General features: G+C 44.3%; 2 protein-coding genes across 6 annotated transcripts in view; both read right to left on the bottom strand.

Annotated features, from left to right (window-relative positions):
* The window catches only part of LOC124471385 (stonustoxin subunit beta-like), an 8,259-nt gene extending 1,451 nt beyond the window's left edge, over nt 1-6,808 (bottom strand). The window contains exon 1 of one of the 2 annotated variants that reach the window (XR_006956521.1): nt 6,092-6,808. Coding sequence is in view for 1 of the 2 variants with exons in the window: in XM_047025878.1 (XP_046881834.1) it covers nt 100-130 (31 nt within the window). In the remaining variant the exon portion in view is untranslated. Of the gene's footprint in view, nt 1-99; nt 172-6,091 lie in introns of those variants that run through there. The other variant, XM_047025878.1, reaches the window with a different exon arrangement.
* A 23,071-nt stretch (nt 6,809-29,879) lies between these two features.
* LOC124471294 (NACHT, LRR and PYD domains-containing protein 12-like) lies at nt 29,880-129,585 on the bottom strand. 4 transcript variants are annotated; one of them, XM_047025739.1, is made up of 15 exons: nt 129,568-129,585; nt 123,361-123,760; nt 122,763-122,821; nt 120,469-120,585; nt 113,663-113,779; nt 110,756-110,872; nt 109,490-109,553; nt 109,151-109,379; nt 107,050-108,862; nt 106,746-106,913; nt 80,228-80,398; nt 78,165-78,338; nt 52,831-53,001; nt 52,045-52,215; nt 29,880-31,372 (listed from the first exon to the last, which is right to left on the bottom strand). In XM_047025739.1, exons 2-15 carry the CDS (start codon nt 123,649-123,651, stop codon nt 31,171-31,173), a joined length of 3,864 nt encoding a protein of 1,287 aa, XP_046881695.1. In that variant the 5' UTR covers nt 123,652-123,760; nt 129,568-129,585; the 3' UTR covers nt 29,880-31,170. The 4 variants fall into 4 exon arrangements, with proteins under 4 accessions (XP_046881695.1, XP_046881694.1, XP_046881696.1 ...); XM_047025738.1 differs by lacking the exon at nt 129,568-129,585 and adding an exon at nt 126,850-127,031; XM_047025740.1 differs by lacking the exons at nt 120,469-120,585; nt 129,568-129,585 and adding an exon at nt 126,850-126,953.
* Between the last annotated feature and the right edge of the window lie 12,211 nt (nt 129,586-141,796).

Here is a 141,796-nt window from a genome sequence, read left to right as displayed (position 1 = left end):
CTCTCTTTTTCTGTTCCTACATCTCTACCCTGCTCTCTGTCCCTCCCTCCATTCCTCTCTCTCTCTCTCCCTCTCATTCTGTTCTCCCTCATATGCTACCTCTCTCCCTCCACATCACTCTCTCCATCATCCCTCATCTCCTTCCTGATACGCCCCCATCACTCCATCTTTCTTGGGAGGAGGGGAAGATGGGAGGACAGCAGAGGGGAGCAGAGGGAGGAGAGGAAGAGGGGGGGAGAGGGAGGAGACATAGCACACACAGACGTAAACAGTATTGAATTTATTGAATTTATTAATTGTGTTAAATTACTGCTTCTAAAAGTAGTGTTTACATTGTTTGTTGGTGTGTGTGTCTATTTCTGACAGTGTCCAAGTCACTAATGGTTTTGTCCCTTGTATGACCTTGTGTACTAGAACCAAGTAGCAGTCAATACTCACATTTCCTTAGGCCAGGTTTGATCCAGCACTCTCCACCATGATCCACACTGCAGGGATAAGCAGAGGAATGATGAAAATACACTTCACCTGTTGATAAGTGACTTAGCAACTGACTTTCTAAGTAAACATGTTGTTTCTCTCGTATCATCAGAGGTGTATTCCAGAAAGCAGGTTTTACTAACTCTGAGCCTAACCCTGAACTCTGACTTGATGAACCCTTGATGAGATGGGAAGCTCAGAGTTATCGCTTCCAGAGCCTAAAACGACGACCAGAAGGGAGCAAATCAAACTCTCCGAAAAGTGGGTGATCACACATTTTAAACTGCCCTGATCACCCACTTTCCGGAGAGGATCATGATGTAAAGATTATTGATTTATTTCCTGCCAATGGCCATTACTGTCCCAATTGGACCCTGTCATGGGGTTTGGGTGAAGGATTGTTGTTTGTCCCCCCCCACTCCCTCCCTCCCTCCCGCTTTGAGAGGTCAGTCCTCCCCCCCCCCCCTCCCCTCCCTCCCTCCTGCTCTGAGAGGTCAGTCCTCCCCCTCCCCCCCCCCCCCCCCTCCCTCCCTCCCTCTCTGAGAGGTCAGTCCTCCCCTCCCCCCCTCCCTCCCTCCCGCTCTGAGAGGTCAGTCCTCCCCTCCCCCCCCCCCTCCCTCCCGCTCTGAGAGGTCAGTCCTCCCCCCCCCCCTCCCTCCCTCCCGCTCTGAGAGGTCAGTCCTCCCCCCCCTCCCCTCCCCCCCCCCCCCTCCCACTCTGAGAGGTCAGTCCTCCCCCCCCCTCCCCCCCTCCCGCTCTGAGAGGTCAGTCCTCCCCTCCCCCCCTCCCCTCCCTCCCGCTCTGAGAGGTCAGTCCCCCCCCCCCCCCTCCCTCCCTCCCGCTCTGAGAGGTCAGTCCTCCCCCCCCCCCTCCCCTCCCTCCCGCTCTGAGAGGTCAGTCCTCCCCCCCACCCCACCCTCCCCCCTCCCGCTCTGAGAGGTCAGTCCTCCCCCCCCCCCTCCCCCCCCCCCCTCCCGCTCTGAGAGGTCAGTCCTCCCCTCCCCCCCCCCCCCCCTCCCCTCCCTCCCGCTCTGAGAGGTCAGTCCTCCCCTCCCCCCCCCTTCCCCTCCCGCTCTGAGAGGTCAGTCCTCCCCCCCTCCCCTCCCTCCCTCCCGCTATGAGAGGTCAGTCCTCCCCCCCTCCCCTCCCCTCCCGCTCTGAGAGGTCAGTCCCCCCCCCCCCCCTCCCTCCCTCCCGCTCTGAGAGGTCAGTCCTCCCCCCCCCCTCCCCTCCCTCCCGCTCTGAGAGGTCAGTCCTCCCCTCCCCCCCCCTTCCCCTCCCGCTCTGAGAGGTCAGTCCTCCCCCCCTCCCCTCCCTCCCTCCCGCTCTGAGAGGTCAGTCCTCCCCTCCCCCCCCCCTCCCTCCCGCTCTGAGAGGTCAGTCCTCCCCTCCCCCCCCCTTCCCCTCCCGCTCTGAGAGGTCAGTCCTCCCCCCCTCCCCTCCCTCCCTCCCGCTATGAGAGGTCAGTCCTCCCCCCCCCCCCCCCTTCCCCTCCCGCTCTGAGAGGTCAGTCCTCCCCTCCCCCCCTCCCTCCCTCCCGCTCTGAGAGGTCAGTCCTCCTCCCCCCCTCCCCTCCCCTCCCGCTCTGAGAGGTCAGTCCCCCACCCCCCCCCCCCACCCTCCCCTCCCTCCCGCTCTGAGAGGTCAGTCCTCCCCTCCCCCCCTCCCTCCCTCCCGCTCTGAGAGGTCAGTCCTCCCCTCCCTCCCTCCCGCTCTGAGAGGTCAGTCCTCCCCCCCCCTCCCCCCCTCCCTCCCGCTCTGAGAGGTCAGTCCTCCCCTCCCCCCCTCCCCTCCCTCCCGCTCTGAGAGGTCAGTCCTCCCCCCCTCCCTCCCTCCCGCTCTAAGAGGTCAGTCCTCCCCCCCCCCCTCCCCTCCCTCCCTCCCGCTCTGAGAGGTCAGTCCTCCCCTCCCCCCCTCCCGCTCTGAGAGGTCAGTCCTCCCCTCCCCCCCCTCCCTCCCTCCCGCTCTGAGAGGTCAGTCCTCCCCCCCCCCTCCCTCCCTCCCGCTCTGAGAGGTCAGTCCTCCCCTCCCCCCCTCCCTCCCTCCCGCTCTGAGAGGTCAGTCCTCCCCTCCCCCCCTCCCCTCCCTCCCGCTCTGAGAGGTCAGTCCTCCCCCCCCCTCCCTCCCGCTCTGAGAGGTCAGTCCTCCCCTCCCCCCCCCTCCCCTCCCTCCCTCCCGCTCTGAGAGGTCAGTCCTCCCCTCCCCCCCTCCCTCCCTCCCGCTCTGAGAGGTCAGTCCTCCCCCCCCCTCCCCTCCCCCCCTCCCTCCCGCTCTGAGAGGTCAGTCCTCCCCCCCCCCTCCCCCCCTCCTGCTCTGAGAGGTCAGTCCTCCCCTCCCCCCCTCCCCTCCCTCCCGCTCTGAGAGGTCAGTCCTCCCCCCCCCCTCCCTCCCTCCCGCTCTGAGAGGTCAGTCCTCCCCTCCCCCCCTCCCTCCCTCCCGCTCTGAGAGGTCAGTCCTCCCCCCCCCTCCCCTCCCGCTCTGAGAGGTCAGTTCTCCCCCTTCCCTCCCCCCCTCCCTCCCGCTCTGAGAGGTCAGTTCTCCCCCTTCCCTCCCCCCCTCCCCTCCCGCTCTGAGAGGTCAGTTCTCCCCCTTCCCTCCCCCCCTCCCTCCCTGAGAGGTCAGTCCTCCCCCTCCCCTCCCCCCCTCCCTCCCTCCCGCTCTGAGAGGTCAGTCCTCCCCTCCCCCCCCCCCTCCCTCCCGCTCTGAGAGGTCAGTCCTCCCCTCCCCCCCCCCCTCCCTCCCGCTCTGAGAGGTCAGTCCTCCCCCCCCCTCCCTCCGTACTCCCTCCGATCAGTACTCCTTGGTCCAGCTACAAACCTCGGACAAGTAAGTCAACTAACGCTATATCATTTTGTTGCTTACCATATGGTTACCTAGCTTGCTACCCTTAGAATCTGGCTGTAACATTAGCTCTGCAGCCATCAGCTGAGGTACTGTCGCTAATGTAAAGGTAGATAGCATTAAGTATGTGTGTGAATACACATTCTGTAACGCAGTGTTGTACGCTTCGTTGTTATGTGGATAACGTTCTGCTGTTGGTGTTATGGCATGAGATATCCGCCTTTCCCCACATTGAAATGACTGAGTGTGCAGCTCTGCAAACCAGGGTTATCAGATGAGAATGGGCAAATTCGAGACATCTTACTGCAACGGGTCTACGAGCCATTGCGATACATCCACTGTAAACATTAGCGCATGGTGCCGCCTCTCCTCCTCATTTAGCATTCAAAGCTACAGACACAGAAACAGCGCGTTCTGAGGAAAGCTCATTATGGGACTAGGCTACTCGTAGTGGCTATAATTCTGCACCAAGGCTGACTTTCGGGTAAGAGACTTCAGATACAGTATTAGGGGACCACTAAGGCCTATATAAAAGCATCCAAATACAGCATTTCATGTGACCTCTAATCAAAGGTTTCCCTTCGTGCTTTTGGTGAGAAGTCTTAGGAGCTAGCTACTTACCCTGCGTCATGGAGCCGACCAGTTAAATGATTTAGCATTAGCGTTGCTACCAGCATATGCAGAAATTATTTGTTTGTTGTTGTTGATTTTGTGAAGGTGTGAATAATTTTGGATTCATATTTAATATGATAACGTTCTGTGTAACAAATGATCCCCCCCCCCCCGCCCCAAATAGATTTCTAATCTGTGGGAAACACTGTCTGTGTTGTGTAATGGTGTTGGCATTTGGCATTCTAATCTGGAAATAGAAATTGTCTGGCGTGCAGGCGAGTATGAAGACATTTTTAGAAAGCAGAAAAACAACTGCAACAGCAAAAGGGGCAATGTTCATTCAGTACATTTCAATGCAGTATATTAATTTGACATTTAACCACACGTCTTACTAGCCTGGCTCTGCCCTCCTACCTACGTACTTCCGCTCAATTTTCTTTTTGCTTCTGTACTCCGTCTGGGCTTTCCGTATATTAGTCGATGTCTCAAGTCAACTTTTTACCGTCCAATCAGAGAACAGAGGGAGTGGCTGAGAACGATGACGTTGATGTCGTGTTGATGCCTAGTTTGAGTTGTAGTTCAGTAACGGCGGCGGAGAAAGATACGAGCGAAGCCATTCGGTCCGTTGTGGCAACGCTGCCGAATATCCAGAAGTTAAAGCCGGAGCAAGAACAATCTTTGCTCCCCACGGGGTTCGTTTGATTTTACAGCTTGCTCCGTTAGTGGTTGTTAGAAAAGATGTAACTGTTATCCTGTTTAAGAATGATTCTGTTTACAGTATTTTGTGTGTGCAAAGAGAGGCCTAACCCCAAATGTGAACTCTGGGTAACACTTGGCTTACGTAAACAAGGGGACCTGGGCTTCACCACTATCTTACTGGAGGCCATTAAAGAGTTAATCATATGGTCAGGATTGCAGGGGTCAGAGAGCGCACACACGCACACACTCAAACACGCACGCACACACGCCTGCCAGGACTATGCAAGGGAGCCAATGAGGAAGAGCAATGGGACATTTGCGTGCCTTTGTCTTAGCCAATGACTGTGAAGAGCGGGGCTGCTTAAATAGCTCGCTAGCACAACATGCTAGCAGATAAACTTGTAGCACACTGGCGTGTGATGTTTTTGTCTCCTTGTGGGCAGGCCACAAGCAAAAAAGCTTACTTAACTTGTTCACCGACTGACTGTGCAATGCTTGATAGATTCATATTTCTGACAGTGGTGAAGGAGTTGGCCAAGGCGAACGCTACCGATTGGTTACGACAGATCCAGAGTGGCTCTGGGCAGATCCAATAGTTTTAAACTTCAACAGAGTACCCGCCTTCAAGGAAGTTAACGCTTGTCAATGGAGCGAGCCCAGACTCTCTGTACAAATGAACTGTACGAGAGTTGGGTTAGGACCAGGCTAACGTCTTACTACAGGTGAAGAAGAAGTAGAACAATCCTATGTGCACAAAACAACTGTCCCAATCTTCTCCTTTTTAATGACTGGGCATTACGAGAAGGAGGGTCCATCAACCTCCACAGCACAGATTAACAGTGAGATGTTCAGTCAATGCCAGGTTAGCTCTGCATGGAAAACTGTAGAATTTCATGTCATCCGTATGTGTTATATGGCTTCAACAACAATCTTCTCTCTCTCACTACAACAGACCCGTCTGTGAATAGCCCCTCTCTCTGTGCACGTGTAACCGGTGTGAACTGGTGAAACTCACTCCTCAAGTATGTAACAGCTCACCGGCGTCAACGAATAGCTAGCTTTTCTTTGGCGTCGTTGGTAGTGGTCGCGCTTGCTGATTCCATTTATTTTTCTTGTTGAAGTCCCTAGCTACATTCACTTCAAACCGACACTAGGACCTAGGTTTGAGCTGAGCTACATTTGACAACGTCTGGTTTTGGTGACCTCTTTTTCTGGAGCTAAAAACCCAGAGATTCCCTCATTTCAGGGTTTAAAAACTCAGTTTTCACTAAACCCGCCTTCTGGAAATACAATTATGATTGTGGCTACAATCATAGTTGAACCATATTGTAGATTGTAGAGTAAACATGCAGTTTTTAATTGTATCATTATGAAATGCAAGGCCTATTAACGTAGTTTGATATATGTTCAGTGTTAAGCGACATTACATAAAGAGGTATATAAAAAACCAACATCTCCTTACTTGAGTTTCTCCAGTCTGCAGTGTGGATCCTCCAGTCCAGCAGAGAGCAGCTTCAATCCTTTTTCTCCTGGATGATTGTAGCTCAGGTCCAGTTCCCTCAGGTGGAAGGGGTTGGACCTCAGAGCTGAGGCCAGAGAAGCACAGCCTTCCTCTGTGACCAGACAGCCTGACAGCCTGTAGAAAGAGGATCAATATAGTGACAGAATCCATCTGGGCCTCCAGAGTGAGTCAGCACAGAGGGGTTCATTTGGCAGATGCTGTCATAGCTGCACCTCCCCTCATTAGACAGAGTGACCCACATAATCCCACTCATTCAAGACGGGTTCAAGTAGACAAGGTCATTGCGGGTGCACCCACTCATTTCTAATCTAATAACAACTAAACGGCAAATAAGGACTGGAAATCTGACACATTGTGTCAGGGTAAGATCACTCTTAAACTACCTGTGTAAAATGGCAACGATATAGACGTATTGGAAAACTAGAAACATTAAGTGAGAACTCGCCCTTTTGATAGAACTTGAGCTTCAAACGGAAAAAGTGTTTTTGTATTCCACAAAACCTGGCCGCCATCGCCAATCAAGGGACATTGTCGTCACCTGCGCTGGTATGATTGACGGAGATGGAAACTCTGAAGTTCAACGCGCAGGGAGAGTGTGTACTGGCAGCATCAAGCACGCTTTACGGCGTTCTATACATTATCCCGCTTATTACACGGCTACTTAACAAATAACTTAACACAGTGTGTCTTTTTACATTGTATATGTTACCATTCGTAGGCTTGTGTTGATCAGCAGAGAAATAGTTCGCCAAAGACGTTGAACTTCATAGACGTTGAACATTCTTTAGGCTTCAAATCAGCTGACGTCGCTAAGCAACGGAGTACGCTGGGGGGGTGAAAAGTTACCGGACTACTTGCGGAGTGCTACGAAAGACGTGAATTCGAGGCAAAAAGGCCACTTCCCTTGACAGCGGTCAAATATGCATAGCAACGGTCAAATATGAAAAAAATGTTCGCTGTTGAACGTTGGGAAGCCCCATTCAAGTGAATGGAGCATTCTACAGCGTTAAGAACAGCCGTGTAATAACGTTATCTAATGACCTAACATCATTAAATAAATACTGTTAAGCATTCTTCAAATAAATGGAGCTTTCTACAGCGTTAATGGGCAATACACGGGCAATGTGCATGTATTCAGTGGGCAACGCGCCGTTTACTGAGTGTACCGGTCTGACAGTATAACTCCTGGGCCACTTTTTTTCCCCCAGTCCGCCCCTGCTCGCGTCCGCATACTGTACCCTGCCTCAGTCAACTAGCTAACATATAAGCTAGTTTTACATATAAAACGGTGAAATATCAGCCTACCTGGCAAACTTCACTGAGTTGGACTCCAACTGAAGAATATCCCACCTCAGTTGCTCTGTATTACTAGTATTAGCTAGCCTCAAAATGTCCTGGTTTATACACCGCAAATATCCTGTGGTTATCCTGAGGTAGTTAAACTTCTTCTAAATAATAGTGAAAAACCTGTGAACTTCTTTTGTTCTGGACTGGCAAGTCATTTTTTGTTGACTTAACGCTAAACTTTCAGATGTTAGACTTTTCTTATCTTTGAATTTTCTGAGCAGATATAGCCTACATTGCAGGCTCCGACGCTGTTCTTTCTAGAAACACGGCTAACTGATCAGAGAGAGATCACATGACTTAGCATGACAAGAAACACGTCTTGCTATTGGACAATATTATCACATTGAAAATAAAAGCAAGTTCTTCTGAAAAATGTAAGGGGAATTAAATGGAAGTGAAATTAACAAAATGTATGCCAAAAAACATAGCTACCCGATAAATGTATGTATTTTAAAATAACAGAATGCTTATCAGTATTTATTTAATTCTGTTTGGTCGTTATATAATCATATTCTGCTCCAAAAGAGCAACATAACTACCCGTTGGCTCTGCCTTCCATCCTGAGAGAAGAGGAACTGCTATATTCGGATGCTGTTCATGGATAACGGTTAATCATTTAACCCCATCATGCCTATGTCTTTCTGAATTTCAACATTTTATATTCTTGCTAAATATATTTACATTTAGTCATTTCGCGGACACTGTTATCTAGAGCGACTTACAGTAAATACAGGGACATTGCCCCTGAGGCAAGTAGGATGAAGTGACTTGCCCAAGGACACAAACGTCAATTTGCACAACCGGCAACCTTCTAATTAATAGCCCGACTCCCTAACCGCTCAGCCATCTGACCTACACTGCTCAAAACAATTAAAAAGAACACTTTGAAAACACATCAGATCTCAATGTGAAAATTTTTATGTTGGATATCTATACTGATTTAAGATAGTGTAATGTCTTAGGAACGATTGTGGGATGTCCTCCCAGACCTGTCGAAGGGCATCAGTGAGCTCCTGTAAAGTCTGAGGAGCAACCTGGGGCGTCTGATGGACCTAAACATGATGTCCCAGAGGTGTTCTATCGGGTTTAGGTCAGGTGATCGTGAGGGCCATTCCAATGTATCGATTCCTTCATCCTCCAGGTACTGCCTGCACACTCTTGCCACATCAGGCCGGGCATTGTCGTGCATCAGGAGGAACTCAGGACCTACTGCACCAGCGTAGGGTCTGACCATGGGTTCAAGGATTTCATCCCGATACCTAATAGCAGTCAGACTGCCGTTCTCTAGCCTGTAGAGGCCTGTGCGTCCCTCCCTGGATATGCCTCCCCAGACCATCACTGACCCACCACCAAACCGGTCATGCTGAATGAAGTTGCAGGCAGTACAGTGTTCTCCTTGGCTTCTCCAGACCCTTTCACGTCTATCACAGGTGCTCAGGGTGAACCTGCTCTCATCTGTGAAAAGCACACAGGGCGCCAGTGGGGGACATGCCAGTTCTGGTGTTCTAGAGCAAAAGCCAATGGAGCTCCACGGTGCTGGGCAGTGAGCACAGGGCACACTACATTTACATATATTCATTTAGCAGACCCTTTTATCCAAAGTGACTTCCAAGAGAGAGCTTTACAAAGTACAGGACGTTGTGCCCTGAGGCCACCCTCATGAAGTCTGTTTCTGATGGTTTGGGCCGAGACATTCACACCAGTGGCTTGCTGGAGGTCATTCTGTAGGGCTCGGGCAGTGCTCAACCCAGGGCCGGCCCACGCTTTTATTGGGCCATAAGCAGAATTGATTTGGGGGCCTCTCTGAATTTGTATAATTACTATTAACATAATATATATCATTTTTTAATTAAGCTGTAGTTTCATGTGCTCTTGGGGGCCCTCTGGTGGCCATGGGGGCCCTAAGCAGCCGCTTAGTTTGCTTATGCCTTGGGCCGGCTCTGGCTCAACCTGTTCCTCCTTGCACAAAGCAGCAGTTATCGATCCTGCTGATTGGTTGAAGACCTTCTACGGCCCTGTCCAGCTCTCCTAGAGTAACTGCCTGTCTCCTGGAATCTCCTCCATGTTCTGGAGATTGTGCTGGGAGACACATCAAATCTCCTTGCAACGGCACGTGTGAATGTGCCATCCTAGGGTTGCCTCCCGTCCCTTAAAATACGGAATCGTCCGGTATTTGAAAATGAAATAGCGCGTCCCGTTTTGAATCAATACAAATTGCTGATTGGGTAATACTCGCTGCCATCGTTGGTTTGATCGGTTTGTTTCAGGATCACGGCCAATCAGAGTCAGAGGAGGGTGGGTCTCTTTGCGGAGAGTCGATTTGAAAGAGGCAGCTCCAGATACCCCCCCACGTAATAAGAAGTACACTTATAAAAGGAAGTTGGTGTAGCAGAGAGTCAAACCGCCAACACAACCATTTCTGACCCACTCAGTAAGACACAGTACTGATCACCAGGACGACTGATTGCATTATATGATGTCTCATACAATGCCACTATCTTCTGGATAAGCCTCAAAGGGGCTGATGCCATACCTGGTGTTCCCCTCCCCAAGTGGGGGAAGAGCCAGACAACGGCCCACCTTTCTCAACCTCCCTACTCCAGAAACTCTGAATTATAAAGGATTTATCCCAAAACATACATTTAATGGATTTACAAACATCTCTCAAAGCAATACTGCTTATGGACACTAGAAGAACTATTGGAATTTGTGTGACAATCAATGCTTTACCTTTAAATGCTGTGTTGATGTAATTTGATGTTTTAATGAAACTTCCTTTCCGGTTATGATAAGTCAGTCAATATTGATATCAAAATGATTGTACCATACTAACAAAACTATTTCTGAACGTTGTATTGTTATATTTTGAAGTTTAAGCATTCCATGGACATTTGAAATATTGACTTCAATCTACCGACCACTTCACACCTATCTTATCTCAGGACAACGCCCAGTCAGGTAAACTGACCAATGAAAAGTTCACCCTCAAAAAGGGATACCCCGTATTTCTTGGATTATAAAAACCCAAGATGAACAATCACTCCCCGCTTGTTCGTAGGAATTAACCTGAGGTGAACGCTTCACTCTCTAACCTATTCCTCTTAACCTGCAACTTCACTGAGCGCCCGGAGCTTTGACAAAAGATTCCACTGTTCTATTTTCGTTGGACGATAACGAAACCGACTCTACCCTTCTTCAAGCCGACCAAAGTAACTGCGATTTGCTATATTTCTTACTTGTGAACATTGGCATTATGTGGTTGAATTTGTTACGGTTGATTGTAGTTTGCGAATGATTTTAACCTGACTCACGTTAGGATTACCCTACCATTGCATAAACTGTCCAGTTGTTTTGAGGCCTATCTCTCTCTCTCCTCTCCCCTTCTCCCTCTCCACGTGCTCTCTCATTTGTGTATCCCACTTCCATAACGATATAGGACCTTCTGTAATGTTTTAGCCAAACTAACCCATCATTTGTTCATCCCAATTACATTTGCTAAAATAAATCATTGTGTGTAATATCCGTGTATCCCTCATGTTATCTGATCTGCTCTACTTTCATAGAATTCACTACTTAAGATTAGACTGATTATTACGAGTGCTATTATTATTCAATATTATTAAACAAGGTTTCCTCTGTCCCTTTCACGAATCAGAGGTGGTGCCCCCAAGAACTACATTTACATTTACATTTAGTCATTTAGCAGACGCTCTTATCCAGAGCGACTTACAGTACGTACAGGGACATTCCCCGAGGCAAGTAGGGTGAAGTGCCTTGCCCAAGGACACAACGTCATTTGGCACGACGGGGAATCGATCCGGTGACCTTCTGATTACTAGCCCGACTCCTTCACCGCTCAGCCATCTGACTCCCAGTCAACTAGATACTTTATCATAAATTAAGTATTGCTAATCGTAAACGTGCAAACCCCGCTACATTGGCTTGACATGCTCCAATACTGCACACTACTACTTCTGGTCCACTGCTGTTATCATGTTTATGATGTTCATGGAAGATTAAAATTTACATTTTACATTTACATTTATTCATTTAGCAGACGCTTTGATCCAAAGCAAATTCCAAGAGAAAGCTTTACAATGTGCATAGGTCACTGATAATAACAATAAGATAGCCCCAAAGCATTGCGGGTAGCCAAAACAAGAAGCACACATTGTGAACAAACAAAAAGTAAGTGCCAAAGGGAAAAACCATAAGAGCATGTAGTTAAGCAAGTTACAATTAAACAACATGAATCTCTAAGTGCAAGTGTACCTGTAGAAAAGCAAGCAACAGTAAAAAATTAAAATAAGATTAACTAAAATAGAATACAACAGTTTAAATCAGCTACCACTAACCAACAAGAGCAACAGTCTTTAAGCAAGAGTCATTGTGATCCTTGAGGAAACTAGCATTGGGTTCAGCAAACCATTCCTAAGTACGGTTGTACTCCCGGAACAAGTGCGTCTTGAGCCTTCTCTTGAAGGTGGAGAGACAGTCTGTGTCTCTGATGGAGGTGGGGAGTTGATTCCACCACTGGGGGGCCAGGCAGGAGAAGAGCTTGTGTTGGGAGCGGGCAGTCTTGAGCGGTGGGACCACCAGGCGGTTGTCTGAAGAATACCGTAGGTGGCGGGTGGGGGTGTAAGGCTGCAGGAGAGACTTGATGTAGTTGGGTGCAGTCCCGTTCACTGCTCGGAAGGTCAGTACCAGGGTCTTGAATCTGATGCAGGCCGTGATGGGTAGCCAGTGGAGAGAGATAAGGAGCGGGGTAACGTGGGAGCGTCTGGGTAGGTTGTAGACCAGGCGGACCGCTGCGTTCTGAATCCTCTGAAGAGGGCGGGTTGCGTATGCTGGGAGACCGGCGAGCAGCGAGTTGCAGTAGTCCAACTTGGAGAGGACAAGTGCTTGGACAAGCAGCTGGGTGGAGTGCTCAGACAGGTATCTCCTGATCTTCCGGATGTTGTAGAGGGTGAATCTACACGACCGGGAGACCGCAGCAATGTGGGCCGTGAGGGAGAGCTCGTCATCCATGATAACCCTAAGGTTCCTGGCAGAGGATGAGGGGGTCACCGTCGCAGATCCCAGGGTGATTGAGAGGTCGTGGGAGATGGAGGGTTTGGCCGGGATGATGAGAAGTTCTGTTTTGGCGAGGTTCAGCTGGAGGTGGTGCTCGGTCATCCAGGCGGAGATGTCTGCGAGGTAGGCCTCAATCCTAGCTGAGATCCCCGGATCGGTCGGGGGAAACGACAGGTACAGCTACTAGTAAACCGAACAGCTGTTTGGCCCTAGCCCACGCTAAATAAAAGAAAGGCAGGCCACAAAACAATAGTGACTGTCTCTTTTGAAACCCAGACGTAACAGAAAGAACAGGCGTTAACCTGGTCTTAACTTCGAATGCTCCATCCCCAACCCCCTCAGAATCAGAAGGGATTTTATTCGCCATGAATGTTTGCACAGACAAGGAATTTACTTTGGTAGGAAGGTGCATACATTAAACATATAGGAATCTTGAAACTTAAATATGTGGACTAACTATACAAAAGGAGCAAAGTCGAGCTAATACTAAGGGGATTTAAAATAAAATATAAGTAGCCATAATTTACAATCTAACCTAACCTTCGCCAACCACCAGAATTCCGGGCATCCGAACATTCCGGGCATTCCTGTTGATGGCAGACAGCAGGTTGATTGGCATGTCGGACCCCGCGAACACTGCTGGTAAACAACCAACTAACAGCCTAACATTTAACACACGTCTTTCTGTATGGGTCGCTACACTATGTTGGGACTTAAACAGCTAAGATTCCTTGATGAGATGCCTTATCAATCTATTAACGTTATAAAAGATGAACACTGCAGTCAGATAGCTACCCTGTTTGCTATTGTATAATGCCTGTTTGTAGTGTATTTCAGAGTAGGCCATGATCTAGTAACTTGAAGGCTGGTAGTTGATTGAAGATAATAATGGGGATATGTTTAAGATTGAGATTGGACTCAAATATGGATAATTGGATGTGTAGGCCTATATGTTATTTTTGCTTAGGGTTCACTTCAAACATTAAAAGAAGGTATGAGATAGCAGACTTCTTTAAAAAGCTGAGCAAACAGGATCAGGTGGAAACAGACCCCAGTCCTTGCACCACCCCAAGACCTCAGAGCAGCTCCCTCCCCGAGTCTACAGGCACCAGGTCAGAGCATACTAGGCAGTCAGTCACCAAGTTTAGCTTGTGCTTGTAGGCCACACATGTAAGCCTACACAAAGGTTTTTTTCCGATTAAACCTCACTTTAAAATGTTGGTTCTTGTTTTGATGGCTGTGGCATTTTTTGTGTGAGTATACACTAATAGTTATGTTTTAATGTAAAAGATTCATAAAAGGGTCTAACCTCTAACCTGGTTAGACCCAGATTATATATACATGAAAACCGAGTGACCACAGTCTCTCCAGTTTGTGAGTACAGTACAGTGTGTGTAAGAAAGAAATGAATTGCTTTGGATAAAACCAAATCATTTCTCATCAGAAATCATATGAATAATGTATACTGCTTAGATGCCAGGCTAAGGTTACACACACATTTTCAGTCTTGGTCTGTGGACCCCCTGAAGTAGCCCTGGCCACCCCTTGGCCACCCCATATATACATGCATAGGACAAAATGGCCGCCGGAGTAACACGGCATGGTGCAGGAGTCTTGTCAAAAGTTTTCTCGGATTAAACCGGAGATCTACCAAACCAAAGACGGTAAAGTCATAGTTGAGGATGAACTTTTGAATTTTATTGTGGTTAAACTGCGAACTTTGAGCCACGATGACGTTGTTTCGCTTGCTACAAGCAGCTTCAGTTCTGAAAAGATTGAGGCTTTTAAGACTGTGTTGTCAGAACTCTTCCCAAACAGCATACGCTGGGTAGTGCATAGAGGACAAAAGAAGGACATTAACAATGTCAAAATGTGCCTCCAAGTGGTCAATGAATGTGGTCAAGATATACCAAGATTTGTGTCACATTTCCTGGATGAACTACCTGCTGTTTTATATAACAACATGGACGTGTCAGCGCTTCTCTGCAAAATGCTGCAAATAAACGCCGATATTGACTACCTAAAAAGAAAAGTTAACTCTCAGGTAGCAGCCAGTGAAACATTGCGGGTGGTTTCTGCAACCCTTGACGAACGTCTGACTGCCGTGGAAAAGCCACCAGTCCTGGGCGCTTTGGCCTCAACGACCTTCCTCTATGCTGCGGCGAACTCACCGGATCCCTTGGTAGGCCCTTCGACTGTGGCGGGGAAGCCCCTAGGCCCTGAACCAACCTCCTCCATGGCTAATGGTAGACCATTACCGACAACCAGTGAGACCGACAGCAGTCAACCAGCCCAAACCGTGGATATAAGAAACAAGCACAGTCCCCTGCATGGAGCAAGGTGGTGAGGGATGGACGTTGATTGAAGCAGCTACCTGAGACCTCTGCCCTCCGCCCTACATCTAGCAAAGTGATGACTCCAGCGAGGCATGTGAGAAAGAAGACCGGCATAATCGGGACTGGTGTGGTCAGCAACATAGTGGCTGTCAAAACAAAGATGGTGAGTGTATTCGCAACCAAGTTTGCTCTCAATTTGGCTGCCAGCACTCTCTGTGACTATTTAAAAGAGAAACTGAAACGGGAGGTGAAGTGTCGAAAAATTGAGACGACACAGAGCAGATTTAGCTCCTTTTGTGTCACCGCCGAATGCAATGATGTTGCAGAGATGTATGACCCACTGCTCTGGCCCTCAGGGGCCTTTGTCCGACGTTACTATGAGCCTCGTCGCGTTAAAGGAGCAGTCGGAGGCCCGTCTAGACCAAAGCAAACCCCCCGCTCTCAGGGTACTGAGCTTCAGCTCAGTCATGATGCTGGGGTGAATGTAGGCCTATCTGTAGAGACCAGGGAGACAGACACACCGGCCAGCTGCCCTGATGGGTCCGTGGTAGATCATTAATGTGGGTCGTATCCTACAACGCTCGTGGCCTCCGAGTAGGACAAACTGCTGCTGATAGATCAAGACGTTTGGTGGTGGACACATTGCTGGACGAGAGTGACATTGTCTGCCTTCAAGAAACCTGGATGGCCAAGCAAGATCCGGACAAATTGAACACCCTACACAAGAACTTTCATGGTGCTGGAGAGTCCGCTACCAATCTCAGCATGAGAATGGTTTGTGGGAGGATAGCTGGTGGTGTAGCTATACTGTGGAACATAAAATATGACCCAATGGTAAAGGTGGTGCGGCTTAACGTTGACTGGGCTATTGGGTTGGAGTTTAATCATAATTATTATTTTTTTTACTATTTTAAATGTGTACACACCATATGAATCCTATGACCATGAGGATGAATTCCTGAACAGGTTAGCTTTTATTCAGTCCTTCATAGAGGACAATAGTTCATCTTGTGTCTATGTCATGGGTGATTTTAATGCTGACATGTCAGATAAGTGTTTATTCGCACAACATCTGCAGCAGTTCTGTAATGAAACTAAATGAATTATATCAAGCGTTATTGCCTGATACAAGTTTTACCTATGTAAGTGAAGCTTGGCACACAACTTCCTGGCTAGACCATATTGTGACCACAGCTAATGTTCATGACTCACTGGAAAGTATAGAGATATGTTATGGGCTGGCCACCACTGATCACATACCAGTTGCTATGCTGCTAAATGTTGAGAGTGTACCCTTGTTGGCCAACGAGGGTAATGCTGCTCCCTCAAGAAAACTGGACTGGTCAAAATTGACCAAAGAGGATATGCACATATATTCTCTATTAACTGACAGCTTACTCAGTGATGTTGAATTGCCTAGGGATGCCCTAATGTGCACGGATATGAACTGCAAGGATAAACATCATGCTGAAAATCTCTGTGCCATGTATGATGATATTGTCAAATGTCTTTATGCTTCCAGTGAACCTTTTATTAATCACAAGAGTAAGGTCCCTTACACACGGCCTGGCTGGAATGAGTTTGTGTCTGAGCAACATGTTCAAGTTCAAGTCTTTTATTTGTCAGGTACACAGAACAACACAAGGTCAGACTGGGCACTGAAATTCTTAAGACAAGACAACGCAAGCACCTGGCACAACATAACATATAAGTACACTGAATATAAAGGTATCTCTGCAGACTTGATAGTTAGATCAGTAGATATGTATGATATGTATGATTCCATCCGCATGCTAGACAACAACAAAGGTTGTGGTATGGATTGTATTTCTGCAGAGCATCTAAAAAATGCCAGTTATAGACTCAGTCCATTTCTAGCCATGTGTCTGGAATTATGGTTCATGGTGTTCTACCGAACTCTATTATGTCAGTGCTGTTAGTGCCTGTTGTTAAAGATAAGGCTGGTAAACTGAACAGCATAGACAACTATTGACCCATTGCATTGGTTAGTATCTTGTCTAAAGTGTTTGAGAGAATTATTTTAATGAAATTGGAAATGTACATTCTGACTGCAGACAATCAGTTTGGTTTTAAAAGAAAACATGGTACTGATGTCTGTGTCTATGCTCTGAAGGAGATTGTCTCTAGGTACACAAGTCTTAATTCATCTGTATTTTTATGCTTTATTGATGCTTCCAAAGCTAACAATCTAATTTGTCATGAAAAACTGTCTATGAAGCTGCTAGCGAGAGGTGTCCCTAAACCTCTAGTGAGGATTTTGGTGTTCTGGTATGCCAATCAATCTTTTCATGTTAAATGGAACAATCTTGTATCAGCTCCTTTCCATGTTGGTAACGGAGTTCGACAAGGAGGAATTTTATCTCCCTTTTCGTTTAATGTGTATATGGACGACTTATCAAGCCAGCTGAATAAGACAATACAGTCTGTCTTGTATGTGAATCTATTGTCAATCATCTGATGTACGCAAATGATCTGGTCCTACTCAGCCCATATAGTGCTGGGCTGCAACAGACGCTGAGGGTGTGCTCTCAGTATGGCATAGATCATGATATAAAATATAATGCAAAGAAAAGCCCCATATTGATAGTCAGAAGTAATCAGAACAGGAAATTAACCTTCCCTACCTTTTATTTATCTGGCAGTCCCCTTGGTGTTTGTGAGGAAATAAAATATCTGGACCATGTCATTTCTGATGATTGGACAGATGACAACGATATATATCGACAGCACTGTAAAATATATTCTCAGGCCAAGATGTTATTAAGGAAGTTTTCTATGTGCTCAGATTCAGTTAAATGTTCCCTGTTTAGAACCTACATAACACCATTGTACACTGCTCATTTGTGGTCTATGTACAGGAAAAGGAGTATACAGAGACTGAAAGTAGCTTACAATGATGCTTTTAGATTGCTACTTAATGTGCCTAGGTGGCATAGTGCTAGTCAGTTGTTTGTGTCTAGGCACGTACCAACCTGTGAGGCACTCTTGAGACAACTGATGTATGGTTTCATGTGTCGACTGGACAAGTCTGAGAACTGTATAGTAGAGGCTCTGGTCAACCCTCTAAAGAGCTGCTATCGATTTACTTCGAACTTAAGACGACATTGGCACAAAAGTCTTCATACTTTTTAATGCACTGTATTATCTATGTTTTATCTTTTTGTTTTTCTCTCTTTTTTATAGCTCTATGTCTGTTATTTTATATGGAACTTGGCGTCTGAAATAAAGATTGATATATATAAAGTCTGGTTCCGCCACTGCAATCAGGGAGGCTGGCACTGTCTAGGTGTTTAGGGTTACATCAAGAGCACTGAGTTGGAACTGATTATCTGTGTTCAACATCCATTTGCACATTTTATTTCCATCTCTTCTTAATGCACTCTGGTAATATGTTTTGCTTAAGATCTATATGTATGTAAAATGAATGTGTTTTCATAGTGGTTAAACTGTAAGCTCCTTTGTTTATTGTTGGAATGTTCTGAGACTAGTTAGGTCAAGAGAGGGGATGAAGGATTTACAGGTATGTCTGTTTGACCAAAGACCCTGGAGGATGTGTGTAGCATATTATATGGCCTGTTATCTAAGATTGTTGATACAATGGAGATTAGTTTGACCAGGGGGTCCATCTGGAGACATGAAGTCTGGGTGATTTTTGGGTCATTTTGATGTTTTATGACACCCTGACTTGTTGCAGGAGAATCCTCATCACCTGGGGGAAGGAGCTTTGGGACATCAGGTTCTGTGGCTGTTGTTTCAGCTGTCAACGTGAACCTCAATTTACTCTTGAATAAATTGACCACCTTCAACTTCTCTGAACATGCTATCGGCTGGTTTGCATCATATCTGGAGCATAGAGAGCAACGTGTTAGAATAAACACTCAACGCCACTACAATTCATATATGTTTAGTGTTTTGCACCTCCCTGCCACAGGTGCTAAGTGAGTTTAGTTTACATTTGAATAATGTCAGTAGAGGAGAATGGAGCTGCTGCTGCTGCCGCCGCCTCACGGGTCCCTCAGAAGGCTCGAGATGTTCCTCTGCCCCCGCCATTTCCGAATGATGGAAGTGAGTCTTTCCAGTTGTGGGCCAGACGTTACGAGGTCATTCAGGAGGCTACAGAGACACTGGTGTGAATCTGGATGCAGTAATGGCGACAGAGTTGCCCACTAGATTACCGCCTGCACTTTTCATTGTCTGGGATAATTTGCCCTCTACAACACCACGTTTGTTTGCAGCAACGAAGATAAAGTTGCAAGATACTTTTGGCAGAACGGACATAATGGCGTCCTTCCAGGCTTTTACTAACTCCCGTAGTAGGAAGCCCAATGAGGCCATGGAAGTGTATGCTGCTGATGTATGTAGACTAGTGAAAGAGGCTTTTCCAGACTTTGAACCAAATGCTGCAGAATATATGAAACTCACACGTTTTCTGGCAGGGCTGGATCAGGAACTTCAAATTAAGTGTCATGAGAGAGGAGTAAAAACATTCAAAGAGGCTTTTGATATTGCCACTCAAGCAGAGCGTGCCCGGCAGGCTGCTAAACTTATGCCACCAACTACCCCTCATGCAAACAGCTGCGGTGCCACAACCCTGTCAGTCAACACAATCTCAGACAGTACTGCACCTTTTCAGAAAGTTGTTCAAGATTTCACCGACACCGTCAGACACTTAAGCAAAGATCTAACTGACCTAAAACTGACACTTAATGCCCAAACCCTGACATCACGCCACCATGCCTACTCACCAAACCGTCATCAGAGGTCCCCTTCCCCACGTGGCAGAGACCAAGGATACTCCCCAGGAGCACAGAGATATGCTCGCAGTTTTACCTACCAGTCATATGGGTCGTCGTCATCTGTCTCCTGAGACATACCAGAATTCTTCTGCACGCCAGAGTATGGACAATCGCAGACAGGACTACTACGGACGTGACCGAGACAGACCACGCTCGAGAGATGTCTAGAGATTACCAACACTACAAATTCTCACCTGATCGTCACCCAAACTACTCCAATGAAGACATGCCACGACCTCACTACGGCAGACCAAGTGGAAACCTCGCCGCTACAGCCCAAGTCCAGTAGGCAAGCGTGTCTCTTTCCAAGATGACAGGGGTGGTGATCAACATGACCACCATGACCATGGGTATCAGGATGACTATCGGCAGGGAAACTTCAACTAGCTGATGCAGTGGGGCATCCATCAGCTAGCCCCCACCTAGCCCCTTTCTCACATTGTGCATCGGTGCCACCTTGTGGCCAACAAAATACACTGCAAAATAATTCTGCTGTTACAGACAATGAAAACTGCAACACTTTCACTGCCTATGTCAGGGGAATAGTAGAAGGCTCTGACATGCATATTATGTTGGACACTGGTTCAAGCATTTCATTTATTAGTGAGAATATAAGAATGTCCCTTCCATCATTGAACAGAAGGCTTATCCAAATCGGTAACAGGGCAACATTTGGACACACTTGGCACTGTGAACATTGCACTACATCCAGGCTCACTAAACTTACAGCATGAATTTCAAGTTATTAGGAATGTTAGTCAGACTATTATACCTGGCTGGGACTTTGCAACAACATTGTGCTGTGCTAGATTTAGGCAGAGGTTTGTGCCACCTTCACAATCAAGATCTTCCTCTGCTGAAGACCACAGAAATGACACCAGACAGCTGCTCTGCCCATGTTACTGAATGCACCACCATACCTCCCCACTGTGAAATGCATTGTGCAGTGAAGCTGATGCCTGTTGCTGCTCATCTCTGTACACCTACGGGATACAATGGTCTCTTGGAGCCATACCACACAGACCTGGACGGGGTTACAGTGGCACGCACACTTGCAAGAGCGGACAATGGTTTTACAGTTGTGCGTGTCCTGAACCCTACAAACACCCCCATTGTGCTACAACCAGGTATGCAGCTAGGACAGTTCACCCCTGTAACGGACAATGAAATCAGTACAGCTGCTCCGACAGTTTGTCAGGTATCACCAACATCTCCACAGTCTTTGCCATTTGACGTGAAGTGTGGCAGTTTTACAGATTCTCAGTTTTCTGAACTTTTCAGTAACTTTGTTACTGTCATACACTGATGTGTTCAGCAAGACTCCAAATGACTTTGGAAGAACTAATTTAGTCAAACACAAAATCAATACAACGTCATACTCACCAATCAGAAAGCGTGCCTACCGCACCTCTCCACATATGCGGTCTGTGATCCAGTCACAAGTGGAAGACATGCTGGCACAAGACATAATCGAAGAGAGTCATAGTCCATGGGCTGCGCCAGTGGTTATGGTGCGGAAAAAAGATGGAAATTGGCGTTTCTGTATTGATTACAGGGCGCTAAATTCAGTCACTGTCAAAGACGCGCACCCTTTGCCCAGAACCGATGACACACTAGATGCACTGGGTGGCTCTGCTGTGTTCAGCACCATGGACTTGTCATCAGGCTATTGGCAGGTCCAACTCGACGAACAAGACCAAGAAAAAACGGCGTTTACTACTGGCCGCTCTCTCTATCACTTCAAAGTCATGCCAATGGGATTAGTAAATTCACCCCCAACATTTCAACATCTTATGCAGCTTGTACTACAGGGACTGTCTTGGAAAACATGCTTAGTGTACCTTGACGATATAATTGTGTACAGTAAGACCTTCTCTGCCCATCTGCTGCAGTTGAAGGAGGTGTTTGAACGTCTCAGAGCTGCAAACCTTAAACTGAAACCGTCAAAGTGTGACTTTGTACAATCTCAGGTGACATTCTTAGGACATGTTGTATCTGCTTCAGGTGTGCAACCAGACCCAAAGAATATTGACAAAGTGAGGGATTGGCCAACACCTGAGAATCCTACTGAGGTTAGGGCATTTTTGGGACTCTGTTCTTATTACAGACGTTTTATACATCCGTTTGCCAAGATTTCACAGCCTCTACATGCCCTTACTCAGAAAGGAAAAACGTTTTCATGGACTGATGTGGAACAAGCAGCATTTGACACTCTTCGCCATGCCCTCACACATACTCCCATTCTGGCATATCCAGATCCATATCCATATCCATTCTCTAAAGAATTCTTGCTTTTTACTGATGCCTCTAACATCTCTATTGGATGCGTGCTCTCACAGTTAAATGATAGCAGCAGGGAACATGTCATTGCCTATGGTAGCCATACCCTCACATCAACTGAGAGACGGTGGTCTACGTTTGAGCAGGAACTGTGGGCCATTGTGTGGTCCGTACGCCATTTCCGCCAGTACCTCACGGGTCATCCATTCCGAATCATAACAGACCACAAACCTCTCCTAGGATAGAGGAAGATGGCCTTGGATGGTGATCCAACTGGGCGCAGAGCGAGATGGGCACTGGAAATCAACCCATATAACTGGACAATTGAACACAAACAAGGTCTTAAACACTGCAATGCTGACTCCCTATCACGGCGTCCACGACAGGACCGAAGACAGTATGCCTATAAGGGAGACCGTATCTGTGAACTATCTGTCAGTTGAAACACAGAGGGCCTCATGTACGTACATTCGCAAACATAGTGTTATCAGCGCCATGGCCAACCCGCAGATTGCTCACGCTGTGATACTTCAGTTTACGTCGTATTTACGAAACATGTCATCGGGTAATCAGCGCCTTTCTCCGCCCACGACACCGCACATTGCGAGCATTTAAACGCGCAATTGAATGGGCCTCCTTCTCTCTTTCTATCATGGATCAGCCACCAAAGTCGAAACAGCGATGACTGTTTGAAATGATCCTGATGCCAATATTTGTAATGTAGCGAGGAGTTTAACAACTACTGGAATGGAATGTGAACGCTGAGTCGGAGATTTGATGTAATCTTTGATTTCTTCCAGTAACTGCAATATTGCATGACTGCTTGATCATCTGTAACGCGTAATGATTTTGTATTCACTCAATTCAAAAAGTGTGATCCTTGTGGCAAAAATCCTTTGGCCTTTGTCTTCGTCTTGCCCGGTTACGGCTGCCATTTCACCAGGAGACATATGCGCATCCTGGTTTACGCCTGCTTTTTAAAAAGCGTAGAATTTTCAACGCAACATAGAGGTGTGCTTTCACAGGCGTTTTTTGTACATACCGCGGAATACATAATTAGGCGCACTTAACGCATCCCATCCCATCTTTTTATGGGAAACTCCCACTTTCCCCTTGACCCTCCCGTGAATGCATATGCATGACACAAAAAGCGCAATTTGCCATTTTCAGTTCCCGCGACAGGCAGTCTGCGCTTTTACCTTAGTGCGCCATGTTTGTACATACCTCGCCATGCTTTGACGCGCAAATTGCGAAACAAATACGCCTGAAGTGGCCGCAAAAGTGTTAGTACATGAGGCCCAGAGTGTCAGTTCTACGACTGCGTCACCAGAACGTACTGCATTGACTTCGTCAGTACAGCCTGTCGCGGCTGACTCTGTGCCCAGAGACCCACTCTGTTATGACATGGACAGAAACACCCTTCAGGATGCCCAAAAGGAAGATCCTATCCTAAAAACTGTCAGTGAATGGGTCTTGAATGACACTAGACCACCCTTTTCACATCTGAAGGGCGAGCGGTCTGAGCTGCGCCACTACTGGAGAGAGTTTCCCAGACTTGTCATTGTGGATTCCATCTTGTGTCGTAGGGTTCGGCCCCCGCCAGGTGACCCTGTATGTCAAGTGGTGGTCCCAAATAGGTTGCAGAATGAAGTTTTTAAGATGTTACATGGACATTCACTATCGGAACATTTTGGCAGCAATAGAACACTACAAAATGCAGTGACTCGGTGTTATTGGCCCCATATGAGCACGGACATCACCCAGTGGTGTCTCCAGTGTACTGCTTGTGAGGCACTTAGGCCACCGATTCCACACCAGCAGGCCCCAATGCAAAACATAGTGACAAGTAGGCCTTTTGAGAAAATTGCTGCTGACTTCACTGAACTGCCACTCAGTCATAAAGGTAACCGTTACATACTAATTGTGATGGATTACTTTACAAAATATATGGATTTATATGCACTACCTAACCAAACAGTCGGAAAATGCTTGTTTGAGGACTACATCAGTAGACATGGGGTACCACGCAGTCTGTACACAGATCAAGGCCGCCAGTTTGATTGGGATTTGGTCAAAGAGTTATGCAGACACCTTGGAATTCACAAGACACGGACAACCGCCTATCATCCTATGTCAGATGGTATGGTAGAGCGAGCCAACCGCTCTATTAAAGATCAGTTGGCCAAGTTCCTCTACACCAAAGGGGGTGAATGGGATGATCATCTACGCCAGGTTGAGTTTGCATATAATACAAGTGTGCATTCATCAACTAATCATACGCCTTTCTTTGGTAGCTCTGGTAGCTCTGGAGCTTTGGTAGAGAAGCTCGTTTGCCAGCAGACATCATCCTTGGGGACTTGCCAATGGCTACAAATGCTACACCTGGAACCCCTGGTGAATATGCCACGGCTGTGAGACACAGACTTTATTCTGCATTTAACATGGTAGCAGACAACATAGCTATGGCAGGTGCTAAACAGAAGCATGACTATGACCGCCACATGAGGCACAATGCTTATGAAGTAGGTGACCTGGTGTGGGTCAATCTTCCTGCACTTGCCAGACAAAAGTTATCTCCCAGATAGACTGGACCTTTCAAAGTGCTGCAACGCCTTGACTCATCCTCAGGGGAAATTGGAGTGGATTACAACCTACAAGACCAACTGGACCCGAGGGCAAAACCTAAGGTGGTTCACTATAATCGCCTTAAGCCCTACCGTTCACCATGGACTTGTAACTTGGCCCCCACTACTCCTGAGCACATCCAGGCTAAGCCCAATCAGGGTGTTGGCTCCCAGCTCACGGCCCTCTCAGCTTCACAGCCTTTTGTCTATCAGAGCTGTGAGCTTGGGGCAAATGAGCCTGCATCGCAAACAATGGACAAGGTCCCAGATCCTGTGGCAAACACACCTGCCATTGAAGCACACGCCCCTCAGGAACGGAGAACCAGTTCACATATAGTATAGGCCTACAACATGTATTTTGTTCAGTTATACAGTTGAGTTTTGCCTAATTACCTGATTAGTTGTCTTTCAGAGCTTTATACTGTACCTGTCTTAAAGTGAACTTTCTGGATAAAGTGGAAATACCAGTAGATTGGGATGTTATAGGTACACTGTGGTAGGGCCCAGCATGGATAGCGACAATATGTGGCAGAACACAGTATAATTGCATTTTGTGGGATGTTTTGTGTGTGTGTATGTGTTTTTTCCCCCACAGGCTCCATTTGTTACTCTCATGTCAGTAATGTTAATAAGTGATGTGCGTCAGCTAAAACGAGGACGTTTTATTTTCTGGAGGGGGAAGTAGTGTAAGAACTGTAATACCCATAATGCTTTACGGGTAATTGGGGGGATATACTAGAAAGCAAGCAAAAGGAGAGGAATTTGTGGTGGCTGGAGTTTGAGTAAAAGTCTTCTCAGTTCGAACTCGTGTGTCTGTGATTCTTTATACATCTACTACACCAAGAACCTATTCCCGGAGAGATCAAGGTTTACACTACGGTGAGCAAGCCATCAGGAAAATAAATGGGTCACAGCACAGAAATGCAGACAGATTGTGGACATTGATTATTGGCACGCAGAACACGCGTCCAAGCAAGTGCTTCCCTGCTCCCACCTCATTGGCCTAATGTAGGAGTTGGTAAAAAACCCCAAAATAGTTTTTTTTCCCCGACTTGAAATGTCTTACTTTTCCTAGTGACCCCAACATTTATAAAATGTAAAAAAGAATTAACATCACAACAACCAAAGTGAAAGTGATATTGGCCGGGTTTCCCACATTCGTTAAGAAGCTCTTACATTTACATTTAGTCATTTAGCAGACGCTCTTATCCAGAGCGACTTACAGTAGTCACGCAACACTGCCTTCAGATCAGGAGATGCACAAGCCTACAGCACATCCAGAGCAAACCTGAAGAGGGGCATCAAAAAAGGCCAAGCACTGCTACAAGCTAAAGATGGAGGGACACTTTCCCAACTCTGACACTCTAGTCTGAGGTGCCCTAAGGACTACTGCCCTGTAGCACTCACACCCATCGTTATGAAGTGCTTTGAGCGGCTGGTCCTGGAACACCTAAAAGACTCTCTACCATCCACATTGGACTCTCACCAGTTTGCCTACCGCAGCAATAGGAGCACAGAGGATGCCGTTTCCATGGCACTCCACTCTGTGCTCACTCACCTGGATAATAAGAACGCTTATGCACGCATGCTGTTTGTTGACTTTAGCTCAGCATTCAACACTGTCATCCCAACCAAGTTAATGACCAAACTTGGAGACCTGGGAATCAACACCTCAATGTGTAACTGGATTTTGGACTTCCTAACTGACAGACCCCAGAATGTTCGATCAGGACTCACCTGCTCCACATCCATCACACTTAACACTGGTGAACCACAGGGCTGTGTGCTAAGCCCATTTCTCTACTCCATCTTCACCTCCGACTGCAAGCCTGTGTATGGATCTAATTCCATCGTCAAGTTTGCGGACGACACTACGGTGATTGGACTGATCAGCAACAACGATGAGACTGCCTATAGGGAGGAGATCCAGCACCTGGCCACATGGTGCACCGAAAATAACCTGCTCCTCAACACCACTAAAACAAAGGAGCTCATCGTGGACTTCAGGAAAAAGTCTGGAGGCACGCACGACACCTTCCACATCAATGGAATGGCTGTTGAGCGTGTCTCCAGTTACAAGTTCCTGGGGACCCACATCTCGGCGGACATGTCGTGGACGACCAACACCTCCAGCCTGGTCAGGAAGGCTCACCAGCGCCTCTTCTTCCTGAGGACACTGAGGAAGAATCAGCTCTCCTCGGCGATCATGGAACTTCTATTGCTGCGCAATAGAAAGCATCCTGACCAACTGTGTCGCAGTGTGGTATGGGAGCTTCTCTGTTGCGGAGCGCAAGGCACTGCAGCAGGTGGTGAAAACTGCCCGGCGCATTATAGGGACTCTACTACCTGCCATCGAGCACATCCAGAGGAAACGCTGTCTGCATGGAGCTCGCAGCATCCTCAAGGACTCCTCTCACCCAGCCTACACACTGTTTTCTCCACTGCCCTCCGGCAGGCGTTTCAGGAGCCTCCGGACCAGGACCAGCAGACTAAAGAACAGGTTTTCCCCTAGAGCTGTTTCTTTACTGAACTGGAACTCATGTTGATCCACCCCCTCATATACAGCTAACTCTCCTCTTCTACCTCACATCTGCCCCCCTCATATACAGCTAACTCTCCTCTCCTACCTCACATCTGCCCCCCTCATATACAGCTAATTCTCCTCTCCTACCTCACATCCACCCCCTCATATACAGCTAACTCTCCTCTTTTACCTCACATCTGCCCCCCTCATATACAGCTAACTCTCCTCCTCTACCTCACATCTGCCCCCCTCATATACAGCTAACTCTCCTCTTCTACCTCACATCTGCCCTCCTCATATACAGCTAACTCTCCTCTTCTACCTCACATCTGCCCCCCTCATATACAGCTAACTTTCCTCTTCTACCTCACATCTGCCTTCGCTTTGTTATTTGCACTACTGGAATGTCAATTTGCACTCCTGTCTGTTTATTACAGTAACAACTGTTTACTTATGAATCTTGCACTACATTACCTTAACTGGATTATGCTCATTTGCACTGCCGACTGTTATTTACAGTACCTATTTAACTGTTTACATTTGCATTTTGCACCGTACTTCTAACTGTAATATGCAATCACTTTCCATCTGCATTTTTTTATCGCGCGATTAACGCTCTTTTTGGCCTAGCAAACTTTGTAGTTTTTTTTCACATGCTGTTGCAACAACTACCGAAGTTAGAAAAACTACAACACCACACCGGATCTAGCTAGACCGGAAACAACAGGCACGCCACACACTTGTTTGGCTTGCGATCTGGCTAAAGCGTAGTAGCAGAGCCCGTTTACGGATATGAGACATTCTCTGGTAGTAGGTTAACTTTACGTTTTGAGTGGATGGCGAGCGCGAGACGCCGAAATGGATGCCAATAAGATTCTGAATGGAAAGTTTACTTTTAAAAAGTTGCCAAATGGTTCCATTGACAAGACCAAAGTGATCTGTGTGTTTTGTCGTTGTTAAATGAGCTATCATTGCAGCACGTCCAGTCTGAAATACCACTTGATGGCCAAGCACACAGATGATGCAAATTATCCGCCCCCTCGTCAAAGCCAGGCGATTGCAATGTTGTTTTCAATAACAAAAAATATTTGCACGAAGCAATCCGAACCACTTTTCCATGTTGATAAGAGCATTAAAATTTGAAAAAAGAATGGGACAAAAAGAAATCAAGGGACATTTAGAATAGATAGAAATAGAAATGTGCGATTAATTGTGATTAATCGCGAGTTAACTATGACATTAATGCGATTAATCGCGATTAAATATTAATTATATATATTATTATATTATTATTTATATTTATGATATAAATATCGTTTGACAGCACTAATTGTGTTGTTACGTGATGTGCTGTTGTGTGTAATGTGGTCATGAATCTGTGAAATGTTGATACATTATAAAGCAATATATTGCATCTGCTGCATGATTGTGTAACTCACACCATGTAGTAAACTATATTTCTATTAACTTTTTAGAAAGGCCTGACCAGGGACTGGGGTTGCAAATTAGCCTATTGGCTAAAAACCTTTTTACGCAGCACATCTACAACATATTGTTATTGATGTATGTAATAATATGCGGTGCATTGTCCCTGACAAATAAACTAACAAATAAATAAAAATCAGAAGCCCTGTGTTGATGTCGCGGTCCGGGCCAACCTGAGAGCCCGGTCTGTCGCCTTTAACTCTGGGGACCCTGATCAGTACAGGAAGGATAGAAACGACCTTGTGAAGGCGATCAAAGCAGCGAAAAGGGCTTACAGGACCAAGGTGGAGTCCAGCTACCATGGCTCTGACCCCAGGTGCATGTGGAGTGGACTTAAAGCCATTACAGACTACAAAGGGAGAGGCTACAGTGAGACCCAGTCCTCTGTCCTACTGCCAGACGAGCTGAGTACCTTCTACGCTCACTTTGAGAGGGACAGTGACCCCCCTCCAGTGGAGTTACCTGAGGGCTTAGCCAGTGGTGTGCCTACAATAACTGTAGCTGAGGCATTGCTCCAGAAAGCTCAACCCTCGCAAGGCACCTGGCCCAGACGGCACATCAGGTGCTGCGCGGACCAGCTGGCAGGGGTCTTCAGTGACATCTTCAACCTCTCCCTCAGCCTGTCTGTACTCCCCACCTGCTTCAAGAGGACCACCATTATCCCTGTGCCCAAGAACACCAAAGTCACCTGCATGAACGATTATCGCCCAATAGCACTGACCTCTGTCATCATGAAGTGCTTCGAGCGGCTAGTCAAATCATTCATCTGCTCCTCGCTGCCTCCCACAATGTACATTGAGCGAAATGTACATTGATACATTTCTCACTACTATATGTATACTACTATACAATATTGCTCTATTGCTGATAGTTTCTGTACCCCACTTGTCTAAGGTTAGTATAGCTCTATAAGGTCAGTATAGGTCATTATGTGTATTAGAGGTCTAGTATATTGTGTTGTATACTATTGTCAAAGGATCCTCACTGAACCTTCGTTTGAATGTACTTTGGAGAAATGATGAATAAATAGTTGAAGGTTGGTCCGAAAGCCGATCATCGCCGCACACACACATACTCGCTGTGAGCCCAGCACATCGTCACATCATTTTTTTTTTTAGCTTATCATAGATGTAATCTATGTTCTAAGTACTTATACAGTATGTTTGTTATGCCAGATTGCTTTGTGTTGTCTTGTCCAAAGAATTTAAGTGCCCAGTCTGACCTTGTGTTGTTCTGTTTACCTGACAATAAAAGACTTGGACATGTGTTTTGTGTTTGTCATCACTCTGCCGAACGACTTCTAGTCATCCGGTATGACTGGTCACAGAGCGTTCTGTTTGGTAATGTACTGTACAGAATAAAGAATGTGTATTAATCCGGCATCTTAACTATTCACGCAGTGTCTTCAAAACTTCCTCTACACTTCCTTGAGAGATTAGGTTGGTTTAGGGCAGTTCTATGGGCGTGTGTGAATCCCTCTGAGACATTGCTTGTAGAAAGGGCTCTAGAAGTAACATTTGATTTGAACACAATGACATGGTAGTCAGTAACCAATGTGAAATATTAACCTGCCTTAAAAGCTGATTTCACTGAGCTGAATTGATCCCTTGGAATATTCCAGAAAACGATCCTGTCTATTGTATCCTGAGACATCATGTGGTCATCCTGAGGTACATCTATTATGTATTATGATTATAAGAAGGATTACAAACACTAATACCCTCTGGATGTAGAAATGAATAATATGAATTTTCCTCTCAAACACCAAGAAGTTTTGATCAATCAGAGGACTGTCTGTCCAGGTTTGCTGACTTTCCTTTTATCTCAAATGGAATCGTACCAAACTATAGTGTCTGACATTGTATATGCAGTGCACCTTTTTCTTTCCTATTTAAAAAAGTGGAGAAGGACCAAATGGAGGGAAGAACAGAAGGGTGAAATCGTCCTTCTCTACTTTTTTAAAAAGGGAAGACAAAGGTGCAGTGGTCTCCTCATTCTTTCCAGAGCTATAGTAGTACAATGCACGAAGAAAGTAATACATATTACATCCAATAGCAGGTCTGTCAGTATACTGTCTGTCTACAATTATATAATGAAGTAGTATGTCTTAAACAGATTCCTGTCCCACCCTGGTCTGTTTCACCCATCTCATGTTTGTCTCCACTCCCTCCAGGTGTCTCCCATCTTCCTTCCTACCCTCATTTATCCCTGTGTTTTCTGTTTGGGGACAGTTCTTCTTGTTTGTCAAGCCTATAGTACCAGCATGTTTTTGTCTACCAGGTAGATCTACCTCCTCTCTAGACTCTACCTCCTTTTGTCTTTTCTGCCTCTTAGTTCCTCTGGTCCTTACATCCTGCCTGCCCTGACTCTGAGTCTGCCTGCTGCCCTGTACCTGAATGGCTCTGCCTTGTCAACGACAAACCTAGCCTGCCCTGGATAGTCTTTTCCGGCCCCCTTGTACCTTTAATAGACCACACATTTACAACCAGTGTGTGGTGTGTGACTCAGTGTGTGGTGTGACATTTTAACTTGACTAATGTCTCATGTAGAACATAAATACAGACCTCAGTGTCTCCAGCTTGCAGAGTGGATTCCCCAGTCCAGCAGAGAGCAGCTTCATGCCGGCATCCTTCAGATCATTGTTACTTAGCTCCAGTTGTCTCAGGAAGGAGGCTGACGTTAGAGCTGAGCTCAGAGAAGCACAGCCTTCCTCTGTGATGTGACAGCCTGACAGCCTGTAGAGGGTAATCATGATATGGATTACAGACAATACTATCTTCTAAAGGTAGAAATGAAGAATATCAGTCTGATTATTTTCCTCTTAAACACCAAGACTGTTTGATTAGTCAGATGACTGTCTATCTTGGTTGTTTGAGTTCCCTCTATCTCAATCTGAATCCTAGTATGTGAGAAATTATACATCCAGTTAAATAGTAGTACAATTGTAATGGCATTTTTTGACATAGTTACAATATCTATGTTCCTTTAAGCGGTAAAAGTAAGTTCCTTTGTTATAGACAGTCAAATGTAAGGAACTGAGGTTTTGTGGAGTGAAACTCTGTAGAAGGGACACTCGGATGGTCTTAAGGTATTTGTGGTGTTGTTTTATGATACCTTACTAAGAGCCAGAGGGTTTAAGTTAGGTCTGGGGGTTGGGCAGAGCTGACCTGACCTTTTGGCAAAGGAGATGGCCAAGTCAGACATCCTGTTTGAGTATCATTAACCAGAACTGTGGGACCTGGCCTGGGGGTTTATTGTCTTAAACTGTCACTGACCAGTGCTGACCAATCATGGTGACCGCTGTATTGATTGATTATTAACATCTGTTCTCTGTTCATATAAGGGAGACCTTTCCTTATTGTCCTTTATCTCTCTTACGAACGATCTGTGTGGATGGCACCTCCTTCGTTAATGACTGATCAGCAAAGCTTTGTTTAATCTTATGTAATTGTATAATCTAAATAAATGGTATTGAAATCGCATCCCTTGACTATTCAGATCTACACAGTGCCACTTGAATTCTTCCATTACAACAATACACCAAGAAAGTATTACATACTGCATCCAATAGAAGGTCTGTCAGTATCCAAGGCAGCACACTTCTTTGGCTACCGTATTTTCCGGACTATTAGGCGCACTTAAAAGCCTTTAATTTTCTCAAAAAACAACAGTGTCCCTTATAATCCAGAGCGCTTTATATTTGGATTAATTCTGGTTGTGCTTACTGACCTCGAAGCGATTTTGTGTTTTAGGTTAGTATAGCTCTATAGGTCAGTATAGGTCATTATGTGTATTAGAGGTCTATAGTATATTGTGTTGTATACTATTGTCAAAGGATCCTCACTGAACCTTTGTTTGAATGTACTTTGGAGAAATGATGAATAAAAAAAAAAAGAGTGATGCTTATTAGAGATAATGTGCATTTGCATTAATATGTGTTTGTGACTTTCTTGCATACGTATATCAAGTTTTGCATTAAAATGTTTTTAGAATTTGCTTATACATGTATATCAAGTTTTGCATTAAAATGTGTTTCGAATTTCTTCCGTATGTATATTGAGTTACTGGGTCATATGTGCATTTGCATAAGGTGGTTTTAGAAATGGCTTGCACACGTATACTGAATTATAATATGTGCATTGGAATTAAATGTGTTATTAGAGAATGGCTTGCATATGTTTTAAGATGTGTTATAAATAGCTTGCATAATGGTTTTAGAGCTTTTTTACCTTTTCATTATGAACAAAAAATTGTTTCCAGATGTATATTTGAGATCAAATGTGATAGATAGATAGATATAGTACTTTATTCATCCCCGAAGGGAAATTAAGTTGTCATAGCAGCCGGTATATTTGAAAACAATAAAATACAATAGAATACAATACAATAGAATAAAGTGCAAGGAGACAGGTTTAGTGCAGTTCTGTGATGGTGGCTCTGACAGAGGTAGATGAGTTGAACAGTCTTATTGCGGTTGGGAGGAACGATATCCTGTTTCGTTCCTTAGAGCAGCGGGGTTAAATGAGTCTGTGGCTGAAGCTGCTTCTTAGCTTGTCCAGGGTTTTGTGGAGGGGGTGAGAGGGATGGTCCATGATTGCCAGGAGTTTTACCAGCATCCTGTCCTCCACCACCTCCTCCAGGGTGACAAGCTTAGAGCCAACCACAGACTCTGCTTTCCTGATGAGTTTTCTCAGTTTGTTGGCGTCCTTTGCCTTGATGCCCGCACCCCAGGACACCACAGAAGATGGTGCTCGCCACAACAGACTGATAGAACATCTGCAGCATCTTGTTGCAGACGTGGAAGGACCTGAGCCTCCTCAGGAAGTAAAGCCGGCTCAGGCCCTTCTTGTAGACGGCCTGTGTGTTGGTGGACCAGTCCAGTTTATTGTCCAGTGTGACACCCAGGTACTTGTATGCCGACACCACCTCCACATCCGTCCCACCGATGCAGACAGGAGAGAGCAGGGGCTTGTTCCTCCTGAAGTCCACCACCATCTCCCTCGTCTTCGCCACGTTGAGCTGCATGCAGTTCTCCCCACACCACTTCACAAAGCGGTCAACCAGGTCCCTGTACTCAGCCTCCCCCCGCCCTCAACACACCCTACAATGGCCGTGTCATCAGAGAACTCCTGTAGATGACACGACTCAGTGCAGTGCTGAAAGTCAGCAGTGTATGTGGTGAAGAGGAAGGGGGACAGCACAGTTCCCTGGGGGGCCCCGATGTTACTGATCAGACGATCAGACACACAGTTCTGTAATCTAACAAACTGCGGTCTGCCCGTCAGATAGTCATCGACCCAAGTGATGAGGGGAGCACTCACCTGCGTGCCCTCCAGTTTGGCCTTCAGCAGTCTGGGCTGGATGGTATTAAAGGCGCTGGAGAAGTTGAAGAACATGATCCGGACTGAGGTGTTGGGTCTGTCCAGGGAGGAATAAGCCTTCTGCAGCAGGTAGATGATATGCCTCCCCAGACCATCACTGACCCACTACCAAACCGGTCATGCTGAATGAAGTTGCAGGCAGTACAGTGTTCTCCTTGGCTTCTCCAGACCCTTTCACGTCTATCACAGGTGCTCAGGGTGAACCTGCTCTCATCTGTGAAAAGCACACAGGGCGCCAGTGGGGGACATGCCAGTTCTGGTGTTCTATAGCAAATGCCAATGGAGCTCCACGGTGCTGGGCAGTGAGCACAGGGCACACTACATTTACATTTATTCATTTAGCAGACCCTTTTATCCAAAGCAACTTCCAAGAGAGAGCTTTACAAAGTACAGGACGTTGTGCCCTGAGGCCACCCTCATGAAGTCTGTTTCTGATGGTTTGGGCAGAGACATTCACACCAGTGGCTTGCTGGAGGTCATTCTGTAGGGCTCGGGCAGTGTTCAACCCAGGGCCGGCCCACGCTTTTATTGGGCCATAAGCAGAATTGATTTGGGGGCCCCTCTGAATTTGTATAATTACTATTAACATAATATATATCATTTTTTAATTAAGCTGTAGTTTCATGTGCTCTTGGGGGCCCTCTGGTGGCCATGGGGGCCCTAAGCAGCCGCTTAGTTTGCTTATGCCTTGGGCCGGCTCTGGCTCAACCTGTTCCTCCTCGCAGCAGTTATCGATCCTGCTGATTGGGTGAGGACCTTTACGGCCCTGTCCAGCTCTCCTAGAGTAACTGCCTGTCTCCTGGAATCTCCTCCATGTTCTGGATATTGTGCTGGGAGACACGTCAAATCTCCTTGCAACGGCACGTGTGAATGTGCCATCCTAGGGTTGCCTCCCATCCCTTAAAATACGGAATCGTCCGGTATTTGAAAATGAAATAGCGCGTCCCGTTTTGAATCAATACAAATTGCTGATTGGGTAATACTCGCTGCCATCGTTGGTTTGATCGGTTTGTTTCAGGATCACGGCCAATCAGAGTCAGAGGAGGGTGGGTCTCTTGGCGGAGAGTCGATTTGAAAGAGGCAGCTCCAGATACCCCCCCACGTAATAAGAAGTACACTTATAAAAGGAAGTTGGTGTAGCAGAGAGTCAAACCGCCAACACAACCATTTCTGACCCACTCAGTAAGACACAGTACTGATCACCAGGACGACTGACTGCATTATATGATGTCTCATACAATGCCACTATCTTCTGGATAAGCCTCAAAGGGGCTGATGCCATACCTGGTGTTCCCCTCGCCAAGTGGGGGAAGAGCCAGACAACGGCCCACCTTTCTCAACCTCCCTACTCCAGAAACTCTGAATTATAAAGGATTTATCCCAAAACATACATTTAATGGATTTACAAACATCTCTCAAAGCAATACTGCTTATGGACACTAGAAGAACTATTGGAATTTGTGTGACAATCAATGCTTTACCTTTAAATGCTGTGTTGATGTAATTTGATGTTTTAATGAAACTTCCTTTCCGGTTATGATAAGTCAGTCAATATTGATATCAAAATGATTGTACCATACTAACAAAACTATTTCTGAACGTTGTATTGTTATATTTTGAAGTTTAAGCATTCCATGGACATTTGAAATATTGACTTCAATCTACCGACCACTTCACACCTATCTTATCTCAGGACAACGCCCAGTCAGGTAAACTGACCAATGAAAAGTTCACCCTCAAAAAGGGATACCCCGTATTTCTTGGATTATAAAAACCCAAGATGAACAATGACTCCCCGCTTGTTCGTAGGAATTAACCTGAGGTGAACGCCTCACTCTCTAACCTATTCCTCTTAACCTGCAACTTCACTGAGCGCCCGGAGCTTTGACAAAAGATTCCACTGTTCTATTTTCGTTGGACGATAACGAAACCGACTCTACCCTTCTTCAAGCCGACCAAAGTAACTGCGATTTGCTATATTTCTTACTTGTGAACATTGGCATTATGTGGTTGAATTTGTTACGGTTGATTGTAGTTTGCGAATGATTTTAACCTGACTCACGTTAGGATTACCCTACCATTGCATAAACTGTCCAGTTGTTTTGAGGCCTATCTCTCTCTCTCCTCTCCCCTTCTCCCTCTCCACGTGCTCTCTCATTTGTGTATCCCACTTCCATAACGATATAGGACCTCTGTAATGTTTTAGCCAAACTAACCCATCATTTGTTCATCCCAATTACATTTGCTAAAATAAATCATTGTGTGTAATATCCGTGTATCCCTCATGTTATCTGATCTGCTCTACTTTCATAGAATTCACTACTTAAGATTAGACTGATTATTACGAGTGCTATTATTATTCAATATTATTAAACAAGGTTTCCTCTGTCCCTTTCACGAATCAGAGGTGGTGCCCCCAAGAACTAGATACTTTATCATAAATTAAGTATTGCTAATCGTAAACGTGCAAACCCCGCTACATTGGCTTGACATGCTCCAATACTGCACACTACTACTTCTGGTCCACTGCTGTTATCATGTTTATGATGTTCATGGAAGATTAAAATTTACATTTTACATTTACATTTATTCATTTAGCAGACGCTTTGATCCAAAGCAAATTCCAAGAGAAAGCTTTACAATGTGCATAGGTCACTGATAATAACAATAAGATAGCCCCAAAGCATTGCGGGTAGCCAAAACAAGAAGCACACATTGTGAACAAACAAAAAGTAAGTGCCAAAGGGAAAAACCATAAGAGCATGTAGTTAAGCAAGTTACAATTAAACAACATGAATCTCTAAGTGCAAGTGTACCTGTAGAAAAGCAAGCAACAGTAAAAAATTAAAATAAGATTAACTAAAATAGAATACAACAGTTTAAATCAGCTACCACTAACCAACAAGAGCAACAGTCTTTAAGCAAGAGTCATTGTGATCCTTGAGGAAACTAGCATTGGGTTCAGCAAACCATTCCTAAGTACGGTTGTACTCCCGGAACAAGTGCGTCTTGAGCCTTCTCTTGAAGGTGGAGAGACAGTCTGTGTCTCTGATGGAGGTGGGGAGTTGATTCCACCACTGGGGGGCCAGGCAGGAGAAGAGCTTGTGTTGGGAGTGGGTAGTCTTGAGCGGTGGGACCACCAGGCGGTTGTCTGAAGAATACCGTAGGTGGCGGGTGGGGGTGTAAGGCTGCAGGAGAGACTTGATGTAGTTGGGTGCAGTCCCGTTCACTGCTCGGAAGGTCAGTACCAGGGTCTTGAATCTGATGCAGGCCGTGATGGGTAGCCAGTGGAGAGAGATGAGGAGCGGGGTAACGTGGGAGCGTCTAGGTAGGTTGTAGACCAGGCGGACCGCTGCGTTCTGAATCCTCTGAAGAGGGCGGGTTGCGTATGCTGGGAGACCGGCGAGCAGCGAGTTGCAGTAGTCCAACTTGGAGAGGACAAGTGCTTGGACTAGCAGCTGGGTGGAGTGCTCAGACAGGTATCTCCTGATCTTCCGGATGTTGTAGAGGGTGAATCTACACGACCGGGAGACCGCAGCAATGTGGGCCGTGAGGGAGAGCTCGTCATCCATGATAACCCCAAGGTTCCTGGCAGAGGATGAGGGGGTCACCGTCGCAGATCCCAGGGTGATTGGGAGGTCGTGGGAGATGGAGGGTTTGGCCGGGATGATGAGAAGTGATGTTTTGGCGAGGTTCAGCTGGAGGTGGTGCTCGGTCATCCAGGCGGAGATGTCTGCGAGGCGGGCCTCAATCCTAGCTGAGATCCCCGGATCGGTCGGGGGAAACGACAGGTACAGCTACTAGTAAACCGAACAGCTGTTTGGCCCTAGCCCACGCTAAATAAAAGAAAGGCAGGCCACAAAACAATAGTGACTGTCTCTTTTGAAACCCAGACGTAACAGAAAGAACAGGCGTTAACCTGGTCTTAACTTCGAATGCTCCATCCCCAACCCCCTCAGAATCAGAAGGGATTTTATTCGCCATGAATGTTTGCACAGACAAGGAATTTACTTTGGTAGGAAGGTGCATACATTAAACATATAGGAATCTTGAAACTTAAATATGTGGACTAACTATACAAAAGGAGCAAAGTCGAGCTAATACTAAGGGGATTTAAAATAAAATATAAGTAGCCATAATTTACAATCTTCGCCAACCACCAGAATTCCCGGCATCCGAACATTCCGGGCATTCCTGTTGATGGCAGACAGCAGGTTGATTGGCATGTCGGACCCCGCGAACACTGCTGGTAAACAACCAACTAACAGCCTAACATTTAACACACGTCTTTCTGTATGGGTCGCTACACTATGTTGGGACTTAAACAGCTAAGATTCCTTGATGAGATGCCTTATCAATCTATTAACGTTATAAAAGATGAACACTGCAGTCAGATAGCTACCCTGTTTGCTATTGTATAATGCCTGTTTGTAGTGTATTTCAGAGTAGGCCATGATCTAGTAACTTGAAGGCTGGTAGTTGATTGAAGATAATAATGGGGATATGTTTAAGATTGAGATTGGACTCAAATGTGGATAATTGGATGTGTAGGCCTATATGTTATTTTTGCTTAGGGTTCACTTCAAACATTAAAAGAAGGTATGAGATAGCAGACTTCTTTAAAAAGCTGAGCAAACAGGATTAGGTGGAAATAGACCCCAGTCCTTGCACCACCCCAAGACCTCAGAGCAGCTCCCTCCCCGAGGCTACAGGCACCAGGTCAGAGCATACTAGGCAGTCAGTCACCAAGTTTAGCTTGTGCTTGTAGGCCACACATGTAAGCCTACACAAAGGTTTTTTTCCGATTAAACCTCACTTTAAAATGTTGGTTCTTGTTTTGATGGCTGTGGCATTTTTTGTGTGAGTATACACTAATAGTTATGTTTTAATGTAAAAGATTCATAAAAGGGTCTAACCTCTAACCTGGTTAGACCCAGATTATATATACATGAAAACAGAGTGACCACAGTCTCTCTAGTTTGTGAGTACAGTACAGTGTGTGTAAGAAAGAAATGAATTGCTTTGGATAAAACCAAATAATTTCTCATCAGAAATCATATGAATAATGTATACTGCTTAGATGCCAGGCTAAGGTTACACACACATTTTCAGTCTTGGTCTGTGGACCCCCTGAAGTAGCCCTGGCCACCCCTTGGCCACCCCATATATACATGCATAGGACAAAATGGCCGCCGGAGTAACACGGCATGGTGCAGGAGTCTTGTCAAAAGTTTTCTCGGATTAAACCGGAGATCTACCAAACCAAAGACGGTAAAGTCATAGTTGAGGATGAACTTTTGAATTTTATTGTGGTTAAACTGCGAACTTTGAGCCACGATGACGTTGTTTCGCTTGCTACAAGCAGCTTCAGTTCTGAAAAGATTGAGGCTTCTAAGACTTGTGTTGTCAGAACTCTTCCCAAACAGCATACGCTGGGTAGTGCATAGAGGACAAAAGAAGGACATTAACAATGTCAAAATGTGCCTCCAAGTGGTCAATGAATGTGGTCAAGATATACCAATATTTGTGTCACATTTCCTGGATGAACTACCTGCTGTTTTATATAACAACATGGACGTGTCAACGCGCTTCTCTGCAAAATGCTGCAAATAAACGCCGATATTGACTACCTTAAAAGAACAGTTAACTCTCAGGTAGCAGCCAGTGAAACATTGCGGGTGGTTTCTGCAACCCTTGACGAACGTCTGACTGCCGTGGAAAAGCCACCAGTCCTGGGCGCTTTGGCCTCAACGACCTTCCTCTATGCTGCGGCGAACTCACCGGATCCCTTGGTAGGCCCTTCGACTGTGGCGGGGAAGCCCCTAGGCCCTGAACCAACCTCCTCCATGGCTAATGGCAGACCATTACCGACAACCAGTGAGACCGACAGCAGTCAACCAGCCCAAACCGTGGATATAGCCCAGAAACAAGCACAGTCCCCTGCATGGAGCAAGGTGGTGAGGGATGGACGTTGATTGAAGCAGCTACCTGAGACCTCTGCCCTCCGCCCTACACCTAGCACTGTGATGACTCCAGCGAGGCATGTGAGAAAGAAGACCGGCATAATCGGGACTGGTGTGGTCAGCAACATAGTGGCTGTCAAAACAAAGATGGTGAGTGTATTTGCAACCAAGTTTGCTCTCAATTTGGCTGCCAGCACTCTCTGTGACTATTTAAAAGAGAAACTGAAACGGAAGGTGAAGTGTCAAAAAATTGAGACGAAACAGAGCAGATTTAGCTCCTTTTGTGTCACCGCCGAATGCAATGATGTTGCAGAGATGTATGACCCACTGCTCTGGCCCTCAGGGGCCTTTGTCCGACGTTACTATGAGCTTCGTCGCGTTAAAGGAGCAGTCGGAGGCCCGTCTAGACCAGAGCAAACCCCCCGCTCTCAGGGTACTGAGCTTCAGCTCAGTCATGATGCTGGGGGTGAATGTAGGCCTATCTGTAGAGACCAGGGAGACAGACACACTGGCCAGCTGCCCTGATGGGTCCGTAGTAGATCATTAATGCGGGTTGTATCCTACAACGCTCGTGGCCTCCGAGTAGGACATACTGCTGCTGATAGATCAAGACCTTTGGTGGTGGACACATTGCTGGACGAGAGTGACATTGTCTGCCTTCAAGAAACCTGGATGGCCAAGCAAGATCTGGACAAATTGAACACCCTACACAAGAACTTTCATGGTGCTGGAGAGTCCGCTACCAATCTCAGCATGAGAATGGTTCGTGGGAGGATAGCTGGTGGTGTAGCTATACTGTGGAACATAAAATATGACCCAATGGTAAAGGTGGTGCGGCTTAACGTTGACTGGGCTATTGGGTTGGAGTTTAATCATAATTATTATTTTTTTTACTATTTTAAATGTGTACACCCCATATGAATCCTATGACCATGAGGATGAATTCCTGAACAGGTTAGCTTTTATTCAGTCCTTCATAGAGGACAATAGTTCATCTTGTGTCTATGTCATGGGTGATTTTAATGCTGACATGTCAGATAAGTGTTTATTCGCACAACATCTGCAGCAGTTCTGTAATGAAACTAAATGAATTATATCAAGCGTTATTGCCTGATACAAGTTTTACCTATGTAAGTGAAGCTTGGCACACAACTTCCTGGCTAGACCATATTGTGACCACAGCTAATGTTCATGACTCACTGGAAAGTATAGAGATATGTTATGGGCTGGCCACCACTGATCACATACCAGTTGCTATGCTGCTAAATGTTGAGAGTGTACCCTTGTTGGCCAACAAGGGTAATGCTGCTCCCTCAAGAAAACTGGACTGGTCAAAATTGACCAAAGAGGATATGCACATATATTCTCTATTAACTGACAGCTTACTCAGTGATGTTGAATTGCCTAGGGATGCCCTAATGTGCATGGATATGAACTGCAAGGATAAACATCATGCTGAAAATCTCTGTGCCATGTATGATGATATTGTCAAATGTCTTTATGCTTCCAGTGAACCTTTTATTAATCACAAGAGTAAGGTCCCTTACACACGGACTGGCTGGGATGAGTTTGTGTCTGAGCAACATGTTCAAGTTCAAGTCTTTTATTTGTCAGGTACACAGAACAACACAAGGTCAGACTGGGCACTGAAATTCTTAAGACAAGACAACGCAAGCACCTGGCATAACATAACATAACATATAAGTACACTGAATATAAAGGTATCTCTGCAGACTTGATAGTTAGATCAGTAGATATTTATGATATGCATGATTCCATCCGCATGCTAGACAACAACAAAGGTTGTGGTATGGATTGTATTTCTGCAGAGCATTTAAAAAATGCCAGTTATAGACTCAGTCCATTTCTAGCCATGTGTCTGGAATTATGGTTCATGGTGTTCTACCGAACTCTATTATGTCAGTGCTGTTAGTGCCTGTTGTTAAAGATAAGGCTGGTAAACTGAACAGCATAGACAACTATTGACCCATTGCATTGGTTAGTATCTTGTCTAAAGTGTTTGAGAGAATTATTTTAATGAAATTGGAAATGTACATTCTGACTGCAGACAATCAGTTTGGTTTTAAAAGAAAACATGGTACTGATGTCTGTGTCTATGCTCTGAAGGAGATTGTCTCTAGGTACACAAGTCTTAATTCATCTGTATTTTTATGCTTTATTGATGCTTCCAAAGCTAACAATCTAATTTGTCATGAAAAACTGTTTATGAAGCTGCTAGCGAGAGGTGTCCCTAAACCTCTAGTGAGGATTTTGGTGTTCTGGTATGCCAATCAATCTTTTCATGTTAAATGGCACAATCTTGTATCAGCTCCTTTCCATGTTGGTAACGGAGTTCGACAAGGAGGAATTTTATCTCCCTTTTCGTTTAATGTGTATATGGACGACTTATCAAGCCAGCTGAATAAGACAATACAGTCTGTCTTGTTGGTGAATCTATTGTCAATCATCTGATGTGCGCAGATGATCTGGTCCTACTCAGCCCATAAGTGCTGGGCTGCAACAGACGCTGAGGGTGTGCTCTCAGTATGGCATAGATCATGATATAAAATATAATGCTAAGAAAAGCCCCATATTGATAGTCAGAAGTAATCAGGACAGGAAATTAACCTTCCCTACCTTTTATTTATCTGGCAGTCCCCTTGGTGTTTGTGAGGAAATAAAATATCTGGGCCATGTCATTTCTGATGATTGGACAGATGACAACGATATATATCGACAGCGCTGTAAAATATATTCTCAGGCCAATATGTTATTAAGGAAGTTTTCTATGTGCTCAGATTCAGTTAAATGTTCCCTGTTTAGAACCTACATATCACCATTGTACACTGCTCATTTGTGGTCTATGTACAGGAAAAGGAGTATACAGAGACTGAAAGTAGCTTACAATGATACATCAAGAGCACTGAGTTGGAACTGATTATCTGTGTTCAACATCCATATGCACATTTTATTTCCATCTCTTCTCAATGCACTCTGGTAATATGTTTTGCTTAAGATCTATATGTATGTAAAATGAATGTGTTTTCATAGTGGTTAAACTGTAAGCTCCTTTGTTTATTGTTGGAATGTTCTGAGACTAGTTAGGTCAACAGAGGGGATGAAGGATCTACAGGTATGTCTGTTTGACCAAAGACCCTGGAGGATGTGTGTAGCATATTATATGGCCTGTTATCTAAGATTGTTGATACAATGGAGATTAGTTTGACCAGGGGGTCCATCTGGAGACATGAAGTCTGGGTGATTTTTGGGTCATTTTGATGTTTTATGACACCCTGACTTGTTGCAGGAGAATCCTCATCACCTGGGGGAAGGAGCTTTGGGACATCAGGTTCTGTGGCTGTTGTTTCAGCTGTCAACGTGAACCTCAATTTACTCTTGAATAAATTGACCACCTTCAACTTCTCTGAACATGCTATCGGCTGGTTTGCATCATATCTGGAGCATAGAGAGCAACGTGTTAGAATAAACACTCAACGCCACTACAATTCATATATGTTTAGTGTTTTGCACCTCCCTGCCACAGGTGCTAAGTGAGTTTAGTTTACATTTGAATAATGTCAGTAGAGGAGAATGGAGCTGCTGCTGCTGCCGCCGCCTCACGGGTCCCTCAGAAGGCTCGAGATGTTCCTCTGCCCCCGCCATTTCCGAATGATGGAAGTGAGTCTTTCCAGTTGTGGGCCAGACGTTACGAGGTCATTCAGGAGGCTACAGAGACACTGGTGTGAATCTGGATGCAGTAATGGCGACAGAGTTGCCCACTAGATTACCGCCTGCACTTTTCATTGTCTGGGATAATTTGCCCTCTACAACACCACGTTCGTTTGCAGCAACAAAGATAAAGTTGCAAGATACTTTTGGCAGAACGGACATAATGGCGTCCTTCCAGGCTTTTACTAACTCCCGTAGTAGGAAGCCCAATGAGGCCATGGAAGTGTATGCTGCTGATGTATGTAGACTAGTGAAAGAGGCTTTTCCAGACTTTGAACCAAATGCTGCAGAATATATGAAACTCACACGTTTTCTGGCAGGGCTGGATCAGGAACTTCAAATTAAGTGTCATGAGAGAGGAGTAAAAACATTCAAAGAGGCTTTTGATATTGCCACTCAAGCAGAGCGTGCCCGGCAGGCTGCTAAACTTATGCCACCAACTACCCCTCATGCAAACAGCTGCGGTGCCACAACCCTGTCAGTCAACACAATCTCAGACAGAACTGCACCTTTTCAGAAAGTTGTTCAAGATTTCACCGACACCGTCAGACACTTAAGCAAAGATCTAACTGACCTAAAACTGACACTTAATGCCCAAACCCTGACATCACGCCACCATGCCTACTCACCAAACCGTCATCAGAGGTCCCCTTCCCCACGTGGCAGAGACCAAGGATACTCCCCAGAAGCACAGAGATATGCTCGCAGTTTTACCTACCAGTCATATGGGTCGTCGTCATCTGTCTCCTGAGACATACCAGAATTCTTCTGCACGCCAGAGTATGGACAATCACAGACAGGACTACTACGGACGTGACCGAGACAGACCACACTCTCCACACACGGAAGAGATGTCTAGAGATTACCAACACTACAAATTCTCACCTGATCGTCACCCAAACTACTCCAATGAAGACATGCCACGACCTCACTACGGCAGACCAAGTGGAAACCTCGCCGCTACAGCCCAAGTCCAGTAGGCAAGCGTGTCTCTTTCCGAGATGACAGGGGTGGTGATCAACATGACCACCATGACCATGGGTATCAGGATGACTATCGGCAGGGAAACTTCAACTAGCTGATGCAGTGGGGCATCCATCAGCTAGCCCCCACCTAGCCCCTTTCTCACATTGTGCATCGGTGCCACCTTGTGGCCAACAAAATACACTGCAAAATAATTCTGCTGTTACAGACAATGAAAACTGCAACACTTTCACTGCCTACGTCAGGGGAATAGTAGAAGGCTCTGACATGCATATGATGTTGGACACTGGTTCAAGCATTTCATTTATTAGTGAGAATATAAGAATGTCACTTCCATCATTGAACAGAAGGCTTATCCAAATCGGTAACAGGGCAACATTTGGACACACTTGGCACTGTGAACATTGCACCACGACCAGGCTAACTAAACTTACAGCATGAAGTTCAAGTTATTAGGAATGTTAGTCAGACTATTATACTTGGCTGGGACTTTGCAACAACATTGTGCAGTGCTAGATTTAGGCAGAGGTTTGTGCCACCTTCACAATCAAGATCTTCCTCTGCTGAAGACCACAGAAATGACACCAGACAGCTGCTCTGCCCATGTTACTGAATGCACCACCATACCTCCCCACTGTGAAATGCATTGTGCAGTGAAGCTGATGCCTGTTGCTGCTCATCTCTGTACACCTACGGGATACAATGGTCTCTTGGAGCCATACCACACAGACCTGGAGTGGGTTGCACCAACTAGTCTTTGCTAAGACTGTCATAAGTCCTAAGTCAGTCTTAGTTAAGAACGGTCTTAGGCCCATATCTAACGCCTGTTGCACCAACTGAATTTACGACCAGTCTTAACTAAGACTGGTGGTAACATGCGCGTTCATGAAAGTGCCCGTGGAATTCTAGAATGGAACGTGCGTTGCCATGATACCCATACATTTTTACCATGATGATACCAGGGATGCCAGACACCTGGCGGAAACGCTGCTTGACAGCGATTGCCTCGGCCTCGTTAGGCAAGTTGACATAATGCGGTAGGCGGCGACTCAGTGCCAGCGAGACCCTACGAATAACTCTACGAGCTGTAGATTTATGCACGCCGATCATGTCCCCCACGGTGTTTTTAACCGTTTGCATAAAACCTCAGTGCAATTAAAAACTGTAACGTTGGCGTCAGGGCAGCATTTCGGTCTGCCTGAAAGCGCAAATCGTCGGACAGTTCGTCCACTAGAGAAAAAATCTCAACCCTACTGAAAAGAAACCTCTGAAATAACTCCTCATCATTGTACATATCCAGCGGGTTAGTTCTGTCTCGCACTACTCTCTCACGTCTTAAAGCGCGTTCATTATACAATCTATAAATTAGACGCGCCATTGTTATAGGCTACTTGTTGTTTTAGCTGCACTCAACGGTTTTGTGAAAATTAGCCTCAACGCACCTCTCCACATATGCGGTCTGTGATCCAGTCACAAGTGGAAGACATGCTGGCACAAGACATAATCGAAGAGAGTCATAGTCCATGGGCTGCGCCAGTGGTTATGGTGCGGAAAAAGATGGAAATTGGCGTTTCTGTATTGATTACAGGGCGCTAAATTCAGTCACTGTCAAAGACGCGCACCCTTTGCCCAGAACCGATGACACACTAGATGCACTGGGTGGCTCTGCTGTGTTCAGCACCATGGACTTGTCATCAGGCTATTGGCAGGTCCAACTCGACGAACAAGACCAAGAAAAAACGGCGTTTACTACTGGCCGCTCTCTCTATCACTTCAAAGTCATGCCAATGGGATAAGTAAATTCACCCCCAACATTTCAACATCTTATGCAGCTTGTACTACAGGGACTGTCTTGGAAAACATGCTTAGTGTACCTTGACGATATAATTGTGTACAGTAAGACCTTCTCTGCCCATCTGCTGCAGTTGAAGGAGGTGTTTGAACGTCTCAGAGCTGCAAACCTTAAACTGAAACCGTCAAAGTGTGACTTTGTACAATCTCAGGTGACATTCTTAGGACATGTTGTATCTGCTTCAGGTGTGCAACCAGACCCAAAGAATATTGACAAAGTGAGGGATTGGCCAACACCTGAGAATCCTACTGAGGTTAGGGCATTTTTGGGACTCTGTTCTTATTACAGACGTTTTATACATCCGTTTGCCAAGATTTCACAGCCTCTACATGCCCTTACTCAGAAAGGAAAAACGTTTTCATGGACTGATGTGGAACAAGCAGCATTTGACACTCTTCGCCATGCCCTCACACATACTCCCATTCTGGCATATCCAGATTTCTCTAAAGAATTCTTGCTTTTTACTGATGCCTCTAACATCTCTATTGGATGCGTGCTCTCACAGTTAAATGATAGCAGCAGGGAACATGTCATTGCCTATGGTAGCCATACCCTCACATCAACTGAGAGACGGTGGTCTACGTTTGAGCAGGAACTGTGGGCCATTGTGTGGTCCGTACGCCATTTCCGCCAGTACCCTATGGGTCATCCATTCCGAATCATAACAGACCACAAACCTCTCCTAGGATAGAGGAAGATGGCCTTGGATGGTGATCCAACTGGGCGCAGAGCGAGATGGGCACTGGAAATCAACCCATATAACTGGACAATTGAACACAAACAAGGTCTTAAACACTGCAATGCTGACCCCTATCACGGCGTCCACGTAGGACCAAAGACAGTATGCCTATAAGGGAGACCGTATCTGTGAACTATGTGTCAGTTGAAACACAGAGGGCCTCATGTACGTACATTCGCAAACATAGTGTTATCAGCGCCATGGCCAACCCGCAGATTGCTCACGCTGTGATACTTCAGTTTACTTCGTATTTACGAAACATGCAAGTCATCGGGTAATCAGCGCCTTTCTCCGCCCACGACACCGCACATTGCGAGCATTTAAACGCGCAATTGAATGGGCCTCCTTCTCTGTTTCTATCATGGATCAGCCACCAAAGTCGAAACAGCGATGACTGTTTGAAATGATCCTGATGCCAATATTTGTAATGTAGCTAGGAGTTTAACAACTACTGGAATGGAATGTGAACGCTGAGTCGGAGATTTGATGTAATCTTTGATTTCTTCCAGTAACTGCAATATTGCATGACTGCTTGATCATCTGTAACGCGTAATGATTTTGTGTTCACTCAATTCAAAAAGTGTGATCCTTGTGGTAAAAAAGACCTTTGGCCTTTGTCTTCGTCTTGCCCGGTTACAGCTGCCATTTCACCAGGAGACATATGCGCATCCTGGTTTACGCCTGCTTTTAAAAAGGGCAGAATTTTCAACGCGACATAGAGGTGTGCTTTTACAGGTGTTTTTTGTACATACCGCGGAATACATAATTAGGCGCACTTAACGCATCCCATCCCATCTTTTTATGGGAAACTCCCACTTTCCCCCTTGACCCTCCCGTGAATGCATATGCATGACACAAAAAGCGCAATTTGCCATTTTCAGTTCCCGCGACAGGCAGTCTGCGCTTTAACCTCAGTGCACCATGTTTGTACATACCTCGCCATGCTTTTACGCGCAAATTGCAAAACAAATACGCCTGAAGTGGCCGCAAAAGCGTTAGTACATGAGGCCCAGAGTGTCAGTTCTACGACTGCGTCACCAGAACGTACTGCATTGACTTCGTCAGTACAGCCTGTCGCGGCTGACTCTGTGCCCAGAGACCCACTCTGTTATGACATGGACAGAAACACCCTTCAGGATGCCCAAAAGGAAGATCCTATCCTAAAAACTGTCAGTGAATGGGTCTTGAATGACACTAGACCACCCTTTTCACATCTGAAGGGCGAGCGGTCTGAGCTGCGCCACTACTGGAGAGAGTTTCCCAGACTTGTCATTGTGGATTCCATCTTGTGTCGTAGGGTTTGGCCCCCACCAGGTGACCCTGTATGTCAAGTGGTGGTCCCAAATAGGTTTCAGAATGAAGTTTTTAAGATGTTACATGGACATTCACTATCGGGACATTTTGGCAGCAATAGAACACTACAAAATGCAGTGACTCGGTGTTATTGGCCCCATATGAGCGCGGACATCACCCAGTGGTGTCTCCAGTGTACTGCTTGTGAGGCACGTAGGCCACCGATTCCACACCAGCAGGCCCCAATGCAAAACATAGTAACAAGTAGGCCTTTTGAGAAAATTGCTGCTGACTTCACTGAACTGCCACTCAGTCATAAAGGTAACAGTTACATACTGTTGTGATGGATTACTTTACAAAATATATGGATTTATATGCACTACCTAACCAAACAGCAACAACAGTCGCAAAATGCTTGTTTGAGGACTACATCAGTAGACATGGGGTACCACGCAGTCTGCACACAGATCAAGGCCGCCAGTTTGATTCGGATTTGGTCAAAGAGTTATGCAGACACCTTGGAATTCACAAGACACGGACAACCGCCTATCATCCTATGTCAGATGGTATGGTAGAGCGAGCCAACCGCTCTATTAAAGATCAGTTGGCCAAGTTCCTCTACACCAAAGGGGGTGAATGGGATGATCATCTACGCCAGGTTGAGTTTGCATATAATACAAGTGTGCATTCATCAACTAATCATACGCCTTTCTTTCTGACTCATGGTAGAGAAGCTCGTTTGCCAGCAGACATCATCCTTGGGGACTTGCCAATGGCTACAAATGCTACACCTGGAACCCCTGGTGAATATGCCACGGCTGTGAGACACAGACTTTATTCTGCATTTAACATGGTAGCAGACAACATAGCTATGGCAGGTGCTAAACAGAAGCATTACTATGACCGCCACATGAGGCACAATGCTTATGAAGTAGGTGACCTGGTGTGGGTCAATCTTCCTGCACTTGCCAGACAAAAGTTATCTCCCAGATGGACTGGACCTTTCAAAGTGCTGCAACGCCTTGACTCATCCTCAGGGGAAATTGGAGTGGATTACAACCTACAAGACCAACTGGACCCGAGGGTAAAACCTAAGGTGGTTGTGGAAGAAATTACGATTTCCTGTGTGCTTACATTATTCACTAATCAATAGAACTAGTCATTGGATTCTAGTTAGTATGTTCTCATTTAAGCTTGTTATTAATAAGAGTAGATTGTGTCTATGTATCAGGGTTAATAGATGTTCGGGGTCAGGAGAAAGTACTGGCTAAATGTTCGTTGTCATGACTACAAGGAGAGCTCCAACTATGAACTCTCTGTAACACTTTAGATGAGCTCACCAAATTCATAATTTATTAACCAATTTGTTAACTATTAGTTAACGGTGTGTTCACTATTAGCTGTTTATTGTTTATACAAAATGTATCATTAGTAAAGCATTAGTAAAGCTAAACCCTAACCAAAACTTAAACCCTAAACCTAAACCCTAGCCCTAAACCCGAACCCTAACCCTAACTGTGTGAATGTATCATTAGTAAAGCATTTGTTCACACAGTTAGGGTTAGGGTTCGGGTTTAGGGCTAGGGTTTAGGTTTAGGGTTTAAGTTTTGGTTAGGGTTTAGCTTTACTAATGCTTTACTAATGAAACATTTTGTATGAACAACAAATAACTAATGGTGAACAAAACCGTTAACTAATAAGTAACAAATTGGTTAATAAATTATGAATTTGGTGAGCTCATCTAAAGTGTTACCGAACTCTCTAGTCTGAGTGGTCATGTGTTGGGAGCTGTGAATCTCTTTCTCTGAGACTGTTGTAACGTCATTACTGCCTGACTGTCACTATCTATGTTTACATTCTTGTGCCCTATAAAAGATGGTCCTCCGGCCTTCAGAGCCGAGAGAGACATGGTTGAGACCTAAGCCTGGTGTTGTGTTGTCATTTTATTGTCAGAGGTCTGGTTTTCTCTCCCAATCTGCAGATTGATAATACTTATTAAAATCCAGAACTCAACTGAACTTAGTCACTCCGTTATGAAGAGAACAACAAAACACTTTCTTCATCATGGTTCACCATAATCGCCTAAAGCCCTACCGTTCACCATGGACTTGTAACTTGGCCCCCACTACTCCTGAGCACATCCAGGCTGAGCCCAATCAGGGTGTTGGCTCCCAGCTCATGGCCCTCTCAGCTTCACGGCCTTATGTCTATCGGAGCTGTGAGCTTGGGGCAAATGAGCCTGCATCGCCAACAATGGACAATGTCCCAGATCCTGTGGCAAACACACCTGCCATTGAAGCACACGCCCCTCAGGAACGGAGAACCAGATTAGGTCGCATTGTGCTCCCTCCTCAACGTTTTAGAGATGACACTTAAGGAATTTCACAACTGTTTTGTATGTTCACATATATTATAGGCCTACAACATTGTGTTGAACACAATTGTATTGTGTTCAGTTATACAGTTGAGTTTTGCCTAATTACCTGATTAGTTTTCTTTCAGAGCTTTATACTGTACCTGTCTTAAAGTGAACTTTCTGGATAAAGTGGAAATACCAGTAGATTGGGATGTTATAGGTACACTGCGGTAGGGCCCAGCATGGATAGTGACAATTTATGGCAGAACACAGTATAATTGCATTTTGTGGGATGTTTTGTGTGTGTGTATGTGTTTTTTTTTCTTCTTCTTCCCCCCACAGGCTCCGTTTGTCACTCTTATGTTCATAATTGACGTGCATTAGCTAAAACGAGGACGTTTTATTTTCTGGAGGGGGAAGTAGTGTAAGAACTGTAATACCCATAAGGCTTTGCGGGGAATTGGGGGGATATACTAGAAAGCAAGGAAAAGGAGAGGAATTCGTGGTGGCTGGAGTTTGTGTAAAAGTCTTTTCAGTTCGAACTCGTGTGTCCGTGATTCTTTATACATCTACTACACCAAGAACCTATTCCCGGAGAGATCAAGGTTTACACTACGGTGAGCAGGCCATCAGGAAAATAAATGGGTCACAGCACAGAAATGCAGACAGATTGTGGACATTGATTATTGGCATGCAGAACACGCGTCCAAGCAAGTGCTTCCCTGCCCCCACCTCATTGGCCTAATGTAGGAGTTGGTAAAATACTCTACACCTTGTTTTGTCATAAGGGTCAAACATGCCTGCTATTATATTTAACAGCAGTGAAAACCTTCAAATTGTTTTTTTTTACCCAACTTCAAATGTCTTACTCTTCCTAGTGACCCCAACATTCGTAAAATGTAAAAAAGTTATCACATCACAACAACCACAAAGACACACATGTCCACAGAGGGACAGTGATATCATGTGTGCCACTGATTTAGATTACAGTCTATAAAGGTGCTGCAGATGATAGTCCCTCCAGTTCTCTTTGATTAAGCCAAATCAACCATACAAATACATTACGGATTATAACTTTACTATTGTCTCATGTAGAACATAAATACAGACCTCAGTGTCTCCAGCTTGGAGAGTGGATTCCCCAGTCCAGCAGAGAGCAGCTTCATGCCGGCATCCTTCAGATCATTGTTACTTAGCTCCAGTTGTCTCAGGAAGGAGGCTGACTTCAGAGCTGAGCTCAGAGAAGCACAGCCTTCCTCTGTGATGTGACAGCCTGACAGCCTGTAGAAGGTAATCATGATATGGATTACAGACACTACTGTCTTCTAGAGGTAGAAATAAAGAATATCAGTCTGATCATTTCCTATGGGTGTTATTTATTTATTAATGTCGCCCAGCAGTGAAATGTACATCTCCATATTTATGCAAGGTCAAAGGCACCAAAGCTAAGATCCGAGTGAAATCTGAAGCCCCCAGAACAAGTGACCAATTGTGTTATGAGTAAGATCAGAGACTATCTGTAATTACCAATAGAAAAATAACACATGAAAATAGGTGAGCACTATATAATTGCATGCCTGAGGAGTTAAAATCAGTTGGGTTGCGGAACCTGCTCACGTTTATTTGGATTTTTGTCATCTTGTAGACCAATAAAGCCTTTGCATCAAACTTTGCTGAGTTCCAGTGCCATTTTTTGAACTTTGAAGATTGATTGAAGACTTTGAACATTTTAAACAACAGCACAAAAGCTGCCAGAGGCAGAACTCATTGTCCAGGTAAATGTACAATAATTGATGAATAGTATATCTTAACCCCTGTGTTGGAGCCATTATACAACTAAAAATACATTACGGATTATAACTTTACTATTGTCTCATGAAGAACACAAATACAGACCTCAGTGTCTCCAGTTTGCAGAGTGGATTCCCCAGTCCAGTAGAGAGCAGCTTCATGCCGGCATCCTTCAGATCATTGTTACTTAGCTCCAGTTCTCTCAGGACGGGATTTGACTTCAGTGCTGAACTCAGAGAAGCACAGCCTTCCTCTGTGATGTGACAGCCTGACAGCCTGTAGAAGGTAATCATGATATGGATTACAAACACTATTATCTTCAAGAGGTAGAGATTACATTTACATTACATTACATTTATGCATTTAGCAGACGCTTTTATCCAAAGCGACTTCCAAGAGAGAGCTTTTCAAAAGAGCATAGGTCACTGATCATAACAACGAGGTAGTCCCAAACATTGCAAGCAGCCAAAACATGAAGCATACATTGTGAAAAAGCTAAACAAGTGCCAAAAGGGAAGACCCATTAGAGCATGCAGTTATACAAGTTACAAATTAAAACAACATGAACCACAAAAAGTGCAGGACTGTACCTGTAGAAGAACAATCAACAGTAAAATATTTCACAGCGAGTACAAGACTTAACTTCGTTATATCTAACCTACAAGAGCAACAAGTCACTCAATAAGAGTCATTGTGATCCTGGAGGAAACTGACTAACAAGTCGGAAGGTCAGTACCAGGGTCTTGAATCTGATACGGGCGTTGATGGGTAGCCAGTGGAGAGAGATGAGGAGCGGGGTAACATGGGAGCGTCTGGGTAGATTGTAGATTGCGTTCTGAATCCTCTGAAGAGGGTGGGTTGCGTATGCTGGGAGACCGGCGAGCAGCGAGTTGCAGTAGTCCAACTTGGAGAGGACAAGTGCTTGGACAAGCAGCTGGGTGGAGTGCTCAGACAGGTATCTCCTGATCTTCCGGATGTTGTAGAGGGTGAATCTACACGACCGGGAGACCGCAGCAATGTGGGCCGTGAGGGAGAGCTCGTCATCCATGATAACCCCAAGGTTCCTGGCAGAGGATGAAGGGGTCACCGTCGCAGATCCCAGGGTGATTGAGAGGTCGTGGGAGATGGAGGGTTTGGCCGGGATGATGAGAAGTTCTGTTTAGGTGAGGTTCAGCTGGAGGTGGTGCTCGGTCATCCAGGCGGAGATGTCTGCGAGGCGGGCCTCAATCCTAGCTGAGATCCCCGGATCGGTCGGGGGAAACGACAGGTACAGCTACTAGTAAACCGAACAGCTGTTTGGCCCTAGCCCACGCTAAATAAAAGAAAGGCAGGCCACAAAACAATAGTGACTGTCTCTTTTGAAACCCAGACGTAACAGAAAGAACAGGCGTTAACCTGGTCTTAACTTCGAATGCTCCATCCCCAACCCCCTCAGAATCAGAAGGGATTTTATTCGCCATGAATGTTTGCACAGACAAGGAATTTACTTTGGTAGGAAGGTGCATACATTAAACATATAGGAATCTTGAAACTTAAATATGTGGACTAACTATACAAAAGGAGCAAAGTCGAGCTAATACTAAGGGGATTTAAAATAAAATATAAGTAGCCATAATTTACAATCTAACCTAACCTTCGCCAACCACCAGAATTCCCGGCATCCGAACATTCCGGGCATTCCTGTTGATGGCAGACAGCAGGTTGATTGGCATGTCGGACCCCGCGAACACTGCTGGTAAACAACCAACTAACAGCCTAACATTTAACACACGTCTTTCTGTATGGGTCGCTACACTGTGTTGGGACTTAAACAGCTAAGATTCCTTGATGAGATGCCTTATCAATCTATTAACGTTATAAAAGATGAACACTGCAGTCAGATAGCTACCCTGTTTGCTATTGTATAATGCCTGTTTGTAGTGTATTTCAGAGTAGGCCATGATCTAGTAACTTGAAGGCTGGTAGTTGATTGAAGATAATAATGGGGATATGTTTAAGATTGAGATTGGACTCAAATGTGGATAATTGGATGTGTAGGCCTATATGTTATTTTTGCTTAGGGTTCACTTCAAACATTAAAAGAAGGTATGAGATAGCAGACTTCTTTAAAAAGCTGAGCAAACAGGATCAGGTGGAAACAGACCCCAGTCCTTGCACCACCCCAAGACCTCAGAGCAGCTCCCTCCCCGAGTCTACAGGCACCAGGTCAGAGCATACTAGGCAGTCAGTCACCAAGTTTAGCTTGTGCTTGTAGGCCACACATGTAAGCCTACACAAAGGTTTTTTTCCGATTAAACCTCACTTTAAAATGTTGGTTCTTGTTTTGATGGCTGTGGCATTTTTTGTGTGAGTATACACTAATAGTTATGTTTTAATGTAAAAGATTCATAAAAGGGTCTAACCTCTAACCTGGTTAGACCCAGATTATATATACATGAAAACCGAGTGACCACAGTCTCTCCAGTTTGTGAGTACAGTACAGTGTGTGTAAGAAAGAAATGAATTGCTTTGGATAAAACCAAATAATTTCTCATCAGAAATCATATGAATAATGTATACTGCTTAGATGCCAGGCTAAGGTTACACACACATTTTCAGTCTTGGTCTGTGGACCCCCTGAAGTAGCCCTGGCAACCCCTTAGCCACCCCATATATACATGCATAGGACAAAATGGCCGCCGGAGTAACACGGCATGGTGCAGGAGTCTTGTCAAAAGTTTTCTCGGATTAAACCGGAGATCTACCAAACCAAAGACGGTAAAGTCATAGTTGAGGATGAACTTTTGAATTTTATTGTGGTTAAACTGCGAACTTTGAGCCACGATGACGTTGTTTCGCTTGCTACAAGCAGCTTCAGTTCTGAAAAGATTGAGGCTTTTAAGACTGTGTTGTCAGAACTCTTCCCAAACAGCATACGCTGGGTAGTGCATAGAGGACAAAAGAAGGACATTAACAATGTCAAAATGTGCCTCCAAGTGGTCAATGAATGTGGTCAAGATATACCAAGATTTGTGTCACATTTCCTGGATGAACTACCTGCTGTTTTATATAACAACATGGACGTGTCAGCGCTTCTCTGCAAAATGCTGCAAATAAACGCCGATATTGACTACCTAAAAAGAACAGTTAACTCTCAGGTAGCAGCCAGTGAAACATTGCGGGTGGTTTCTGCAACCCTTGACGAACGTCTGACTGCCGTGGAAAAGCCACCAGTCCTGGGCGCTTTGGCCTCAACGACCTTCCTCTATGCTGCGGCGAACTCACCGGATCCCTTGGTAGGCCCTTTGACTTTGGCGGGGAAGCCCCTAGGCCCTGAACCAACCTCCTCCATGGCTAATGGTAGACCATTACCGACAACCAGTGAGACCGACAGCAGTCAACCAGCCCAAACCGTGGATATAGCCCAGAAACAAGCACAGTCCCCTGCATGGAGCAAGGTGGTTAAGGGGATGGACGTTGATTGAAGCAGCTACCTGAGACCTCTGCCCTCCGCCCTACATCTAGCAAAGTGATGACTCCAGCGAGGCATGTGAGAAAGAAGACCGGCATAATCGGGACTGGTGTGGTCAGCAACATAGTGGCTGTCAAAACAAAGATGGTGAGTGTATTCGCAACCAAGTTTGCTCTCAATTTGGCTGTCAGCACTCTATGTGACTATTTAAAAGAGAAACTGAAACGGAAGGTGAAGTGTCGAAAAATTGAGACGACACAGAGCATATTTAGCTCCTTTTGTGTCACCGTCGAATGCAATGATGTTGCAGAGATGTATGACCCACTGCTCTGGCCCTCAGGGGCCTTTGTCCGACGTTACTATGAGCCTCGTCGCGTTAAAGGAGCAGTCGGAGGCCCGTCTAGACCAGAGCAAACCCCCCGCTCTCAGGGTACTGAGCTTCAGCTCAGTCATGATGCTGGGGTGAATGTAGGCCTATCTGTAGAGACCAGGGAGACAGACACACCGGCCAGCTGCCCTGATGGGTCCGTAGTAGATCATTAATGTGGGTCGTATCCTACAACGCTCGTGGCCTCCGAGTAGGACAAACTGCTGCTGATAGATCAAGATGTTTGGTGGTGGACACATTGCTGGACGAGAGTGACATTGTCTGCCTTCAAGAAACCTGGATGGCCAAGCAAGATCTGGACAAATTGAACACCCTACACAAGAACTTTCATGGTGCTGGAGAGTCCGCTACCAATCTCAGCATGAGAATGGTTTGTGGGAGGATAGCTGGTGGTGTAGCTATACTGTGGAACATAAAATATGACCCAATGGTAAAGGTGGTGCGGCTTAACGTTGACTGGGCTATTGGGTTGGAGTTTAATCATAATTATTATTTTTTTTACTATTTTAAATGTGTACACACCATATGAATCCTATGACCATGAGGATGAATTCCTGAACAGGTTAGCTTTTATTCAGTCCTTCATAGAGGACAATAGTTCATCTTGTGTCTATGTCATGGGTGATTTTAATGCTGACATGTCAGATAAGTGTTTATTCGCACAACATCTGCAGCAGTTCTGTAATGAAACTAAATGAATTATATCAAGCGTTATTGCCTGATACAAGTTTTACCTATGTAAGTGAAGCTTGGCACACAACTTCCTGGCTAGACCATATTGTGACCACAGCTAATGTTCATGACTCACTGGAAAGTATAGAGATATGTTATGGGCTGGCCACCACTGATCACATACCAGTTGCTATGCTGCTAAATGTTGAGAGTACCCCTGTTGGCCAACAAGGGTAATGCTGCTCCCTCAAGAACTGGACTGGTCAAAATTGACCAAAGAGGTTATGCACAGATATTCTCTATTAACTGACAGCTTACTCAGTGATGTTGAATTGCCTAGGGATGCCCTAATGTGCACGGATATGAACTGCAAGGACAAACATCATGCTGAAAATCTCTGTGCCATGTATGATGATATTGTCAAATGTCTTTATGCTTCCAGTGAACCTTTTATTAATCACAAGAGTAAGGTCCCTTACACACGGCCTGGCTGGAATGAGTTTGTGTCTGAGCAACATGTTCAAGTTCAAGTCTTTTATTTGTCAGGTACACAGAACAACACAAGGTCAGACTGGGCACTGAAATTCTTAAGACAAGACAACGCAAGCACCTGGCACAACATAACATATAAGTACACTGAATATAAAGGTATCTCTGCAGACTTGATAGTTAGATCAGTAGATATGTATGATATGTATGATTCCATCCGCATGCTAGACAACAACAAAGGTTGTGGTATGGATTGTATTTCTGCAGAGCATCTAAAAAATGCCAGTTATAGACTCAGTCCATTTCTAGCCATGTGTCTGGAATTATGGTTCATGGTGTTTTACCGAACTCTATTATGTCAGTGCTGTTAGTGCCTGTTGTTAAAGATAAGGCTGGTAAACTGAACAGCATAGACAACTATTGACCCATTGCATTGGTTAGTATCTTGTCTAAAGTGTTTGAGAGAATTATTTTAATGAAATTGGAAATGTACATTCTGACTGCAGACAATCAGTTTGGTTTTAAAAGAAAACATGGTACTGATGTCTGTGTCTATGCTCTGAAGGAGATTGTCTCTAGGTACACAAGTCTTAATTCATCTGTATTTTTATGCTTTATTGATGCTTCCAAAGCTAACAATCTAATTTGTCATGAAAAACTGTTTATGAAGCTGCTAGCGAGAGGTGTCCCTAAACCTCTAGTGAGGATTTTGGTGTTCTGGTATGCCAATCAAACTTTTCATGTTAAATGGAACAATCTTGTATCAGCTCCTTTCCATGTTGGTAACGGAGTTCGACAAGGAGGAATTTGATCTCCCTTTTCGTTTAATGTGTATATGGACGACTTATCAAGCCAGCTGAATAAGACAATACAGTCTGTCTTGTATGTGAATCTATTGTCAATCATCTGATGTACGCAAATGATCTGGTCCTACTCAGCCCATATAGTGCTGGGCTGCAACAGACGCTGAGGGTGTGCTCTCAGTATGGCACAGATCATGATATAAAATATAATGCAAAGAAAAGCCCCATATTGATAGTCAGAAGTAATCAGAACAGGAAATTAACCTTCCCTACCTTTTATTTATCTGGCAGTCCCCTTGGTGTTTGTGAGGAAATAAAATATCTGGACCATGTCATTTCTGATGATTGGACAGATGACAACGATATATATCGACAGCACTGTAAAATATATTCTCAGGCCAAGATGTTATTAAGGAAGTTTTCTATGTGCTCAGATTCAGTTAAATGTTCCCTGTTTAGAACCTACATAACACCATTGTACACTGCTCATTTGTGGTCTATGTACAGGAAAAGGAGTATACAGAGACTGAAAGTAGCTTACAATGATGCTTTTAGATTGCTACTTAATGTGCCTAGGTGGCATAGTGCTAGTCAGTTGTTTGTGTCTAGGCACGTACCAACCTGTGAGGCACTCTTGAGACAACTGATGTATGGTTTCATGTGTCGACTGGACAAGTCTGAGAACTGTATAGTAGAGGCTCTGGTCAACCCTCTAAAGAGCTGCTATCGATTTACTTCGAACTTAAGACGACATTGGCACAAAAGTCTTCATACTTTTTAATGCACTGTATTATCTATGTTTTATCTTTTTGTTTTTCTCTCTTTTTTATAGCTCTATGTCTGTTATTTTATATGGAACTTGGCGTCTGAAATAAAGATTGATATATATAAAGTCTGGTTCCGCCACTGCAATCAGGGAGGCTGGCACTGTCTAGGTGTTTAGGGTTACATCAAGAGCACTGAGTTGGAACTGATTATCTGTGTTCAACATCCATTTGCACATTTTATTTCCATCTCTTCTTAATGCACTCTGGTAATATGTTTTGCTTAAGATCTATATGTATGTAAAATGAATGTGTTTTCATAGTGGTTAAACTGTAAGCTCCTTTGTTTATTGTTGGAATGTTCTGAGACTAGTTAGGTCAAGAGAGGGGATGAAGGATTTACAGGTATGTCTGTTTGACCAAAGACCCTGGAGGATGTGTGTAGCATATTATATGGCCTGTTATCTAAGATTGTTGATACAATGGAGATTAGTTTGACCCAGGGGATCCATCTGGAGACATGAAGTCTGGGTGATTTTTGGGTCATTTTGATGTTTTATGACACCCTGACTTGTTGCAGGAGAATCCTCATCACCTGGGGGAAGGAGCTTTCGGACATCAGGTTCTGTGGCTGTTGTTTCAGCTGTCAACGTGAACCTCAATTTACTCTTGAATAAATTGACCACCTTCAACTTCTCTGAACATGCTATCGGCTGGTTTGCATCATATCTGGAGCATAGAGAGCAACGTGTTAGAATAAACACTCAACGCCACTACAATTCATATCTGTTTAGTGTTTTGCACCTCCCTGCCACAGGTGCTAAGTGAGTTTAGTTTACATTTGAATAATGTCAGTAGAGGAGAATGGAGCTGCTGCTGCTGCCGCCGCCGCACGGGTCCCTCAGAAGGCTCGAGATGTTCCTCTGCCCCCGCCATTTCCGAATGATGGAAGTGAGTCTTTCCAGTTGTGGGCCAGACGTTACGAGGTCATTCAGGAGGCTACAGAGACACTGGTGTGAATCTGGATGCAGTAATGGCGACAGAGTTGCCCACTAGATTACCGCCTGCACTTTTCATTGTCTGGGATCATTTGCCCTCTACAACACCACGTTCGTTTGCAGCAACAAAGATAAAGTTGCAAGATACTTTTGGCAGAACGGACATAATGGCGTCCTTCCAGGCTTTTACTAACTCCCGTAGTAGGAAGCCCAATGAGGCCATGGAAGTGTATGCTGCTGATGTATGTAGACTAGTGAAAGAGGCTTTTCCAGACTTTGAACCAAATGCTGCAGAATATATGAAACTCACACGTTTTCTGGCAGGGCTGGATCAGGAACTTCAAATTAAGTGTCATGAGAGAGGAGTAAAAACATTCAAAGAGGCTTTTGATATTGCCACTCAAGCAGAGCGTGCCCGGCAGGCTGCTAAACTTATGCCACCAACTACCCCTCATGCAAACAGCTGCGGTGCCACAACCCTGTCAGTCAACACAATCTCAGACAGTACTGCACCTTTTCAGAAAGTTGTTCAAGATTTCACCGACACCGTCAGACACTTAAGCAAAGATCTAACTGACCTAAAACTGACACTTAATGCCCAAACCCTGACATCACGCCACCATGCCTACTCACCAAACCGTCATCAGAGGTCCCCTTCCCCACGTGGCAGAGACCAAGGATACTCCCCAGGAGCACAGAGATATGCTCGCAGTTTTACCTACCAGTCATATGGGTCGTCGTCATCTGTCTCCTGAGACATACCAGAATTCTTCTGCACGCCAGAGTATGGACAATCGCAGACAGGACTACTACGGACGTGACCGAGACAGACCACACTCTCCACACACGGAGAGATGTCTAGAGATTACCAACACTACAAATTCTCACCTGATCGTCACCCAAACTACTCCAATGAAGACATGCCACGACCTCACTATGGCAGACCAAGTGGAAACCTCGCCGCTACAGCCCAAGTCCAGTAGGCAAGCGTGTCTCTTTCCAAGATGACAGGGGTGGTGATCAACATGACCACCATGACCATGGGTATCAGGATGACTATCGGCAGGGAAACTTCAACTAGCTGATGCAGTAGGGCATCCATCAGCTAGCCCCCACCTAGCCCCTTTCTCACATTGTGCATTGGTGCCACCTTGTGGCCAACAAAATACACTGCAAAATAATTCTGCTGTTACAGACCATGAAAACTGCAACACTTTCACTGCCTATGTCAGGGGAATAGTAGAAGGCTCTGACATGCATATTATGTTGGACACTGGTTCAAGCATTTCATTTATTAGTGAGAATATAAGAATGTCCCTTCCATCATTGAACAGAAGGCTTATCCAAATCGGTAACAGGGCAACATTTGGACACACTTGGCACTGTGAACATTGCACTACATCCAGGCTCACTAAACTTACAGCATGAATTTCAAGTTATTAGGAATGTTAGTCAGACTATTATACCTGGCTGGGACTTTGCAACAACATTGTGCTGTGCTAGATTTAGGCAGAGGTTTGTGCCACCTTCACAATCAAGATCTTCCTCTGCTGAAGACCACAGAAATGACACCAGACAGCTGCTCTGCCCATGTTACTGAATGCACCACCATACCTCCCCACTGTGAAATGCATTGTGCAGTGAAGCTGATGCCTGTTGCTGCTCATCTCTGTACACCTACGGGATACAATGGTCTCTTGGAGCCATACCACACAGACCTGGACGGGGTTACAGTAGCACGCACACTTGCAAGAGCGGACAATGGTTTTACAGTTGTGCGTGTCCTGAACCCTACAAACACCCCCATTGTGCTACAACCAGGTATGCAGCTAGGACAGTTCACCCCTGTAACGGACAATGAAATCAGTACAGCTGCTCCGACAGTTTGTCAGGTATCACCAACATCTCCACAGTCTTTGCCATTTGACGTGAAGTGTGGCAGTTTTACAGATTCTCAGTTTTCTGAACTTTTCAGTAACTTTGTTACTGTCATACACTGATGTGTTCAGCAAGACTCCAAATGACTTTGGAAGAACTAATTTAGTCAAACACAAAATCAATACAACGTCAGACTCACCAATCAGAAAGCGTGCCTACCGCACCTCTCCACATATGCGGTCTGTGATCCAGTCACAAGTGGAAGACATGCTGGCACAAGACATAATCGAAGAGAGTCATAGTCCATGGGCTGCGCCAGTGGTTATGGTGCGGAAAAAAGATGGAAATTGGCGTTTCTGTATTGATTACAGGGCGCTAAATTCAGTCACTGTCAAAGACGCGCACCCTTTGCCCAGAACCGATGACACACTAGATGCACTGGGTGGCTCTGCTGTGTTCAGCACCATGGACTTGTCATCAGGCTATTGGCAGGTCCAACTCGACGAACAAGACCAAGAAAAAACGGCGTTTACTACTGGCCGCTCTCTCTATCACTTCAAAGTCATGCCAATGGGATTAGTAAATTCACCCCCAACATTTCAACATCTTATGCAGCTTGTACTACAGGGACTGTCTTGGAAAACATGCTTAGTGTACCTTGACGATATAATTGTGTACAGTAAGACCTTCTCTGCCCATCTGCTGCAGTTGAAGGAGGTGTTTGAACGTCTCAGAGCTGCAAACCTTAAACTGAAACCGTCAAAGTGTGACTTTGTACAATCTCAGGTGACATTCTTAGGACATGTTGTATCTGCTTCAGGTGTGCAACCAGACCCAAAGAATATTGACAAAGTGAGGGATTGGCCAACACCTGAGAATCCTACTGAGGTTAGGGCATTTTTGGGACTCTGTTCTTATTACAGACGTTTTATACATCCGTTTGCCAAGATTTCACAGCCTCTACATGCCCTTACTCAGAAAGGAAAAACGTTTTCATGGACTGATGTGGAACAAGCAGCATTTGACACTCTTCGCCATGCCCTCACACATACTCCCATTCTGGCATATCCAGATTTCTCTAAAGAATTCTTGCTTTTTACTGATGCCTCTAACATCTCTATTGGATGCGTGCTCTCACAGTTAAATGATAGCAGCAGGGAACATGTCATTGCCTATGGTAGCCATACCCTCACATCAACTGAGAGACGGTGGTCTACGTTTGAGCAGGAACTGTGGGCCATTGTGTGGTCCGTACGCCATTTCCGCCAGTACCTCACGGGTCATCCATTCCGAATCATAACAGACCACAAACCTCTCCTAGGATAGAGGAAGATGGCCTTGGATGGTGATCCAACTGGGCGCAGAGCGAGATGGGCACTGGAAATCAACCCATATAACTGGACAATTGAACACAAACAAGGTCTTAAACACTGCAATGCTGACTCCCTATCACGGCGTCCACGTAGGACCGAAGACAGTATGCCTATAAGGGAGACCGTATCTGTGAACTATGTGTCAGTTGAAACACAGAGGGCCTCATGTACGTACATTCGCAAACATAGTGTTATCAGCGCCATGGCCAACCCGCAGATTGCTCACGCTGTGATACTTCAGTTTACGTCGTATTTACGAAACATGCAAGTCATCGGGTAATCAGCGCCTTTCTCCGCCCACGACACCGCACATTGCGAGCATTTAAACGCGCAATTGAATGGGCCTCCTTCTCTCTTTCTATCATGGATCAGCCACCAAAGTCGAAACAGCGATGACTGTTTGAAATGATCCTGATGCCAATATTTGTAATGTAGCGAGGAGTTTAACAACTACTGGAATGGAATGTGAACGCTGAGTCGGAGATTTGATGTAATCTTTGATTTCTTCCAGTAACTGCAATATTGCATGACTGCTTGATCATCTGTAACGCGTAATGATTTTGTATTCACTCAATTCAAAAAGTGTGATCCTTGTGGCAAAAATCCTTTGGCCTTTGTCTTCGTCTTGCTCGGTTACGGCTGCCATTTCACCAGGAGACATATGCGCATCCTGGTTTACGCCTGCTTTTAAAAAGCGTAGAATTTTCAACGCAACATAGAGGTGTGCTTTCACAGGCGTTTTTTGTACATACCGCGGAATACATAATTAGGCGCACTTAACGCATCCCATCCCATCTTTTTATGGGAAACTCCCACTTTCCCCTTGACCCTCCCGTGAATGCATATGCATGACACAAAAAGCGCAATTTGCCATTTTCAGTTCCCGCGACAGGCAGTCTGCGCTTTTACCTCAGTGCGCCATGTTTGTACATACCTCGCCATGCTTTGACGCGCAAATTGTGAAACAAATACGCCTGAAGTGGCGCGCAAAAGTGTTAGTACATGAGGCCCAGAGTGTCAGTTCTACGACTGCGTCACCAGAACGTACTGCATTGACTTCGTCAGTACAGCCTGTCGCGGCTGACTCTGTGCCCAGAGACCCACTCTGTTATGACATGGACAGAAACACCCTTCAGGATGCCCAAAAGGAAGATCCTATCCTAAAAACTGTCAGTGTCAAAAACAGTGAATGGGTCTTGAATGACACTAGACTACCCTTTTCACATCTGAAGGGCGAGCGGTCTGAGCTGCGCCACTACTGGAGAGAGTTTCCCAGACTTGTCATTGTGGATTCCATCTTGTGTCGTAGGGTCCGGCCCCCGCCAGGTGACCCTGTATGTCAAGTGGTGGTCCCAAATAGGTTGCAGAATGAAGTTTTTAAGATGTTACATGGACATTCACTATCGGGACATTTTGGCAGCAATAGAACACTACAAAATGCAGTGACTCGGTGTTATTGGCCCCACATGAGCGCGGACATCACCCAGTGGTGTCTCCAGTGTACTGCTTGTGAGGCACGTAGGCCACCGATTCCACACCAGCAGGCCCCAATGCAAAACATAGTAACAAGTAGGCCTTTTGAGAAAATTGCTGCTGACTTCACTGAACTGCCACTCAGTCATAAAGGTAACAGTTACATGGGATTTGGTCAAAGAGTTATGCAGACACCTTGGAATTCACAAGACACGGACAACCGCCTTTCATCCTATGTCAGATGGTATGGTAGAGCGAGCCAACCGCTCTATTAAAGATCAGTTGGCCAAGTTCCTCTACACCAAAGGGGTTGAATGGGATGATCATCTACACCAGGTTGAGTTTGCATATAATACAAGTGTGCATTCATCAACTAATCATACGCCTTTCTTTGGTAGCTCTGGTAGCTCTGGAGCTTTGGTAGAGAAGCTTGTTTGCCAGCAGACATCATCCTTGGGGACTTGCCAATGGCTACAAATGCTACACCTGGAACCCCTGGTGAATATGCCACGGCTGTGAGACACAGACTTTATTCTGCATTTAACATGGTAGCAGACAACATAGCTATGGCAGGTGCTAAACAGAAGCATTACTATGACCGCCACATGAGGCACAATGCTTATGAAGGAGGTGACCTGGTGTGGGTCAATCTTCCTGCACTTGCCAGACAAAAGTTATCTCCCAGATAGACTGGACCTTTCAAAGTGCTGCAACGCCTTGACTCATCCTCAGGGGAAATTGGAGTGGATTACAACCTACAAGACCAACTGGACCCGAGGGCAAAACCTAAGGTGGTTCACTATAATCGCCTTAAGCCCTACCGTTCACCATGGACTTGTAACTTGGCCCCCACTAACCCTGAGCACATCCAGGCTGAGCCCAATCAGGGTGTTGGCTCCCAGCTCACCGCCCTCTCAGCTTCACGGCCTTATGTCTATCGGAGCTGTGAGCTTGGGGCAAATGAGCCTGCATCGCCAACAATGGACAATGTCCCAGATCCTGTGGCAAACACACCTGCCATTGAAGCACACGCCCCTCAGGAACGGAGAACCAGATTAGGTCGCATTGTGCGCCCTCCCCAACGTTTTAGAGATGACACTTAAGGAATTTCACAACTGTTTTGTATGTTCACATATAGTATAGGCCTACAACATGTATTTTGTTCAGTTATACAGTTGAGTTTTGCCTAATTACCTGATTAGTTTTCTTTCAGAGCTTTATACTGTACCTGTCTTAAAGTGAACTTTCTGGATAAAGTGGAAATACCAGTAGATTGGGATGTTATAGGTACACTGCGGTAGGGCCCAGCATGGATAGCGACAATATATGGCAGAACACAGTATAATTGCATTTTGTGGGATGTTTTGTGTGTGTGTATGTGTTTTTTTCCCCCACAGGCTCCATTTGTTACTCTCATGACAGTAATGTTAATAAGTGATGTGCGTCAGATAAAACGAGGACGTTTTATTTTCTGGAGGGGAAGTAGTGTAAGAACTGTTATACCCATAATGCTTTGCGGGTAATTGGGGGGATATACTAGAAAGCAAGCAAAAGGAGAGGAATTTGTGGTGGCTGGAGTTTGAGTAAAAGTCTTCTCAGTTCGAACTCGTGTGTCTGTGATTCTTTATACATCTACTACACCAAGAACCTATTCCCGGAGAGATAAAGGTTTACACTACGGTGAGCAAGCCATCAGGAAAATAAATGGGTCACAGCACAGAAATGCAGAGAGATTGTGGACATTGATTATTGGCACGCAGAACACGCGTCCAAGCAAGTGCTCTGCTCCCACCTCATTGGCCTAATGTAGGAGTTTGTAAAAGACTCTACACCTTATTTAGTCATAAGGGTCAAACATGACTGCTATTATATAGCAGAGAAAAACTATTTGGGGGTTTTCAGCAGAGAAAACCCCCAAATAGTTTTTTTTCCCCGACTTGAAATGTCTTACTTTTCCTTGTGACCCCAACATTTATAAAATGTAAAAAACAATTAACATCACAACAACCAAAGTGAAAGTGATATTGGCCGGGTTTCCCACATTCGTTAAGAAGCTCTTACATTTACATTTAGTCATTTAGCAGACGCTCTTATCCAGAGCGACTTACAGTAGTCACGCAACACTGCCTTCAGATCAGGAGATGCACAAGCCTACAGCACATCCAGAGCAAACCTGAAAAGGGGCATCAAAAAGGCCAAGCACTGCTACAAGCTAAAGATGGAGGGACACTCCCAACTCTGACACTCTAGTCTGAGGTGCCCTAAGGACTACCGCCCTGTAGCACTCACACCCATCGTTATGAAGTGCTTTGAGCGGCTGGTCCTGGAACACCTAAAAGACTCTCTACCATCCACATTGGACTCACACCAGTTTACCTACCGTAGCAATAGGAGCACAGAGGATGCCGTTTCCATGGCACTCCACTCTGTGCTCACTCACCTGGATAATAAGAACGCTTATGCACGCATGCTGTTTGTTGACTTTAGCTCAGCATTTAACACTGTCATCCCAACCAAGTTAATAACCAAACTTGGAGACCTAGGAATCAACACCTCAATGTGTAACTGGATTTTGGACTTCCTAACTGACAGAACCCAGAATGTTCGATCAGGACTCACCTGCTCCACATCCATCACACTTAACACTGGTGAACCACAGGGCTGTGTGCTAAGCCCATTTCTCTACTCCATCTTCACCTCCGACTGCAAGCCTGTGTATGGATCTAATTCCATCGTCAAGTTTGCGGATGACACTACGGTGATTGGACTGATCAGCAACAACGATGAGACTGCCTGTAGGGAGGAGATCCAGCACCTGGCCACATGGTGCACCGAAAATAACCTGCTCCTCAACACCACTAAAACAAAGGAGTTCATCGTGGACTTCAGGAAAAAGTCTGGAGGCACGCACGACACCTTCCACATCAATGGAATGGCTGTTGAGCGTGTCTCCAGTTACAAGTTCCTGGGGACCCACATCTCGGCGGACATGTCGTGGACGACCAACACCTCCAGCCTGGTCAGGAAGGCTCACCAGCGCCTCTTCTTCCTGAGGACACTGAGGAAGAATCAGCTCTCCTCGGCGATCATGGAACTTCTATTGCTGCGCAATAGAAAGCATCCTGACCAACTGTGTCGCAGTGTGGTATGGGAGCTTCTCTGTTGCGGAGCGCAAGGCACTGCAGCAGGTGGTGAAAACTGCCCGGCGCATTATAGGGACTCTACTACCTGCCATCGAGCACATCCAGAGGAAACGCTGTCTGCATGGAGCTCGCAGCATCCTCAAGGACTCCTCTCACCCAGCCTACACACTGTTTTCTCCACTGCCCTCCGGCAGGCGTTTCAGGAGCCTCCGGACCAGGACCAGCAGACTAAAGAACAGGTTTTCCCCCAGAGCTGTTTCTTTACTGAACTGGAACTCATCTTGATCCACCCCCTCATATACAGCTAACTCTCCTCTCCTACCTCACATCTGCCCCCCTCATATACAGCTAACTCTCCTCTCCTACCTCACATCTGCCCCCCTCATATACAGCTAACTCTCCTCTCCTACCTCACATCTGCCCCCCTCATATACAGCTAACTCTCCTCTCCTACCTCACATCTGCCCCCCTCATATACAGCTAACTCTCCTCTCCTACCTCAAATCTGCCCCCCTCATATACAGCTAACTCTCCTCTTCTACCTCACATCTGCCCCCCTCATATACAGCTAACTCTCCTCTCCTACCTCACATCTGCCCCCCTCATATACAGCTAATTCTCCTCTCCTACCTCACATCCACCCCCTCATATACAGCTAACTCTCCTCTTCTACCTCACATCTGCCCCCCTCATATACAGCTAACTCTCCTCTCCTACCTCAAATCTGCCCCCCTCATATACAGCTAACTCTCCTCTCCTACCTCAAATCTGCCCCCCTCATATACAGCTAACTCTCCTCTTCTACCTCACATCTGCCCCCCTCATATACAGCTAACTCTCCTCCTCTACCTCACATCTGCCCCCCTCATATACAGCTAACTCTCCTCTTCTACCTCACATCTGCCCTCCTCATATACAGCTAACTCTCCTCTTCTACCTCACATCTGCCCCCCTCATATACAGCTAACTCTCCTCTCCTACCTCACATCTGCCTTCGCTTTGTTATTTGCACTACTGGAATGTCAATTTGCACTCCTGTCTGTTTATTACAGTAACAACTGTTTACTTATGAATCTTGCACTACATTACCTTAACTGGATTATGCTCATTTGCACTGCCGACTGTTATTTACAGTACCTATTTAACTGTTTACATTTGCATTTTGCACCGTACTTCTAACTGTAATATGCAATCACTTTCCATCTGCGTTTTTTTATCGCGCGATTAACGCTCTTTTTGGCCTAGCAAACTTTGTAGTTTTTTTTCACATGCTGTTGCAACAACTACCAAAGTTAGAAAAACTACAACACCACACCGGATCTAGCTAGACCGGAAACAACAGGCACGCCACACACTTGTTTGGCTTGCGATCTGGCTAAAGCGTAGTAGCAGAGCCCGTTTACGGATATGAGACATTCTCTGGTAGTAGGTTAACTTTACGTTTTGAGTGGATGGCGAGCGCGAGACGCCGAAATGGATGCCAATAAGATTCTGAATGGAAAGTTTACTTTTAAAAAGTTGCCAAATGGTTCCATTGACAAGACCAAATGTGATCTGTGTGTTTTGTCGTTGTAAAATGAGCTATCATTGCAGCACGTCCAGTCTGAAATACCACTTGATGGCCAAGCACACAGATGATGCAAATTATCCGCCCCCTCGTCAAAGCCAGGCGATTGCAATGTTGTTTTCGATAACAAAAAATATTTGCACAAAGCAATCCAAACCACTTTTCCATGTTGATAAGAGCAATAACATTTGAAAAAAGAATGGGACAAAAAGAAATCAAGGGACATTTAGAATAGATAGAAATAGAAATGTGCGATTAATTGTGATTAATCGTGAGTTAACTATGACATTAATGCGATTAATTGCGATTAAATATTTTAATCGTTTGACAGCACTAATTGTGTTGTTACGTGATGTGCTGTTGTGTGTAATGTGGTCATGAATCTGTGAAATGTTGATACATTATATAGCAATATATTGCATCTGCTGCATGATTGTGTAACTCACACCATGTAGTAAATTATATTTCCATCAACTTTTTAGAAAGGCCTGACCAGGGACTGGGGTTGCAAATTAGCCTATTGGCTAAAAACCTTTTTACGCAGCACATCTACAACATATTGTTATTGATGTATGTAATAATATGCGGTGCATTGTCCTTGACAAATAAACTAACAAATAAATAAAAATCAGAAGCCCTGTGTTGATGTCGCGGTCCGGGCCAACCTGAGAGCCCGGTCTGTCGCCTTTAACTCTGGGGACCCTGATCAGTACAGGAAGGATAGAAACGACCTTGTGAAGGCGATCAAAGCAGCGAAAAGGGCTTACAGGACCAAGGTGGAGTCCAGCTACCATGGCTCTGACCCCAGGTGCATGTGGAGTGGACTTAAAGCCATTACAGACTACAAAGGAAGAGGCTACAGTGAGACCCAGTCCTCTGTCCTACTGCCAGACGAGCTGAGTACCTTCTACGCTCACTTTGAGAGGGACAGTGACCCCCCTCCAGTGGAGTTACCTGAGGGCTTAGCCAGTGGTGTGCCTACAATAACTGTAGCTGAGGCATTGCTCCAGAAAGCTCAACCCTCGCAAGGCACCTGGCCCAGACGGCACATCAGGTGCTGCGCGGACCAGCTGGCAGGGGTCTTCAGTGACATCTTCAACCTCTCCCTCAGCCTGTCTGTACTCCCCACCTGCTTCAAGAGGACCACCATTATCCCTGTGCCCAAGAACACCAAAGTCACCTGCATGAACGATTATCGCCCAATAGCACTGACCTCTGTCATCATGAAGTGCTTCGAGCGGCTAGTCAAATCATTCATCTGCTCCTCGCTGCCTCCCACAATGTACATTGAGCGAAATGTACATTGATACATTTCTCACTACTATATGTATACTACTATACAATATTGCTCTATTGCTGATAGTTTCTGTACCCCACTTGTCTAAGGTTAGTATAGCTCTATAAGGTCAGTATAGGTCATTATGTGTATTAGAGGTCTAGTATATTGTGTTGTATACTATTGTCAAAGGATCCTCACTGAACCTTCGTTTGAATGTACTTTGGAGAAATTATGAATAAATAGTTGAAGGTTGGTCCGAAAGCCGATCATCGCCGCACACACACATACTCGCTGTGAGCTGTAGTGGAAATGTTGGTCATATGCATAGATGTATGTGTATGAAATCTATACATACGTTCATTATGAACAAAAAATTGTTTCCAGATGTATATTTGAGATCAAATGTGATAGATAGATAGATAGATATAGTACTTTATTCATCCCGAAGGGAAATTAAGTTGTCATAGCAGCCGGTATATTTGAAAACAATAAAATACAATACAATAGAATAAAGTGCAAGGAGACAGGTTTAGTGCACTTCTGTGATGGTGGCTCTGACAGAGGTAGATGAGTTGAACAGTCTTTTTGCAGTTGGGAGGAACGATATCCTGTATCGTTCCTTAAAGCAGCGGGGTTAAATGAGTCTGTGGCTGAAGCTGCTTCTTAGCTTGTCCAGGGTTTTGTGGAGGGGGTGAGAGGGATGGTCCATGATTGCCAGGAGTTTTGCCTGTCCTCCACCACCTCCTCCAGGGTGACAAGCTTAGAGCCAACCACAGACTCTGCTTTCCTGATGAGTTTTCTCAGTTTGTTGGCGTCCTTTGCCTTGATGCCCGCACCCCAGGACACCACAGCAAAGAAGATGGTGCTCGCCACAACAGACTGATAGAACATCTGCAGCATCTTGTTGCAGACGTGGAAGGACCTGAGCCTCCTCAGGAAGTAAAGCCGGCTCAGGCCCTTCTTGTAGACGGCCTGTGTGTTGGTGGACCAGTCCAGTTTATTGTCCAGTGTGACACCCAGGTACTTGTATGCCGACACCACCTCCACATCCGTCCCACCGATGCAGACAGGAGAGAGCAGGGGCTTGTTCCTCCTGAAGTCCACCACCATCTCCCTCGTCTTCGCCACGTTGAGCTGCATGCAGTTCTCCCCACACCACTTCACAAAGCGGTCAACAAGGTCCCTGTACTCAGCCTCCCCCCGCCCTTAACACACCCTACAATGGCCGTGTCATCAGAGAACTCCTGTAGATGACACGACTCACTGCAGTGCTGAAAGTCAGCAGTGTATGTGGTGAAGAGGAAGGGGGACAGCACAGTTCCCTGGGGGGCCCCGATGTTACTGATCAGACGATCAGACACACAGTTCTGTAATCTAACAAACTGCGGTCTGCCCGTCAGATAGTCATCGACCCAAGTGATGAGGGGAGCACTCACCTGCGTGCCCTCCAGTTTGGCCTTCAGCAGTCTGGGCTGGATGGTATTGAAGGCGCTGGAGAAGTTGAAGAACATGATCCGGACTGAGGTGTTGGGTCTGTCCAGGGAGGAATAAGCCTTCTGCAGCAGGTAGATGATATGCCTCCCCAGACCATCACTGACCCACTACCAAACCGGTCATGCTGAATGAAGTTGCAGGCAGTACAGTGTTCTCCTTGGCTTCTCCAGACCCTTTCACGTATATCACAGGTGCTCAGGGTGAACCTGCTCTCATCTGTGAAAAGCACACAGGGCGCCAGTGGGGGACATGCCAGTTCTGGTGTTCTATAGCAAATGCCAATGGAGCTCCACGGTGCTGGGCAGTGAGCACAGGGCACACTACATTTACATTTATTCATTTAGCAGACCCTTTTATCCAAAGCGACTTCCAAGAGAGAGCTTTACAAAGTACAGGACGTTGTGCCCTGAGGCCACCCTCATGAAGTCTGTTTCTGATGGTTTGGGCAGAGACATTCACACCAGTGGCTTGCTGGAGGTCATTCTGTAGGGCTCGGGCAGTGCTCAACCCAGGGCCGGCCCACGCTTTTATTGGGCCATAAGCAGAATTGATTTGGGGGCCCCTCTGAATTTGTATAATTACTATTAACATAATATATATCATTTTTTAATTAAGCTGTAGTTTCATGTGCTCTTGGGGGCCCTCTGGTGGCCATGGGGGCCCTAAGCAGCCGCTTAGTTTGCTTATGCCTTGGGCCGGCTCTGGCTCAACCTGTTCCTCCTTGCACAAAGCAGCAGTTATCGATCCTGCTGATTGGTTGAGGACCTTCTACGGCCCTGTCCAGCTCTCCTAGAAAAACTGCCTGTCTCCTGGAATCTCCTCCATGTTCTGGAGATTGTGCTGGGAGACACATCAAATCTCCTTGCAACGGCACGTGTGAATGTGCCATCCTAGGGTTGCCTCCCGTCCCTTAAAATACGTAATCGTCCGGTATTTGAGAATGAGAGAGTGCGTCCCGTTTTGAATCAATACAAATTGCTGATTGGGTAATACTCGCTGCCATCGTTGGTTTGATCGGTTTGTTTCAGGATCACGGCCAATCAGAGTCAGAGGAGGGCGGGTCTCTTGGCGGTGAGTCGATTTGAAAGAATGGCAGAGGCAGCTCCAGATACCCCCCCCCACGTAATAAGAAGTACACTTATTAAAGAAAGTAGGCTAGACATGCTCCAATACTGCACACTACTACTTCTGGTCCACTGCTGTTATCAAGTTCATGATGTTCATGGAAGATCCTTTGCAAGTCTCCTGCACTATATATATTTTTTACAATACACTCTTTTGAGTATCAAAGTATTTTTTAATTTAATGGTAATTAAATTAAACAAATGTAATATGTTTTACAATTCACAAGTTCCTCCAAAAGCCTATTTTTTTGTGGTCTCACTGTCAAACATTGTTGGCCTATGTTTATTATCATCATAGCTGTGTATTCAGCTATGACGATATGACCACTTGAGTTGTGATATAGAGAGAGACTGAGTGCATCTGTTCACACTGATTTTAATAGCAGATATCTTTTTATAATGTCCATGTATCAATCTTAATATTTTTATAAAACATGTTTTACGTTGTGATTTACCACCACAGGCACGTCATCGGTCTTCGTGGCCCCGAGGGGTGTGGCCCCCGCTGCGGCAGGCGTCCCTTATTTTTCTGTATTGAAGGTGGCAACCCTAAGCTATCCTGGAGGAGTTGGACAATCTGTGCAACTTCTGTAAGGTTAAGAAATCTTCTCATGCTCCCAGTAGTGATAATGACTCTAGTTAAAGCCAACTTATCTTATCTTAATCCTCTTCATCCCTAATGGGACATAAGGCTTCAACGACCTGCCTCCATCTAGACCTGTCTTGGATGCTGTGCATCCAAGCTGTGCCCCAGGTTAGGTTCATCTCCTTCAGCTCCGCTGTCACCTTTGGCCGCCAGGTGTTCTTGGGCAGCCTTGCTTCCTTTTCCCAGGTGGAGTCCATCGTAGGGCGATCTTTGGGATGCGGTCCTGGTCCATCTTGAGAACGTGTCCGAGCGGCGTTTGATCTCTAGCACCACACTGTTGCACTTAGTCTTCTTATATAAATGTGCATTGGACATTTTCTCAGGCCAGAAGATTCGGCAGAGTTTCCTGAGGCATCCATTGTGGAAGGCTTTGACGTTTTTCATGTCGTAAGATGTTACTCAAGGATCACATTGACTTACTTAGACTTTTTTTTTTTAGTTAATCTTATATTTTTATTTTACTGTTGCTTGTTTTTTCTACAGGTATACTTGCACTTACAGATTCATGTTGTTTAAATTGTAACTTGCTAACTACATGCTCTTATGGTGTTTCCCTTTGGCACTTATTTTTTGGTTGTTCACAATGTGTGCTTGTTTTGGCTACCCGCAATGCTTTGGGGCTATCTTGTTGTTATTATCAGTGACCTATGCACTTTGTAAAGCTCTCTCTTGGAAGTCGCTTTGGATAAAAGCGTGTGCTAAATGAATAAATGTAAATGTTACTCGCCAGCACTCTGAGCCATACAACAACACAGATTTCACGTTACTGTTGTAGAGCTAAAGCCAACACTAGTGGAAAACCAGTCAAAGAGATGAAGAGGGAGAAACTTGAAATGACCTCCACATGCAAAACCAGTCCTGTTTTGGGGTCGGCTCATTGTTGCCCCTGTAGTGCACCTGTTGTTTATTCCATCAACACAAATGCAGCGGAAACTGATTAACTACCCCCTCTGCTACTTAACTGACCAGATCATTATCAGAGAATTGCAATTTAATTCATGCCATACCCTGATAAAAACTGTTCCTTTAATTTTTTTGAGCAGTGTATTTTAAAGTTGTTCATTTCTTGTCTGCATTCTGTTTTCTATTTGCTTTCATCTTATGTTACATGTAGCAAAACCAACCTCAAGGAATATAATGGCCAATATTATCTTTAGTGATCTGTTTAAATGACCTTAAAAGTGTGTTTCACTTCCTAAAGAACAGCCTTGCACCTGACAGTTACGGCTGAAATATACTTCACGCTAAGTACGTGTACACAAGCTGAATGGCTGCAGCACGTATCCTGCGTTCGTTTGGTGCCTACTTTGTGCACGTCTCCCTGGCCTTTAAATGTACGCATACGCAAGGTGCAATACAGACAGAAATCGTGGGCCAGTATACTATCCCTGCATCTCAGATGGAATGCTACCATCAACCTACCCAGACGCTCCCATGTCACCCCGCTCTTCATCTCCCTCCACTGACTACCCATCACGGCCCGCATCAGATTCAAGACCCTGGTACTGACCTTCCAAGCGGTGAATGGGACTGCACCTGCCTACATCCAGTCTCTCCTCCAGCCTTACACCCCCACCCGCCACCTACGGTCTTCTTCTGACAACCGTCTGGTGGCCCCACCTCTCAAGAGCGCCCGCTCCCAACTCAAGCTCTTCTCCTGTCTGGCCTCCCAATGGAGGAATCATCTCCCAACCTCCATCAGAGACACTGACTGTTTCCCCACCTTCAAGAAAAGGCTAAAGGCACACTTATTCCGGGAGTACACCAGCACTTCAGAAAGATTTGTTGGATCAGATGTTGGCTTATTTCCTCCAGGAACACAATGACAACTATTGAGGGACTTGTTGGTCACTTGTTGGTTGAACTTGCTGTGAACTATATTATTGTTGTTTGCTTTCCACTATGTACACTCAAGCACTTTAGAGGATTATTTTGATTAATTGAACATGCTCTTTTGGATTGACCACTTGGCACTTATTAGCTTTTTCACAATGTATGCTTCATGTTTTGGCTGTTTTAGCCAGTAACATAGTAGTATTATACACCAAGCACACTTCTTACTATTCCTAATCCAAAACCCTTCATGCAGTGGAAGAGGCATCAACCACAGGGACTGATGTGGAAATTGACACCATACTGTTGAAACGATGAAGATGGATATGATTATAGATTTATCTGATTGAAAATTAAACCTTTTTTTTACCCCTTTTAGTATTATTTTATATCACTGGAAACCATATGTTAAGCTGTTGACTTATTATAGTTGGGCTTAGTATTATTACCACTAAACGATAGAAGCTATTGAGCCTGAGTGTGAGATCTGGGTGACAGAGGCTGAGGAGTGAGGGAGAAGGCCACCTGGAGGCAGGCATCGTCCTTCGCAGGCAGAGGCCTGAGCTACAAGTCAAGATGCACTGTTTATGACTCCACACCTAGAATCTTATCTGTGGCCGCCTGCACAAGGTCAGCACTAGCCCTAAGCAGTGCGTTAAGCTGGGAACACAAGTCTCTGACTCCCGGTCTATCAGCACCGGATCTCCTCAGGGCTGCATCCTTTCCCCTCTGCTCTTCTCCCTGTACAACAACAGTTGCACCTCCAGTCATCCGTCTGTCAAACTCCTGAAGTTTGCGGACGACACCACCCTCATTGGGCTCATCTCTGGTGGAGACGAGTCTGATTATAGGTGGGAAGCAGACAACCTGGTGACCTGGTGCAGCCGGAACAACCTAGAGCTCAATGCTCTCAAGACAGTGGAGATGGTTGTGGACTTCAGGAAGAATACAGCCCCACTCACCCCCATCACCCTGTGTGACTCCCCAGTCAACCCTGTGGAGTCTTTCTGCTTCCTGGGTACTATCCTCTCCCAGGACCTCAAGTGGGAACTGAACATCTGCTCCCTCACCAAGAAAGCTCAACAGAGGATGTACTTCCTGTGGCAGCTGAAGAAATTCAACCTGCCAAAGACAATGATGGTGCAATTCTACACAGCCATCATTGAGTCCATCCTCACCTCCTCCATCACCATCTGGTACCCTGCTGTCACTGCCAAGGTTAAGGGCAGACTGCAGCGTATCTTTTGCATTTTTAACTGGTGATTCTGCACTTGGCAGTTAGGATTTATGAGAAATATTCCTCAGGTTGCTTTGTCGAGTCCATAGTCCTAAGCACAGCTTTTTCTTCCTTGACGCTACCTAACATGCATCTTCGGCTCATATCTTACTGCAAGGTTTTGGTAATATCATACATTTTTATATTTACTGTAATTAAGTCTATTTACTATAAATAATGTTGTATTTACCTTACATAATTTTGGTATGTGTCTTTATATTTCGAATCTATTTTTACGGCCCATCCAACCACCTCATGTTGACTTACCACAGATTTGACCACTGCCCTGTATCCATAACGAAGCCAAATGATTGGTTAGACTGATCGTACTGGATTGAAGTCTTTGATGTGCAGTGAGCCAATGACTGAAGGGCCCTGGGACAGCTGTGTGTCTGTCTTGTGATTGTGGGACGGACCAATGACTCTTGAGAATGATGTATTATAAAATGATGTGTTGTCTGAAGTTCTGTGGGTTTCAGTGTGCATCAGCTGGGAAGTGCTGATGTCACCGGATTCTCCAGTTCTGTCTAGGAAACTAGATGGAGCTGTCTAGCAAATGGTGTTTGTGTACTGTGTTACTGTGTTAAACTCTTAAGAATTGATCAATATAATGCTAGATATTTCTTTTGTCAAAGGAACAATATCTCTCCCACAAAAATGCTCATGGTTGTATCTCATTCCTGACATGCAGTTTCAATGTAACTAATAAGCAACCACATGATCAAAATCAAACATGCAATTGTGATTGAATGTGTAACTATTACTTGTCCCTGAACATGATTACAGACCTCAGTGTCTCCAGTTTGCAGAGTGGATTCCCCAGTCCAGCAGAGAGCAGCTTCATGCCTGAATCCCTCAGGTCACTGTTGCTTAGATCCAGATCTCTCAGAAGGGAGGGGTTTGACTTCAGAGCTGAACCCAGAGAAGCACAGCCTTCTTCTGTGATCTGACAGCCTGACAGCCTGTAGAAGGTAATCATGATATGGATTACAAACACTACTATCTTCTAGAGGTAGAAATAAAGAATATCAGTCTGATCATTTCCCATGGGTGTTGTGGTGATGTAGCAGTGGAATGTTGTTCCCCTAGATTACACACTGGATTGTACATGAGGACCAGGTCAAGTGGGTCAAATGGAGAGGGGGAGGTTGATTACTTAATGTCAAGGTCAAAAATTCAATGTGTTTTTGTTTTTTAAGTACATTACAGACATAAATCAAATTGTTGGTGTACAGACCTTTGAACACATATATGATATGTATTTGTAAAATGTATGTTTGTCTAAAATGTATGCGCGTTTTGGTTTGACCCATCGCCCGTTATCTGTGTTCTCGCAGTTAGATTGTTCTTTTCGACTTGACCTCCAGCGAGCGAGGTATGTTGTCTTCGGGTCTGAAAATTGTTAGAGAACTGTGGTGAAATGTCGGGTTCATGTTTTGTAACCAAGTTAATGTTGTAAAATGTATAGTAATGTTTAATTATTAGTGTAAATATTAGAGCTCGCTAACTAGCGTGCCTGTTGTGACTTGTTGGGACGGTGGTTGATGAGGTTCCCATGTCCTCACTCAGGTGGCCGAGAGCAGCAGCGGGGTACATGGAAGAGCTAATTGTACTAGAAAATATGTGTCCGGTATGACTGGGCACTGAGCGCTCTGTTTGGTAATGTACTGTACAGAATAAAGAATGTGTATTAATCCGGCATCTTGACTATTCACGCAGTGTCTTCAAAACTTCCTCGACACTTCCTTGAGAGATTAGGTTGGTTTAGGGCAGTTCTATGGGCGTGTGTGAAGCCCTCTGCAACATTGCTTGTAGAAAGGGCTATACAAGTCATATTTTATTTGAATACAATGAGACGGTAGTCAGTAACCAATGTGAAACATTAAGCTGCCTGAGAAGCTGATTTCACTGAGCTGGATTGAACCTTTGGAATATTCCAGAAAACGATCCTGTCTATTGTATACTGAGACATCATGTGGTCATCCTGAGGTACTTCTATTATGTATTATGATTATAAGAAGGATTACAAACACTAATACCCTCTGGATGTAGAAATGAATATATTAATTTTCCTCTCAAACACCAAGAAGTTTTGATCAATCAGAGGACTGTCTGTCCAGGTTTGCTGACTTTCCTTTTATCTCAAATGGAATCGTACCAAACTATAGTGTCTGAAATTGTATATGCAGTGCACCTTTTTCTTTACTATTTAAAAAAGTGGAGAAGGACCAAACGGAGGGAGGAACAGAAGGGTGAAATCGTCCTTCTCTACTTTTTTAAAAAGGGAAGAAAAAGGTGCAGTGGTCTCGTAATTCTTTCCAGAGCTATAGTAGTACAATGCACCAAGGAAGTAATACATATTACATCCAATAGCAGGTCTGTCAGTATACTGTCTGTCTACAATTATATAATGAAGTAGTATGTCTTAAATATATTCCTGTCCCACCCTGGTCTGTTTCACCCGTCTCATGTTTGTCTCCACTCCCTCCAGGTGTCTCCCATCTTCCTTCCTACCCTCATTTATCCCTGTGTTTTCTGTTTGGGGACAGTTCTTCTTGTTTGTCAAGCCTACAGTACCAGCATGTTTTTCTCTACCTCCTTTAGTCTTTTCTGCCTCTTAGTTCCCCTGGTCCTTACATCCTGCCTGCCCTGACTCTGAGTCTGCCTGCTGCCCTGTACCTGAATAGCTCTGCCTTGTCAACGACAAACCTGGCCTGCCCTGGATAGTCTTTTCCGGCCCCCTTGTACCTTTAATAGACCACAAATTTACAACCAGTGTGTGGTGTGTGAATCAGTGTGTGGTGTGACATTTTAACTTTACTAATGTCTCATGTAGAACACAAATACAGACCTCAGTGTCTCCAGCTTGCAGAGTGGATTCCCCAGTCCAGCAGAGAGCACCTTCATGCCAGCATCCTTCAGATCATTGTTACTTAGCTCCAGTTGTCTCAGGAAGGAGGCTGACGTTAGAGCTGAGCTCAGAGAAGCACAGCCTTCCTCTGTGATGTGACAGCCTGACAGCCTGTAGAGGGTAATCATGATATGGATTACAAACACTACTATCTTCTAGAGGTAGAAGACTGTCTGTCTTGGTTGTTTGAGTTCCCTCTATCTCAATCTGAATCCTACCATCCTATAGTATGTCAGAAATTACACATCTAGTTAAATAGTAGTACAATACACCAAGAAAGTATTACATACTGCATACAATAGAAGGTCTGTCAGTTCCCAAGGCAGCACACTTTTTTGGCTACCGTATTTTCCGGACTATAAAACGCACCTAAAAGCCTTTAATTTTCTCAAAAAACAACAGTGCGCTTTATAATCCAGAGTGCTTTATATATGGATTAATTCTGGTTGTGCTTACTGACCTCAAAGCGATTTTGTGTGGTGCACGGCACTCTGTCAAAATGTTTTAGAACGACTTTGGTAAACTTCAAAGCCACATCGCTTGTAGCATTACGACTACCGCAGTCAGAGGTGTCGCGGAGTAATACATACTGTGCTTCACTATAATATTACAGTGTGTGTGTATAAGGAGCCCAATGTTGGGAGTTATTGTGAATACGCTCATTAACGTTTGAACAATATTAAGAGTTATTGTGAACACGTTTAATAAAGTTTGACTGACTGACTTATCTGACTGTTTTGTTTTGCTTAATGCGCTTTATAGTCCGGTGCGCTTTATATATGAAAAAAGATTGAGAATAGACCATTCATTGACATTGCGCCTTATCATCCAGTGCGCCCTATAGTGCGGAAAATACGGTATTTCTGATACTCAACCCTTGATGCAGGGACAGTGGTGTTGACCACAGGGACGGATACAGAACATCATAAGCCATCCCAAGACATCATACCATAATATAATGAAGTCATATGTCTTAAATATATTCCTTTCCCACCCTGATCTGTTTCACCCATCTCATGTTTGTCTCCACCCCCTCCAGTTGTCTCCCATCTTCCTTCCTACCCTCATCCCTGTGTTTTCTGTTCGGGTCAGTTCTTCTTGTTTGTCAAGCCTACAGTACCAGCATGTTTTTCTCTACCTCCTTTTGTCTTTTCAACCTCTTCTTAGTTCCACTGGCAGCATTGTAGTACTCGTGACTGGTGTCACATCTGGGGGAATATCACTAAATTGCCTGTGCATTGTTTAATTTATTTGTAATATTATAACTGTTATTGGATGTAAAACATCACGCTTCAAATGCAACCAACAATTTAACTCCTTTCTCATTTTAATTCACCCATCACCCCAATTTGCACCTCAAAAGGGAATGAGGAAGATAGGCCACGAAACAGTGGCTGTCTGAAGATGTTGGCCAAATCAGCTATAATTACATTTGGTTACCTGAACAGTGGCATCACGAGAGGACGTGTTTTAGAGGGGCGGTACGTTTTCCCTCTGCGAATGGCTACCATGCCACAAGATGGCTGACGCGAGAACTACACCTCCCAGAATGCACCACGCCGACAGCTGCAAATGCCTTAGTCCTCTGATTGAGGTAGGAGCACAGGCGGGGGAGGGAGAGAGGACAAAAGGCTTGATACAGAGACCAAGAGAAGGAGAGCGTACCTGGCATAAGCAGAGGTCGGTGCCAGACTTATGAGTTTTGATACCCTTGGTAGGATCCAAGGCGCGGAGCAACCTTTTTGTGCCTGACGTAACTTTTATTTTGCTTCCTGACCTGTTTTTGGTAAATAAACCAGTTTCTTTTGTTTGAACCCAGTTTTGCCTGCTCTGTCCAGTGTTTATGCACTGCCCTACACCCCGCATCACGGTCTAGCCTCTCATGATGTCCTCATCTTCACGGAAACCTGGTTAAACAGCGGAATACCGGAACACACATGCTCCGGGTGGATAGAACATTAGATGGCTCCGGTAAGACCAGAGGTGGTGGATTGTGCATTTACATTAACAAAGCTTGGTGCACAAACTCTGCTATTGTTGGGAGTCATTGTTCAGCTAACCTTGAGTTTCTCATGGTTAAATGTGACCGTTTTATCTACCGCGGGAGTTTACTTCCACCATTATAACTGCAGCCTATATTCCCCCGGATGCTGATGCCAAGCTTGCTATGAGAGAACTTTACACAGCCATCAGTAAACAACAGACTGTTCCCCCGGAAGCTGCGTTTATTGTCGCAGGTGACTTTAATCACTCAAACTTAAAGTCAGTGCTACCAAAGTTTCACCAGCATGTTTCCTGTCACACCAGAGGAAACAAAACGTTAGACCATGTTTACACAAACATGGCTGGAGCTTACGTTGCGACACCCCTCCCCCATCTGGGGCAGTCAGATCACGTTTCTTTGTTCCTCACCCCTAAATATGCACCCCTCATCAACTGTGTGCAGCCATCAGTGAAGACCATCAAGGTGTGGCCTGCGGGGGCAGATTCCACATTCCAGGAAAGGTTTCTACACACAGACTGGAGTGTATTTGCTTCTCAGGCAACCAGTGGCGCTCACACGGACATTGACTCCTACACCTCCTCTGTATTGGATCATATCAATACCACCATTGACAGTGTTACAACCCAGAAACAAATCACCACATACCCAAATCAGAAGCCATGGATGAACAGGGAAGTGCGACTCCTGCTGAAGTCACGCAACACTGCCTTCAGATCAGGAGATGCACAAGCCTACAGCACATCCAGAGCAAACCTGAAAAGGGGCATCAAAAAGGCCAAGCACTGCTACAAGCTAAAGATGGAGGGACACTTTCCCAACTCTGACACTCTAGTCTGAGGTGCCCTAACGACTACTGCCCTGTAGCACTCACACCCATCGTTATGAAGTGCTTTGAGCGGCTGGTCCTGGAACACCTAAAAGACTCTCTACCATCCACATTGGACTCTCACCAGTTTGCCTACCGCAGCAATAGGAGCACAGAGGATGCCGTTTCGATGGCACTCCACTCTGTGCTCACTCACCCGGATAATAAGAACGCTTATGCACGCATGCTGTTTGTTGACTTTAGCTCAGCATTTAACTCTGTCATCCCAACCAAGTTAATAACCAAACTTGGAGACCTGGGAATCAACACCTCAATGTGTAACTGGATTTTGGACTTCCTAACTGACAGACCCCAGAATGTTCGATCAGGACTCACCTGCTCCACATCCATCACACTTAACACTGGTGAACCACAGGGCTGTGTGCTAAGCCCATTTCTCTACTCCATCTTCACCTCCGACTGCAAGCCTGTGTATGGATCTAATTCCATCGTCAAGTTTGCGGACGACACTACGCTGATTGGACTGATCAGCAACAACGATGAGACTGCCTATAGGGAGGAGATCCAGCACCTGGCCACATGGTGCACCGAAAATAACCTGCTCCTCAACACCACTAAAACAAAGGAGCTCATCGTGGACTTCAGGAAAAAGTCTGGAGGCACGCACGACACCTTCCACATCAATGGAATGGCTGTTGAGCGTGTCTCCAGTTACAAGTTCCTGGGGACCCACATCTCGGCGGACATGTCGTGGACGACCAACACCTCCAGCCTGGTCAGGAAGGCTCACCAGCGCCTCTTCTTCCTGAGGACACTGAGGAAGAATCAGCTCTCCTCGGCGATCATGGAAAACTGCTATCGCTGCGCAGTAGAAAGCATCCTGACCAACTGTGTCGCAGTGTGGTATGGGAGCTTCTCTGTTGCGGAGCGCAAGGCACTGCAGCAGGTGGTGAAAACTGCCCGGCGCATTATAGGGACTCCACTACCTGCCATCGAGCACATCCAGAGGAAACGCTGTCTGCATGGAGCTCGCAGCATCCTCAAGGACTCCTCTCACCTAGCCTACACACTGTTTTCTCCACTGCCCTCCGGCAGGCGTTTCAGGAGCCTCCGGACCAGGACCAGCAGACTAAAGAACAGGTTTTCCCCAGAGCTGTTTCTTTACTGAACTTCCCTCCTCCCTCCATGGATATGCCTCCCCAGACCATCACTGACCCACCACCAAACCGGTCATGCTGAATGAAGTTGCAGGCAGTAAAGTGTTCTCCTTGGCTTCTCCAGACCATTTCACGTCTATCACAGGTGCTCAGGGTAAACCTGCTCTCATCTGTGAAAAGCACACAGGGCGCCAGTGGGGGACATGCCAGTTCTGGTGTTCTATAGCAAAAGCCAATGGAGCTCCACGGTGCTGGGCAGTGAGCACAGGGCACACTACATTTACATTTATTCATTTAGCAGACCCTTTTATCCAAAGCGACTTCCAAGAGAGAGCTTTACAAAGTACAGGACGTTGTGCCCTGAGGCCACCCTCATGAAGTCTGTTTCTGATGGTTTGGGCAGAGACATTCACACCAGTGGCTTGCTGGAGGTCATTCTGTAGGGCTCGGGCAGTGCTCAACCCAGGGCCGGCCCACGCTTTTATTGGGCCATAAGCAGAATTGATTTGGGGGCCCCTCCGAATTTGTATAATTACTATTAACATAATAAATATCATTTTTTAATTAAGCTGTAGTTTCATGTGCTCTTGGGGGCCCTCTGCTGGCCATGGGGGCCCTAAGCAGCCGCTTAGTTTGCTTATGCCATGGGCCGGCTCTGGCTCAACCTGTTCCTCCTTGCACAAAGCAGCAGTTATCGATCCTGCTGATTGGTTGAGGACCTTCTACGGCCCTGTCCAGCTCTCCTAGAGTAACTGCCTGTCTCCTGGAATCTCCTCCATGTTCTGGATATTGTGCTGGGAGACACATCAAATCTCCTTGCAACGGCACGTGTGAATGTGCCATCCTAGGGTTGCCTCCCGTCCCTTAAAATACGGAATCGTCCGGTATTTGAAAATTAAATAGCGCGTCCCGTTTTGAATCAATACAAATTGCTGATTGGGTAATACTCGCTGCCATCGTTGGTTTGATCGGTTTGTTTCAGGATCACGGCCAATCAGAGTCAGAGGAGGGCGGGTCTCTTGGCGGAGAGTCGATTTGAAAGAATGGCAGAGGCAGCTCCAGATACCCCCCCACGTAATAAGAAGTACACTTATAAAAGGAAGTTGGCGTAGCAGAGAGTCAAACCGCCAACACAACCATTTCCGACCCACTCAGTAAGACACAGTACTGATCACCAGGACGACTGATTGCATTATATGATGTCTCATACAATGCCACTATCTTCTGGATAAGCCTCAAAGGGGCTGATGCCATACCTGGTGTTCCCCTCCCCAAGTGGGGGAAGAGCCAGACAACGGCCCACCTTTCTCAACCTCCCTACTCCAGAAACTCTGAATTATAAAGGATTTATCCCAAAACATACATTTGGATTTACAAACATCTCTCAAAGCAATACTGCATATGGACACTAGAAGAACTATTGGAATTTGTGTGACAATCAATGCTTTACCTTTAAATGCTGTGTTGATGTAATTTGATGTTTTAATGAAACTTCCTTTCCGGTTATGATAAGTCAGTCAATATTGATATCAAAATGATTGTACCATACTAACAAAACTATTTCTGAACGTTGTATTGTTATATTTTGAAGTTTAAGCATTCATTCCATGGACATTGAAATATTGACTTCAATCTACCGACCACTTCACACCTATCTTATCTCAGGACAACGCCCAGTCAGGTAAACTGAACAATGAAAAGTTCACCCTCAAAAAGGGATACCCCGTATTTCTTGGATTATAAAAACCCAAGATGAACAATCAGTCCCCGCTTGTTCGTAGGAATTAACCTGAGGTGAACGCCTCACTCTCTAACCTATTCCTCTTAACCTGCAACTTCACTGAGCGCCCGGAGCTTTGACAAAAGATTCCACTGTTCTATTTTCGTTGGACGATAACGAAACCGACTCTACCCTTCTTCAAGCCGACCAAAGTAACTGCGATTTGCTATATTTCTTACTTGTGAACATTGGCATTATGTGGTTGAATTTGTTACGGTTGATTGTAGTTTGCGAATGATTTTAACCTGACTCACGTTAGGATTACCCTACCATTGCATAAACTGTCCAGTTGTTTTGAGGCCTATCTCTCTCTCTCCTCTCCCCTTCACGTGCTCTCTCATTTGTGTATCCCACTTCCATAACGATATAGGACCTTCTGTAATGTTTTAGCCAAACTAACCCATCATTTGTTCATCCCAATTACATTTGCTAAAATAAATCATTGTGTGTAATATCCGTGTATCCCTCATGTTATCTGATCTGCTCTACTTTCATAGAATTCACTACTTAAGATTAGACTGATTATTACGAGTGCTATTATTATTCAATATTATTAAACAAGGTTTCCTCTGTCCCTTTCACGAATCAGAGGTGGTGCCCCCAAGAACTAGATACTTTATCATAAATTAAGTATTGCTAATCGTAAACGTGCAAACCCCGCTACATTGGCTTGACATGCTCCAATACTGCACACTACTACTTCTGGTCCACTGCTGTTATCATGTTTATGATGTTCATGGAAGATTTAAATTTACATTTTACATTTATTCATTTAGCAGACGCTTTGATCCAAAGCGAATTCCAAGAGAAAGCTTTACAATGTGCATAGGTCACTGATAATAACAATAAGATAGCCCCAAAGCATTGCGGGTAGCCAAAACAAGAAGCACACATTGTGAACAAACAAAAAGTAAGTGCCAAAGGGAAGAAACCATAAGAGCATGTAGTTAAGCAAGTTACAATTAAACAACATGAATCTCTAAGTGCAAGTGTACCTGTAGAAAAGCAAGCAACAGTAAAAAATTAAAATAAGATTAACTAAAATAGAATACAACAATTTAAATCAGCTACCACTAACCAACAAGAGCAACAGTCTTTAAGCAAGAGTCATAGTGATCCTTGAGGAAACTAGCATTGGGTTCAGCAAACCATTCCTAAGTACGGTTGTACTCCCGGAACAAGTGCGTCTTGAGCCTTCTCTTGAAGGTGGAGAGACAGTCTGTGTCTCTGATGGAGGTGGGGAGTTGATTCCACCACTGGGGGGCCAGGCAGGAGAAGAGCTTGTGTTGGGAGCGGGCAGTCTTGAGAGGTGGGACCACCAGGCGGTTGTCTGAAGAATACCGTAGGTGGCGGGTGGGGGTGTAAGGCTGCAGGAGAGACTTGACGTAGTTGGGTGCAGTCCCGTTCACTGCTCGGAAGGTCAGTACCAGGGTCTTGAATCTGATGCAGGCCGTGATGGGTAGCCAGTGGAGAGAGATGAGGAGCGGGGTAACGTGGGAGCGTCTGGGTAGGTTGTAGACCAGGCAGACCGCTGCGTTCTGAATCCTCTGAAGAGGGTGGGTTGCGTATGCTGGGAGACCGGCGAGCAGCGAGTTGCAGTAGTCCAACTTGGAGAGGACAAGTGCTTGGACAAGCAGCTGGGTGGAGTGCTCAGACAGGTATCTCCTGATCTTCCGGATGTTGTAGAGGGTGAATCTACACGACCGGGAGACCGCAGCAATGTGGGCCGTGAGGGAGAGCTCATCATCCATGATAACCCCAAGGTTCCTGGCAGAGGATGAGGGGGTCACCGTCGCAGATCCCAGGGTGATTGAGAGGTCGTGGGAGATGGAGGGTTTGGCCGGGATGATGAGAAGTTCTGTTTTGGCGAGGTTCAGCTGGAGGTGGTGCTCGGTCATCCAGGCGGAGATGTCTGCGAGGCAGGCCTCAATCCTAGCTGAGATCCCCGGATCGGTCGGGGGAAACGACAGGTACAGCTACTAGTAAACCGAACAGCTGTTTGGCCCTAGCCCACGCTAAATAAAAGAAAGGCAGGCCACAAAACAATAGTGACTGTCTCTTTTGAAACCCAGACGTAACAGAAAGAACAGGCGTTAACCTGGTCTTAACTTCGATTGCTCTATCCCCAACCCCCTCAGAATCAGAAGGGATTTTATTCGCCATGAATGTTTGCACAGACAAGGAATTTACTTTGGTAGGAAGGTGCATACATTAAACATATAGGAATCTTGAAACTTAAATATGTGGACTAACTATACAAAAGGAGCAAAGTCGAGCTAATACTAAGGGGATTTAAAATAAAATATAAGTAGCCATAATTTACAATCTAACCTAACCTTCGCCAACCACCAGAATTCCCGGCATCCGAACATTCCGGGCATTCCTGTTGATGGCAGACAGCAGGTTGATTGGCATGTCGGACCCCGCGAACACTGCTGGTAAACAACCAACTAACAGCCTAACATTAAACACACACGTCTTTCTGTAAGGGTCGCTACACTATGTTGGGACTTAAACAGCTAAGATTCCTTGATGAGATGCCTTATCAATCTATTAACGTTATAAAAGATGAACACTGCAGTCAGATAGCTACCCTGTTTGCTATTGTATAATGCCTGTTTGTAGTGTATTTCAGAGTAGGCCATGATCTAGTAACTTGAAGGCTGGTAGTTGATTGAAGATAATAATGGGGATATGTTTAAGATTGAGATTGGACTCAAATGTGGATAATTGGATGTGTAGGCCTACATGTTATTTTTGCTTAGGGTTCACTTCAAACATTAAAAGAAGGTATGAGATAGCAGACTTCTTTAAAAAGCTGAGCAAACAGGATCAGGTGGAAATAGACCCCAGTCCTTGCACCACCCCAAGACCTCAGAGCAGCTCCCTCCCCGAGTCTACAGGCACCAGGTCAGTAGCCTGGCTGCCAGCCCAACTTCTCCCCGCCCAAAAGAAATTTGTTCGGGAAATTGGGTCTGGAGGGTCTCGTATTGGGGACCAACTACAGAAAACCAGAATCTGGGCGAACCAATGAAATTGCCAGGGCGGGCTTTATACGATGATGGACAGATGATCAACAGTAACGTAATCACCCACGTCACAAAAGAGCGCTTAAGTTGAATTCGTTTTGAACAAACATGGCTACTGCTGGAGATCTGGGATGTTGTGATTCTGCCATCGAGTCTGTTTTAGAAGACATCGACAGCGCATTATTTTTGAAAGAGGAACAGAGAGACGCAATCAAGGCATTTGTCGATGGAAAATATGTTTTTGCCGTCCTTCCTACGGGATTCGGTAAAAGTTTAATTTATCAGCTGGCCCCGATGGAGTTGTAATCCTAAACGGAGAACTTCGTATATGCATTGCCCTTTATTGTTTCGCTCAAAAAGGTTGACCGTGTGAACAAGTACTCTCCCTACCCTTAAATTAATTTTACAACACAAAAATTGTTTGTATTCATTCTTCAAGCATACTTCAAGTCTGCTTGTAGTTTGGTTCTGTTGACAACAACTATGCGGTGCTTAACATATGTCACATACTCTGTTGCTCTGATTGGTTGTAGATCTATCCAATTGAGCGAAGTGCCAGGCTCGTTTGAAACACGCCGTGTAGTCAAAGCCCAACGGAGAGTTCTCAGACTCATATTCTGACCAGAATTATGAGTATGACAACGTCAGGCTACCAGGTCAGAGCATACTAGGCAGTCAGTCACCAAGTTTAGCTTGTGCTTGTAGGCCACACATGTAAGCCTACACAAAGGTTTTTTTCCGATTAAACCTCACTTTAAAATGTTGGTTCTTGTTTTGATGGCTGTGGCATTTTTTGTGTGAGTATACACTAATAGTTATGTTTTAATGTAAAAGATTCATAAAAGGGTCTAACCTCTAACCTGGTTAGACCCAGATTATATATACATGAAAACAGAGTGACCACAGTCCCCCCAGTTTGTGAGTACAGTACAGTGTGTGTAAGAAAGAAATGAATTGCTTTAGATAAAACCAAATAATTTCTCATCAGAAATCATATGAATAATGTATACTGCTTAGATGCCAGGCTAAGGTTACACACACATTTTCAGTCTTGGTCTGTGGACCCCCTGAAGTAGCCCTGGCCACCCCTTGGCCACCCCATATATACATGCATAGGACAAAATGGCCGCCGGAGTAACACGGCATGGTGCAGGAGTCTTGTCAAAAGTTTTCTTGGATTAAACCGGAGATCTACCAAACCAAAGACGGTAAAGTCATAGTTGAGGATGAACTTTTGAATTTTATTGTGGTTAAACTGCGAACTTTGAGCCACGATGACGTTGTTTCGCTTGCTACAAGCAGCTTCAGTTCTGAAAAGATTGAGGCTTCTAAGACTGTGTTGTCAGAACTCTTCCCAAACAGCATACGCTGGGTAGTGCATAGAGGACAAAAGAAGGACATTAACAATGTCAAAATGTGCCTCCAAGTGGTCAATGAATGTGGTCAAGATATACCAAGATTTGTGTCACATTTCCTGGATGAACTACCTGCTGTTTTATATAACAACATGGACGTGTCAGCGCTTCTCTGCAAAATGCTGCAAATAAACGCCGATATTGACTACCTTAAAAGAACAGTTAACTCTCAGGTAGCAGCCAGTGAAACATTGCGGGTGGTTTCTGCAACCCTTGACGAACGTCTGACTGCCGTGGAAAAGCCACCAGTCCTGGGCGCTTTGGCCTCAACAACCTTCCTCTATGCTGCGGCAAACTCACTGGATCCCTTGGTAGGCCCTTCGACTGTGGCGGGGAAGCCCCTAGGCCCTGAACCAACCTCCTCCATGGCTAATGGCAGACCATTACCGACAACCAGTGAGACCGACAGCAGTCAACCAGCCCAAACCGTGGATATAAGAAACAAGCACAGTCCCCTGCATGGAGCAAGGTGGTGAGGGATGGACGTTGATTGAAGCAGCTACCTGAGATCTCTGCCCTCCGCCCTACATCTAGCAAAGTGATGACTCCAGCGAGGCATGTGAGAAAGAAGACCGGCATAATCGGGCCTGGTGTGGTCAGCAACATAGTGGCTGTCAAAACAAAGATGGTGAGTGTATTCGCAACCAAGTTTGCTCTCAATTTGGCTGCCAGCACTCTCTGTGACTATTTAAAAGAGAAACTGAAACGGGAGGTAAAGTGTCGAAAAATTGAGACGACACAGAGCATATTTAGCTCCTTTTGTGTCACCGCCGAATGCAATGATGTTGCAGAGATGTATGACCCACTGCTCTGGCCCTCAGGGGCCTTTGTCCGACGTTACTATGAGCCTCGTCGCGTTAAAGGAGCAGTCGGAGGCCCGTCTAGACCAGAGCAAACCCCCCGCTCTCAGGGTACTGAGCTTCAGTTCAGTCATGATGCTGGGGTGAATGTAGGCCTATCTGTAGAGACCAGGGAGACAGACACACCGGCCAGCTGCCCTGATGGGTCTGTGGTAGATCATTAATGTGGGTCGTATCCTACAACGCTCGTGGCCTCCGAGTAGGACATACTGCTGCTGATAGATCAAGAAGTTTGGTGGTGGACACATTGCTGGACGAGAGTGACATTGTCTGCCTTCAAGAAACCTGGATGGCCAAGCAAGATCTGGACAAATTGAACACCCTACACAAGAACTTTCATGGTGCTGGAGAGTCCACTACCAATCTCAGCATGAGAATGGTTCGTGGGAGGATAGCTGGTGGTGTAGCTATACTGTGGAACATAAAATATGACCCAATGGTAAAGGTGGTGCGGCTTAACGTTGACTGGGCTATTGGGTTGGAGTTTAATCATAATTATTATTTTTTTTACTATTTTAAATGTGTACACACCATATGAATCCTATGACCATGAGGATGAATTCCTGAACAGGTTAGCTTTTATTCAGTCCTTCATAGAGGACAATAGTTCATCTTGTGTCTATGTCATGGGTGATTTTAATGCTGACATGTCAGATAAGTCTTCATTTGCACAACATCTGCAGCAGTTCTGTAATGAAACTAAATTAATTATATCAAGTAAAGCGTTATTGCCTGATACAAGTTGTACCTATGTAAGTGAAGCTTGGCACACAACTTCCTGGCTAGACCATATTGTGACCACAGCTAATGTTCATGACTCACTGGAAAGTATAGAGATATGTTATGGGCTGGTCACCACTGATCACATAACAGTTGCTATGCTGCTAAATGTTGAGAGTGTACCCTTGTTGGCCAACAAGGGTAATGCTGCTCCCTCAAGAACTGGACTGGTCAAAATTGACCAAAGAGGTTATGCACAGATATTCTCTATTAACTGACAGCTTACTCAGTGATGTTGAATTGCCTAGGGATGCCCTAATGTGCACAGATATGAACTGCAAGGATAAACATCATGCTGAAAAGCTCTGTGCCATGTATGATGATATTGTCAAATGTCTTTATGCTTCCAGTGAACCTTTTATTAATCACAAGAGTATGGTCCCTAACACACGGACTGGCTGGGATGAGTTTGTGTCTGAGCAACATGTTCAAGTCTCAAGTATTTTATTTGTCAGGTACACAGAACAACACAAGGTTAGACTGGGCACTAAAATTCTTAAGTAAAGACAACGCAAGCACCTGGCATAACATAACATGTAAGTAGAGGGAACATTATTTAAATCTATGCTGAGCTTAAATAAGTGAAACTTCCTAAATATACAGATAGCAATAAATAATCGACTATACTAACCCTAATACTTCCTAAATTACAGATAACAATAAATAGTACACAACAAAGGTTGTGGTATGGATTACATTTCTGCAGAGCATCTAAAAAATGCCAGTTATAGACTCAGTCCATTACTAGCCATGTGTCTCACTGGAATTATGGTTCATGGTGTTCTACTGAACTCTATTATGTCAGTGCTGTTAGTGCCTGTTCTTAAATATGAGGCTGGTAAACTGAACAGCATAGACAACTATCGACCCATTGCATTGGCCAGTATCTTGTCGAAAGTGTTTGAGAGAATTATTTTAATGAAATTGCAAATGTACATTCTGACTGCAGACAGATCAGTTTGGTTTTAAAAGAAAACATGGTACTGATGTCTGTATCTATGCTCTGAAGGAGATTGTCTCTAGGTACACAAGTCTTAATTCATATGTATTTTTATGCTTTATTGATGCTTCCAAAGCTTTCGATTGAATTTGTTATGAAAAACTGTTTATGAAGCTGCTAGCGAGAGGTGTCCCTAAACCTCTAGTGAGGATTTTGGTGTTCTGGTATGCCAATCAAACGTTTCATGTTAAATGGGACAATGTTGTATCAGCTCCTTTCCATATTGGTAACGGAGTTCGACAAGGAGGAATTTTATCTCCCTTTTTCAATCATTCAATCATCTGATGTGCGCAGATGATCTGGTCCTACTCAGCCCATAAGTGCTGGGTTGCAAGAGACGCTGAGGGTGTGCTCTCAGTATGGCATAGATCATGATATAAAATATAATGCTAAGAAAAGCCCCATATTGATAGTCAGAAGTAATCAGAACAGGAAATTAACCTTCCCTACATTTTATTTATCTGGCAGTCCCCTTGGTGTTTGTGAGGAAATAAAATATCTGGGCCATGTCATTTCTGATGATTGGACAGATGACAACGATATATATCGACAGTGCTGTAAAATTATCTAAATTTTTTATTATTATAATAAAAATTATCTAAAAAAATTATCAGGCCAATATGTTATTAAGGAAGTTTTCTATGTGCTCAGATTCAGTTAAATGTTCCCTGTTTAGAACCTACATAACACCATTGTACACTGCTCATTTGTGGTCTATGTACAGGAAAAGGAGTATACAGAGACTGAAAGTAGCTTACAATGATGCTTTTAGATTGCTACTTAATGTGCCTAGGTGGCATAGTGCTAGTCAGTTGTTTGTGTCTAAGCACGCACCAACCTGAGAGGCACTCCTGAGACAACTGATGTATGGTTTCATGTGTTGACTGGACAAGTCTGAGAACTGTATAGTAGAGGCTCTGGTCAACCCTCTAAAGAGCTGCTATCGATTTACTTCGAACTTAAGACAACATTGGCACAAAAGTCTTCATACTTTTTAATGCACTGTATTATCTATGTTTTATCTTTTTGTTTTTATCTCTTTTTTATAGCTCTATGTCTGTTATTTTATATGGAACTTGGCTTCTGAAATAAAGATTTATATATATAAAGTCTGGTTCCGCCACTGCAATCAGGGAGGCTGGCACTGTCTAGGTGTTTAGGGTTACATCAAGAGCACTGAGTTGGAACTGATTATCTGTGTTCAACATCCATTTGCACATTTTATTTCCATCTCTTCTTAATGCACTCTGGTAATATGTTTTGCTTATGATCCATATGTATGTCAAATGAATGTGTTTTCATAGTGGTTAAACTGTAAGCTCCTTTGTTTATTGTTGGAATGTTCTGAGACTAGTTAGGTCAAGAGAGGGGATGAAGGATTTACAGGTATGTCTGTTTGACCAAAGACCCTGGAGGATGTGTGTAGCATGTTATATGGCCTGCTATCTAAGATTGTTGATACAATGGAGATTAGTTTGACCAGGGGGTCCATCTGGAGACATGAAGTCTGGGTGATTTTTGGGTCATTTTTATGTTTTATGACACCCTGACTTGTTGCAGGAGAATCCTCATCACCTGGGGGAGGGAGCTCTGGGACATCAGGTTCTGAGGCTGTTGTTTCAGCTGTCACTGAATTGGGTTAGAAACATTTGACAGACGTGTCCTGATTGTTGTATAGAAATGACCAGATGTTAGGTACTATATAAAACTGTATATATACTATATAGGAACGTGTTCCGGTGCACCTGCAGTATGGCCGCACTGACGAGAGGAGAGCTACGCTATTATTACCTAGCATTTTGTTTGTCTCGTTAGTGTTTGTAAGTTGTTTTGTCGATTTTGTATTTTGCATTCAGTACGACCAGCAAACACTTCTGGATGTTAAGCTGTCACTTAGCTTAAGGATTATTTTACAAACTTGAATTCCACTTTCCGTTCGTGTTCGAGCTTGGAATGCAGCGGGCTCTTTGTTGTTCCGTTTACCTGTGAGACGGAGGAAGAAGAAACAAGGCCAACGTGCTGGAGTCCTCGTCCGAACTCGGAAATGGAGCTTCTAATCTGCTTTTCCAACCATCCCACTCGCTAACGTTCAGGTTTAATTTCTTTGGGCCATGGATGTAGCGGTACTAGCATCTCACTGCTCTCCTGTCCTTGAGCTATTAACTCTAAAATCAGACCCTTCTATCTACCTCGGGATTTACTCAGAGTGCAGTCTATATACCCCCCCCCCCGCAGGCAGATAAGGCCGCTGCTTTGGATGAACTGTATGGGATTATCAGTGGTCTGGAGAATGTGCACCATGAGGCAGCCTTCATTGTTGTTGGTGATTTCAACAGAGCCAACTTGAAGAAGGTCCTGCCCAAATACTATCAGCACATTGACTTCTTCACACATGGAGACCAGACCCTCGACTATTGTTATACAGCATTCAAGGCCAGCTACAAACCCCTCTCCCGTCCTGCTTTTGGGAAGGCTGATCACACCTCTATTCTTCTCCTCCCCGCATATAAACAGAAGCTTAAACAGGTCAGACCGGTTGCGAGGTCAGTTCACCTATGGAGTGACAAGAGTGTGGCGACTGCTTTGACACCACTGACTGGCTGATATTTAGGGAGGCAGCAGATGGAGACATTAAACGAATAAACGAACACTGTTTCCAGCTACGTTCAACACTGCATTGATGACGTTGTCCCCAAGAAGGATATCCGGTCTTTCCCCAATCTCAGATCGATCTCCTCATCTTTATAGGATTGAGAAATGCAGTAGTCAGAGAACTGCGTAAAGCAAAGACCTATTTTGTGCAACTGAGGAATTTGAAGGATACAGCACATCCCTATGGAAGCACCTCAACAGTCTTACTAAACTCAAGCCTTGTCAACAAAAAACAAGAACAGATTTGGAAGTGAATGGTGTGTAGTGAGGTCAGCAAGACCACACGGAGCCAACATCTTGCCACACCTGAAGAGTGATTCAATCACATCAGACAAACCTAATCAGCCTTTGTGACACCCTCAGTATGCTGATTACCCACCAAATGCCGATGTAAAGGAACCATAGAAATGGGGGGGGGACCTCCCCAATCTCAGCCCTCCTGCTAGCTTGCAAGCTTCAAAGGGCCTGCTTGAGACAACACGTCTCCAGAAACCATTTGCATCCGTTTTGGTGGCGGTTGAACAAAGAACATACCTTAATCAGAACTTTTGAGGAAAGTTCTTCAGACTTCACCTTTACCACGAGAGTACAAGGTGGAGAATTATGAGAGGGATATTTGTGTCATATTTGTTACTTTGTTTTAATGTTGTGTTCACTGAAATCTTGATTCTAGTAACTAATCCTTCTTCCTGAAAGATAACCATGTCATTCTTGGTATCTACACAAAGCTCTCATAATAAAACAACCATTCAACTATATTTTGTAACTGTACCAAGATGTCCAGAACAATATTTGAATGATCTTTTGAACCAGCCAGAGACCAGATCACACCTTTGGTAGGTGTGAAGGAAGGAGGGGAGAGTTGACAACCCAGCTTCCCCCAATCAACGTCTGACCCAGACAGGTCCTCCCTCGAACTCTGAACTGTATAAATATCTGAGATGACCATTAATCTCGGACTCCAGCGAAACCAACAATGGCATGAACGCCATCGGGATTGGCGTTCCAAAGGACGTCCCCAAGCTTCTCCTGAGATTCAACTTTATAGTGATCGCGACACTATCTGGACGTTTCAACAGAAGAACCCAAAACGCAATTATCATTGCGACTTGACTGAGATCCCGCAGATTCAGCCACACGACCTTGCAGCGCAGCCGTGCTTTCACTTCCGATTCTTCAAATGGACCTTTGGCAAACCGCCCTCAACCTCATTGATCGACCCCTGATCAAACGTAACTATGGCTAACGCTCTTTCCTCCCAGACATGGCATTGGCGTGAGCTCTGTTTATGATTTGTAAGGATGTAATCACTGACTTACCATTTCTGTCTTTCTTTAAGTTAGTCCATTTCATTCTGTTCATTGAAACCAATAACTCATATCAAACCCATAATCTAACTTGTTCATAAGATCTGTTTACCTTACTTGAATAAATTCATTGTAAAGATATTTTGACGTGCGTGTTCACTGATGCTACGATTGGCTCTACACTTAGAACGAATTCATTCCTAAAGATGAGACTGATTATTACATGTTAAATATAGGATTCCCTAATGTCCTAAACCAATATTAGGGTGGTGCCCCGAACTTTATGATAAATTAAGTATTTCTATTATTGGTATTTCTATTTTAACACGACGAGACCCCGCTACAGGTGTTATCAGCACTAACCATTCAGCTATTACAAAATAATTCAATAACTTCTTTATTCAGTCAGTGGAGGAGCTTGCAGATAATTTTGAACCAGCAACCCTATCACAGACCACAAAGTCAGAGCCATCAAAGCTTTTCCAAATTAAGGAGGTCAGTCAGGGAAAAGTACATAACATCATTAATAAACTAAATAAGTCTAAGGCAAAGGATGTGTTTGGATTTGGACAGTGCCTTTATCAGAACTCCCTGTTCTTCACTGGTTAAACCTGTAACCCACCTGGTAAACCTTTCCATCAGAGTTGGCAAATTAGTGGTAGAACATCTCGAAAGCAACAAACTTATCAACTCTAAAAGAGTTTGGATCTAGACCAGGGTACTCTAACCTACTTTACCGTGAACATCAAGAGTAAGTAGGACAAGGGTAATGTTGTCGGAGCTGTGTTTATAGACCTAAAAAAGGCCTTTGACACCGTGAACCACAATATACTCTTGAAATAAATTCTCCACCTTCAACTTCTCTGAACATGATATCGGCTGGTTTGCATCATATCTGGAGCATAGAGAGCAACGTATTAAAATAAACATTCAACGCCACTACAATCAACAATGGGTATCCCACAGGGCTCCATCTTGGGGCCTCTGCTCTTTAGTTTATTTATAAATGATTTACCAACATGCTGTCAGTCAGCCAATTGTCAGATATACGCTGACGACACAGTAATTTATGCATCAGCCAGGGCACCAAGTGCAGCAGCAGAGACCCTGACCAAGGAAAAGGAGGTTATATCCCAGTGGCTCAAAGATAACCATCTGACACTCAACGTCAAAAAGACTATCTATGTGCTTCTCTATAAGACGGGAAAAATAGACCAAGGGGCAATAGAGGAAGTTGGGAAATTTATAGGTATTATTTTGGATTCCCACCTCAAATTCAATAAACACATTAACAAACTGTAAGTCTGTCCAGACAAACCTGAACTGTTTCAGAATGATAAGACATCACATACCTGTCAAGGCAGCTTTACAGATTCTTCATGCCATGATACTCTCTCATTTATCCTACTGTGTTACTGTATGTGGCCAAGCCTCCCAGACAACAGTCAAACCATCACATCATTACACAGACAGGCACTGAAATAATGGATCAAAAACCAACAATGTGGTACTGTTTGATTGTACAGAAATACAAGCTTTTTAATTTTGATAGCTTTATGAGGTTCTCTTTTCTTAAACTAACTTTAAATGCGCAAATAATCTAGCTCCAGTCGTACTCTGTCCTTTTGTGACAAAAACCAATACAAGGAGAGTGGCCAGTAGGGGAGCATTGGGAATCTGCAGAGCAGAGGAGCGCAAAACCACTTTCAGACAGTCATGTTTTTTGAATAATTTACCAACTGAAATAAAAAAAACAAACCAAACTGAAAACATTTAATAGAAAGGTGAAACACTTGAAAGAAAAACAAACATGTAGCTACTGAGTCAGATCCATAAATACAGGAGCAAACACTCTGTTGTCCATGTTGTAATGTATTGTGTTGTTACGTCCCTGTTGTAATGTATTGTGTTGTTACGTCCCTGTTATAATGTATTGTGTTGTTACGTCCCTGTTGTAATGTATTGTGTTGTTACGTCCCTGTTGTAATGTCTTGTGTTGTTACGTCCATGTTGTAATGTATTGTGTTGTTACGTCCCTGTTGTAATGTATTGTGTTGTTACCTCCCTGTTGTAATGTATTGTGTTGTTACGCTCCTGTTGTAATGTATTGTGTTATTACGTCCCTGTTGTAATATATTGTGTTGTTACGACCCTGTTGTAATGTATTGTGTTGTTACGTGATGTGCTGTTGTGTGTAATGTGGTCATGAATCTGTGAAATGTTGATACATTATATAGCAATATATTGCATCTGCTGCATGATTGTGTAACTCACACTATGTAGTAAATTATATTTCCATTAACCTTTTCTGGGAGACTGTTAATGTGCCTAAAAACGCCTAAACAGCATACCCAAAGTAAATTGACTGCTGTTCTTGAACCCTTTGGAGTACATGCATGTAAATGGATTATTTTGAAAGCTGACACTCTGAAGTTATGTTCCTTGTTGTCAGGACCCCTGTCAGTCCTACTGGTGTTGAGTAATAGAAGCTTGAACACAAGGAAAGTGAAAGTTTCTATTTCCGCCTAGATTTTGTTTTGAAAACAGAGGCCTGAAGAGGCCTAGAGGTGGTAGGTATTAGCTGGAAGACAGAATTGGACCACAGGTTGAAGCCTTACCCAATTCAGATCAAAAGTCAAACATAATACCACAATATATTCATATTTGACACATGTTTTTATAAGAGTACATCCAGGCGTTTTCTAAAAGGGCCTTTTGGAGACTCCAGAATGACCCTTCTAACCAAGGTCAAATTTTTAGGATAAAAAGGTATAATTGTTATCTCTAATGAAAGGTGGTACTTAGAACTATCATATATAACAGCTAAATCCCTCATTAGTATTACTGAAACACAAAAACTGAAGCATGAACACATTGGAGTGATTTATCTGATTCCCAGGATTGGCACACAAAGAACACTGACATATTGCGCAATCGACTTTTATTTTGAAGGCTCCACAAAACCTAGCATATGGGGTATCGCCATTTACAGCTAGCGCTAAGCTACAAGGATAACTAGCTCTTTTCATAGCCAGTCGAAGCCAGTTAGAAAAAATTGTGTAGAGGGGGCGGCGGGGGGTGGGGTGGGTGGGGGGGGGGGGGGGGGGGGGGGGGGGGGGGGGGCGGGGGGCGGGGGGCGGGCTGGACGCACAGACCTAGTTGGCTTTAGAGGACTGTCACCGGGGCATGGAAGCTCCTATTGGCTAAACCAAGGTGTCTATCAACAGGTCAGAGTGTAGCTTTGAAGACTATCCCCGTGTTTCTACTTGACCCAGATCTCATGCTATGAGCTAAAGTGCGTTGAGAGACAGAATTCTTTTTTTTTACGAAGTAACAATGAAGCAACAAGATCATGGCTATGTGTGGATATAATTCTTTGTTTGGACAACTACTCGACATGGTTTGATACTTTGGACCCTTGGGAATGTAAGCAGATGAGGTTTTGATGAGTTGTGTGCATACCTGGACGTTCCTAAGTAATCGAAGGTAAGTACAACTTTTTTCTCTGGCATTGTTGAATGAACGGTCATCGGACAAAGACGTTGACGGTACTTTCTGTTGCAAGTTGAGCTTGAATTGGTTTATTTCAATGGAAGCACAAGAATCGTAGCTTTCCAACGATGTATAACATGTGTACTAGTCGAAAAAAATTATTTATGATTTTTAATGCGTAACAACTGGGGGAGGAGGGGGCAGTGTTTCGGGCCCGCGGGCGGGCCCGCACGGAAAACAGGTCAACTTTTTAGAAAGGCCTGATCAGGGACTGGGGTTGCAAATTAGCCTATTGGCTAAAAACCTTTTAAGCAGTACATCTACAACATATTGTTATTGATGTATGTAATAATGTGCGGTGCATTGTCCCTGACAAATAAACAAATAAATAAAATACAAATCAGAAGCCCTGGGTTGATGCTGGGGTCCGGGCCAACCTGAGAGCCCAGCCTGTCGCCTTTAACTCTCGAGACCCTGATGAGTACAGGAAGGCTATAAACGACCTTCTGAAGGCCATCAAAGCAGCGAAAAGGGCTTACAGGACCAAGGTGGAGTCTAGCTACCATGGCTCTGACCCCAGGTGCATGTGGAGTGGACCTAAAGCCACTACAGACTACAAAGGGAGAGGCTACAGTGAGATCCAGTACTCTGTCCTACTGCCAGACGAGCTGAGTATCTTCTACGCTCGCTTTGAGAGGGACAGTGACCTCCCTGCAGTGGAGTTACCTGAGGGCCTAGCCAGTGGTGTGCCTACAATAACTGTAGCTGAGGCATTGCTCCAGAAAGCTCAACCCTTGCAATGCACCTGGCCCAGACGGCATATCAGGTGCTGCGCGGACCAGCTGGCAGGGGTCTTCAGTGACATCTTCAACCTCTCCCTCAGCCTGTCTGTACTCCCCACCTGCTTCAAGAGGACCACCATTATCCCTGTGCCCAAGAACACCAAGGTCACCTGCATGAACGACTATCGTCCAATAGCACTGACCTTTGTCATCATGAAGTGCTTCGAGCGGCTAGTCAAATCATTCATCTGCTCCTCGCTGCCCCCCACCCTGGACCCTGTGCAGTTTGCATACTGGTATGTACATTGAGCGAAATGTACATTGATACATTTCTCACTACTATAGATATACTACTATACAATATTGCATTATTGCTGATAGTTGCTGTACCCCACTTGTCTTAGGTTAGTATAGCTCTATAAGGTCAGTATAGGTCATTATGTGTATTAGAGGTCTAGTATATTGTATTGTATACTATTGTCAAAGGATCCTCACTGAACCTTTGTTTGAATGTACTTTGGAGAAATGATGAATAAACAAAAAAAGAGTGATGCTTATTAGAGATAATGTGCATTTGCATTAAGATGTGTTTGTGACTTTCTTGCATACGTATATCAAGTTTTGCATTAAAATGTTTTTAGAATTTGCTTATACACGTATATCAAGTTTTGCATTAAGATGTGTTTAGAATTTCTTCCGTACGTATATTGAGTTACTGGGTCATATGTGCATTTGCATTAGGTGGTTTTAGAAATGTTTTGCATACATATACAGAATTATAATATGTGCCATTAAATGTGTTATTAGAGAATGGCTTGCATATGTTTTAAGATGTGTTAGAAAGAGCAAAATGGTTTTAGAGCTTTTTTGCCTTTTCGTTAAAAATTGTTTGCAGATGTGTATTTTAGATAAAATTAGTTATGACTGCGTGCTGGTAAAAAGTTTGAGTTAGAATGCTTTCAGTGTGACAGTTTGGAACTATTTTACATAGGATGTGGTAAAAACTGCTTGCATAGAGAACTGGATCTCCAAATCTTGAGAGACACACAGCGACCAGCTGCTCTGACAGGGCTGTCTGTCTAACTGGTGTTTACGCCAAACAGGATTTTGAAGATTCACATGTTCAGGCTCACTCTCTCTCATAGGTGCGGTGTCGTGTCCTAAATAACGGGGGGAATAAGGGCGAGCAAAGCTCTTGATCGTTGTTATAAGGAAAATACTAATATTCGTCCAAGTGAGAACAAAGGAATAAGGGATAAATACATTGTAATGTTGTCATAAAAGACCAAAACATTAATGCTGCTATTTAAAAAAAACCTTGATGTTATATAGCCCAGTGACGTTACGACATTGTGGTTTGGTTTGGTGTCGATTCCCTCAAAGGGAGCTGCTAGCAAACCCAAAACTAAACGTGTGATCTCCGCACACGAACCTAAAGAACCGTGAGACCCCGAGCGTGACTGGATCACACAGGCCAGACAGTATAGTTGAGGGTTGGTCCAAAAGCCGATCATCGCCGCACACACACATACTCGCTGTGAGCCCAGCGCATCGTTCAACACTATTTTGTCCATTTAGTTTTTTTTAGCTTATCATAGATGTAATCTATGTTCCAAGTACTTATGTTCTAAGTCCTATGTTTGTTATGTCAGATTTGTGTTGTCTTGTCCCAAACATTTCAGTGCCCAGTCTGACCTTGTGTTGTTCTGTGTCATGTCATCATCTACCGCTTGTCCGGGGGTCGGGTCGGGCGGGCAGCGACCTAAGCAGGGAGACCCAGACTTCCATCTCCCCGGCCACTTCCACCAGCTCTTCCTGGGGGACCCGAGGCGTTCCCAGGCCAGCCGAGAGACATAGTCCCTCCAGCGTGTCCTGGGTCTTCCCCAGGGCCTCTTCCCAGTGGGACGTGCCCAGAACACCTCACCAGGGAGGCGTCCAGGAGGCATCCTGGCCAGATGCCCGAGCCACCTCAGCTGGCTCCTCTCGACACGGAGGAGCAGCGGTTCTACTCTGAGCCCCTCCCAGATGACCGAGCTTCTCACCCTATCTCTAAGGGAGAGCCCGGACACCCTAAGGAGAAAGCTCGTTTTGTATTCGTGATCTCGTTCTTTCGGTCACTACCCATAGTTCGTGACCATAGGTGAGGGTAGGAAAACGACTGGTAAACAGAGAGCCTCGCCTTTCGGCTCATCTCCTTCTTCACCACGACGGACCGATGCAGAACCCGCATCACTGCGGACGCCGCACAGATCCGCCTGTCGATCTCGCACTTCATTCTTCCCTCACTTGTGAACAAGACCCCGAGATACTTGAACTCCTCCGCTTGGTTCAGGATCTCCTCCCCGACCCGGAGATGGCACTCCACTCTTTTCCGGTCGATTACCATGGCCTCAGATTTGGAGGTGCTGATTCGCATCCCAGCCGCTTCACATTCGGTTGCGAACCGCTCCAGTGAGACTTGAAGGTCGCGGCCCGATGAAGCCAACAGGACCACATCATCTGCAAAAAGCAGCGACCCGATCCTGAGGTCACCAAACCAGACCCCCTCAATGCCCTGGCTGCGCCTAGAAATTCTGTCCATATAAGTAATGAACAGAATCGGTGACAAAAGGCAGCCCTGGCGGAGTCCAACCCTCACCGGAAACAAGTTCGACTTACTACCGGCAAGTCGTACAGGGACCGGACAGCCCAGATCAGGGAATCCGGTACCCCATACTCTCAGAGCAACCCCCACATGAGCCCCCGAGGGACACGGTCGAACGTCTTTTCCAAATCCACAAAACATGTGTAGAGTGGTTGGGCGAAACTCCCATGTACCCTCCAGGACTCTGCGGAGGGTATAGAGCTGGTCCACTGTTCCACGGCCAGGACAAAAACCACATTGCTCCTCCTGAATCCAAGGTTCGACAATCCGACTGACCCTCCTCTCCAGGACTCCTGAATAGACTTTCCCAGGGAGGCTAAGGAGTGTGATCCCCCTAAAGTTGGAGCACACCCTCCCCTTTTTAAAGAGGAGAACCACCACCCCGGTCTGCCAGTCCAGAGGCACTGTCCCCAATGTCCACGCAATGTTGCAGAGTGTTGTTCTGTGTACCTGACAATAAAAGACTTAAACTTGACTTCATGTGTTTTGTGTTCGTCATCACTCTGCCGAACGACTTCTATGTCCGGTATGACTGGTCACAGAGCGCTCTGTTTGGTAATGTATTGTACAGAATAAAGAATGTGTATTAATCCGGCATCTTGACTATTCACGCACACAGTGTCTTCAAAACTTCCTCGACACTTCCTTGAGAGATTAGGTTGGTTTAGGTTTAGTTCTATGGGTGTGTGTGAAGCCCTCTGCAACATTGCTTGTAGAAAGGGCTATACAAATAACATTTGATGTGAACACAATGACACGGTAGTCAGTAACCAATGTGAAACATTAACCTGCCTGAAAAGCTGATTTCACTGAGCTGGATTGAACCTTTGGAATATTCCAGAAAACGATCCTGTCTATCGTATACTGAGACACCATGTGGTCATCCTGAGGTATCTCTATGATGTATTATGATTATAAGAAGGATTACAAACACTAATACCCTCTGGATCAAGAAATGAATAATATGAATTTTCCTCTCAAACACCAAGAAGTTTTGATCAGTCAGAGGACTGTCTGTCCAGGTTTGCCGACTTTCCTTTTATCTCAAATAGAATCGTACCAAACTATAGTGTCAGAATGTGCAGTGCACCTTTTTCTTTCCCTTTTAAAAAAGTGGAGAAGGACCATTTGGAGTGAGGAACAGAAGGGTTCAATTTAAGAGGCACATTTTACCCTTCTGTTCCTCCCTCAAAATGGTCCTTCTCCACTTTTTAAAAAGGAAAGAAAAAGGTGCAGTGGTCTCGTAATTCTTTCCAGGATGAGATGAAGTACTGTCTTAATTATATTTTTGTCTCACCCTGATCTGTTTCACCCATCTCATGTTTGTCTCCACCCCCTCCAGGTGTCTCCCATCTCTCTTCCTACCCTAATTTATCCTGTGTTTTCTGTTTGGGGTCAGTTCTTCTTGTTTGTCAAGCCTACAGTACCAGCATGTTTTTCTCTACCTCCTTTAGTCTTTTCAAACTCTTTGAGTTCCCCTGGCAGTGTTGTAGTACTTGAGACCGGGGTCACAGCTGGGGGAATATCACTAAATTTCCTGTGCATTGTTTAATTTATTTGTTAAAATCTGTTGACTGTTATTGGATGTAAAACATCACGCTTCAAATGCATCCAATAATTTAACTCCTTTCTAATTTGACATTACTCATCATCCCTCCTTGCACCCCAAAAGGGAATGAGGAAGATAGGCCAATTAGTGGCTGTCTGAAGATGTTGACCAAATCAGCTATAATTACATTTGGTTACCTGAACCACAAAGAGTTTACAATAACATCCAAAAGAAAACACACCATGTGTAATTATGAGACGCTCATTGATGAGGCTGGGACTAGGCCTACATGAAACCTTTATCAGCATTTAGAAAGAAAACATCAAAAAACGTTTGCAATCTGCCTCTGTACCATAACTCTTCAGAAATCTCTTCCCCCATTACACATAGAGATTTAGGAAATATTAGCTATGTAACATGCTGTATGTTTCAGGGCGTTAGTTTCAGTTGCTCGCCAGATTTTGTTTGTGATTACGAGCCAGGCAACATAAAGCTATGTAGCTAATGATGAATATAAAGTTATGTTACATCAATGTTAACTCATGTAAACTCAGCTGTCTCCCAACTTAATGTTACGTAAGTTAAACGCTGTGGTACCGCGCTCCTTCCTTCAGAGAGAGATGCGAAAGCAGAGACCGAGTACTAATGTGCCTCTAAGAAAAGAACAAATATTACAATAATATTTAAAAAGCTGCATTGCCTGGCCAAGCACACTGCACTACTTTAAGAGTGCTAATTATAGTTACAGATCAAATCTAACTTTGTACCTAGTCAAACCCTACTGCTTGTGTGTTTCAAGTGGTCTGGTCTTGACCCGGTATCACCCTGCCTTGGTCTTGGACTTGACTAGGTATCGCCCAGTCCTGGTCTTGATCCGGTCCTGACCCCTCAAAGTATTGGTCTTGTCTCGGTCTCGATACACCTTGGTCTCGGTTTAAGTGGTCTTGACTACAACACTGTCCCCTGGTCCTGACCTCCTGCCTGGCCTGACTCTGAACCTGCTTGCTGCCCTGTACCTGAATAACTCTGCCTCGTGGATTATGACCCTTGACTGCCTTGACTATTCATTGGCCGGACCCCTTGTACCTTCAATAGACCACAAACATACGACCAGTGTGTGATTCAGTGCGAGGTGTGAGATTATAACTATAGTTGTGTCATGTTGAACATGAATACAGACCTCAGTGTCTCCAGCTTGCAGAGTGGATTCCCCAGTCCAGCAGAGAGCAGCTTCATGCCTGAATCCCCCAGGTTGTTGATACTCAAGTCCAGCTCTGTCAGATCTGAGGAGGGGAGAGCTGAGGCCAGCGCTTCACAGCACCGTTCTGTGAGGTTACAGTCATTCAGCCTACATGACATAAGGAGAACATGAGACATCAGCTGAGTTATAGTTTGTGCGATAGAATCATACAACAATCAAATTTACATCACAGTATGTACTAAGTCGTATTGTTATTTAAATTCTTCAAATGCCTTATACATACAGAGCAGTTTTGGAGTCTTTAACCACTGGCAGCAGCCTCAGAAGACCTTCCTCTGATCTGGAGTATTTCTTCAGGTCAAACACGCCCATCTTCTCTTCTGAAGTCAGCAACACAAAGACCAGAGCTGACCACTGTGTAGATGAGAGCTTCTTCTCACTGGAGAGACTTCCTGAGCTCAGGTAGTGTTGGATCTCCTCCACCAGAGAATGGTCATTCAGTTCATTCAGACAGTGGAACAGATTCATGCATCTCTCTGCAGAGGGATCTTCTCTGATCTTCTTCTTGATGTACTTGACTGTTTTCTCATGGCTCTCTGTGTTGCTTCTTGTCTGAGTCAGTAGGCCTCGTAAGTCAGTCTGGTTGGACTCCATTGAGAGGCCCAGGAGGAAGCGGAGAAAAAGGTCCAGTTGTCCATTCTTATTCTGCAAGGCCTTGTCCACAGCACTCTTGTAGAATCTGACTTCTGGTTTCTCTTTGAAAAGAGCCAACAGTTTGTTGGAGCTGGAAGTTGATGGAGTCTCAGACATCAGATTCTCATTGTTGTTGATGAATGAGAGAAACACAAACACAGCAGCCAGAAACTCCTGAAAGCTCAGATGGACAAAGCAGAACACCTTCTCCTGGAAGACTTTACCATCCTGTCTGAAGATCTGTGTGAACACTCCTGAGTGCACTGAGGCATCATGGACATCAATGCCACACTCTGTCAGGTCTTTCTCATAGAAAATCAGATTGCCTTTCTCCAGCTGGTGGAAGGCCAGTTTTCCCAGTGACTGAATACTCTGAATGCTCTCTTCATCCCAGTGTGGATCGGTCTCTGTTTTCCCAGCATACTTCACCTTCTTCTGTTTGGTCTGTAACACCAGAAAGGTTGTGTACATCTCAGTCAGGGTCTTGGGCATCTTCTCTTTCTTCTCTGTTCTCAGCATGTGTTCAAGGACTGTAACAGTAATCCAAGAGAAGACTGGAATGTGGCACATGATGTAGAGGATCCTTGATGTCTTGATGTGTGAGATGATTCTCCCGGCCAGGATCTCATCACTGCATTTCTTCATGATGTACTCATCCTTCTGTGGGTCATCGAACCCTCGTACCTCTGTCACCAGGTCAACACAGTCAGAAGGGATCTGATTGGCTGCTGCAGGTCGAGTGGTGATCCAGATGAGAGCAGAGGGAAGCAGCTTTCCTCTGATCAGGTTGGTCAGCAGCACATCCACTGAGGTGGACTCTCTGACATCACACCAGCTCTTGTTCTTTTTGAAGGCTAAGGGCAGTCGACACTCATCCAGACCGTCAAAGACAAACAGAACGTTGTACTTGTCGTAGTTGGAGATTCCTGATTGTCTGGTTTCTGAGAAGAAGTGATGGACAAGTTCCATCAGACTGAACTCCTCTCCAGCCAACAAATTCAGCTCTCGAAACGGCAGAGGAAAGATGAACTGGATTTCCTGATTGGCTAGTCCTTCAGCCCAGTCTGTGATGAACTTGTGCACAGAGACAGTTTTTCCGATGCCAGCAACTCCTTTGGTCAGAACAATTCTGATAGGTGTGTCTCGTCCAGCTGAGGGTTTAAAGATGTTGTTGCATGTGATGGCTGTTTGTGTTCTTGCTGATTTCCTGGATGCTGTCTCAATCTGTCTCACCTCATGTTCTTTATTGACCTCTCCACTCTCACCCTCTGTGATGTAGAGATCTGTGTAGATCTTATTGAGAAGAGTTGGGTTTCCTTGTTTAGCTATGCCCTCGAACACAGTTTCAAACTTCTTCTTTAGTTCAGATTTGAGTTTCTGTCGACAAATCTCAGCACGCTCATCTAAACAAAAAACAACACGTTAAGTGTGTTTTTGTTAAATGTAGTTTTGATTATTCACAGATTATGAACTGACAAAGTGTCCTCTACATTCAATTCAAAACATATTTCAAATATATGATCATTTATCAGTGACACAATAATGAAACAGCTTAGTACACTCACACATAGTACAAAGTCATAGGAAGATCTACACATCATTGGGCTACTCTGAGTCTCATAACTTTCTTTGTCTAACCTTCATCATGTACCATTAATCGGTCAACTCAGACTAAATATGGAGTCTCTTACTTTTCTCCAGCGTGTCAGCCAGCTCCTTCTGGTTCATGTTCCTCAGGATGTGCAGTGTGATCTTCAGAGCTCCCTTTCTGGCACTGCTCTCCTGCTTCTGATATTCAGGGTCCACCACTTCCTGGTCCTCCCTCTGACTCTCTAAGCGTTCTGGGAAATCTGAACTCAGAATCCTCTTCATCCTCTTCAGCTCTTTCTTCACAAACTTGATAACAGTCTCCTCAAGCACCTGAAACAGAGAGGGAAGATATCAGATGAACCAAGAACTCTATACACAGTAGAACAATATGATTACAATGATTCTGTCTTGTTTGTACTTTAGATGAACACAAAACTCACTGTGAATATGGAGGACAAGTCCTCATGGTGACTCTGGTCTGACTCAGACTTCTCCTGCTGATCTCTGAGGACAAAAGATGACATTACTTAACCACATGAACCACATGTACAAGGGCTGATCATCTACTAAAGAGTTTATCATACATAAGCATGAGTGGTAAACTTAACTGTATCCACTCATGCATACACACTGTATAAGAGTGATACCATCACTACCAAGTAAACCATCTTCTATACCACTACAAGGCACTATTCCTTTAATACATTCATCAAAGATAGGAGCACTGTCACCCCCAGGTAAACAAGTGTGTTGTGTTTCAACCAGACACTGAAGAATGACATCAGGGTCCACCTCACACAGGGCTGCATGTTTGCTAGCAGCCTGCTTTAGACACTGCAGCACTCCTCCACCCAGGAGTTGAAGACCTTCTGGTCTCAACCAGTCTAAGTGGGCTGAGCCCCGCCCGGTCTGTGCTCATACCAGGCCTGGTACCTGCAGGGCTGGACACTGACTATCATGCTGTCTGTGGGTGTGTGTGTGTCTGTGTGTGTGTAGGGAGGTTATTGTTGTCAAACCTTTACTAGAGCTGCACTGATCTTTCTTATTTGTATGTAAAGCTATTATAACACAATTACATGTTTACAATAAATGTATTTTAAGGTGGAGAAGTAACTCTCAGGCTTATCCTGGAGTTCGCTCTCGTCTACTGAATTAGAGAGAGCAGCTTTGAATAATTTGTCTGCACCGACATGGAATTACCTGATAATAGTATGGTGTGGATTGCATAACTGCATTTGTTTCAGGGTAGTTTGTTGTGGTTGTGTTGTGGTTGTGTCTCTGTGTTAATGTCAGGTAAAGTTCAACATTAAAGCAGCACAGTGGACTGGTAGGTTGTGGTCCTGTCTCTCACTGTTCAAACACAACAAGGAGGTCAAAGGTGTTGATGTGTCTGATGGTGGTCTAGTGGTTAAACCATAGATACATAAAGAGAAGACCAACACCACATGTCAATGACATGATACTAAATAACAGCTCCTTCTCACTGTGTAGCTCTACCTCATGGTCTGAACATCGGCCAGGCTATGAGTTCTGACTTTGTTTAGTAGAAATGTCACATGATGATCCTGAATCTAATGATGACGTTATACTTCAAATTATTTATTGTGTGTGGCCTACCTACCTGTATACACTATACACAGACGGCTTCTTCACATCAAGTCACCTTCATCATATAACATTGAACACCAGCAGAGGTCAGTACATACCCTTCCTCATTAGAAGGTCCTCCTTCATCACTGAAGTTGATAGGTCGATACATAGACCTGTCACTCTTCATGGACACACAGCTGGGTACAGGTGAGGCTGGTCTCTGCTGTCTCATCCTGTCAACAAACACAACAGAGTGTCTTACAAACATAAATCACTAAAGTAGACACCACAGATATATCATACTGTCCAACATGTGTTGCTGTAGTCATTCATCAGCAGGGTCAGAACCAGGCTTGAATGTTGCTGTTCAACATGAATGAGAGTCAAACAGGCAGGTTTCCAGACCTGTTGTTACTCTGTATCTCTCACTGTGAACCTTTACCACATGGTCTGTATGTCAGCCAGGCTGGCAGTCAGCAGCTCTAACCCTGTGTTTTAGTAGGGATGTGATGAGGGATACTTTAGTATCTACAGTCAGCAGCTCTAACCCTGTGTTTTAGTAGGGATGCGATGAGGGATACTTTAGTATCTACAGTCAGCAGCTCTAACACTGTGTTTTAGTAGGGATGTGATGAGGGATACTTTAGTATCTACAGTCAGCAGCTCTAACCCTGTGTTTTAGTAGGGATGTGATGAAGGATACTTTAGTATCTACCAGAGGTGTGGACTCGAGTCACATGACTTGGACTCGAGTCAGACTCGAGTCATGAATTTGATGACTTTAGACTCGACTTGACAAAATGTAAAGAGACTTGCAACTCGACTTGGACTTAAACATCAATGACTCGTGACTTCACTTGGACTTGAGCCTTTTGACTTGATAAGACTTGCTCCTTTCCCGAAAACCTAAATATTAAGTATGCTATTAAGGAACGCTCTGTATCTTTCATTGTGTATGTGTGCGTCAGTGTGTGTGTACGTGCTGTCGGCACAACATCAAATCAAATTAGATCCACGTTGTTTTGAAGCGACAGCATCCATCCAATCAAACTGCAGGTCAACCAATGAAGAGCAACTGTCAAACAACTCGCCAGTTAGGGAAAAAATTATATATATTTAATATAGTTTTGTTCGGGTATAAAAACTACGAGGTAGTCAACAAAAAACGAAGTGCAGTGCGAAGATTTCCGACGGAGACACAACAACTTCCAAATGTGTACGACATTTGAAGTTGCACAAAGAACGGTAGTCCCTCATACAACCCAACTTCACAAATCCCGAAATAAGTTTTACAATGCATGACCAGTGCTGTAATCTGCTACAGCAGCAACTCTAACGTGATGTTTACCACACACACACACACAATACAATTCATATTAACACAATGTTAAGATTGATATTAATAATATGAGTAATAAAGAGTAGTTTCAATACAATTCATTTGTGGCTATAAGGGATTTTCTGACATCCGTTATGAGCTATTGAGGTGTGAGTTCTACATATTACCAACGCTTCCACCAGAGTGAATTATTTTCTCAAAACGGAAGCTTGTTGCACTTGTTTTTTCAAATGTGTTCATTCTGTAAAGGAGTGGTTTAAAATGAAGAATATTCTTTCAAAATATGAGTTAAATGTTCAAAATGACTGGTTAATAGTGCAATGTCAGCACAATTTTTTTTCTGCAATTTCAATTGCACTTATACAAGTTATACTTGTACTTATAATAAATAAATACAGATTTTAAAAGCATACTGGTCATATCTGTTTAAATATATTATTACTCTGTGATCAAAAGGACTCAAAAGGAATCGAAACTCAAACTGCAGGACTTGGACTTGACTTGAGATTTGTCAGTCTTGACTTTGGACTTGACTCGGGACTTGCCTGTCTTGACTTGGGACTTGACTCGGGACTTGAGGGCAAAGACTTGAGACTTACTTGGGACTTGCAAAAAAATGACTTTGTCCCACCTCTGGTATCTACAGTCAGCATCTCTAACCCTGTGTATTAGTAGGGATGTGATGAGGGATACTTTAGTATCTACAGTTAGCAGCTCTAACCCTGTGTTTTAGTAGGGATGTGATGATGGATACTTTAGTATCTACAGTCAGCAGCTCTAACCCTGTGTTTTAGTAGAGATGTGATGAGGGATACTTTAGTATCTACAGTCAGCAGCTCTAACCCTGTGTTTTAGTAGGGATGTGATGAGGGATACTTTAGTATCTACAGTCAGCAGCTCTAACCCTGTGTTTTAGTAGGGATGTGATAAGGGATACTTTAGTATCTACAGTCAGCAGCTCTAACCCTGTGTTTTAGTAGGGATGTGATGAGGGATACTTTAGTATCTACAGTTAGCAGCTCTAACCCTGTGTTTTAGTAGAGATGTGATGATGGATACTTTAATATCTACAGTCAGCAGCTCTAACCCTGTGTTTTAGTAGGGATGTGATGAGGGATACGTTAGCATCTACAGTCAGCAGCTCTAACCCTGTGTTTTAGTAGGGATGTGATGAGGGATACTTTAGTATCTACAGTCAGCAGCTCTAACCCTGTGTTTTAGGAGAGATTTTACATTATAAAGCAAATGTCTACATTGGACTTTTAGATTATAAATACTACTTTATACTTTGCTTCACTTTAAAAAAATCAATGTCTTTACCAGTGAGCAGCATGTTCCTTTTCATAGATTATTTCCAAACATTTTAACTGCTCAGTATTACCAACAACCAGGTGTTGGCAATTAATGGGTCTGGCCTGACCAACTGTATAGACTCAACAATTAGACAGTAAAGACAATAAACAGTAGGGATTGAGGCTGGCAGGTTGTGCTCTGACATGAATAAGTAATGTTGCATTGATTCATGTGGGCCCAAGTACATTTAAACACTATCATTATAATCACATATCAACTATAAGACAAATATATTATAATATAGGAATATTGAGTCCCAGTACAGACGGCTTCCTCAAACCATGTCACCTTCATCACATAACATTGAACACCAGCAGAGGTCAGTACATACCCTTCCTCATTGGAAGGTCCTCCTCCAGCACTGAACATGATAGGTCGATACATAGACCTGTCACTCTTCATGGACACACAGCTGGGTACAGGTGAGGCTGGTCTCTGCTGTCTCATCCTGCCATCAAACACAACAAAGTGTCTTACAAACATAGATCATTTAAAGGAGAGACCAGATATCCTATCCAACAACATTCCGATTGTTTGCGACCTCAACATTGAGTAACAGCTGTACAGAATAAAGAGTTTCTTTAGGGATTTTGTTCTCATCTTCTCTGAGGGTTTAGGTTTGGTTATCAGTGCTGATCGGTGGTTCTCAGATGATGTTCCTGAGTCTGATAACTATGTCACACTACACGTTATTAGTCACCTCAACAATGAACACCAGCAGAGGTGACAACAGAAGACACACGGTCTGTGTCTTAACAAGACTTACAGTCATGAGCTCCAACTCTCCTGAAATTACAGACACTAGGAATGTTTAGTAGGAATGCCAGGTAAAGCTCATGACTTCAAGATCAAGTTGGCCCTGCGGATGGCTGCCTTGGTCAGTCGGTGCCCTGTGTTTGTTTTGTTAATAGGCTGAATTCAGTGTTATGCCAGGATACCCTGAGTTCTCCTCAACATCAGAGAAACAACTCCAGTGGATTTAATCTCCACTTTTCTGCTTCCTATAGCAGCATTAGCAGGCATTATATTCAAAGCCACTCTCGGCTTTGTCCTGGCAGCGAAGCGTAGTAAAAGAGGTGAACGTTCTGGTGCGACTTTGTTGGCGTGGGGTTCGTACAGCATTACCGGGGATATGTCTCTCCAACGTGCGTTCGCTGAACAACAAATTGGACAAACTTCAGCTGCTGGTGGGGAAAAACAGAGACTTTCATTCGTCTTCCATTTGACTCCCGGTCCATCAACACCGGATCTCCTCAGGGCTCCTTTCCCCTCTGCTCTTCTCCCCGGACACAAACAGCTGCACCTCCAATCATCAGTCCATCAAACTCCTGAAGTTTGCGAACGACACCACCCTCATTGGACTCATCTCTGGTGGGGAGTCTGACTATAGGTGGGAAGCTGACAACCTGAAGACCTGGTGCAGCCAGAACAACTTGGAGCTCAATGCTCTTAAGACAGTGGAGATGGTTGTGGAGTTCAGGAAGAACACAGCCCCACTCAACCCCATCACCCTCTGTGACTCCTCAGTCAACACTGTGCCGTCCTTCCGCTTCCTGAGAACCATCCTCTCCCAGGACCTCAAGTGGGAACTGAACATCAGCTCCCTCACACCCTCAGCTCCAAAGCACAAAAGAGGATGTATTTCCTACAGCAGCTGAAGAAATTCAGCCTGCCAAAGACAATTGTTACGGCTCCCACTCCTGCCTGTAGGCTGTGTGTGTTTTGTTTGTGTCTTGTCTGTAGGTGTTCCTGTGACGGCGCTGATGATGACGTCGGAGTGCGCGCCCCGACATCAAGATCCGGACCTGAGGCGGCTGTGTCTAATCGGGCCTAATTAGACACTGTCGTCATCGATAAAACGTGTTCTGGTTGGCGTATGAGGGAGAGGGGCGAGTCGCGCTGAGCGGCTGTTTATTTGTCCAGATGTGTAAGAGGAGAAGGGAGATAGTGTAGAGACCCATGGGTTTACTCCTCAACACGTAGATAACCGATGTTATGCACATTAGTTTAGGAGCGGTTCCACCTGCACCTTTTGTAACTTAGAGTTCAGCGTAGTTAGGTTAGGAAATACTAGGTTAGTTAGTGGTTTTCCAACAGGGCCGTTTCGGTCCTTATCGTAGTGCACTTTATTTGTCTCATCGGGAATCGCTCATAGTCCCTTCTCCGTGTCTTTATGTACTGGTACGTCCCTTGTCTATTAGTCATTGTTATTTGTTCACTTGTTGCGGTTTGCCGATACCTTTCTGCAGCTGTATTAATAAATGTACATAACCCATATGACCCCGCTGCATCGTTTGTGCCCGGCTACACCGTTGACACTCTCCGCTGGTCCAGTACTGTCAGTCAAACATTGTTACCTTTAACATCGTACGTAACAACAATGATGGTGCACTTCTACACAGCCATCATTGAGTCCAGCCTCACCTCCTCCATCACCATCTGGTACGTATCATCCGCACTGCTGAAAGGGGATCGGCTGCAAATTGCTTAACCTCGAGGACCTGCACACCTCGAGGTCCCTGAGGTGAGCGAGGAAGATTGTGGCCGACTCCTCCCACCCTGGCCACTCCCTGTTTTAGTCACTCCCCTCCGGCAGAAGGCTGCGGTCCATCAGGACCAAAACCTCACGCCATAAGAACAGTTTATCCATCTGCTGCTGGCCTCTTCAACAAGGCCAAGGACTCCCACTTCCATTATAACTTGTATCTGTTTAATCCATCCACCACTTATTTGCACATTGCACAAGCCGTCTTTAAATTGAACTGTTATCCAAATGTTATCCTATTTTTATATCTATTTTATATTTTACATATTGTTTAGTTGTTTAGAATGAGTTATTGTACATACTATTGTAAATGTATACTATTTTTTAAGATTCTTATATGTTTATTGTATGCACCTTCATATTTGTTTGAACTTACATGGCGAATAATCCAAATTCTGATTCTGATTCTTAGTGACACAAAGTAAACCATAATCTATTCCACTAGATGGCAATGTTCCTATATAACATTAATCAAATATAGAAACACTGTCACCCCCAACTGTGTTGTTTCAGCCAGTCCATCTCACACAGGGCTGCATGTTTGCTAGCAGCCTGCTTTAGACACTGCAGCACTCCTCCACCCAGGAGTTGAAGACCTTCTGGTCTCAACCAGTCTAAGTGGACTGAGCCCCGCCCGGTCTGTGCTCATACCAGGCCTGGTACCTGCAGGGCTGGACACTGACTCTCATGCTGTCTGTGGGTGTGTGTGTGTGTGTGGTGTGTCTGTGTGTGTGTGTGTGTGTGTGTGTGTGGTGTGTCTCTGTGTGTGTGTGTGTGTGTCTGTGTGTGTGTGTGTGTGTCTGTGTGTTTGTGTGTGTGTGTGTGTGTGTGTGTGTGTGTGTGTAGGGAGGTTATTGTTCTCAGACTTTCACTAGAGCTGCACTGATCTCTCTTATTTGTATGTAAAGCTATTATAACACAATTACATGTTAACAATAAATGTCAAGTCTTTTAAGGTGGAGAAGTAACTCACAGGCTTATCCTGGAGTTCGCTCTAGTCTCTACTGAATTAGAGAGAGCAGCTTTGAATAACAAGTCTGCACCGATATGGAATGACCTAATGGTAGTATGGTATGGATTGCATAACTGCATTAGTTTCAGGGTAGTTTGTTGTGGTTGTGTCTCTGTGTTAATGTCAGGTAAAGTTCAACATTAAAGCAGCACAGTGGACTGGTAGGTTGTGGTCCTGTCTCTCACTGATCAAACACAACAAGGAGGTCAAAGGTGTTGATGTGTCTGATGGTGGTCTAGTGGTTAAACCATAGATACATAAAGAGAAGACCAACACCACATGTCAATGACATGATACTAAATAACAGCTCCTTCTCACTGTGTAGCTCTACCTCATGGTCTGAACATCAGCCAGGCTATGAGCTCTGACTTTGTTTAGTAGACATGTCACATGATGATCCTGAATCTAAAAATAATGACGTTATACTTCAAATTATTTATTTGTGTTGTCAATGACTGTGTGTGGCCTACCTACCTGTATGCATTACACACAGACGGCTTCTTCACACCATGTCACCTTCATCATATAACATTGAACACCAGCAGAGGTCAGTACATACCCTTCCTTATTAGAAGGTCCTCCTCCATCACTGAATGTGATAGGTCGATTCATAGACCTGTCACTCTTCATTGACACACAGCTGGGTACAGGTGAGGCTGGTCTCTTCTGTCTGATCCTGTCAACAAACACAACAAAGTGTCTTACAAACATAAATCACTAAAGTAGACACCAGAAATATCATACTGTCCAACATGTGTTGCTGTAGTCATTCAACAGTAGAGTCAGAACCAGGCTTGAATGTTGCTGGTCAACTTGAATGAGTCAGACAGGCAGGTTTCCAGACCTGTTGTTACTCTGTATCTCTCACTGTGAACCTTTACCACATGGTCTGTATGTCAGCCAGGCTGGCAGTCAGCAGCTCTAACCCTGTGTTTTAGTAGAGATGTGATGAGGGATACTTTAGTATCTACAGTCAGCAGCTCTAACCCTGTGTTTTAGTAGGGATGTGATGAGGGATACTTTAGTATCTACAGTCAGCAGCTCAGACCCTGTGTTTTAGTAGGGATGTGATGAGGGATTTCTTAGTATCTACAGTCAGCAGCTCTAACCCTGTGTTTTAGTGGGGATGTGATGAGGGATACTTTAGTATCTACAGTCAGCAGCTCTAACCCTGTGTTTTAGTAGGGATGTGATGAGGGATACTTTAGTATCTACAGTCAGCAGCTCAGACCCTGTGTTTTAGTAGGGATGTGATGAGGGATTTCTTAGTATCTACAGTCAGCAGCTCTAACCCTGTGTTTTAGTAGGGATGTGATGAGGGATACTTTAGTATCTACAGTCAGCAGCTCTGACCCTGTGTTTTAGTAGGGATGTGATGAGGGATACTTTAGTATCTACAGTCAGCAGCTCTAACCCTGTGTTTTAGTAGGGATGTGATGAGGGATACTTTAGTATCTACAGTCAGCAGCTCTAACCTTGTGTTTTAGTAGGGATGTGATGAGGGATACTTTAGTATCTACAGTCAGCAGCTCTGACCCGGTGTTTTAGTAGGGATGTGATGAGGGATACTTTAGTATCTACCAGAGGTGTGGACTCGAGTCACATGACTTAGACTCGAGTCAGACTCGAGTCATGAATTTGATGACTTTAGACTCGACTTGACAAAATGTAAAGAGACTTGCAACTCGACTTGGACTTAAACATCAATGACTCGTGACTTCACTTGGACTTGAGCCTTTTGACTTGATAAGACTTGCTCCTTTCCCCAAAACCTAAATATTAAGTATGCTATTAAGGAACGCTCTGTATCTTTCATTGTGTATGTGTGCGTCAGTGTGTGTGTACGTGCTGTCGGCACAACATCAAATCAAATTAGATCCACGTTGTTTTGAAGCGACAGCATCCATCCAATCAAACTGCAGGTCAACCAATGAAGAGCAACTGTCAAACAACTCGCCAGTTAGGGAAAAAATTATACCAAAGATAGTTTTGTTCGGGTATAAAAACTACGAGGTAGTCAACAAAAAACGAAGTGCAGTGCGAAGATTTCCGACGGAGACACAACAACTTTCAAATTTGTTCGACATTTGAAGTTGCACAAAGAACGGTAGTCCCTCATACAACCCAACTTCACAAATCCCGAAATAAGTTTTACAATGCATGACCAGTGCTGTAATCTGCTACAGCAGCAACTCTAACGTGATGTTTACCACACACACACACACAATACAATTCATATTAACACAATGTTAAGATTGATATTAATAATATGAGTAATAAAGAGTAGTTTCAATACAATTCATTTGTGGCTATAAGGGATTTTCTGACATCCGTTATAAGCTATTGAGGAGTGAGTTCTACATATTACCAACGCTTCCACCAGAGTGAATTATTTTCTCAAAACGGAAGCTTGTTGCACTTGTTTTTTCAAATGTGTTCATTCTATAAAGGAGTGGTTTAAAATGAAGAATATTCTTTCAAAATATGAGTTAAATGTTAAAAATGACTGGTTAATAGTGCAATGTCAGCACAATTTTTTTTCTGCAATTTCAATTGCACTTATCCAAGTTATACTTGTACTTATAATAAATAAATACAGATTTTAAAAGCATACTGGTCATATCTGTGTAAATATATTATTACTCTGTGATCAAAAGGACTCGAAAGGACTCGAAACTCAAACTGCAGGACTTGGACTTGACTTGAGATTTGTCAGTCTTGACTTTAGACTTGACTCGGGACTTGCCTGTCTTGACTTGGGACTTGACTCGGGACTTGAGGGCAAAGACTTGAGACTTACTTGGGACTTGCAAAAAAATGACTTTGTCCCACCTCTGGTATCTACAGTCAGCATCTCTGACCCTGTGTTTTAGTAGGGATGTGATGAGGGATACTTAAGTATCTACAGTCAGCAGCTCTAACCCTGTGTTTTAGTAGGGATGTGATGAGGGATACTTTAGTATCTACAGTCAGCAGCTCTAACCCTGTGTTTTAGTAGGGATGTGATGAGGGATACTTTAGTATCTACAGTCAGCAGCTCTAACCCTGTGTTTTAGTAGGGATGTGATGAGGGATACTTTAGTATCTACAGTCAGCAGCTCTAACCCTGTGTTTTAGTAGAGATTTTACATTATAAAGCAAATGTCTACATTGGACTTTTAGATTATAAATACTACTTTATACTTTGCTTCACTTTAAAAAAATCAATGTCTTTACCAGTGAGCAGCATGTCCCCTTTCATGGATTCTTTCCAAACATTTTAACTGCTCAGTTTTACCAACAACCAGGTGTTGGCAATGAATGGGTCTGGCCTGATCAACTGTATACACTCAACAATTAGACTGTAAAGACAATAAACAGTAGGGAATGAGGCTGGCAGGTTGTGTTCGGACATTAATAAGTAATGTTGCATTGATTCATGTGGACCCAAATACATTTAAACACTATCACTACAATCACATATAAACTATAAGACAAATATATTATAATATAGGAATATTGAGTCCCAGTACAGACGGCTTCTTCACATCATGTCACCTTCATCACATAACATTGAACACCAGCAGAGGTCAGTACATACCCTTCCTCATTAGAAGGTCCTCCTCCATCACTGAATGTGATAGGTCGATCCATAGACCAGTCACTCTTCATGGACACACAGCTGGGTACAGGTGAGGCTGGTCTCTGCTGTCTCATCCTGTCAAAAAACACAACAAAGTGTCTTACAAACATAGATCATTTAAAGGAGACACCAGATATCCTATCTAACAACATTCCGATTGTTTGCGACCTCAACATTGAGTAACAGCTGTACAGAGGAGAAAGTTTCTTTAGGGATTTTGTCCTTATCTTCTCTGAGGGTTTAGGTTTGGTTATCTGTGCTGATCTGTGGTTCTCAGATGATGTTCCTGAGTGTGATAACTATGTCCCACTACAGGTTATTAGTCACCTCAACAATGAACACCAGCAGAGGTGACAACAGAAGACACACGGTCTGTGTCACAGCCAGACTTACAGTCATGAGCTCCAACTCTCCTGGAATTACAGACGCTAGGAATGTTTAGTAGGAATGCCAGGTAAAGCTCATGACTTCAAGATCAAGTTGGCCCTGCGGATGGCTGCCTTGGTCAGTCGGTGCCCTGTGTTTGTTTTGTTGATAGGCTAAATTCAGTGTGAGAATGTATTTCCTACGGCAGCTGAAGAAATTCAGCCTGCCAAAGACAATGATGGTGCACTTCTACACAGCCGTCATTGAGTCCAGCCTCACCTCCTCCATCACCATCTGGTACGTATCATCCACACTGCTGAAAAGGTGATCGGCTGCAAATTGCTTAACCTCGAGGACCTGCACACCTCGAGGACCCTGAGGCGAACGAGGAAGATTGTGGCCGACTCCTCCCACCCTGGACACTCAGTTTATCCATCTGCTGCTGGCCTCTTCAACAAGGCCAAGGACTCCCACTGCCATTAGAACTTGGATCTATTTAATCCATCCACCACTTATTTGCACATTGCACAAGCCATCTTCATATTGCACTGTTATCCAAATGTTATCCTATTTTTATATATATTTTATATTTTAGATATTGTTTAGTTGTTTAGAATGAGTTATTGTACGCACTTTTGTACATTTCTACTCTTTTTTAAGATTCTTATGTTTATTGTATGCACCTTTACATTTGTTTGAATTTACATGGCGAATAATCCAAATTCGGATTCTGATTCTTAGTGACACAAAGTAAACCATAATCTATTCCACTAGATGGCAATGTTCCTGTATAACATTAATCAAATGTAGAAACACTGTCACCCCCAACTGTGTTGTTTCAGCCAGTCCACCTCACAGAGGGCTGCATGTTTGCTAGCAGCCTGCTTTAGACACTGCAGCACTCCTCCACCCAGGAGTTGAAGACCTTCTGGTCTCAACCAGTCTAAGTGGGCTGAGCCCCGCCCGGTCTGTGCTCTTACCAGGCCTGGTACCTGCAGGGCTGGACACTGACTCTCATGCTGTCTGTGGGTGTGTGTGTCTGTGTGTGTGTGTAGGAAGGTTATTGTTGTCAAACTTTCACTAGAGCTGCACTGCTCTCTCATTTGTAGTAAAGCTATTATAACAAAATGACCTGTTTACAATTAATGTCAAGGCTTGGTGGAGAAATAACTCACTGATTTATCCTGGAGTTCGTTCTAGTCTCTACTGAATTAGAGAGAGCAGCTTTGAATAACATGTCTGCACCAACATGGAATGACCTAATGGTAGTATGGTATGACTTGCATAACTGCATTAGTTTCAGGGTAGTTTGTTGTGGTTGTGTTGTGGTTGTGTCTCTGTGTTAATGTCAGGTAAAGTTCAACATTAAAGCAGCACAGTGGACTGGTAGGTTGTGGTCCTGTCTCTCACTGATCAAACACAACAAGGAGGTCAAAGGTGTTGATGTGTCTGATGGTGGTCTAGTGGTTAAACCATAGATACATAAAGAGAAGACCAACACAACATCTCCCACAGTGATGTGTTTGAATGAGTTCTAACCTTCGTTTAGTTGAAATGTCATACGATAATCCTGAATCCAATGATTACAGTATAGGATTATTTGTCATTTGATGTAACAGTGAACACCAGCAGAGGTCAGTACATACCCTTCCTTATCAGAAGGTCCTCCTCCATCATTAAACTTGAAAGGTGGTTCCATAGACCTGTCACTCTTCATGGACACACAGCTGGGTACAGGTGAGGCTGGTCTCTGCTGGATTGGGCTTCAACACAACAGAGACAGACCTTCAGTCTCTCATTTATTCAGACGAATGATGATGTCATAATATCACTGCTGAGCTCTGAGATGGAGAACAGTCATGAACAGGTCTGGATTCTCATCTTACCTCTTAGCTTTGGTGTCCATGTCATGTTCTCCAGAGAGACTCGTTTTAGCGACAGCCTTCTGAAACACAGTAACGATTCATAAATAAATAATAATCGATAATAGGAGACAGGGGCAAATACTGCTGTCAGGCTGAGGTTTGGTGTCAAAAGTTCAGAAAATGATCTATCTCTGTGATCAGAGGCTATCTACATTAGATGATGCAGTCTAGAGTCATGAAATCAAAACACTTAAACACAATTTTCTACATAATAGGATTACCTAACACTGCATTTTAAAAGCAAACACAAGTGCATATTAAGTGACATGGATTAAACCTCAGTCAGAGTCACATGTTGACACTGTGTCAGGTGTTACCCCCTGTCCTTGTACACATGCTCCCTGTGTTGTTTCAGGGAGGATCTGTACAGCAGGTTTCAGGACAGTGTCTCATCCTTTAAAACAGTTCAATGTCCACTGCTGTAACACATCATTCTGCACACCACATTTATAAACTCATGATGCTTCTAAATCTCTGTGAGTGAGTGTTTCTGGTATGTCACCGTCCCCCCATGTTGTTCTACATTCAGTGTGACCCTGTTCCCCACACTGAAACACACCTGTGGTGTCTTGTGTTGTCCTCTTGTCTCAGGGACTCTGGTGGTCTCTGGTCTGGGGGGGTCAGCAGGGTCCAGTGGGAACCTGCTGGGAAGTTCCCTGACATAGTTGTCAGGGACGTAGAAGAACTCGGAACTCTCATCCTTGCAGACGAGCCACAATCTAGCGCTGGTCTTCTCCAGGAGGAGGTATTGTTCATTGGGTTTGATGGAGATGATGCTGCCACTGCTGTCTGTGTACTGATACGGAAACTCCACCAGAACCACACCTATGCTGCGCCTCTTAAAGCTCATTGCTACAACTACAACCCTGGAGCCACGCCCACCCCAAGGGAGGGGGGTTGACCTACAGGTGCAGGCTGGGAAGGGTGAGGGGCGTGGTTCAGACTGTAGAGCAGTCTTCCTAGGGAGGGAAAAGAAAACATTGGTTAACTGTACATATTGAAACACACAAACACACAAGCATGTAGACACTATCGCAAGTACCAGGAAAGAAAGGCAAAATATTGCTGCAGCTTTTGCCTAATGCAAGCCCCCACCTCTAGTAGCTTCTCAGCTTGAAGGCCCTGATGGATCCTGATGGTACTGGGATTGTTCTGGTCATTCTATTCCATTAACTTTTAATATCCAGAACACAGTGGAACAGGTTTACACTAGATAATGTATTGAATGAAGGTTTATGTCATCATAGGTTGACATAGGCTAGCCATCTCTTTGACCCACAATCAAAAGCTGTTAGCACTAGCTCCTCAGTCTATAGAGGACCAAATCACTCTAAATATGATATACACATTTGATACGTTCATGTAAACCCTTGATTACACATGTGCAGTGTTGTTGTCAAAGGTCCTAGTCTGTCTCCTTCCCTGGCCACTGTTAACTGATAACACAGCACATCCTCTTCCTGTGAATCAACACAGGTGCGAGGTCCTTAAGCACTGACTGTTTAGACAGTGCTGCTAACACACGTTAGCCTCTGATCACATTTACAGACACACTAGACACCTCTTAGTGCTCCACGGCCCACCGTCATTATGCTGCTTACTAAAGCTGCTCATGCCTACGAACGCATGCCTCAGAACGCAGCGGCCCTTCTGGTCTACAATCTACCCAGACGCTCCCATGTTACCCCGCTCCTCATCTCTCTCCACTGGCTACCCATCAACGCCCGTATCAGATCCAAGACCCTGGTACTGACCTTCCGAGCAGTGAACGGGATTGCACCCGACTACATCAAGTCTCTCCTCCAGCCTTACACCCCCACCCGTCACCTACGGTATTCTTCACATAACCGCCTGGTGGTCCCACCGCATAAGACTGCCCGGTCCCAACACAAGCTCTTCTCCTGCCTGGCCCCCCAATGGTGGAACCAGCTCCCCACCTCCATCAGGGACACTGACTGTCTCCCCACCTTCAAGAAAAGGCTCAAGACGCACTTGTTCCGGGAGTACAACGGCACTTAAGAATACTTGGCTGGACTTGTTAGTTAGTTTACTCCAGGATCACAATGACTCTTATTGAGTGACTTGTTGCTCTTGTAGGTTAGATATAACGAAGTTAAGTCTTGTACTCGCTGTGAAATATTTTACTGTTGATTGTTCTTCTACAGGTACAGTCCTGCACCTTTGTGGTTCATGTTGTTTTAATTTGTAACTTGTATAACTGCATGCTCTTATGGGTCTTCCCTTTTGGCACTTGTTTAGCTTTTTCACAATGTACGCTTCATGTTTTGGCCGCTTGCATTGTTTGGGACTATCTCGTTCCTATGCTCTTTTGTAAAGCTCTCTCTTGGAAGTCGCTTTGGATAAAAGCGTCTAAATGAATAAATGTAAATGTAAATGCCTGCATGGCCAGAAGTTAGTTCTTTGTAAGATGAGACTTGGAAATGTCTGAAACACTAGTGTAGGTCAGAGGTCACCATGTTGCCATTTCTATGAACCATCTAAAGAATAAACAAACGCTATCTAGCACCATGAATGCTGCGTCTTCTGTCTGTGCTTGTGACGTGGCGTAACAATCTGTGCACCTTCTGTGCACTTTAGAACCCATGCGTAGGCCTGCGCCATGTTTTAAGATGTGATACGGCAACACAGAGGGACCAAAAGGCAGAGAGAAAGTGCATGCATCACAAATGACAGTTTTACTTCTTCAATGGGAGTAAATTGTAGGTTATCTAAAATGATGCCAATTATCTAGTTTTAGCCTATTTAGCCAGAATTTTCTTTTGTGAATTTGGCCCGCAAAAAAATATCATGTTAACACAATGGCACAATGATTAGATTAATTATTTTGTGGTTAGGGTCGCACAATCACAAGTTAAGTGGTGTCTATGAAGACAAATGTCTGATATGTGTCACATATGCAGTGTTCAAAAATCTGAGAAAAACTGTGTATAGTTTTCCAGTTTTCTCATACTTTTATGGATGAATTTACACAGAGTTTGATACATTTAATCTTGTCCTGCCTTACAATCTCCTGCAACTCAGTCTCCTTCCCCCTTTAGAGAGAAAGAAGGGAGGGTTGTAGCTCAGTGGTTAGAGCACCTGACTGCAGCTCAAGAGGTAGCAGGTTCAAATCTCCCCTGTACTGTGTGTTTATTTGGATGAATATCAGTATGAACCGAATGAGAAAGTAGGTTACATACTACAACTTTTTATACATCAACATGAACCCCCTTGAAACTGTCCCCTGCACAAAGATACACTTTTACATATAACACATTATTAACCCCTACCAAAACTCTCAACACTGGAGTGAGAGACACAGAGACAGAGAGAGGCAAGTGTGTGTGGTTTGGTGTGGTGTGTGTGTGTTCATTATGCAGAGAGATGGAGAGAGTAATGGACAGAGAGACAGAGGGAGAGAGAGAAACAGGTGTGTGTAGTATGCAGAGAGATGGAGAGAGAGACAGAGACAGAGCTGGTGTGTTTGAGACGGATGAGTAGATAAAATAAGAGTCAGAAAGTCAGGAAGGGAAACATCACCAAGTCTAACTCTACAATGGACTATTTAACATGGGATTATAGTATTATCTTATTTAACACATTATCACTATCAACATCTTCAACTCAAGAGACATAATGAACCGTGTAATCTTATCTAAACAGCTTTACTGCCTTCTCTGAAACTGCTCTCTCTGTCATCACATGTTCTGTAATAACACCCAGTCCAGTAGATATCTGTACTTTAGACAATGATTAACAGGAATGACCAAGGATCTGCACTGTACATTTGTACAAAACATCACCTTCAGTACCATGAAAAACTAACTACTGACAAACAATTACTATTATTCACACCATTGACATCCTTAATTCTCTACTAGACTATTGTTTGGACACTCTGCATGTGAGTGTCCAACCAAATGTTCCAACGGTTCAGCTGTGTCTCTTGACCACACCCTGGTCCTCCATTTAAAAGGATTGTAGGTCTGATAACTGTAGTCATCCTCAATTCCTACCTGACCTGACAAAAATCTCTGGAGGGACTTACCTCTGCTTTCTCCTGGTCTGAATTCACAAACACAACGTCAAGTCAAGCAGGCATTGTCCTTCGTGCTGAAGAAGAAATCTGTTGATGCCGTTTTTGCTGTGTCTCTGGAACATTATCGTCACAGGTACAAGACAACAGGTCAGAGTCCAGTGATATAGGCACAATCATGAGAGCTGTTTACTACTTAACCCTTCAGGTAGGAGGGGCCTGGGTGTACTATCAAATCAGAACATCAATACACTGTAGCTAATACAGAATACTGTCTATCCATCTACACCTGCTTGCTTACTGTTTCTGTGAGCTACCAACTCATGTATTTATACAGTTAGAGTTAATAACATGTATTTATACAGTTAGAGTTAAAGTACTATCCATCTAAACCTGCCTACTGTTACTGTGAGTTACTAACTCCTATATTTCCAGGGTTAGAGCTACTAACTCCTCCCTCTCCTGTCCCTGGAGATACAGGTGGAGGTAGTCAGGTGGAGGAGAGCTGCTCTCCTCTCTCTGTCCCCCCTCCACACCTCCCCTGTGGTGTGGGGGGTTTGAGCTGTCAGCACCTGCCTGCTCGTGGGTCAGACAACGCTGGACCTGGTCGCCAGTGGACGTCGATCTGTGACAGTCTGCCAAAGCTGGATCTAGTCGCCAACCGGAACCAGTCTTTGCGACAGCGCGGTCCCCCCCCCCCCCCCCCCCCCGGCCTGTGATGCTGCACTGCCTGTGATGTTGCGCCGATCACAGTCTCCAGCCCTGTGGCTACCACTGGTTAGACTGACATCTACCAACTGACCCAAGTCAAACACTGGATTTTGGTGTTTCAACACCCATTGACACGTCCCTTTAGTATGACTAGGTTTAGCCTGTGTTCTGCACCTCTCTTTCACCAACTGTCTCTGGAGGAGGGGATCCCTCACTGAATTGCTCCTCCCAAGGTTTCTTCCATTTTTTCTCCTCTAGTGAATTTTTCCGGGAGTTTTTCCTTGTCTTCCTTGAGGGTTTAGGTGGGTTGAGGGGCAGTTCTATGGGCGTATGTGAACCCCTTTGTGACATGCTTGCATGTAAAAAGGGCTATAATGTACAAATACATTTTGATTTGATTTGGTCATTCTCTCTCTCTGTCTCTTTCAGCCAGAACAGTGCAGGGGGGCACATAGGGACCACCACCCTTTTCTATCCACTTCTCTTTATTGTTTCTCTCTCTCGCTCGCTCTCTCTCGCTCTCTCTCTCTCTCTCTCTCTCTCTCTCTCTCTCTCTCTCTCTCTCTCTCTCTCTCTCTCCACATATTGAAACCATTTCATGTCTGAGTAAAATATTGTTTTAACTGACACTATTGTGGTAGAAGAGAACATTATTGTTCCTACCCTCTCTGCTCTCTGACAGTAAACTCAGTAACAGTGACTAAATTACATCTTCTGTGTTGCCAACCTCCGTGTTCTGTGTGAACTCTGTAATGAATGAGGAAACACCTGTAGTTTAGCCCAGGCAGCACCAGCAGTTATGGATCCCATGACAAAGTACTGGGTACCTGGTTACTTTGGGATTTGAAATAGTAACTTTGCTTTGGGTCTATTTCTAGGTAAGATGTAGGTCGATGTAAACACAGTCATATGGACTATGACACCTATTATGTCCAGAAACATGACCTGTCCCTTATGAATTTAATCATGCCACTCCACTGCACATCAGACGGTTCACACCTCCGCATCGTCCAATATCCGGTGATTATTGACACCTCGTCGGGCATTATCCCTTACATATACTACAACTTTTATACATGAACATAATTCCCCTTGAAACCGACCCCTATACATAGAGACACTTTTACATATAACACACTATAAATCCCGACCAGAACTCTCACCACTGGAGTGAGAGACACAGAGGCAGAGAGAGGCAGGTGTGTGTGGTGTGGTGTGTGTGTGTTCATTATGCAGAGAGATGGAGAAAGTAATGGACAGAGACACAGAGGCAGAGAGAGGCAGGTGTGTGTGGTGTGGTGTGTGTTCATTATGCAGAGAGATGGAGAAAGTAATGGACAGAGAGACAGAGAGAGGCAGGTGTGTGTAGTGTGTGTATTATGCAGAGAGATGGAGAGAGAGACAGAGGGAGAGCTGGTGTGTTTGAGACGGATGAGTAGATGAAATAGGAGTCAGAAAGTCAGGAAGGGAGGGACTGTCAGAGCTGCTGGTAGAGGTGTTCATACTGGGGAAACATCACCAAGTCTAACTCTGCTATATCAACATTGGATTAGATTCTATTATTTAACACATTATCACTTTCAACAACCTAACCTCAAGAGACATAATGAACCGTGTAATCTTATCTAAAGCATCTTCACTGCCTTCTCTGAAACTGCTCTCTCTGTCATCACTTGTTCTGTAATAACAACCAGTCCAATAAACATCTGCACTTTAGACAATGATTAACAGGAATGACCAAGGATCTGTACTGTGCTTTTGTACTCAAAATCACCTTCAGTGTGAGAAATTCACAAATAAAGACAGACATACACATATTACCATTAAACTCATTAACATCCTTCATTTTCTACGGGATATGGTTCTTCATGTTAGTGTCCAACCAAATGTTTCTACGATTCAGCCATGTCTGTTGACTGTAACCTGGTCCTTAATTTAGCAGGATTGTAGATCCAAGCGTTCAAATATAATCATCCTCACTTCATACCTGACCTGACAAAAATCTCTGGAGGGACTTACCTCTGCTTTCTGCTTGTCTGAATTCACAACCCAACGTCAAGCAGGCAGTGTCCTTTGTGCTGGAAAAGAAATGTGTTGATGCTGTTTGTGCTGATTCCACAATGAAGAAGTACAGAACAATACAACAGGTCAAAGTCTGGTCATATAAACACCATCATTCATTCTAGTTGCACGTACACTGAACAGTAGAATAAAACAGGTCAGGGTCCAGAGATATAGACACCATCATGAGAGCTGTTTACTACTCAACCCTTCAGGTAGGAGGGCCCTGGGTGTACTGTCACATCAGAACATCATTAATATACTGTAGCTGATAAAGAATACTGTCTATCCATCTACACCTGCTTGCTTACTGTTTCTGTGAGCTACTAACTCATATATTTACTCAGTTAGAGTTAATAACATGTATTTACACAGTTAGAGTTAATAACATGTATTTACACAGTTAGAGTTAACAACTCATGTATTTACACAGTTAGAGTTAATAACATGTATTTACACAGTTAGAGTTAATAACTCATGAATTTACACTGTTAGAGTTAATAACATGTATTTACACAGAGTTAATATCTCAAGTATTTACACCGTTACAGTTAGCTGCTATGTGTTATGGTGGGTGTTGACAGAACCACAAAGAGGTGCTCTGTACCAGAGTGCAAATTATACAATGACAATCGGGGGGGTCAACTTCTTCTCCAGCTCCTGCTCTGTACCAAATCAGAAGAATTAAGTCCTGGTGGCAACACAATCTAGAATGTTGAATCATTAACAGCATGAACATCATAAAGCAGATTAGAACACTCTGACCAGAAGTTCTGCTTTCCTGTATAAACCCCGCCCTATCTCCCCTGTCCTTACATACCTGTTGTACCTGGACTGACCCTTACCTGTCTCTCTCTAAACATGATTCTAAATTAGCCCCTAGTGTAGCGTCCTCAAATCAAACAGTAATAAAACCAAGGTTCTCCTCATTGGCACCAAATCCACTTTATCCAAAACCGACAGTTTTTCTCTCATGATTGACAACTCCTCCGTTTCACCATCCCCCCAGGTTAAGAGTCTGGGTGTCATCCTTTACAGCACACTATCCTTTAAACCCCACATCAATAACATAACCCAGTCTGCCTACTTTCAGCTCCAAAACATCAATCGTCTCCGCCCCTCCCTTTCTCCCCATACTGCCGCCAATCTTGTTCACAGTCTTGTCACTTCCTGTCACTTCCCGTCTCGATTACTGTAACTCTCTCCTTTTTGGTCTCCCTCACAAATCCCTCCATAAACTTCAACTGGTCCAGAACTCAGCTGCCCGCATTATAACTCGCACCCCCTCTCTCCACCACATCACTCCTGTCTTACAACAGCTCCACTGCCTCCCGGTTCAGTTTCGTATACAATTCAAAATCCTCCTGTTTACATTCAAGGCCATCCACAACCTCGCCCCCCCATATGTGTCTGATCTCCTCCAGAGTCCCACTACCTCCCTCTTCCTCAGATCCTCTTCCTCCATACACCCGTCTGTCCCCTCTGCCCGTCTCACCACCATGGGGAGTAGAGCATTCAGCCCCTCTGCCCGTCTCACCACCATGGGGAGTAGAGCATTCAGCCCCTCTGCCCGTCTCACCACCATGGGGAGTAGAGCATTCAGCCCCTCTGTCCGTCTCACTACCATGGGGAGTAGAGCATTCAGCCCCTCTGCCCGTCTCACCACCATGCAGGGGCGTGTTCAGGGAGTGGCCTAGGGTGGCACTGCCACCCCTGAAATCTGATTGGCCACCCCAATATATGATTGGCTATATGCCCAGTCAGAGGCGGGCCACCCCTGGTGCCACCCCTATCAAAAATGTCTGGACACGCCCCTGCCACCATGGGGAGTAGAGCATTCAGCCCCTCTGCTCCCCGTCTCTGGAATACACTACCACCCCAAATTAGAAATATTGACTCATTCCCCCATTTCAAATCGGAAAACCCATCTGTTTACTACATATTCAATTTGATGTTAATTATCCTGCCTGCTTCTGTTGTTTTTAATGTTGTTGTATTCATTGTTTTTGCTGTTTTTAAATGTATTTTACATCCTGTACGGTGTCCTTGTGTGCCGAGAAAGGCACTTTTATATAAAATGTATTATTATTATTATTTGACACGACACTGGTGGGCTCAAATGCACGACTCATAAAACAGAAGAAGGTTTAACAAAAACGTTTACTTCAGTAAAAAGTACGAACTAAAAAAGCACTCACTTGGAGGATCAAACTATTGCACAATAAAACTATAAACGAAACCTGGTTGCGTGAAGAGCCAGTTATAATACTTGGTGACTATCACTTGGACTGAACAAGACTAACTGGCACAAGACAAAGGGAGACAAGGACTATTTATACATGGTGTAGGAAAAACAAGGTGAAACCCATCAGGGGCGGGGTAGAAAATCACAATGGCGGGAATATCACACAAACAGGAAGTGAACAACAAGACTAGACATGAGTGACTCAACATACATGACGAGACATAACACTTAGTACCTCTGAACCTGTGTTCCAAGTTATGCATTTGGATTCAACTCCTGGGGTCTCATTTATAAAGCTTGCGTACGCACAAAACGGGGCTGAAAATGTGCGTACGCCACTTTCCACGCAAAGGTTGTGAATTATAAAAAACAAACTTGACGGTAGAATGTGCGGTCCTCCATGCAAACTCTGACCCTCCCGTAGGCCTACGCACATTTTGGAAACAGTTGGAATTGGCGACGCAGATGACCGTACTGTACTCAGATTGCAGAAATTGAATGTGGGGATTACTTACATTACTCGTAATATTTATATATTTTGTTTTTCTCTCACACGTTTTTTTCATTCAATTTCATGATTATCATGAAGATTCCATCCAGCAGTGTTATTTGCACTTTTACTGAGTGATTATTGTTCCATAAACACCTTGTACAATCCAACTCAAATTTTAAATAAAAATTCAGCGCTTCCTCACCATCAGATTGTCCACTACGGGAGTTCAGGAGGGGGAGATTCCCCGACTGCATGAAATATAGGATGACATCACATATCCTACCTTTAGATAACTGCAGAACACAGTGTATAACTATATATATTTCTTTAATACTGTGCAAATATCCTCATATGTCAAAAACTGGAAATAAAGTCGTTAAGCTCCCGCGTGCAATCCCTACACTCTAGGCTACGTCCTCGTTATCAGTCCAGACTTTAATAGATTACTGTTCATAACAAAACGCTTTTGTTTTCAAATTGTATCTCGACTCGCAGTGATATCACTGGCACAGTTGTACGCACGGTTTTATAAATCTGAGTTTTTGTGTGCGTACGCCATTTTAGACTTTTGGGCGTAAGTACACTTTTAGTAAGAATCCTACGCACAATTTTATAAACGAGACCCCTGGTCTCTCTGTCCTGTTACAACCAAGAGTTTTCATGACCACATGACCATATATATGTAAACCTTTGTCTCTTGGGCTGAATCCAGCTACTTTATTAACCTTCGGTTGTAAACACTCCCCATATAACTGCTGTGTGCTGATTCAGCAGCACTGGAATGAGAGCAGTGTTGTCATGGCTGTGTGCTGGAGGTCACATGTATATGGGTACAATAACAGCAGTCTCAGACAGGGTTAGGGTTAGAAAGGGAGGGCCGTAGTGTCTTCCAGATCTCCTCCACTCCCTCACCACGGAGGATGGCTACTGAAGTCTCCACTCCTCTGGTGGAATGAGCCTGAATGCCAGGTGACACAGGACATCCCACACCCTCATCCATGATACTGAGAGCATGGTGGAGCCAGTGAGAGAGGCTTTGTGGAGTGAAAGTATCCCAACTCTTGACCCACCACAGCAGATCAGTAACTGAGGGGAAGATCTGATAGATGCTCAGCATGTCAAGTAGTGTAGGGGGTTCATATTGGACAAACAACCAAAACTAATTCCCCAGTTTGAAGGAAGATGGGAAACTGAACAGTGTTTTAACATTGACCAAATAATGCCAATACCAATATAATGACAGTTATTTGACTCTGGGTTAAATCAGAGCAAAAATGGTCAAAGTAAGGTTAAAATGAAATAGATATTTAATAACATTGCAAAATATAGCTGCAAGCAGCGATGTGGGTTCCTCCGCAAAATGGCAAAATATTATAAAAATGTACATTGTAGAAGGTCAAGAGTTGGACAACAAGAGAGCAAAACTACTTAATAGTGGGCCAACTACAAAAGGCTGAATGGGGATTTGAACTCATGAGCATAAGGTTAAAAGGCAGCCTTTCTATCTTCTCTGCTACACACCAATTGTTGACATTGAAAGAGTAGAAAGGGCAAATTATTCGCTTTGGACAGCTTTGGGACAAAGGTTAAGAAGCGGTTGACATTTCAAAGTGGAATTGCGTGAAATTGCGCATGGTATTTCATAATGATGTCATCCTGTTTAACTAAACAGATATTCAAATTAGACAGGTTAAAAGACTGCATCTGGATTCAAACCTACAACCTTATGCTTTGCAGGTCACTGTCCCAGTCCATTGAGCTATTCTCAGTGTTGAATAACGTTTTGTTCAGTTACTGTATAAAAAAGTAAGTCGTTTCTTCTGTGGTAATAATTGTTAGATTCAGCGAAAGTTTAAACTACTCAAATTCAATCATATTTTTACGTACCAAGGTGAAATTGTTGATGGTACTTCAGAGTGATGTCTTCTTGAACCCAATAAGGTTTGAAAACCATCAGTCAAAATGATATTTGATTTATTGACACAAAAATATTGAGGCAATGTGGAAAATTACATAAATACACCCCTTTCAGACATTTTGTATTACATTTCTCATTCCATTTCACCCTATATAAAAACACACCTGCCCGCACACTGTCCCAATCCTTGCCGTTTACCTCCCTCCCAGCGCAATTCACGCCAAAGCAGAAATGCTGTAGCGGACGCATGAGGTTTAGATTTCGACCAAAAATTGCCTCCCTCAATCAAAACACGTTGAACACAACACTATTTCCAGAATTTCTAAAAGATACCCTGAAGACTGCTCTCCAGAACCACAGTTAATTTACAATCAAGAATCGCCTCATTGGCAATAGGTCAGTGGCACACCCCTTGTTCAACTCCTTGCAAGTATTAAGGTTGAATGGCCGACTCTCACTTCCCATTAAACAACACAACATGCATTCTCAGGGTGACCAATAACATTATTTTAACTAACAAACAACAATATTACGAACATCTAACTGAACGAACGAATTGGACAAATTGGAGGAAATGCCATAATTACAAATTCAAAAATATTCGGCAGTGAACTGTAGCGCCTCCTACTGTCGGATATGGGACCTTTGAGCTATGGAAGTTAATCTTGTCCCGTAGTTACAACTTGCAGTAACTTTATTTGCTTCTTAGCTGTGGCCAAAAATATTTTTCAATACACCAAGGTGATTCTGCACACAGAAGTTCAGAAGTCATCTCTAAGCATGAGGTCTGACATCTGTCTTTCATACACTATGTTATAATGCAGCCAGTAGAGTAAAGGCAAAACTGCTCCTGAATCTTAATCACACATACATAATCAGTGAAGTCACACACAGCAATACATTGCAGAAGGTTATGTGGAAAATGATACAGAAACACAGTATGGAGGATCTGGGGATTGTGGCAGCCATTGTACAATATGCAGGTACAGTAGATTTATGTGATGTGTAAGCATGACAGTCCAGGCCTGTGAATGAATGCCGTATTATGTTGCCTTTAACACACCTGCAGTGATGCATGAGTCTGACATCAGCTGATGACATGGCGTGCTGCCCAACCTGAACAAGTTTTGCTAATTTTTTGTATGATTCAGAATCTTGTGGAAGGGATACAGATGGTATCAAAGTTCTTTGGCTTTCCTTTGACCGATGAGCAAGTCCAGACCATTGCAAGCGAGAGCACCTTTACAGCCATGAAGGAGAGCTCCGAGAACACTCATGGTGGACGTGGCAGCGTGTTTTTCCACAAAGGTACTTTCTCTTAACAGTGTATTTAACTGTTCTCTCTTTAACAATCTCTCTCAGTCAGTCAGTCAATTTTATTTAGAAAGCACATTTAAAAATGACAGCTGTTAGCCAAAGTGCTGTACAATAGTGAATAATTAGAACACACACATTAAGACACAACCACAGACAATGCACAAAACATGTTACCACTGCACATACCTATGGCCATATGCAACAGAACATTTTAAAGAACAGATTTAATACCGTCATATATTGAAGCAGTTTTTATACATTAAGTGGCAATTTCAGTATCAAAGTGCATTTGTCTTTATAAAAGCTACTAACAAAATCCATAGTTTTCAGGTGTGCTTTGGCATGCCAAGCCAAAGGAAACCAAAACATGACTCAACACTTCACATTCTTGAATTTCTTTTCTGTGGGGGTAAAATCACGTCTTTCGAAAAGACTTGTATAAAACAAACATTATTCACATCTCTTCTGAAACTGTCAAATGTTGATGCATATTCAGAACATATTTTTTATCTGTTCATACACTTTGGATTTGTGTCTTCACATGACACTTGGTACAGTATGCATTTTGTATAATGATCTTGTTATTATATTTTTTATTCTCTTTGTGTTTGACCTTTGATCAGGTGAAGTTGGAGATTGGAAAAACCATTTCAGTGAGGCCCAAAGCAAGCAGATGGATGATGAGTTTCAGAAGCACTTAGCACTGGTACTAAACTGGGGGACAAATTAAAATATGATGTTTACTGCAAGTAAATTGTCCTGGGAACTCCTTAACCGACTTAACCTAGTAACATATACATGTTATTTATAGTAGTGTAAATTGTTGTTCATGTCAATGTTAGATTTTGTGATTATATAGAATGCATGTTGTTCTACACTTTTACTTCCTATTTGTCCTTACATGTAATCATTGTAAGGCTGGGTGTCCCCCTGCCCCCACTAATCATATGCTAAAAAAGAGTTGCTGGACAGGGTCTCTACTTGACGGCTCTCACATTCCATTGTGTAACTTCCTGTAGCATTGCAAGTCATATGTTGATAAGTAAAGGACGAAATATGCTTCTGTGTCTCCGTTTACGGATGGGCGGGCACACAGATACGCACGGATACGGACGGATAGACTGCGTTTATGGTTCTCCGTAGGCTGTGGGTGCTGAAAACAATTCACCGCCAGAAGAGTAGGTGGCGCAACGTTTTTTTGTGAGACGTCGTCGAGTGTTTATTTACCTAGGTTATCGAGAAGTCGGAGCAAATTTACAAATTAGCCGTTTCATCAATAACATTCGCACATTTTCAGCAACTACACTGCCCATTTCTCGTCACATTTTAATTCAGATGCTGATTTACATGTACTGTTTAGCTGAAATGTGAATTGTAAAAACTTACAGCAATGGCGGTCAAAGGATTCTGTTAGTCCTGTTTATCACGGCAACCCCGCCCCTGACGCAAGCGGTTCGCATTACTGACCAATCATAGCCAAGGGGGTCTCCGTAGCTCTCCGTTGCTCTCCCAAATTACAACGGATAGTTAGAAAATTCAGGAGGTGCACGTCAAGCTCTCAGAGGCTCTACGAGGGCTGATGGAGAGCTCGAAGAGGGCGTTCCACGGAGACGAGGGCGTTCCTATGTAGCCTGGCTGCCAGCCCAACTTCTCCCCGCCCTAAAAAAAATTGGGTCGGGAAGTTGGGTCTGGAGGGTCTCGTATTGGGGACCAACTACAGAAAACCAGAATCCGGGCGAACCAATGAAATTGCCAGGGCGGGCTTTATACGATGATGGACAGATGATCAACAGTAACGTAATCACCCACGTCACAAAACAGCGCTTAAGTTGAATTTGTTTTGAACAAACATGGCTACCGCTGGAGATATGGGATGTTATGATTCTGCTATCGAGTCTGTTTTAGAAGACATCGACAGCGCATTAATTTTGAAAGAGAAACAGAGAGACGCAATCAAGGCATTTGTCGATGGAAAATATGTTTTTGCCGTCCTTCCTACGGGATTCGGTAAAAGTGTAATTTATCAGCTGACCCTGATGGTCGCGAAGAAGATGGGACACAATGAAAACCTAGTGGCCATTGTGGTTTCTCCTTTTCTTTTGTGGAGTTGTAATCCTAAACGGAGAACTTGTTCGTATATGCATTGCCCTTTATTGTTTCGCTCAAAAAGGTTGACCGTGTGAACAAGTACTCCACTTACCCTTAAATTAATTTTACAACACCGGCAAAAATAGTTTGTATTCATTCTTCAAGCATACTTCAAGTCTACTTGTAGTTTAGTTCTGTTGACAACAACTATGCGGTGCTTAACATACGTCACATACTCTGTTGCTCTGATTGGTTGTAGATTTATCCAATTGAGCAAAGAGGCATTTGTTTTCCAGGCTCGTTTGAAACACGCCCTGTAGTCAAAGCCCAACGGAGAGTTCTCAGACTCATATTCTGACTAGAATTATGAGTATGACAACGTCAGGCTAGTTCCCATGTGTCCGTTTTTCGAAAAACGCAGAACCATATATCAGCCTTAAGGGTCAAGAAGTGGTCATATTGGTCGGTCTTGTGTATAAAAGGAATTGTAATGCATTGTCCTTTAGATTCTTCATCTCCTGAGACATTCTCCTCAGCTCTGGCTTGTCCTTGTGCTCATTCTCCTTGCTCACCTTTTGCTTTTTCTATCTCTAGTTTTACAATAATTATGGTCGAGTATGTAAGAGCTAACCTTCATCTTGTAACCATTTGCCTTGTAATTGGTAAGTGGCGTTAATGAATTAACCTTACTTTGATCATTCTTGCTATGATTTAACCCATCGGTCTTTGTCAGTTTGTTGTGTGTGACGTCACCGCGACACCATTTTCCATAGGTGCGCGCCATAGGTAGCAAGACTAGACAAGGCTTGGCAAAGTGACTGTGTTGAGAGGGAATCCATACAGGGATGGGAAAACGATGCCTTGTGAGATGCCTTGTAAAACTTTGGACCATCTTAATCAATGTATTAAATCCTTATTTTTAAACTGTTGTTTAGTCTGTTCCTCTGGGTCACAAACACTGATCCTCCCTTCCAAAAAACAAACCTTTTTCAAGTCCTAGATTTTTTATACGAGGTGGCGTTGTCAGACTCACCCTACAATTCACTAAATCTTGCTTACTAATTAAACACCGCACTCGAATAAACGTTACATTCAGTTGACCATAGAGACAGTTAACAGTTAACAATTAAACAAGATAAACATTTAACAACAATATTTACTAACATTATGAGACAGCAATTATAATAGCAGCTACACATGCTTGTGATTGGCTTTCGTCTTTGAGTGTGTGTGTGTTGGTGTGTGTGCAGTCATGATCCAAATGAAACACACAATCAAGCCCCAGGTGTGTTCGAACAGGAGTGTGACTTCCCTGAAGACTCAGGTGTTCTTCCTGGACACAGGAGGCTATTCTACCTGGCACAGGGACACTGAGAAATCAAGGTTAACCCCAAACCCTGGACAGAGGGGCTCAGCCTCAGTGAATGTGACGTGAAAGGTGTGCAGATAACCTGTAATCAGACTCATCCCCACTAGAGATGAGCCCAATGAGGGTGGTGTCAGCAGAGAGCAGCGTCATGCCAATGTCCTTCTGCATGTCATTGTTACTCAGTTGTAACTAGTTTTCTCAGGGAGGAGGAGTTTAACTTGATGTTTGAGGCCAGACAAGCACAGCCTTGCTCTATGAACAGACAGCCTGACAGCCTGTAGAAGGTTGTCATTACAAGAAGGATTACAAACACTATTGTGACGCGCTCCTAGTTGTACTGCTGCTTTGTTGCTCTAAGTTTTACAAGTGTTGAGAATGTATTTGTTACAATAGATTATTCACAAAGAAAGGTTAATAATAAGTTAACATTAAGATTGACAGTTCATGTGTGAAATACATATGTGGTTAAAAACAGTTAAAATGTCATTGGATTTGGGATTTGTATTGATTGGGACTTCATTAACCAAGATGCACTGATTAAGTGTAATGTACATGATACATGCAATGTACGTGATACATGCAAAGGTTTATGTTTTGGCGCGAAGCAATTTTGTTGATTATTGCTGAGCAAGCACATAGCACACACTGTATTTTAGGCTACTCTTTTATTTCAGTAAAACGTCAAAATAGAAGCAACGTCTCGCTTCGTTATTCATAGAGTCTAAGAAGATAAATGTACAACAACAAGACAGTGATTGGAGGTGTAAGGAGGTTGTCTGGCTGATTACCTTCGACTGCAAAGCTCCCTATACCTGGAAAATATAGCTGGTTTATCCACTTTGTATTGATGACATGGTTGTAATACCAAACACAATATTCTTTCAAATGAATAACATATGTTATACATGTATGGTCTACACCCCCTGTTGAGAAACTTGTTTTTTCCACACCCCACTACTTCAGATGATAGTTTGTGCACAAAATACTTACTATGAATTACCAACAATAAACGAAACATGGTTTTGTTATTCTTTGAAGTCCTTCAAGTAGGCAACAATAACGCTGCTAGTTTAAGAGCATTATTCATGCAGCCTCTAGGTGGCGCCATTGCGACATGAAACAGGTGGCAATAAAACTTGGTTTATTGATCAAATAGAAATGTCACCTTTCTGTCTAAAACGCATCGTTTCGGGAGAGACGGCGCTTGGTATCCATGGTGTATAGACATATCATCATGACGTCATGGGGCAGACAGGGATTGTGACGCGCTTTACCAAATTATAAGAACTCGTTACACAATCAAATCAGTCATTGATGCTCTGTAGACAAGTAGCGAAAAGCGTTTTATTCTACTTTTTCCTCGTTGGTAAAGTGTAGTGGAAATTTATTTTAGTATTTCCTATTTTCTTCCTCGTTTGTCATCTTTAAAGAAACATGGATGAAATCCCAAAGCATTAACAACTTTGGCGACCTAAACAGAAGGTACGTCTGGTAAACCTAAAGTAAATAAAACAATTTAGACTGTTGAGAAACATCGACAAAAATAATTAGTTCTGTCATTTAAAAAAACAAATCAGTAGGTGAATGCAGTGTTCAGTATCGTTAATCATATCGACAGGACATCACATGATAGTTCCAGATAATCCTCAGATGCAGAAGGCCTATTAGACAAGGTCTAACGCAAAGTAAATTTCCTTGCACATTTCCTGTTTAACCAACCAATCTGTCGAGCACGGGTCTCAATCGATTAAATGTCAATCATTATTACTTTTATTATATTACTGTTACAACTCTATTCAGCTGCTTGTTATTGGAAAGCAGTATTTTCAAGCAGTATTTGAGTACGACCATGGTATTGTACGTATAGTGTTACACCACTCCAAGACACTTGGGTGTAGAAAAGTTGAGCTCTTTATTACCTCCAACAGGTACATACAGCAACATTCAGAGCACAGTAATACTTTCAACTGCCAAACTGAAGAAAAGCATTTTTCGAACCACTTGACCAGTGCCGTGCTCTCTTTTTTCTGTATCTTGTCCGCACCAGCGCCACCTTTTGACGGAGATGTACAGACAATTAAATCCAATGTAACTAAATCAACTAAACATATATTAGAACAATTCTACTACTGTTTTAGACAGTTCAGTCAACACTTGTTCAAGTGCTACAATCCTCCCCTGCTAAACAAATGTTGTCCTCAACACTAGCTAAGTATTTTATACCAATATGAACCAAAAGATGTACTTTTCATGTGACCCAAACAAAATACCATATGAGCAGAATAGAGTAAATGTTTCACAGTGCAAGTTCACTTTATACAATACTATTGAACCAAAAGGTGATACAATCACTTTGTACCCAATACTCAGACCAGCACATAGCTTATAACCTTGTTGAGTTGTTACCAATAGCATAAGTATTACATTTTACACTAACCAGGTGTTACTATCTCTTCTCTCTGTACTCCGGAGCTTTAACTTAGACAGTAACCTTACTCTGACACGCATACTTTAGCCAGTGTCATTTCAAACCCATTTTCTGTCATTTTACCATATGAATTGTTTGTAATGCCCAATATTTGATCAGGGAAAGTCACAGTTATGGTTAAACCAAGTACAATAACAATTGTATATATATATATGGAAAGGTAAACAAGAGTGCATAAGAAACTATTTCAATTCAAGTTCAGTAATAACTCACAGGCACTAAAGTTGGATAGAAAGGCATCCGTGGAGCTATCCAAGGTATTCTATACT

Source organism: Hypomesus transpacificus, chromosome 9 (assembly GCF_021917145.1).
Source record: "Hypomesus transpacificus isolate Combined female chromosome 9, fHypTra1, whole genome shotgun sequence".
Lineage (NCBI taxonomy): Eukaryota > Metazoa > Chordata > Actinopteri > Osmeriformes > Osmeridae > Hypomesus > Hypomesus transpacificus.
The sequence above is the reverse complement of the archived record's forward strand: the minus strand, read 5'-3'. Positions and strand labels throughout refer to the sequence as shown.

What these genes read in the sequence shown, in the direction of transcription:
- LOC124471294 (XM_047025739.1), bottom strand. Translation starts at nt 123,651, where the DNA reads ATGAGCTTTAAGAGGCGCAGCATAGGTGTGGTTCTGGTGGAGTTTCCG. An exon ending in GGACCTTCCAATGAGGAAGG is followed by an intron (nt 110,873 to 113,662) that starts GTATGTACTGAC and finishes GTTTGTTGACAG; the next exon opens with GATGAGACAGCAGAGACCAG. An exon ending in TGCAAACTGGAGACACTGAG is followed by an intron (nt 53,002 to 78,164) that starts GTCTGTAATCAT and finishes TACCTTCTACAG; the next exon opens with GCTGTCAGGCTGTCACATCA.